The sequence below is a fragment of the Oryx dammah genome, unplaced genomic scaffold (genome assembly GCF_014754425.2).
Source record: "Oryx dammah isolate SB20612 unplaced genomic scaffold, SCBI_Odam_1.1 HiC_scaffold_2, whole genome shotgun sequence".
NCBI classification, from domain to species: domain Eukaryota; kingdom Metazoa; phylum Chordata; class Mammalia; order Artiodactyla; family Bovidae; genus Oryx; species Oryx dammah.
In genome coordinates, this window is record NW_024070186.1 from 164,348,651 (window position 1) to 164,492,829 (window position 144,179).

Sequence of the window (144,179 nt, forward strand, 5' to 3'; positions counted from 1 at the left end):
AAGAATGCTGGAGTGGATTGCTGTGCTCTCCTTCAGGGGATCTTCTCAACCCAGGGATCGAACCCGCGTCTCCTGCAGCTCCCTCATTGCAGTCAGATTCTTTAAAACTGAAGCCACTGGGGAGGCCCACCTACCTCCTGGGCTTGCGTAAAGATTAAGTGACTTCTCAGGCAGAAGCTTGGTGTAGAGGAAGCGTTTTATAAGTGTTCCTCATGATTGTTTCTTCCTTTATGGCTCTTTCTCCTTACCTCCAGCTCCTGGCGTGGTACCTGGGATATAGTAGTCATTCAGTAAATGCCCGTCAGATGAATTCTGTTCTTTTCGCATTTTATCTGCACTGGAAATTGCAGTAAAGTGGAACTTTCTTAATTGGCATCAATGGAGGTGGTAGAAAATGACCAATGCAAACTAATAGAATCCCAGAATAATTGCCTCTTAGGGAATCGGCTTCAATGAATAGATAAGAATGACCTGCAATTCCCTGGCTTTTCTCCTTTTGTATGGAAAAGAATGAATCCCAGGTGCTTCGGAATAATTTGTTCTCTTAAATAGTGTAAACATCTCCAGGACCATCTGTGTGCATTATTGATTTCCTCATTTAGGCCATTCTTTTAAGACGGTGCACAGGAGCCTCGAGCTGAAAAACTTCCAAATCCTAAAGTAAAGGTATCTGAGTGAACGCTGCCTTCTTTTACCCTTTCTGGGCCTGCCTTAACCAGCCACACTGACCACCGTTAGAAGGTGGCTTTGTGGTCCATCAAAGGACATAGAGAACAGACCTATGGGCACAGGCCATGGGGGGAGGAGGAAGGAGAGGGTGGGATGAATGGAGAGACTAGCATGGAAACAGGTGCACTGCCATGTGTGAAATAGATCCCCAGTGGGAATCTGCTGTGTGACTCAGGGAACTCAAAGTGGGGCTCTGTAACAACCTGGAGGCATGGGAAGGGGTGGGAGGGAGTTTCAAGAGGGAGGGGATGTATGTATACCTGTGGGTAATTCATGTTGCTGTATGGCAGAAACCAGCACAATATTGTAAAGCAATTATCCTTCAACTAAAAATAAATATTAAAAAAAAAAAAGAAAGAAAGGTGCTTTCTTACCTGGGAATTGAAACTGACAAGGAGGTGACAGTCCTGTATAGATGATGGTTCTGGCCTCTTATGCCTAGCCGTAAATCTAGTCTTCCCTATTGACCAGCTGTATAATCTTGGAAAAATGACTGAATCCCTGTCTGCCTCAGTTTTCTCATCTATAAAATGCAGCTAACCATGGTTTCTACCTTATAGGGTGGGCATAAGCTAATACATGGCAAGTGTCAAGCAAAATGTCTATCTTATATTAAGCATTCAATCTATGCCAGCAGTTATTATGCCTAAAACAAATAAACATATTACTAATATATAAACAGTGGATAGAAATAGAAGTCATTGAAAGAGGTGCCTCACTTTTGACACATACTTATTATCTGAGCAAGTTATATAACACTGATCATTCATTTGATTCAACATCATTTGATCATTCATTCAATGATAGAGTAATACCTATTGGGAAATGTCATCAGGAGAATTAAACAGCACAGGTAAAAGCTCTGCCTAAGATGCATGAAATGGGAGCTCTCCCCATTAGGAATATATGAAGTTATGTGAAGTTTACAGATTGCTTTAAACTTCAGTCATTTTACGAAGGAACCACCCCCTTAAATAAGTGATATAAACATTGAGGGACAGTGTACACACAGGGCAGAGCCTGGTGAACATCTACAGAGAGCAGAGCAGATGCCCAAACGCAGGAGCAAGTTTTATCCCTCCTTTTGCCCCAGAGGTAGGTTAGGAGGAAGCTGGCCTTTTGGAAATTGGCAAGGATGGCACAGAGGCTGAAAAGTGTGAGGAATCCTTGCGTGTGTGCTCAGTCATGTCTGACTCTTTGCAACCCCATGGACTGTAGCCTGCCAGGCTCCTCTGTCCATGGAACTTCCCAGGCAAGAATACTGAAATGGGTTGCCACTCCCTTCTCCAGGGGATCTTCCCCACCCAGGAACAGAACCTGCATCTCCTGCATTGCAGGCAGATTCTTTACCACTCAGCCACCAGGGAAGCCCAGAGGAATCTTTGCTGCCACTGCTAAGTCGCTTGAATCATGTCTGACTCCTTGTGACCCCTGGACTATAGTCCACCAGGCTCCTCTGTCCATGAGGTTCTCCAGGTAAGAATACTCGAGTGGGTTGCCATTTCCTTCTCCAGAGGATCTTCCCAACCCAGAGATTAAACCCATGTCTCTTGCATCTCCTGTATTGACAGGCAGATTCTTTATCACTAGCGCCTCCTGGGAAGTCCATGAAATCCTTAGGGAAAACCAAATAATACTGTTTAGCAGGAGCACCAAGGCTGGGATGGATGGGAGCAAAGACTGCCAAAGAAGGTCAAGGGAAGTGTTTATAAGAATCGGCTGGGGAAGCCACCAAAATGTTTATGGATTACAACAAGTTTTATCCTCATTTTTCAAGTGAGGAGACTGAAGTGCAGAGGACTAAGGACGCATATGGGCCACCCTTGTAGCAAAGGCCTGAATCTAAGTCAGTCCACTTCCATTCTGGTGTTGCAGCCACACTGCCTTTCTTTCTGCCCCTTACTCCTTCCACAGGACCTTTGCACTTGTGGTCTCCACCCCTTGGATATGCCTCCTTATTTCCCCTCACATCCTTCAATTAAGTAAACCCTGTCAACTCTAGCACCACTTCTCCAACGGTCTGAGCCCCCAGCCAAGTCAAATCCCCCTCTTACACATCCTGCTGGTGACTGCAGCCATGAAATTAAAAGATACTTGCCCCTTGTAAGAAATGCTATGACAAATCTTGACAGCATGTTTAAAAGCAGTGACATCACTTTGCCAACAAAGGTCTGTATAGTCCTTTGATATACAGGAAAAAAGCTAGGGTTTTCCCAGTAGTCACGTGAGAGTTGGACCATAGAGAAGGCTGAATGCCAAAGAACTGATGCTTTCAAATTGTGGTGCTAGAGGAGACTCTTCAGAGTCCCTCCAACAGCAAGGAGATCAAACCATTCATTCCTAAAGGATATCAGCCCTGAATAGTCATTGCAAGGACTGATGCTTGAAGCTCCAATGCTTTGGCCACCTGATGCAAAGAGCTGACTCACTGGAAAAGACCTTGATGCTGGGGAAGGATTAAGGGCAGGAGGAGAAGGGGGCAACAGAGGATGAGATGGTTGGACGGCATCACCGAGTCAGTGGACATGAGTTTGAGCAACTTCTGGGAGATAGTGAAGGACAGAGAAGCCTGGTGTGCTGCAGTCCATGGGATTGCAAAGAGTTGGACATGATTTAGTGACTGAACGGCAGCAACACATCCTGAAAACCACAGTCCTTGCATGAGAGTTCTTGTCACGGTTGCAATTTTTTATTTATCTGTGTGATTATCTGATGGATGTGTGTCTCCCACCAGGCAGTAGTCTCTTGAAGGTTGGGGCCCTGCTAGTTCTCAGCATGCCTGGCCCATAAAATGCATTCGATAAATGTGTATGAAACGAACAAACAGAGGAATGAATGAATGAGTGATTGCAATACCTGTGCAGATGATTAGGAAAAAGAAATCAGAAACCAAGACACTGAACCCCGCATCGAGATCTTTGCCAGTGCCCAGCATATATGCTGGGGTGCTGGGGGTTGTTTCCTGGAACTCTGGGGGTTCATGCTGGGCCATGCTGGGGGCAGAAAGGAAATGTGTCTGACAGCTTCCTCCCCTGGGAAAAAGGGCCGGTGGGGAGGAGGGTAGGGGGAGAGGGGAGTCACAAACAATTTCTGCTTTAATTAGAGCTCTGTCGGCTTTAGTTAGCCTGGGTGTTTGTTCCCTTGTGTGTGTCAGGGAATTTGGAATGACCCCAAGCTTGTGAAATAATTAGTACAATAGTGCCGATCTAGCCATTTCTGAAAAGAGTAATTTACTCCCAGTGTAGCCTCCCGGCAGAGCCACTCATTAATCAAACCAGGTTGCGTACATCAAAGCGGGTCCCCCTTTCCACCGCGGCATCCATCATCCAGGCGTTAGGAGCTACAGAAGCCGGAGCCAATATATAGCCTTTGCTGGGCTAAACCCACCTCCTCTTGTCACGGACTGCCCAGAGTAGGGACAGCACAACAGCCAACACTGGGGCAGGAGGGCAGGGCCCCTGCCCCTCTGGGTTTGCGGAAACCGCCACCTGTTTGGGGCACACCTCAAAGATGGTTTTCAGCATTTATCACCGCCTTGACCATCGGGAACAAAGACCTCACCTTAGCTCTACTAATCACTCTTTATCACATTCCCTCTTCTGCCTGTGTCTCCACAGGTGGTATTTTTCATGTATCTGAAAGAAAGGGGCTTCCCTGATGGCTCAGACAATAAGGAATCTGCCTACAACGCAGAAGGCCCCAGGCTCAATCCCTCAGTGGGGAAGATCCCGTGGAGAAGGGAATGGGTACACAGATGATCTTGCTTATTTACTCTATTTTCTGTCTCTGTCCCTAGTATATAAACATCAAGAGAAAAAGAGCCTTGTCATCTTCACCACTTTAACTTCTGAGCATTAGCACAGTACTTGGCACACAGAAAACCTTTAACAAATTGTTTCTGAATAAGAGACTGAGTGACTTTGCAGATTTCTCAGCGCTCTTAGCTAAAGGTGACTCTTCATCCCTTACAGTCCATTATCTGAAATTTTATTAGCCCTCCTAACATCCTCTCATGTAGTAGACATGTTTGTTTACATTTCTCAGTTTCTCTGTTGAATTGTTAGTTGCTTGTATGAGTCATCTGCTGCTGTGTAACAAGTGAGTTCTAAACTGAAAGGCTTTAACCCATAGAAAACCACAGACATTTACTATTTCAGTGTGAGTCAGGCATCTGGGTGTGGTTTAAATGGATACTTTGATTCACAGTCTATCATTAAGCTGCAATCAATGTCTTGGCCAGGACTGAGATCTCATCCAAAGGTTCTACCGTGGATGGAGTTGCTTCCAAACTCAGTGGGTACCATTGTTCCTCAAGGACTATTGTACTGAGGGTCATAGTTCCTTGCTGGGTGAACCTCTTCAGTGATGTCATGCTTCAATAAAGCTTGCAAACTGAAAAGGCAATAGAAAGAGTCTTCCAGCAAGAGAGGAGACAGAATCTCTTGCAACTTAATAACAGAAATGACACCCCTTCATATTAATACAGTCTGTTGGTTAAAAGCAAGTTACTCAAGGGGAGAGCATTACACAAAGTCATGACTACCAGATTACCAGGAAGTGAGGATGGTTGGGGGTCATCCTAGAGTTTGCCTTTCATAAAATAAGAAAAAATGGGCACACATATAATTACTCCTTTCTGTTTAGTATATCTCCTAATGGGAAATTATCCAAGTGCCTCTCAAGAGAGGAATATTGTTGTCCAGTTGCTAAATCATGTCAGACTTTTTGTGGCCCCATGGATTGAAGCACACCAGACTACTTCTCTGCCCTTCACGATCTCCCAGAGTTTGCTCAAACTCATGCCCATTGAATCGGTGGTGCTATCTAACCATCTTATTGTCTGCCACCCTCTTCTCCCTTTGCCTTCAATCTTTCCCAGCATCAGGGTCTTTTTCAGTGAGTCAGCTCTTTGCCTCAGGTCGCCATAGTATTGGAGCTTCAGCTTCAACATCAGTCCTTCCAATGAATATTCAGGGTTGATTTTCTTTAGGATTGAGTTATTTGATCTCCTTGCTGTCCAAGGGACTCTCAAGAGTCTTCTCCAGCACCACAATTCAAATAGAGAGATAGTTGAAAGTAAATTCTAGAACTTCAATTATAAGAGAATGTTGTTCATTGAGAAGTGAAAAGCAGGTAATAAGTGGAAAGTGCACACTAATCCAAATTATGTAAACATACAAAGTAAGATAAAAAATAAATTAATGGTGAGGTGTTTCCAATCCAAGCAAAACATTACCAAAAATTTTTTTTCTTAGAATGTTTATCAGAATGTTAGAAACGACAAACATTGGTGGTTTCAGCCAGAAGATATTCCAGCCCCTTTCCTTAGTTGAAAATACCTCATATTAATTTTATATGATGCCTCCACCTTCCATCCTTCTCTCAGCCCAACTGGGATTTAAACACATTCAGCATTAGTCTGTTTTTGTTGTTTAACCAGGAAAAATAAAAAAGGAGATTCATAAATTATATAGACTCACTTTCATGTGAGATCATTTCTATCTGGTTCCTGAATGGATGGATATTTTTTCTTGTTGTTGGATTCTAGCTTGCTCCAAGAATCCATTTAATTTTGTCCTCCTGTGTCCTCTCCTTCGGCTTCTGCTGTCCTTTCATAGCCGGGTGTCTGATGACCATAATCGTGACTTATTTCTTCCTCTTATCTCCCTGCAGTCTAGTTTAGAATTTGGCACAATGTGATGAAACAAATTGGAACCTGCCTGATTTCAGACCTGTTGTAACTTCAGCCTGTGAGGTTTTAACTCCATTTTCCATAACCAAGTTAGAACTTAAGTTTACAGCATTATCTGCTTCAACTACATAGTAGGAGCTTTCCATGTGTTTTTTTAGTTTTTTAAATTAAATGAGGATGCTATAGAATCTGTCTCAAGGGGGAAAGGGAAGAAGGTACCAGAATTACTGATTTCCTCTTGTATATGGTCCTTCTTATGATTATTTATATACCTTCTTTCACTTAATCCTCACAGAGTCCCGATGATACAAGTATTAAAATACCCCACTCTACAGATAAGAATAGGTAAAATTCTGAGTGATTAAGCAACCTGCCCAAGTATTCTTTCCCAGGAAATCCCATGGACAAAGGAGTTTGGTAGGCTACAGTCCTGGGGTCAAAAAGAGTCAAGACATGACTGAGCAACTAACACTTTTCACTTTTTCACTGCTGGTAGACACAGCATGGCAGCTGCTAACCCTCAGTTGGTGCTTCATCCACTGTGTTGCCCAATTTGCTGAATGTTTCAAGCTTGTGTGTCAGCTGATTTGATTCTACACTATGGAGTCAGTTTTGTTTAAAAAAGATGAATCCCAATGTAGAAATAAATGAGGACCTTCCAAATGAGAACAAGCAAAGACTATTTATCCAGAGCTTGCTATAGCAAAAGAGTCAGCCACCATCATTTATGTTTGGCAGAGACTCCAAGGCAGGCAAGAGACTGGAAACTCTTTACAATGGGAAAAAATAAGAAGGTTTTCAGTATGAAGGCTTTTGGCATGGGAAAGTAGAGGGAGGCTAACAAGAAACAGGCGTCCTTGTGATTGCCTGCTTGCATGCGCAGTCTCTCAGTCGTGTCCAACTCTTTGTGACCCCATGGGCTGTAATCTGCCAAACTCTTCTGTCCATGGAGTTCTCCAGGTTAGAATACTGAAGTGGGTTTCCATTTCCTCCTCCAGGAGATTTTCCCAACCCAGGGATCTAACCCCAGTCTCCTTCACTTGTAGGTAGATTCTTTACCACTGAGCCATCAAGGAACCCCTCTTATGTGATTGATTATGTGCAAATATTTTCTCGGTCCAGTTTGTCCTAAATAGGAAGTGGAATAAAAATTAGGGAGGCCGTCAGTTATTGATCAAGTACCAGCCATTTGGGGCCAGTTTCTACAATCATTTGGCTTCCTAGACTGGTTGCTGGGGCTTTCCAGGTGGCACTAGGGGTAAAGAACCCGCCTGCCAATGCAGGAGACTTAAGAGATTCAGTTTGATCACTGGGTTGGGAAGATTCCCTGGAGAAGGGCACGGCAACCCACTCCAGTATTCGTGCCTGGAGAAAGAATCCCATGGACAAAGGAGCCGGGTGGGCTACAGTCCACGGATCACAAAGAGTCAAACACGACTGAAGGGACTTAGCAAGTACACAGGCTGGTTGTAGCAGGTTGCAGATGCAAGTTCTATTTTTATTCAGGATCTTGCCATTATCTCTTTGTATATTCAGTGTCTCATCAAAGACATGTCCGCAGGCCTTGCAATTAGTTCTCTTCTTTTCTTGTAAATTTCCCAAGCCTCGTGGGGTTACTTTCTATTGGAAGGGAGTTTGATATTCTGGATAAAAACCCAACCTGAGATTCAGAAGACTCTGGTTCGTGTTTGGGAACCTTCCACTGATTTGTGGGATGTCTTTGAGCAATTTCTTTACCTGGATGGGTTTCAGCTGAACTTTGAGGATCTCATCTGTATGTACATCAGGGTATATAGTCATTGCATCAATCATCTACAAGGGCCAGGATTAGCAGACACTGCAGACTCCAACTGGGTAAGCTTTAACAAAGGGGCAGGATTTATGGAAACCAGTAAAGCATGGTCCAGTTGCCTGCGGATGGTTGCAGAAGGAGACGTTACAAAGTTTAAGCCACAGGCGCAATTGAGGGAGGGTATGGAAGTGTTGGCTGATAGGAGCTGTGGACTTCAGTGAGAGGATGGGACCAACCCACCATGTCCAACAGGAAGAGAATTGAGGAATACATACCCCAAGCTTGCCTGCCTGCTCATTCGCTCAGTCTTATCCAACTCTTTTGACTTATGGACTGTAGTTGCCAGGTTCCTCTGTCCATGGGATTGTCCAGTCAAGACTTCTGAAGTGGGCTGTCATTTCCTCCTCCAGGGGATCTTCCCAACCGAGGGACTGAATCCATGTCCTTACATCTCCTGCATTGGCAGCCTGGCTCTTTACCACTAAAGCCTTCTGAGCTTACTCTCCTCTAAACCTCAGCTCTCTCCTGCCATTTCCTTCCATCAGGCAAGCCCGATTAGAAGCTAGAGAGCAAGAAAGCCAGTTCCTATAATTCCTAGAGATCAACCCCCCAGGTCCTGGAGTAGAATAGAAAATAGAAATGTGTATGTAGTCGGGAGGGGCTGGAATATAACCATTTGCCAACTCAGGGGTTCATCTTGTACTAAAATTATTAAAGCCGTTTGTTCACAAAGATATGATTTCTGAAGCGCTCTCACTATCATCTTCTCATTCTTAGAAGTTGATATCAGGAGATGCTGTTCTTTATTAAAAGAGTATAATGGAGCCACCACGGCTTTCCCAAACCCAACACAGTGGTAACAAAACCGACCATTTATGGCTTATATTGTAGAAGCACATGGCATACATGCTTTCATTTGACCATCACAATAAGCCAATGAGAGAGGGATGGTTGCTACGCTAATTTTACACATCAGGAAACTAAGTCTTAGGGAGGCTGAGGAGCTCACTCTACATCATAACATTCAGGCAGGGGTACTGCCTGGTACCCAGAAGACGCTCAGCAATACTAAGGGACCAGGGCAGAGAACTGAATCCTGGCGTTTCAACTCCAGTGCCCAAGTTCATGACCATTTTGCTATACTGCCCCCTGCTTAGTGAGAAATCCCCCAGAGGAGATGCTCTATTGTCATCCTGTGAGTGTCTGGGTGTTTTGTTTGTTTGTTTGTTTGTTTTTTAATTAAAGCAGAAATTTCTTTACGACTGGAAGTCTTCCCTTGTGGTGCTCCTGGTTCTGTGTTCATTGCTGTTGAGCACTGGTGGTCATCGCCTCCTCCATGACAAATCTGTCAGGCTTATCCAGGATGCACTGACAATACAATCCAGGGGGAGGTCCCTGAATTTTGTTGTCTCACCACCTTCCTTTTCATCTCCCACACTCCACAGTCTAACTGTTTTCTAAAACAAGCTCATCTTTCTCAACAGCACTATCAGAGATGCTGTCAGTCGAGGAGAAGCACAGTAGATTTTGAAAGATGCTAGAGAAGACTCCCAGTGATGCTTACAGTCAAGGACCACATCATCCCAGGTTGAAAGGGGAAACACACCTGTGCAGTCTCTCTGCTTCCTCTCCTCTGAAATTCCTATTTCTAAGCTGGCTAACTAACATCTGCATATTACCAGGTAAATAAAACTTTGAGGAGAGCAAAACTACCCAATTAAGGGCGCCAGGTGAAAAGAAGGTGATAAAACACTTCATTTCAGCAGGCATGTCTTTATGGAAACGCCAGAATCCGTTCACTAGTTGCATGTAAATGAGCTGTGTGGGTACCGTAATTACATTACCTAGCCGTCTTGCTCCAGTACGGAAGCTGATGGTTCTCTGGTCTGTGGACACCTTGAGGAAGGGGGACCCCTTGACTCCCCCAAACCAAGAGGGTGTGATCCCAACAGGGGAAACTTAGCTCAGCCTCTGAGCTTGCAAACTGTTCGTTATAATCCCCAAACTGTCACATCGCTCCCCCTAATGAGGGTGTACATCTTTGGCAGCCTCGGGACAGTAGTAACTTATTTCATGACACATCCTGGGAGTTTTATGTGCCTGCTCCATAAAAAAAGAAATGCGCCGTTTCCATAGCAATGCAGGGTCTTTCGGGCAGCCCCGTTGTGACAGCGAGAGTCCCTGCGTTCTTCTGGGAACTGTTCCTTTTTTTTTTTTTTTTTTTCTGGAAGCTCTTAAATTGTCCCCCAAGCAGTCTCCTCTGCCCTCATTTCAGAGAGGACCAAATGGCACATTCCCAGGTTTTCCAGCCTGATTAGAAATTCTCAAAAGTGCTCAGACCATCCATTACAGATCCTCTTCTTCAGAGAAGAGGCTCGTCTCCACTCTTGGATTATGTGCTCGGTCGTGTCTGACTCTTTGCAACTCTATGGGCTGTAGCCCACTAGCCTCCTCTGTCCATGGGATTTTCCAGGCAAGAATACTGAAGTACATTGCCACTTTCTCCTCCAGGGGATCTTCCCAACCCAGGGATTGAACACACATCTCCTGCGTCTTCTGCATTGCAGGAGGATTCTTGACTGCTGAGACATCAGGGAAGCACCCCTACCCCCTTGGATTAGAATAGATATAAAGCATTGCAAGGAACAACACTTTTAAATGGCTGGCGATATGTTATGATGTTAATCTATGGCTTATTGAACTGCAATGGAAATGGGCTGAGGCAGTGGTTGGGGCAGAAAAACCCAGTTCTGATGCTGGTTCTGCTACCAGCTCTGGGTAAAGAATAAACACTCCAGAGCCTTGCTTTGGTCATCCCACTGACTTGGGTTGGACAGGGCCAACTTATCTCACTGGGTTGTTGAAATCATTAGATGGGATGGTGCATGTAAAGAATGGTACCAAGCACTTTATAAGTGACATATAAATGTTAGCTAGTATTTTCCCATCACCTTGACAGGCAGGTCCAACAAGGCCATTATCCTTCCAAGCATCACAAAGTCCTAGTAACTTTCCACTGGCCACCTGATGCAAACAGCCGACTCACTGGATGCTTTCCTGATACTGGGAAAGATTGAAGACAGAAGGAGAAGAGGTTGGCAGAGGATGAGGTGGTTAGACAGCATCACCGACTCAATGGACATGAATATGAGCAAACTCCAGGAGACAGTGAAGGACAGGGAAGCCTGACATGCTGCCGTCTGTGGGGTCACGAGTCAGAGAGGACTTAGTGACTAAACAACAACAACAAATGTGTGTGTGTGTGTTTGTATGTGTGTGTGTGTAAAGAATCTGCCTGCAATGCAGGAGATACGGGTTTGATCCCTGAGTTGGAAAGATCCCCTGGAGAAGGAAATGGCAACCCACTCCAGTGTTCTTGCCTGGGAAATCCCATGGACAGAAGATCCTTAGCGGGCTGTAGTCCATGGGCTCACGAAGAGTCAAGACACGACTAAGCAAAAATGCACACGTGCACACAGTTCATGACACAGAGCCACCACTGTGTTCAGGCAAGTCTCTCTCTTGCTTTCTTTGGCCCTTTATTATCAGTCCCCAGCCCCTCATTTGGCAGTCATGCTCCTGGGTCCACTATGTAACCTTCCTTTGTTTGTAGCCCTGTCCGTTGCATGTTTAGGGTTTATGCACCATTTTAATTACATGCACGGTCCAGGATTATGGCTTTCATTCTGTGCCTCTCTTCTTTGTACCCAATGCTGTGTTTCTGAGTGCTGTGTTGTTCCCAAAATACCTGCTCATCATCCTAAAGACTCACAGAGTTCCACAGTGTGCATCCCCCCTGCTTACTTGTCCCTCCTCCAGGGACCAGACCCACTTGGCCTCCAGCCCCCACCTCGCAATGTCACAGTAAATATCTCTGCACCTAACCTCTAGGAGCCCAGTGGAGAATCTCTTCAGGATCTCTCAGGGAGTGGGACATGTATATTTCCATTTTAACTGACAAAGTATTGCCAAACTGTCTTCAGAATGTCTGCGCCAATCCACAACTTGTAGGCCAATGTTTCTTGTGTCTATTTTAATATTGGGGGGCATGGGGATTTCTTTGAGAATCTGATGGGATACTTGGAAACTTTTCCCTAGAAAAAGTAAATGTTATCACAATAATCATTAAAATAATATTTCTTTAGGGAAACAATATTAATATTTCTTTATCCACATATATATATTAGTTCATTTAATTTTCACAACTTTTAGACGTACATATTATTGTTTTTTAATTGAGATAACATATAATATTTCATTAACCATTCTAGAGTGTACAATTCAGTAGCATTGAATGCATTCACAATGTTGTATAACTACCACATCTCTGTAGTTTCAAATTTTTTTAATTTACTTTGATTTTTCCCAGCTTTATTGAGATGTAATTGATACATAACAGTGTGTAAGCTGAAAGTGCTGATTCCATATATTTGCAAATTGTAAAATGATTACTAAAGTACCACAAGCTACCACCTCCATCCCAGATGAAAACTCTATCTTCTTCAAATAATCATTCCCATTTCCCCAACTCCACCCCAAAGGGGCAGCCAAGAATCTGTTTCCTATCTCTACGGATTTGACAATTCCAGACATTTCATACAAAAAGACTCATACAATATGCAACATTTTGTGTCTGACTTTTTAACTCAGCATATTTTCAAGTTTCATCCATGTAGTAGCATTTGACAAAGATATTTCATTTCTTTTATGGCTGAATTGTATTCCATTTTATGTATATACCATAAAATGAAACAAACATTCATTTACAGGTTTCTGTGTGGACATATGTTTTCATTTCCCTAGGAGTGAAATTGTTGCATCACAAGGTAATGCTACGTTTAACTTTTTAAGGAATCACAAAACTCTTTTCCACGGTGGGCATACCATTGTACATTCCCACCAAGTGGGCACTTGAGTTCTTATTTCTCCATGTTTTTACCAACACTTGTTGTTTTCTGATTTTCTATTGTTGTTATAGCCATCCTAGTGAGTGTGAAGTAATAGCTTATTGTGGTTTTGATTTGCATTTTCTTTTTTTAAATTGAAGTATAATTGATTTACAATATTTAGTTAGTTTCAGGTGTACAACAAAGTGATTTGATTTTATAAGACCCTGATGCTGGGAAAGAATAAAGGCAGGAGAAGGGGACAACAGAGGATGAGATGGTTGGATGGCATCACCAACTCGATGGATATGAGTTTGAGCAAGCTCCAGGAGTTGGTGACGGACAGGGAAGTCCAGCGTGCTGCAATCCTTGCGGCTGCAAAGAGTCAGACACAACTGAGCGACTGAACTGAACTGAACTGATATATATATATGCTCTCCCGGTGGCTCAGCAGTAAAAATATCCACCTGCCAACATAGTATTTCGATCCCTGGGGTGGGAAGATTCCCTGAAGAAGTAAATGGCAACCCACTCCCGTATTCTTGCCTGGAAAATCCCATGGACAGAGGAGCCTGGCAGACTGCAGTCAACGGGGTCACAAAGAGTTGGCCACAACTCAGGAACAAAACAGCAGCAATATATATATATATATATATATATATATATATTCTTTTTTGTTCTACTCTATTATTGGTTATTATGACCTATTGGACATAGTTCCCTGTGTTATACAGTAAATCCTCATTGTTTATCTGTTTTATATACGGGAGTGTGCATCTGTTAGTCCCATATTCTTTATCCCTTTTCACCTCATTAGCATTTTCTTAATGAACAGTGACTTGAAACATCTTTTCATAGACTTCTTGGCCATTTGCATTTCTTCTTTAAAGAAGTACCTATTCAGGTCCAAAGGAAGATATCACTATGAACATCATTTTATAGATTAAGGAATTGAGACCAAAATGAGTTGGGAATGGAGATGAGCAGATAGCAGAATTACTGAATAGGAATGCCCCACTTTGCATTAGGTTTATGGGGAGGGAGTTACTGAACACTCTCCCCCAAGATTCTGTAGATTTCATGTTCAGAATTCTGCCTGGGATAGTGAGTCTAGGACAAGGTGTGATTCTCAGTAAAAGCTCGGGTAAATAAATGAAGCAACTACAAGTCCCTTCTTTTCTGATGGCTCAGATGGTAAAGAATCTACCTGCAATGCAGAAGACCTGGGTTTGATCCCTGGGGTGGGAAGATCCTCTGGAGAAAGGAACGGCTACCCAATCCAGTATACTTGCCTGGAGAATCCCATGGACAGAGGAGCCTGGTGGCCTAGAGTCCATGAGGTCACAACTGAGTCAGACACAACTGAGTGACTAATCCCCTACACACACAAGACCCTTCAGAGTTCCCTTTGCCTCAAAAAAAACAAGCTTATCACACAAGGATTCATAATTTAGCCTCAGATTCTGTGTATACCCCAGGACATATTCAGAGGGTCTCCCACCCCCTGCAAACAGAAGCCACCTGCCTAGTACCTTAAGGGCACCCAGTGGGAGCCTGACTGTCTAGTCTGGGTTGTTATTACATCTGGATCAATTCTAAATCTTTCAGTTTAGCTTTGAGCGGCTTGGTGACCTCTGACAGATCAGGCATAAATCATTCCATCCAGAATAGGTAAGAGATAACTCACCAGCTGTGGTCCCATGACATTTGAGACTTACTTTGAAGGCCAGCCCTCCTCTAAAAGCAAGGTAGAGTTCTCAGCCGAGATCGGTTCAAAGGCAGGCCAATTCCACAGCTTTCAGTTCAGTTCAGTTGCTCAGTTGTGTCCAACTCTTTGCGACCCCATGAATCACAGCACGCCAGGCCTCCCTGTCCATCACCATCTCCCGAAGTTCACTCAGACTCACGTCCATCGAGTCAGTGATGCCATCCAGCCATCTCATCCTGGGTCGTCCCCTTCTCCTCCTGCCCTCAATCCCTCCCAGCATCACAGTCTTTTCCAATGAGTCAACTCTTCGCATGAGGTGGCCAAAGTACTGGAGTTTCAGCTTTAGCATCATTCCTTCCAAAGAAATCCCAGGCCTGATCTCCTTCAGAATGGACTGGTTCGATCTCCTTGCAGTCCAAGGGACTCTCAAGAGTCTTCTCCAACACCACAGTTCAAAAGCATCAATTCTTCAGCACTCAGCCTTCTTCACAGTCCAACTCTCACATCCATACATGACTACTGGAAAACCCATAGCTTTGACTAGACGGACCTTAGTCGGCAAAGTAATGTCTCTGCTTTTGAATATGCTATCTAGATTGGTCTAAATTTTCTTCCAAGGAGTAAGCGTCTTTTAATTTCATGGCTGCAGTCACCACCTGCAGTGATTCTGGAGCCCCAAAAAATAAAGTCTGACACCGTTTCCACTGTTTCCCCATCTATTTCCCATGAAGTGATGGGACTGGATGCCATGATCTTCATTTTCTGAATGTTGAGCTTTAAGCCAACTTTTTTCACACCACAGCTTTAATAAAAGGTAAAATCAACAACTGTGTGTCAACTCTGTATTTGCTCTAGGTAGAAAGAGACCATGCTTCTCATCCAGTGACAAAGCACCTCGGTGCTGGGAGTCACTTTCTGGGATGCCATAAGGCTGATTTACATTATTGATCTAGTTCAGAATTTGCACTTTTTGAATTCAGAGAGGCAGACAGTGAAAAGTAGAAAAAGGAGAAATGCAGATTGGGTTGGCTAAAACATTTGTTAGGGTTTTTCTGTAAGACATTACAGGAAAACCTGAGCAAACTTTTTGGCCAACACAGTATTTAGGGGTCACTTCCTATGGGTTGGGCTTCCCTGGTGGCTCAAACGGTAAAGCATCTGCTTGCAATGCAAGAGAACGGTGTTCAGTCCCTGCGTCAGGAAGATCCCTTGGAGAACAGAATGGTTACCCACCGCGGTATTCTTTCCTGGAGAATTCCAGGAACAGAAGAGCCTGGTAGGGTACAGTCCATAGGGTTGCAAAGATTTGGACAGACTGAGCAACTAATATTTTCACTTTTCCTATGGGTTAAGCAGCAGAATCAACACCATTACATAATAAACCATTTACTCTCTCATTTAATCTTCACCAGCAATCTCGTGAAGCAGTGATTATTGTCAGCATTATTTTACAGGGAGGAATTTTAGTTCTAAGAGCTAAATGGCCTTATGAGGTCATAGGGTAAGGACTGAGTTGAAAACCCAAATATGGCAGATTGTCATTGCTATACTCTTTCTCATCTCAAAATCTCATTAAGTCTTTATCTTCTGCCTCACCCTTCCCAGGAGTTTCTCCCTCCAAATACATGTGGAAGATTGGGGAAAGGCTCTGTGGTTGAAGAAACCCAAGTTCAGGTATGGCCAAGCTAATATGTAGGTGTAAACTGCTTCAACTCACTGCATCAGTTTTCTCATCTGGGGAAAATGGACTCATTGTGAGGTTAGTCTGAGTTACGAGAATTGAGTACAGTTTGAAAATTAAGTGTCTTGTTAAAAATTTCTCTATTGAGTTATTCACACTTTCAAGAAGGTTCTTAAAGATGACATAACTTTGAGACCAAAAAGGATACTTATTTAGTGTGAACTTTTAGAAACTGGGACAGTTCCTTAAGCATATCATGAGAAAGCACCTTAAATTACATCTCATGGGTAGCCTCACATAATACAAAGGAAGACATGTGCTAAGGTTGGCAAGAGCCTAATCACTGAAGAGAAAAGATTCATACTTTGTCTTGTAGGTAATCTAATAACATCTTCAGGAAAAAAGCAACTGAAGCCTCAGCATTCTATCTGCCAGGACTCTATCAGTCTGATTTCTGATTTGTTTATTTTGAAAGTTATTCTATCATTCTGACTCCCAGGCAAAGAGAAGGCTCTTTTTGGCCAATGAGGGCTAAAAGAACCTGGTCAACGGAAAATCGATCTGTCCGTGATGTCTCATCAAATCCACAGTTCATATTAAGCAAGATGAAGAGAGGTCAACAGAGCTTCATTCTTCTAATGAGGAATCATGGCCCAACTTTCATTTTCTCTTCTATTCATAAAATCTTTTATTTTTGCTTGTACCACTTTCTCCTGATTTGAAATGAAATATTGGAGTCAGTCAGTCAATCAGCAAACCAATCAGTCTGTATCCTTGTAGCAGAAATAGGTGTATTAATAATAGCAGTGGTGGTGACAGTAACTGTAGTAGTAGCAACATACTAACTTTGCTGGAGTGCTTACTGTATGCCAGGCACCATTTTAATCCTTTTTATTCTCACAACCATCCTATGAGATATGACGTGATTAATTATTCATTTTCCAGATGAAGAACTTCAGGTATAAGAGGTGAGGTGGTTTGCCCAAGATCACAAAGCTATTGAGTGATGGAACCTGGACTTGAACCCAAGCATTCTGACTCCAGAGCCCTTGCTCTTGGGCATGATGCTATTCTGTTAATAACAGTAGCAACCACAGCTTACTTTTACTGAGTGTTTATTGTATGCCTGATTCTTTCTCATCTATACCTACAAGGTCAACTTACCCCTCCTGGGCAATAACAAAGGATGTCAAGAACTCATAGTGCAGTAGCCTCATCTGTTGCCCCAGCCCCATGCTAACCCATGGGTCCACAGGCTAATGAGGTCTGCTCCTCTTCAATCCAAAATCCCTTCCAGGTAGCAATGTGGATTTCAGAACAAGCAGGGTGACAGGATTCATGAACACCAAATCTATTGGCACTGAGTCAGACCAGTCTTCATCCAAAACCACAGGATGCTCACTAGCATCTGTATCAATATGGTTTCATGGATATTTATCTTATTTTCTGGGTTAAAATCCAATATTATCATCATTTGTTTTTGTTGCTTAAATAATTCTAACTTAGCAATGGTTAGATGGCATCACCAACTCAATGGACATGAGTTTGAGCAAACTCCAGAAGATAGTGAAGGACAGGGAAGCCTGGTGTGCTGCAGCCCATGGGATCACAAAGAATCAGACATGGTTTAATGACTGAACAAACAAAACAGAGCAACTAAATACTCTATCAGGTAGATTCTTAGATCCCTTTGACATGCCTTCATCCTTTTATCTTCTCTTTCTTCTTCTTCTTTGCACTTCCTTACTTTCTGGTGCTACAAGATGCTTCAGGTTCAATTTTTATGATCTCTGCCCCATCTCTAGATTCAGGCATTTCCCTAAGGAAATGGATAATGGAATTTAGAAAAAAAATATCTGGGCATTAGCTATATTTTAATGAGTTTATTTCTAGTAACAGTCCCAGCTATAGTTTCCCTCTCCAATAAAATTACTGTCTAAAACATTAGCCAACACTAGACCTGGGGCTAATCTTTTTATGTAAATGCATACTTTGCCTCATTCAATCCTTAACAAATCCTAAAAGGTAGATCCTAGTGCACATCCCCATTTTAGCAATCGAAAAAGCAAAGCCCAGAGGAGTTCCTTACTTTTGGCACTGTCACACAGCTGGAAATTGGTGGAGTTGAGTTTGAAGCCAGGTCTGAGTCTAGACCCGCCAATCTTGCCCTCTCCCTGTGCCTTAAGATCTAAGAGGAGTGAGTTTGAAGTCAAACCAACCCAAGATCAAATTCTATCATTTCCTAGCAGTGCAATCCCTCTGAGTGTCCTCATGTGCAACATGGCATTAATAAAACCTATTTTCACAGGTTGCTGTTAGCATTAGAGTGTACATGTATTGCATACCTAGTACCAAGTACTTACCTTTTATGAGGACCTGCCACTCCTATTATACTTAGTGGGTAAATGAATATATTCTGGGACCAATGTTTTAATTCAAATGCTGGATCCACCACATCTAGCTGCTTCTGTCTCTATGCCTCTATTTTGTCTTCTGAAAAGGGAGGCATTTTGTAAGTGGGATTGCAAGGGCACCCAATGCAATAACACCAATAAAGCATTTACTGCAGTGTCTGACGCATAAGAAGAACTCAGGAAACATGGATTGTTATCAATATTATCATTCGATCCCCAACATCCCAAAGAGCGCCTGGCTAGATGCGCTTGGATGAATGTATTTGAATGAACGATAGGCTCGGCAAAGGTAGCCCACAGCATACTCCTTTCAGTTCAGGATTAATATATGCATTCTGCCCATCTCTCTGGATGCCTCCCTGGTGGTCCATTCACCTGGTTGCTCTGTTCCTTATCTCCCTAGGAATGTGTCTCCATGTAATACCCCCGTGAAGAGGACTCTGTTGTGATGGATGGTTCTGTTGGAACTGCAGGGCATTGAGAGACACGAGCTTCATACATCACAGAGCCATCAGGACTGGCACTTTGATAATATATTATGTCAGAATGCTGTCACCCTGGTGATAGATTCATCAACAGACAGGTCTGTGATGAGAAGGAAGGATAAGAGAGTGTAGGAGGAAGGGAAATCCTTTGCTTGATGAGGAGGAGATCTTCACAGTGAGATACAGAGTGTCCCAACTTGTCCGGCTGATAAATGCTAAGAGCGTCCTGGGGGTGGGAAAGATGGCAGGGTACCATAGTAGGTGGATGATTAGTCTGAAGACCTGGAGCCTTGGGGTCCAGTCATGACTCACCTTATGACTCATGACCTTCTCTCATCAACAAAGTGAGCATGTTACAGAGTACTGCTGAAGAGTGAGGCACAGTACTGAAGGGCTTTACATCAATGATCTTATTTAATTGACAAAATTGCCACATCTTATAGGGGCTTCCCTGGTGGCTCAGTGGTAAAGGATCCACCTGCAGTGCAGGAGATGTGAGACATGTGGGTTTGATCCCTGGGTGGGGAAGATCCCCTTAGAGAAGGAAATGGCAATGACAGCCCATTCCAGTATTCTTGCCTGGGAAATCCCATGGAAAGAGGAGCCTGGCAGGCTATAGCCCATGGGGTTGCAAAAGAGTTGGACATGACTTAGCAACTAAACAACATAGGCATTACTAAAATTATCCTCAGTATTCATATAGGAAGCTGAGGCTACAAGAGTTTAAATAACCTAGCCAAGAGCAAGTATGTGGAACATATTCAAACACCAGCTGTCAGACTTCCAATCTTGTAGGCTAAATCACTGTTACTATGACCTACCCCTTACATAAATTAAGGGACTCTCTGAAGGCTTGATCTCCTTATGACCAGTATACAAGTCCATCCTGCGTACTACTAACTATTGAACTACAAAGTTCATTGGCTATACCTCAGCTTTTTAAAGATGAGCAGACTCTTTAAAACCCTGAATTCTTTCCTTTCAACTTTTTTTTATTTTATAGTGGAGTATAGCTGATTAACAATGCTGTGATAGTTTCAAGTATACAGCAAGGGATTGAAATTCCAAGGGACTGAAGGGGACTCAGCCATACATATACATGTATCCATTCTCCCCCCCAAAACTCCCCTCCCCTCCAGACTGCCAGATAATGAGCAAAGTTCCCTGTGCTAGACAGTAGGACCTTCTTGGTTATCCATTTTAAATATAGCAATGTGTACATGTCCATCCCAAACTTCCTAAATAGCCCTTCCTCCATCCTTCCCCTCTGGCAACCATAAGTTTGGAAAACCCTAAGTTCTTAAACATTTTTTATGAAGAATTTTCCTGCAAATGTGACGAATTCCTAAGTCAACATTCTAGAATGGTATTATTACAAACTCTTGTAATATCGTCAGCAAACTCTCCCTAGCTTTCGTGTCTGGTGTTGAATACCAACGGTGATGTAGACAGGGCATATTATAGGACTTTAGGGAAATAAGTTTACAGTGTTCAAACTCCTCACCTCCCCCGGGATTTACAAGCCAACCAGTTTTCTCCTACCCAGAACCAGATCTGGTGTGTCCAACTGTAATAGATACCAGACAATAAGTGACTTAGAGCAACCTTCATGATGTAGCTACTTAAACATGAGGGATGGGAGTGGCAGAAATCTGTATGACCTGCAGGAAAATCATGGAACTCAGAGTCAGAACACTTGGCTTATTGCTCGCTAAGCCTGTAACTTTAGGCAAAACATTTTTGTTTCTCACCAGTCTCCTAACCTTTAAAAAAGAAATCTCTAAGCTGAACCATCGCTGAGGCTTCTTCCCATTCTGCATCCTGTGATTCTCTGAGCGTTATACTCTACACTCAGCTCACTTGCAAATTTCAAGACTACAACAAAGCCTACCAAAACACTAGTGGAACAAAGTACCTAACCCATCAAGTTGCAGCCACTAGCATGCGCAAAGGGAAAATGCTAACTCCATGGATTTGGATATTCACCCTGCAATGGTGAGATTTAATTTCAGCAGAGAGCTTCCATCTCACATAATGGTGTATCATTGCACTATGTTTTACTTCCCTTAGCAAATAAAGTATACAGGAAAAAACAAAATTGAAAAGAACATACATTGTTTTATTGTCTTGTGAAATGGCTGGGTTTCAAGCCAATAGAATGCCTTAATGCTCAAGTTCTCCAGGGTGATACAAAGTGCAGTGCATCTCTGTTTGGGAAGCTAAATTTAATAAACAGAGTAATCCCCTGACAGACCCTGGGATTTTTCTAATATCCTGATGGTGTCAGGGGAGAAGGGCTTGAGATGTGAAAAACAGCATAAGACCTTACAACCAAGACTTACTAGAAACAATCACCCTTTAATTGAGGCATCTGCTTTTTGCATGTTGTGGTGCTGAATTGGAAATCACATTAATGGTGTGTGTACTGTTCACGAGCCTTGGGGTGGGTGCTGTCCACAAGTCATGGTGTTGAATCAGAAGCCTCTAAATCTGGTGTTGCACAGCATAGTCTTATGTCACAAAGATCTCCATCTTTTCTCAGCTATAAAGGCATCTTTATCCTGTACCCCTTCAGGGTATTTTAAATATACACTGGTAATTGAGCTGGAGTGGTGGCTGCGTGGTGCTGGAGTGACTTTGAAGAGATATCCCACATCCAAGTGCAAAGAAGAAGCCCCAGCAAGATGGTAGGAGGGGCGAAATCACATTTAGAATCAAACCTCATACCCTCCAGAGACACTCAGAGGGCTCAAAAAAACCGTGTGCACCAGGACCCAGGGACCCCACAGAGACTGAGACAGAACCGTATTTGAGAGTCTCCTGGGGAGGTCCAGGTCAGCAGCCTGCTGCATGGGCAGGGGCTCTGGGTGCAGAAGACCTGGGTATGGTACAAGCCCTCTTGGCAGAGGTCACCATTAACCCCACCATAGAGCTCCCAGAACTTACACAGGACTGGGAAAGAGAATCTGGAGGGCACAAACAGAACCTTGTGTGCCAGGACCCAGAAGAAAGGAGAAGTGACCCACAAGAGACAGACCCAGACTTGCCCATGAGTGTCCAGAAGTCTCCAGCAGAGGCATGGGTCAGCAGTGGCCTGCTGCAAGGTTGGGGGCACTGAGTGTAGAAGTGCGAGCATGGGACTCTTTGAAGGAGGTCGCCATTATCTTCATGACCTCCACCATAGTTTAAGTGAAGTGAAGTCACTCAGTCGTGTCCGACTCTTTGTGAGCCCATGGACTGTAGCCTGCCAGGCTTCTCAGTCCATGGGATTTTCCAGGCAAGTGTACTGGAGTGGGCTGCCATTTCTTTCTCCAGGGGATCTTCCCCACCCAGGTATCAAACCCGGGTCTCCCATATTGTAGGCAGACACTTTACCCTCTGAGCCACCAGGGAATACCTTGGAATATGGAATGAAGCAGGGCAAAGACTAATAGAGTTTTGCAAAGAGAACACACTGGTCATAGCAAACACCCTCTTCCCACAACACAGAAGACTCTACACATGGACATCCCCAGATGGTCAACACTGAAATCAGGTTGATTATATTCTTTGCAGCCAAAGATGGAGAAGCTCTATACAGTTAGCAAAAACAAGACCAGGAGCCGACTGTGGCTCAGATCATGAACTCCTTATGACAAATTCAGACTTAAATTAAAGAAAGTAGGGAAAAACACTAGACCATTCAGGTATGACCTAAATCAAAACCTTTATGATTATACAGTGGAAGTGAGAAATAGATTTAAGGGACTAGATCTGATAGACAGAGTGCCTGATGAACTATGGACAGAGGTTTGTGACATTGTACAGGAGACAGGGATCAAGACCATCCCTATGGAAAAGAGATGCAAAAAAGCAAAACGGCTGTCTGGAGAGGCCTTGCAAATAGCTATGAAAAGAAGAGAAGCAAAAAGCAAAGGAGAAAAGGAAAGATATACCCATTTGAATGCAGAGTTCCAAAGAATAGCAAGGAGAGATAAGAAAGCCTTCCTCAGCGATCAATGCAAAGAAATAGAGGAAAACAACAGAATAGGAAAAACTAGAGATCTCTTCAAGAAAATTAGAGATACCAACGGAACATTTCATGCAAAGATGGGCTCAATAAAGGACAGAAATGGTATGGACCTAACTGAAGCAGAAGATATTAAGAAGAGGTGGCAAGAATACACAGAAGAACTGTACAAAAAAGATCTTCATGACCCAGATAATCACGATGGTGTGATCACTCACCTAGAGCCAGACATCCTGGAATGTGAAGTCAAGTGGGCCTTAGAAAGCATCACTACGAACAAAGCTAGTGGAGGTGATGGAATTCCAGTTGAGCTATTTCAAATCCTAAAAGATGATGCTGTGAAAGTGCTGCACTCCATATGCCAGCAAATTTGGAAAACTCAGCAGTGGCCACAGGACTGGAAAAGGTCAGTTTTCATTCCAATCCCAAAGAAAGGCAATGCCAAAGAATGCTCAAACTACCGCACAATTGCACTCATCTTACACGCTAGTAAAGTAATGCTCAAAATTCTCCAAGCCAGGCTTCAGCAATATGTGAACCGTGAACTTCCAGATGTTCAAGCTGGATTTAGAAAAGGCAAAGGAACCAGAGATCAAATTGCCAACATCTACTGGATCATGGAAAAAGCAAGAGAGTTCCAGAAAAACATCTATTTCTGCTTTATTGACTATGCCAATGCCTTTGACTGTGTGGATCACACCATAGTTTCAGTTCAGTTCAGTCGCTCAGTCATGTCTGACTCTTTGCGACCCCATGAATTGCAGCACGCCAGGCCTCCCTGTCCATCACCAACTCCTGGAGTTCACTCAATTCATGTCCATCGAGTCAGTGATGCCATCCAGCCATCTCATCCTCTGTCGTCCCCTTCTCCTCCTGCTCCCAATCCCTCCCAGCATCAAAGTCTTTTCCAATGAGTCAACTCTTCGCATGAGGTGGCCAAAGTACTGGAGTTTCAGCTTTAGCATCATTCCTTCAAAGAACACCTAGGGCTGATCTCCTTCAGAATGGACTGGTTGGATCTCCTTGCAGTCCAAGGGATTCTCTAGTTTGGCCCCAGGTAAATAACAGGGAGAAAACACAGCCCCACCCATCAACAGAAAATTGAATTAAAGATTTACTGAGCATGGCCCCACCCATCAGTAACTGGAAGACCCAGTTTCCCCCTCAGTGAGTCCTTCCTATCAGGAAGCTTCCATAAGCCTCTTCTCCTTCTCCATCAGAGGGCAGACAGACTGAAAAACACAATCACAGAAAACTAACCAATCTAATCACATGGACCACAGCTTTGTCTAACTCAAAGAAACTATGAGCCATGCCATGTAGGACCAGCCAAGACAGCTCATGGTGGAGAGTTCTGACAAAATGTGATTCACTGGAGAAGGGAATGGCAAACCATGTCAGTATTCTTGCCTTGAGAACCCCATGAACAATATGAAAATGAAAAAAGATAGGACACAGAAAGATGAGCTCTCCAGGTCTGTAGGTGCCCAATATGCTACTGGAGATCATTGGAGAAATGACTCCAGAAAGAATGAAGAGATGGAGCCAAAGCAAAAACAACACCCAGTTGTGAATGTGACTGGTGATGGAAGTAGAGTCTGATGCTGTAAAGAGCAATATTGCACAGGAACTGGAATGTTAGGTCCATGAATCAAGGCAAATTGGAAGTGGTCAGACAGGAGATGGCAAGAGTGAACAACGACATTTTAAAATCAGTGAACTAAAAGGGACTGGAATGGGTGAATTTAACTCAGATGACCATTATATCTAGTACTGTGGGCAAGAATCCCTTATAAGAAATGGAATAGCCATCATAGTCAACAAAAGAGTCCAAAATGCAATACTTGGATGCAATCTCAAAAACAACAGAATGATCTCTGTTTGTTTCCAAGGCAAACTATTCAATATCACAGTAATCCAAGTCTATGCCTCAACCAGTAATGCTGAAGAAGCTGAAGTTGAATGGTTCTATGAAGACCTACAAGACCTTTTAGAACTAACACCCAAAAAAAGATGCCCTTTTCATTAGATGGGGACTGGAATGCAAAAGTAGGAAGTCAAGAAATACCTGGAGTAACAGGCAAAATTGGCCTTAGAGTACAGAATGAAGCAGGGCAAAGGCTAACAGAGTTTTGCCAAGAGAACACACTGGTCATAGCAAACACCCTCTTCCAACAACACAGAAGACTCTACATATGGACATCACCAGATGGTCAATAACAAAATCAGGTTGGTTACACTCTTTGCAGCCAAAGAGGGGGAAGCTCTATACAGTTAGCAAAATCAAGACCAGGAGCTGACTGTAGCTCAGATCATGAACTCCTTGATGCCAAATTCAGACTTAAATTGAAGAAAGTAGGGAAAACCACTAGACCATTCAGGTATGACCTAAATCATATCCCTTACAATTATACAGTGGAAGTGAGAAAAGGATTATATATATCTGATAGACAGAGTGCCTAAAGAACTATGAACGGAGGTTCCTGACATTGTACAGGAGGCAAGGATCAAGACCATCCCCAAGAAAAAGAAATGCAAAAAGGCAAACTGGTTGTCTGACTCCTTACAAATAGCTGTGAAAAGAAGAGAAGCAAAAAGCAAAAGAGAAAAGGAAAGATATATCCATCTGAATGCAGAATTCCAAAGAACAGCAAGGAGAGATAAGAAAGCCTTTCTCAGTGATCAATGCAAAGAAATAGAGGAAAACAATAGAATGGGAAAGACTAGAGGTCTCTTCAAGAAAATTAGAGATACCAAGGGAACATTTCATGTAAAGATGGGCACAATAAAGGACAAAAATGGTATGTAACTAACAGAAGCAGAAGATATTAAGAAGAGGTGGCAAGAATACACAGAAGAAGTATACAAAAAAGATCTTCACAACCCAGATAATCACGATGGTGTGATCACTCACCTAGAGCCAGACATCCTGGAATGTGAAGTCAAGTGGGCCTTCAATTCAGTTCAGTTCAGTTCAGTCACTCAGTCGTGTCCGACTCTTTGCAACCTCATGAATCGCAGCACACCAGGCCTCCCTGTCCATCACCATCTCCCAGAGTTCACCCAAACTTACGTCCATTGAGTTGGTGATGCCATCCAGCCATCTCATCCTCTGTCATCCCCTTTTCCTCCTGCTTCTAATCCCTCCCAGTGTCAGAGTCTTTTCCAGTGAGTCAACTCTTCACATGAGGTGGCCAAAGTACTGGAGTTTCAGCTTTAGCATCATTCTTTCCAAAGAAGACCCAGGGCTGATCTCCTTTAAAATGGACTGGTTGGATCTCCTTGCAGTCCAAGGGACTTTCAAGAGTCTTCTCCAACACCACAGTTCAAAAGCATCAATTCTTCGGTGCTCAGCTTTCTTCACAGTTCAACTCTCGCATCCATACCTGACCACTGGAAAAACCATAGCCTTGACTAAACAGACCTTTATTGGCACAAGTGGGCCTTAAGAAACATCAATATGAACAAAGATACTGGAGGTGATTCAATTCCAGTTGAGCTATTTCAAATCCTAAAAGATGATGCTGTGAAAGTGCTGCACTCAATATGCCAGCAAATTTGGAAAACTCAGCAGTGGCCACAGGACTGGAAAAGGTCAGTTTTCATTCCAATCCCAAAGAAAGACTGTGCCAAAGAATGCTCAAACTACCGCACAATTGCACTCGTCTCACACACTAGTAGTGTAATGCTCAAAATTCTCCAAGCCAGGCTTCAGCAATACGTGAACCGTGAACTTCCAGATGTTCAAGCTGGATTTAGAAAAGGCAGAGGAACCAGAGATCAAATTGCCAATATCCGCTGGATCATCAAAAAAGCAAGAGAGTTCAGAAAAACATCTATTTCTGCTTTATTGACTATGCCAAAGCCTTTGACTGTGTGGATCACAATAAGCTATGGAAAATTCTGAAAGAGATGGGAATACCAGACCACCTGACCTGCCTCTTAAGAAACCTATATGCAGGTCAGGAAGCAACAGTTAGAACTGGACATGGAACAACAGACTGGTTCCAAATAGGAAAAGGAGTACGTCAAGGCTGCATATTGTCACCCTGCTTATTTAACTTATATGCAGAGTACATCATGAGAAACGCTGGGCTGGAAGAAACACAAGCTGGAATCAAGATTGCCGGGAGAAATATCAATAACCTCAGATATGCAGATGACACCACCCTTATGGCAGAGAGTGAAGAAGAACTAAACAGTATGACAGCCAGCCCTAGTTTGCCAACCATGGGAATGATCATTCTTGAAAGTGGGTCTCCTGGTTGAATCACCCCATTGATGCTGCATCAAACCAGGAGGGTTTTAGAATCAAGAGTGAAATAAACAATGGTTCCTATTTTAAATCACCAAGGTTTAAATCACCAAGCAATCACTTGCTTTTTGTAGTAGTAACTGGAACAGACTATAAGAAAATGATAGAAGGAAACAATCTGAATAAGGGTGAAGCACTTCCAGTGTCATAGAGGCATCCTAAATTTTCATCAGGAATGGAAATGAAAGAGGAGAGTGAAAAAGTTAGCTTAAAACTCAACATCCAGAAAACTAAGATCATGGTATCTGGTCCCATCACTTCATGGCAAATAGATGGGGAAATAGTGGAAACAGTGAGAGACTTTATTTCTGGGGGCTCCAAAATCACTGCAGATGGTGACTGCAGCCATGAAATTAAAAGGCGCTTACTGCTTAGAAGAAAAGTTATGACCAACCTAGACAGCATATTAAAAAGCAGAGACATTACTTTGCCAACAAAGGTCTGTCTAGTCAAAGCTATGGTTTTTCCAGTAGTCATGTATGGATGTGAGACTTGGACTATAAAGAAAGCTGGGCACCAAAGAACTGATGCTTTTGAACTGTGGTGTTGGAGAAGACTCTAGAGAGTACCTTGGACTGCAAGGAGATCCAATCAGTCCATCCTAAAGGAAATCAGTCCTGAATATTCATTGGAAAGACTGATGCTGAAGCTGAAACTCCAATACTTTGGCCACCTGATTTGAAGAACCAACTCATTGGAAAAGACCCTGATGCTGGGAAAGATTGAAGGTGGGAGGAGAAGGGGATGAGAGAGGATGAGATGGTTGGATGGCATCACCGACTCAATGGACATGAGTTTGAGTAAACTCCGGGAGTTGGTAATGGACAGGGAGGCCTGGCGTGCTGCAGTTCGTGGGGTCGCAAAGAGTCAGACACGACTTAACGACTGAACTGAACTGAACCTTTCTTCTAAAACATCTGATCAGATTACAACAGCAACGATAATGATCATTTCGTCATCATCTTGCATTGTGTTGTGTACAAAACTCACACTTTTTAATATATGTTGATCCTCTGCATTAACTGTCCCTGGGACTGTCTGTCCTAGGTCAAGTTCCCTAGGAACACAGCCTGCATTGGAGGGTAATCTTTATGCAAATGATTTATTAATGGAGTCTTCAGAAGGGGAAGAGAGGGAGGGCAGGGAAAAAACATAGACACAGACAAAGAGACCAGATTCAGTGTGATCCCATGGGAAACTCTGCAACACAGTAGCACCACTGAGTTGATTCCATCTTGAGACAAGGGACAAGCCTTTTAATACCACTGTGTGAGTCAGCTGCTGGCTGTGAACTTCCAAGAGGAAAGGATACTTCCCAGGTGAGGTGACTCCCATCTGGCCCAGGGCAATGATCACCACTCATAGCATCTAGGAAATGGGGCACACCAGCATGGTAAAGAGAATCCGAATCTAACCGCAACAGCTTCTACGACACTGTAAGTGCTTCACCCAGATTCAGATTGATTCCTTCCATCATTTTCTTATAGTCTATTCCAGTTACTACTACAAAAGCAAGTCACTTCCAAAATTTAGTGATTTAAAACATGACCCAGAGAGATGTTGTGGGGAGGGGGGTGGGAGGGGGGTTCATGTTTGGGAATGCATGTACACTCGTGGTGGATTCATGTCAATGTATGGCAAAACCAATACAGAATTGTAAAGTAAAATAAATAAATAAAAAAAAATTGCAAAAAAAAAAAAAAACCACAAACCATCGTTTATTTTGCTTCTGATTGTGCAACCTCCCTGGTTCAATGCAGCATCAAGTGGGGTGATTCAACCAGGAGATCCACTTTCAAGGATGATCTCTCTCATGGTTAGCAAACTAGGACTGGCTGTCAGTAGGAACTTCATCGCAGCAGAGGGCTGGAGTTCTTGATTCCCATTTCTATGGGTCTTCAAGTAGCCTAAGCTGCTTTGAAGCATTGTATCTGGGTTCTGTGGGCAAGTGTTTCAAAAGAGAACTGTATAATATGACCAAACCTCGCAAGTTACATAGTGTTGCTTCTGCTGTTGTCTATTCATCACGGCAGTCACCTATACCCAACAGACGATCTGTAGCTCTTGAAAAATGAAACTGTCAGTCACTCAGTCGTGTCTGACTGTGTGACCCCATGAACTGTAGCCCTCCAGGCTCCTCTCTCCATTGGAATCTCCAGGCAAGAAGACTGGAGTGGGTTGCCATGCCCTTCTCCAGGAGATCTTCCTGACCCATGGATCGTACTGGGGTCTCCCTCATTGCAGGGAGATTCTTTATGATCTGAGCCACCAGGGAAGCTCCAAGGGAAGTATTAAAATCCTTGAAGAGTTTAAGGAATTGGAAATACACCATTTGGGGAAATATAGTTTTGCAACATAAATCCCCTCATCAATTTCTGTGTGGTTTTGGGGTTTGTTTTGATTTTTTTTTCCCTGTGGCATGTGGGATCTTAGCTCCCCAACCAGGGATGGAACCCAAGCCTGCTGTAGTGGAAGTCTGGAGTCTTAACCCCTGGACCCTCCAGCAAAGTCCCTATGTGTTTTTCTTTTAATGACTGATCTTTGTAACTGTTCTTGGAGAACTGTAGAGAAACCAAGAAGTGTCCAGGAATGTAGCCCAGCCAGGGGCAGCCCCAGCCAATGACTGATGAGAGAAGTATCAAAAGCTCCTTGTTGCATTTGGAGGTAAACTCAGAGATGCAATATACATTCCAGAGTGTCTCTGCAGGATCGCCGCTGCTGCTCAGTCACCTCAGTCGTGTCTGACGCTTTGTGACCCCATGGACTGTGGCCCGCCAGGCTCCTCTGTCCATGGGATTCTCCAGGCCAGAATACTGGAGTGGGGTGCCGTTTCCTCCTCCAGGGGATCTTCTCAACCCAGGGATCGAACCCTCACCTCTTGCATCTCCTGCATTGCGGGTGGATCCTTTACCCCCTGAGCCACCAAGGCTGAAATCCTACCCTTATTTGACTTCCTCTCCACCTTTCCCTGCTGCCCCCACTTCTTTAGCCAGGACTATTTCGTTTTTTTTAATTATTTTTTTACTTTACAATATTGTATTGGTTTTGTCATACATTGACATGAATCCACCACGGGTGTTCATGTGTTCCCCATCCTGAGCCTCCCTCCCGCCTCCCTCCCCATCCCATCCCTCTGGGTCATCCCAGTGCACCAGCCCCGAGCACCCTGTATCATGCATCAAACCTGATCTGGCAATTTGTTTCACATATGATAATATACATGTTTCAATACCATCCTCCCAAATCATCCCACCCTCGCCCTCTCCCACAGAGTCCAAAAGAGTATTCTATACATCTGTGTCTCTTTTGCTGTCTCGCATACAGGGTTAACGTTACCATCTTTCTAAATTCCATACATATGTGTTAGTATACTGTATTGGCAATGGCACCCCACTCCAGTACTTTTGCCTGGAAAATCCTATGGACGGAGGAGCCTGGTAGGGCTGCAGTCCATGGGGTCGCTAAGAGTCAGATATGACTGAGCGACTTCACTTTCACTTTTCACTTTCATGCATTGAAGAAGGAAATGGCAACCCACTCCAGTGTTCTTGCCTGGAGAATCCCAGGGACAAGGAAGCTTGGTGGGCTGCCGTCTATGGGGTCTCACAGAGTTGGACACGACTTAAGTGACTTAGCAGCGGCAGCAGCAGCAGCAGCATACTGTATTGGTGTTTTTCTTTCTGGCTTACTTCACTCTGTATAATAGGCTTCAGTTTCATCCACCTCGTTAGAACTGATTCAAATGTATTCTTTTTAATGGCTGAGTAATACTCCATTGTGTATATGTACCACAGCTTTCTTATCCATTCATCTGCTGATGGACATCTAGGTGGCTTCCATGTCCTGGCTATTATAAACAGTGTTGCGATGAACACTGGGGTACACATGTCTCTTTCAATTCTGGTTTCCTTGGTGTGTATGCCCAGCAGTGGGATTGCTGGGTTGTATGGCAGTTCTATTTCCAGTTTTTTAAGGAATCTCCACACTGTTCTCCACAGTGGCTGTACTAGTTTGCATTCCCACCAACAGTGTAAGAGGGTTCCCTTTTCTCCATACCCTCTCCAGCATTTATTGCTTGTAGACTTTTGGATAGCAGCCATTCTGACTGGCGTGAGATGGTACCTCATTGTGGTTTTGATTTGCATTTCTCTGATAATGAGTGATGTTGAGCATCTTTTCATGTGTTTGTTAGCCATCTGTATGTCTTCTTTGGAGAGATGTCTGTTTAGGACTATTTCTTTAATCATTTGCGGATAAATCCTTATCTTAGAATCCACTTCTCAGGACCCTCACCTAAGACACCCTGTCTCTTTGGAAGTCATAATACTTAATCACAATGTCATTAATCTAATATTTAGACAAGTATCACTTCGTAATGTCCTGTTTCATATTGTTTCACAAACTTTGATATCATCATTTATCTTGATGCTTGATTTCCCGAGCACTGGATGAAGCTGTAACTTATTTATCTCCATTTCCTCCCACTTCTGAAAAGTCATGTGGGAAGAGGATGTATCCTGTTGAACGGTGCCAGTCACTGTGAACTTCTCTGTGGTCTTTATCCTGCCTCATTCTAAAAACAACCCTTATGAAGACGGTATTCTTGGATCATGCTCTTTTTATAAACAAAGATTATGATATCCAGAGACAGAGAAATTGTGCTATACCAACTGCAGTGGGAGCCATGAATATGAACAGTGGGGGCCAAGATATTCTTTGTGAGAGCAGAAAGAATGGCGCCCCCTGGAGTTGTTGTTTTTCAGTCGCTTGGTCATGTCCAACCCCTTGTAACCCCATGGACTGGAGCACGCCAGGCTTCCCTGTCCTTCACTATCTCCCAAAGTTTGCTCACACTCCTGTCCATTGAGTCAATGATGCCATCCAACCATCTCATCCTCTGTTGCCCCCTAGAGTTGAGCAATATACAAATCTTTGGAGGAATAAAGAAGCTTCTCTGAGATTTATCAGCTGAAAAGTAACAGATCACAGATTTGACTGTCTGCTTCCTTGCCTTTATACTCAGCCAAGATGCCCTCTGGCAGTTAAGATCTGTGGATTATTTTTAACTTCTTTCTTTTGCCCCAAGTCACATTTTTAAGATGGCATGATGAGGAAAATATTTTTTTTATAATTTTTTATTTGGCTGCATCATGCAGGATCTTAGTTTCCAGACCAGAAATGGAGCCCATGCCCTCACCTCCCCTCAACTTGCAGTGGAAACATGAAGTCTTAATCACTGGACTACCTACAAAGTCCCAGATATATTTTTACTAATAGTGAAATAGATTCTTCATCATGTGAAAATAGTCTGCTCTATTCTGTAATCAATGTCTATAGCAGGGGGGGACTTCCCTGGTGGTCCAGTAGTTACGACTCTGCGCTTTCACTGCAGGGGGCACGGATTCAATCCCTGGTTGGGGAACGATTATCCCATATGCTGTGAGGCCAAATCATAAAGGACAGAAAATTCAAGTCTAAATAGAACTTTTTTAAAAAGTCTATGGCTGGGAAAGGGCATGAGGCGGGGGCAGTTTCCTCATAAGTCCTGACAACCTAAGAGGTACCTTCCAATGAAAGTTGAGCGGGAAGTTACCAGAAAAAGGATCTGGCCCTGGTGAACTGAAGAAAATACAAATTGTCTGCCAAGTGAAGCCACGTTTTTCTCTTCTGATTTTCTAGCTGGCTGCCTCACTCACTGTCTTTCCTGCAATCAGTAGCTCCACAACTGTGATTGGGGAGTGGGGTGACATGCTCCAGCCTGATGCCTCATCTCAGGTGTCAACCTCCCAATCTGAAAAACTGAAGTTTCAGCTCCAGAAATTGCTGTTTTCCCGAAGTGACGTGGTAAGAGAACGATGCTCTTGACCGAGAAAAGAACCCCATATGAATCTCCCAGGGTAACTGACAAGCCTTTCCAAGTTATCAAGAGCCTGGGTATTGAAACCAGACAGACCCAAGTTTGATTCCTGGTTACAGTGACTTACCTGCCATGTCGCTGAAACCTTGGAAGCCTCAGCTTCCTCATCTGTAAGATGGGGATTCATGCTATATAGGTAAGTGGAAGAACAGACACTAACCAATTCAGTATTTTGGAGCATATGGAGCTATTACTGTTTTTGCTAATCATCTTCTTATTAGTCATAAGCCCATTCTAGACTCAAAATCATCGGCTGCACTTTTACTGAAATGAAAAGTCCAAATTAATTTGATTTTCCTTTAAATCCTTGGGCCTGGCTATAATTTTTCTTAACCTTAAGAACTTCACATCTTATAGTTCTTCTCCCCTCCCCAATAAACACACACACAAACACACTAACGTGTGGGCATCATTAAATTATATTATCCAAGCCAGTTGCTAGTGGTTGTTGTTCAGTCACTCAGTTGTGCCTGACTCTTTGCAATCCCATGGACTGCCGCACGCCAGGCTTCCCTGTTCCTTCACTATCTCCTGGAGTTTGCTCAAAGTCATGTCCATTGTCCAGAAAATTTTCCAGGGAAGTATTAACAGCAGCCAGTTAGTGGAAGGGCTGAAGTTAAAACTGCAAGCAAACGGTCACCTAAAAGGCAGCTCATGATTCATTTTTGAAATGATGGCCATGCCTCACATCTCTGTGATACTTTACCATTTAGCATATGCCTTTGACATTCATCATAGCACATGACCCTCTCAACATCTGAGATGGATACAATTACTAGGCAAAATGACTTGCCCAGAGTCTCACCGCTGGCCAGGAAGTGGGAGAACTGAGACTCAGACCTAATTGCACTGCCTCCAAACCTGGAGCCCTTTTCACCCTACCTTTTTGCCTCCTAGCATTGTCAGAGCATTTCACAGCAGACACTTCCTCCGTGGCTGGCTGATTCTAGGGCAGATCAGCAATAACCCAGCAGGTCCCGCCAGGCCTTGCTGAGTTTAAGATGTCGAAGCAGGAAGAATTTGGGGGAGAGAGGCAAGTCTTCTCCCCACCACCACTCCAGGAGCCTGACACGAATCCCCGTGCTCACAGATGTCACCATTAATGTCCTTTTCCCCAGAAGATTCAGGCAGGGGAGCTGAGTAAATCCATCATTGCCCCAAACATAATGTTGATGAATGATCTCATTAACCTGGCAGCCTGTCCCACGTCAACAGCGGCCCTGAGTCTTGGTGTGAAACCTGGTTCAGCACCTTCATCCTCCTCTCCCTTCCCTAATGATACTCCCACCCCCCATGCCGAGTCCCCCAGCTCCACATACACCAGGCTATGAAGCCCCATATAATTACTACCTTCCCCATACACAAGCCTCAGAGTTGGTTAATATCAACTTCAGTCATATAGATAAAGACACTGAGAAACGCAGGGGTTAGAGGATTCATTCAAGCTCCAAGGGACTTCAGCTCATATCTGGCTGACCCCAAAGCCTTGTTCTTGTCTCAATACAGTACCAGCTTTTCTAGATGTTTTAGCAGCTTGCAAAGCCTTATGAAAATTTTTATCCACTTTTCATTGAAGGATAATTGCTTTACAATATTGGCTTCACTGTACCATACATCAACATGAATTAGCCATAGATGTACATATGCCTGGGAGCCTGGTGGGATACAGTCCATGGTGTTGCAAAGAGTTGGACATGACTGAAATGACGTAGCATGCACACACGTACATATGCCTTCTCCTTCTTGAACGTCCCTCCCACCTACAACTCTTTCCCCACCCCTCTAGGTTGTTACAGAACCCCGGTTTGATTTCCCTGGGTCATACAGCAAATTTCCATTGGGTATCTAATTTACATATGGTAGCATATGTAGTTGCCCAACCAATCCTATGGGGTAGACTTTCTCACAACCAAACTTGATAAGAAACTTGACAAACTGGTTTAAAACTTGTGTCTAAGAATGAAACTTCCAAAATAGCAAAGGACATTTGGGAAGTTAAAAAGAAGAAGGGAGAGAGGATAACTCACCCAACCTGTTATTATGATATCTTCCAAAAGCATAGTAATAAAAGCAAGATGGTACTGGCAGGGGAAAAAAAGAAAAAAAAAAAATATATATATAGGCCAATGGGATAGGGTATATAGTATGAGACAAAGAGGTAAAGAGAGAAAGAAAGAGAAATTTGACAAATAATAGAGGTAGAGGGACTTCCCTGGTGGTCCATTGATTAGGACTCCATACTCCCTGTGCCATGGGTTCAATTCCTGGTGGAGGAACTAGATCCCACATGCCACAATTAAGAGTTCATGTGCCGCACTAAAGATGGAAGATCCCATGGGGAACAACTAAAACCAGGCACAGCCAAATAAATACATATGTTAAAAAAAAAAGAAGAAGTAGAATCACAGATTTGTGGGGGGGGAAATAATGGATTGTTTTATAAGTGTTCAGCATATTTGGCAATTATTACATGTATCAGAAATTTATTTATAGAGAAGACTGAATCTCTGCCACACACCAGGCACAAAAACAAGCTCCAAATACATTAAAGGTAAGTCTTTCCCATTCAAACAAAAGAAAAATGTAAATAGTTTTGTGACCTCAGGCTATAGAGTGATTTCTTAGGTGAGTCCTCAAAAGCACAAATTTGGGGTGGAGGTATTTTTTTTCACTCTATGACAAATTTAAGACGTGTTTTCAATGAAGAGCATCATTAATGGCTGGCAGACTGGAAGAAGGTAACTGCAATATCACAGAAGGAGAAAAGAAATTGACAAGAAAGCATAGGATGTAGGGCCCCAACTTCTGGTATTTAGGGGGATAAAAGTGAAAGCAACAATAAGATGGCATTTTTTTAATTTTTTAATATTTGTTTATTTATTTGGCTGCACTGGGTTTTAATTGCAGCATGCAGGATCTTTAGTTGAGGCATGTGGGATCTAGTTCCTTGACCAGGGCTGGAGCCTGAGCCCACTGCACTGGGAATGTGGAGTCTTAGCCACTGGACCACCAGGGAAGTCCTGAGATGGTATTTTATACCCTTCAGATGGGCAAAAATTCTACCTGGGAAGGGTATTCTATATGAGGACATAATGAATCTCTCTGTATCAGGAATAACAGTATGAATTCTTACAGTTCCTTAAAGTGGAAGAATTAGAATAACTAAGCTTTAATGCCTATAATCCAGCAAACTAACTCTTGTATACATAATCCGGAGAAATCCTCACAAAGTTCCATAAAGAAACACATAGGAAGATAATCAGTCCAGCTTTGCTTACGGTAACCATGGTTAGAAGAAACTGTATGTCCATCACTAGGGGACTAGATAAATTTGGTATGAGAGACTGTGACACACCAGGGAGCATTCAGGAGTATGACGTAATGGTTTACATATGGTAACAAGGACGGATTCCAAACTATAACACCGAGCCAATCAGAAAACGAGGACTAAAACACAATGCCATTTATGCAAAATTTCAAATACAGTTGCCCAAAGCCAAATCCGATGATGCCCACATATCTAAATAATAGAGGAACAGTAGAATGGAAAGTCATACAATTAGTACACGAAGTGCCTATGAACCAGGGGAAGGAGAGGAGCATAGAGATGATACATAAAGGGAAGAATAACAAAATAATCATGTCTGACTCTTTTTGGCCCCATGGACTGTAGCCCACCAGGCTCCTATGTCCAAGGAATTCTCCAAGCAAGAACACTGGAGTGGGTAGCCATTGCCTTCTCCAGCGGATCTTCCCAACCTAGGGATTGAACTCAGGACTCTGGTATTGCAGGCAGATTCTATACTGTCTGAGCCACCAGGGAAACCCAAAAATAAAATAGGGTCAGTGCAAACTCTGATTATAACAGTATGTCATAGATTGAAAGGCGCCAGTTCATTGAAGTAATGAATCGAGGGATAAAAAGGAGGAAGCAGAGGATCGCAGGGGAGACAAGGAACCAGGAATATTAGATCCTCATGCTCACAGCCTGCTCACTTGCGTTGGATTATTTGCAACCCCACAGACAGCCCACCAGGCTTCTCTGTCCATGACATTTTTCAGGCTAGAATATGCGACTGGGTTGCCATTTCCTCCTCCAGGGGATCTTCCCAACCCAGGGATCAATCAAACCCACATCTCATGAGTCTTCTGCACTGATAGGCAGATTCTTTACCACCGAGTCACCTGTGAAGCCCATTAGATCCTCAACTTCCTGTAAAAAAAGAAAAGAGAGTGAAAATTGGAAGGCTTGGGGGTTGAAATAAAGGAAGAAATAAGGCGAACAAAGAGAACTGTTTTTAGGGCAGTTTTAGAGGAGTGTCAGAGAGAATCATACGGAAGCTTGAGAGTTTATCACTCAAGCTGTACGCAACAGGAAAGAGCACGCAGTGACTGTGGGCTGGGCCAGCACAGAGGGACCTGCTGGTCTCCAGCTAGAATTATTCCAAGCAAAGCCACTGATAGAAAAACCAGTGTCCTGGGAAGAAGATTAAAGAAAGCCGCTGGTGCCCACAGAGCTTTCTCCTTCGATTAAGTCAGGTCCATCCATAACTTGAAGCCCAGTCACCTCAAGTTTTTCCTGTAAGATGGACTTGGAACTCAAATGACCTTGGTTTGCCTCCATCACTTCTCAGTCCTGTCATCTTGGGTCAGCTCTCAGCCTCTCTGAGCAGATTGCAGAAAATCACAGTTCGTACTCCCTAGAGTTAGGATGCTTAAATGAGATGATACATGCAAATATATATAGTGCTTGACATGCAGAAAATGTTTGTTGAATAAATAAGGGTAGGGTGATGGTGGGGGTGAAGGAGGTTGCAATTTGCAATTGTTATATTTGTTGTTTTAATCACAGCCCAGTTGTTCAATACTCCTAGAAACCCCCTACAATGGGTAGGAAGCATCCTGGATCCACCAATTTTCTGGCAGGTCTGGAACAATTCCCATTACACTCTTGGGGCTTAGGCTCCTCCATGGCCAATGGACTGGTTCATTCTTTCCTGTTGGGCAACCCTCAGAGTCCTGGCCAGCCGGTCAGAAGGCAGACCACGGAGCAGCCACCTTTTCAGGGTGAAGACCATGAGGTTAAGATTTCTGCTATTATATTGTCAAGTGAAATGATGATAAAAATGGCATTTGCAGATGAAGATCACTTCACACTGCAGACCAGATGACACATCGGCACTATTATTATTTAGTATTTTATTAGGATGAATCCATTTTACAGATAAAAAACTAAGGATGGGGATTGTCGGTGGGAGCTCATCCAAAGTCACTGGTGAGCAATGTAAGAGCTGAGATGGAAACCTGGCTCTCCAGATATTTGAAGCTCTGGCCTTGTGTGCTGAATGATGTTCCTGCTGCAAAATAAAAGGGGACTGGAAGCTGAGTCTGAAGATGCAGGCGAGCACAGACAGGTGTCTGAAAGGCTGGGATCGGAAGGCATGCTAGGCAGATGTTCTAAGCGTTATATATAAAACAGATAAACAACAAGGACCTACTGTACAGCACAGGGAACTGTATTCAATCACTTGTAAAGATCTATAATCGAGAAGCATCTGAAATGGACTACATGTATGTATATATGTAGTCGAATATATGTATATATATAGTTGAATCTCTTTGCTATATACCTGAAACTAACACAGCATTGTAAGTCAGCTACACTTCAATAATTATTATAACTATATCATCATAATATAATACACATAGCATAATAATAATAATATCGGGGCTAACTTTCACCCACTGTTCCTTACACACCTGGAGCTGATTTCAGGGCTTTCCATTATCCTACTCATTTCGACCTCTGATGCCAAGAGGCAGATATTTTGGTATCTCCATTTCACAGATCAGAAAACTGGGGTTTGGAAAGGGGTAACTGACCCACCAAGAGCCTTTAAGGGGTGGTGATCCCAGCTGGCTGAATCTGGTGTTTTTAGCCAATATGCCATACTGAACAGTCATGATAGCCAATAAACGATGTGTAGAATACCCACAATGACCATCAGGAATGCCTCGGAGTTACAAAGAGTGTCCAGAAGAGGGAAGAAGAGAATTTACAGGAGCCAGGAGAGCAATTCTTTTACTGTGAAATTTTTACCGAGGTTAAGATTCTGTGCACCGGGCCTTCTGGGAAGAGGTGTGATGGTGTGTGTTGGGGGTGGTGAGGCTGTGTGCGAGAGGTGTGTCGGCATGTAGGGAGAGGGAAATGTGGAGGAGAGACAAAGGCAGGGTGAGAAATCTTTGAGAGAAGTGTGTAATGTGAGTGAATGGTGAATGTGTGTTTGTGGTGGGTTGTATGAGTATGCAAACAGATCCATGGTAGTGTGAGATGAGTGTGTCAGGGGGTAGATGAGGAGGCAGGTGACTGTGTGAATAAGAAAGGGACGTTGGTGATGGAGTTGGGTGGGAGAATGTAGGTGTAGGCAGAGCTTGAGTGTCTACCGTTGCATGGTGTGTGTGGACTGCAAGGAGATCAAAGCAGTCAATCTTAAAGGAAATCAGTCCTAAATATTCATTGCAAGGACTGATGTTGAAGCTGAATCTTCAATACTTTGACCAGCTGATGTGAAGAACTGACTCATTGGAAAAGACCCTGATGCTGGGAAAGATTGAGGGCAGGAGGAGAAGGGGATGACAGAGGATGAGATGGTTGGATGGCATCACTGACTCAATGGACATGAGTCTGAGCAGACTTCGGGAGATAGTGAATGACAGGGAAGCCTGGCGTGCTGCAGTCCATGGGGTCGCAAAGAGTCAGACACGACTTAGCTACTAAACAATGACTGCCACTGCTTGTGTCTACAACCCCCCTTCTCCACCTCTGCCTCAAGAATCCCCCTCCCCCAGAGCTCAGAATCACCTGGCCCGTGTAACTTCCTGATCATCCAGGACGGATGCGATTCCTCCATCCTCCGCACCTCCAGAGCTCTGTGTCTCTGTGTCGCGCCTCATCCCTAGCCTGCTCATTTGTAATTGACAGACGTCTCTCCATCATTAACCCATGCTCTCTGTCAACGCACAGACAGTGTCGTGTTCATTTCTGCGTCTACAAAACCTAGCCCAGCACCAGGCACACAGGAGATCCTTAAAATGCTGATTTTTAGATGCAAAACACTGTCACTGGTGCTTTTAATTCTAGGCTCCGAATCATGAAACAAGCAGCCGGGCCATTATTCTGAGATATATCATATGAAACGGTGGTAGAGGAGCAGCAATGGGATAGGGGAGGACAGAGAGACTCTGAGGGTATTTTTCCTTCCCAAATCCCCTGCACTAATGGCAGAGAGCTTCCAAAACCATCTGATCAGCAACAGAGCTGACCTAATACTGCAAGACGACTCTCCTTTGAAGAGGAAGAATGGCTTTTATTTCCTCTTATGAAGACCTTGTAACATAGACACAGTTTATAGAAACTCTTCCTTCCTGCCTCAGGGTATTATGGAGCTATATTAAATAATAGAGGAGGTAAGTTTTAAAGACCCACCCTTGCAGTTGTCAGCCTGTGAGCTTCCTCCCCTCTGCTTGGTGGTATCTTTATGAATATAACACACTACTTGAGATGAGCTCTTTATAGATTCTAGGTTATGGCCAAAACCCAAGTAACATGCTTCATTGTTGTTCATTTGCTAAGTTGTGTCTGACTCTTTGCAACCCCATGGACTGTAACACACCAGATTTCCCCGTCCTTCACCATCTCCTGGAATTTGCTCAAACTTATGTCCATTGAGTCAATGATGCTGTCCAACCATCTCATCCTCTGTCATCCCCTTCTCCTCCTGCCTTTAATCTTTCCCAGCATCAGGGTCTTTGCCAGTGAGTCAGCTCTTCGCATCAGATGGCCAAAGTATTGGAGTTTCAGCTTCAGCATCAGTTCTTCCAATGAATATTCAGGGTTGACTTTCTTCAGGATTGATTGATTGAGCTATCAGTGTCAAAACATGCTTTGAGATTATTTCAATTGCATGTAAAAAGAAATACTTTGATATTTATCAACTTTCTTTAGAAGAGGAATTTTTACTGGTACAACTTGATGACTTTTGCCTTCTGAGAAAAAAAATATTCTGGAGAATCTGCTGGAGCAGAAGAGGAGGGTGACGTGCTGAACTCTTGTGCACCCTGCCCTGGGCACTGGAAGGCTGCCCAGAATGGACCACTGCAGGGAGATCCCTGGCTCCTGGATGGGTCAGCCAATGGCCTTCCTCCCTGGGTCTCTCCATGGAAAAATCACACTGGACTGATTCTGTCCTTGGACCAAAAATCACTATTCTTCTCAAAACAGCCTGTTTTACATGATGTTTTACTGGGTTCCAGCAACTGCTCCCTTCCCTTGCCCTCCAGGTTTAGGAGTGGTAACCATTCTACTGGACTTGCCTGGTGGCTCTGTGGGAAAGAATCTGCTTGCCAATGCAGGAGATGCTGGCTCAATCCCTGGGCTGGGAAGATCCCCTGAAGTAGGAAATGCAACCCACTTCAGTATTCTTGCCTGGAGAATTCCATGGACAGAGGAGCCTGGCAGGCTACAGTCCATGGGGTTGCAAAGAGTTGGACACAATTTAGTGACTAAACAGCAACAACCATCTTACTGTTCCTAGCTCTGGGCTACTGAACCATCCCTGTGATTCCCTAAACCTCACTGTCACTTATAGAAGTGTTCCCTAGCATGTGTACCTGTGGCCGACTCATGTTGATGTATGGCAGAAACCATCACAATATTATTAAAGTAATTATCCTCCAAATAAAATAAATAAATAGAAGAGGTCCCTTAACTAAGTCTCCTGGGACATCCCCAGGATGTCCCCAACTTGTGTGTGTCACCTGTTTTGTCTTAGGACCCTGACTGACAGAATATGAATGCAAATTCCAGATGAAGCTTTGAAACCTGGTTCCCCAATACCATACAATTTGGAGCAAGGCATTTCACACCTATGCCTCAATGTCCTCAACTGTAAAACAGGAATAAAATAATACCATGTGAAAAACTATCTGAGCATCAGATGAGTCTATGTAAGGAAGGTACCCAGGAAAGTCCTGGTCCTACGAAAGGAACTTAAGAAGTCCAAGGTCCCTCCTTTTCTTCCCATTTTCCCTGCTCCAGTATTTCCCCTTGTCTTGTAACAATGGGAAGGTTGGGATGATTTAAATCCTCTTGTCCATTGCATGAGTCAGAAACAAGTAACAAAACCAAGTGATAAATTTACCTGGGCCACCGACAGCAGCCTTTTTGTGCTTGTCAATAAAATGTTTAAAATAGGACTTGATTTGCTTTCGCTTTAAAGAAGGTTATTAACTGGCTTAGATCTACCCAAGCAATAGAGATGTGTGTTGTCCCCATTACTCACCAGGTTTTTAATCAGCATGCAGGGCTCCACCAGCCGCTGTGGTGGGGACTGAAACGGTGCAGGGAGCTGTCTGGGTGATGGGAGGAGACCAGGGCTTCTTGCTGAAGACACTGATAAATGGGAGGACGCAGCTCCAGCCCCAGTTCCTCCACAGATGGTTTGCTCATTTTAATTGCTACCAGCCCCTAATCCTCCTCGCATTCCAACATTTCCAGTCAGCAAACAGGGGATAGGATCTCAGGACAACGGGCAGTGCCAATGCCGCAAGGGCCATGAAGAATTCCCCTTTGCCCTTAAAAGCACTAAAAATGCATTCTGTTACACAAAACCTGGAGAGCTACCACTCAGGTTCTTTCCTCTTATTTCTATTTCCCAGCAACTTTTTTTTTTTTTTTGGATGTCCTGGGTCTTCATCGCTCTGCAGGCTCTTCTCTAGTTGCGGAGAGCAGGGGCTATTCTCTAGTTGTGCTACGAGGGCTTCTCATTGAGGTGGCTTCCCCTGTTGCAGAGCGTGGGCTCGAGGTTCATGGGCTTCCATAGTTGCAGCATGTGGGCTCCATAGTCACAGCTCCCGGGCTCTAGAGCACAGGCTCAATAGTTGTGGTGCATGGGCTTAGCTGCTCTGCCGCACGTGGGGTCTTCCCAGATCAGGGATCGAACCTGTGTCTCTGGCATTGGTAGGTGGATTTTTTACCCCTGAGCCACCAGGGAAGCTTCCCAGCAGCTTCTCTCAAAAGGAAAATATAAGCAGACCTTGAAGATTTTTGAGGATTGTTCCAGACCACCCCAAAAGAGCAGATATTGCAAGAAAGCAAGACACATGAAATTTTGGTTTTCCAGAGCATTTAAAAGGGAAGGGGGTTCAGGATGGAGAACACATGTATACCCATGGCAGATTCATGTCAATGTATGGCAAAACCAATACAATATTGTAAAGTAAAAAAGTAAATAAATAAATAAAACTGAAAAACAAATTTATGCTTACACTATCTTGTATTCCATTAAGTGTGCCAAGGCTTTATGTCTAAAAATAAGGATATATTAATACATATTATAATTTAGAAATATTTGATTGCTTAAAAAATGCTAGCCATCATCTAAGACTGCGAGTCATCATCTTTTTGCAATAGTAACATCAAAGATCACTGATCATAGATCACCATAACAGATATACTAATGATGAAAAAGTTTGAAATAGTGTATGAATTTTCAAAATGTGACCCAGAGACACAAAGTAAACATGCTCTGTTGGGGAAAACAGTGCCAATAGACTCATTCGATGGAGGCTTGCCACAAAATTTAAATTTCTAAGATACTTGGTACCAGTGAAGCAGAGCACAATGAAATGAGGCCTGACTGCATCGTGACCTTCCTCCCCTAATGTTCATATTAACAATAAAAAGGGGAGGAAAGATTAGAGTCAGGTCTTTTCAGAGAAAGAAGAGAGATAAAGCTGGAATGCCTTTGCAAAGGTTGGTCCAGGATTCTATCAAGTTTTCTCAAACACATCCTTCACCTAGCCCCACCCAATTCACCTTGAAAAATGGTTGATCATGTATCAGCTCTTCAGAACCATTTTCGTGGAGGTGTTTTCCACATCCTCAGGAAGTTCTGGGTTTAAGACATATTTGGATTCAATAAGATAATAATGACATCTTCATTTATTCATCCATTGTATTCAGTGACATTTCCCTTATTCTGTAAATGATCACCCTGGTCTTCATGGAATTCATGATGGGGAAGCGAACAGAGCAATGATGTTTCTTTATAGATTGTCTCATTAAGGGAGACTGTGATGAAAAATCTGAAGTCGTATCACAAGGCAACTTTTCATACACCTCTTCTACCAGCCCCCTATATCTAAATCAAGAACGTTATCAAGAGAAAGCCTGGACGTATTCCCAAACATTCCAGAAGCCTTGTACAATGAACCTAGTGACAATAAGCAACCTATTTAGCCTCTTTAAATATCAACTTCCTCATCTGCACCATGAAGACAGTCTAACCGACCTCATAGACTTGCTATGAGCATTCATAGCTACAACCAAGCCCTTCTCCTCATGCCTGGGACAGAGCAAGCAGGCAGCAAAGCCAAGTCCTTTGCCATGTATCAATTGCCATTGTCGCTATGATCATAATCTTCATCATTTCTATTTTGGTGGCTTCTTCACAACTTAGAACCAACCCATTAATATGAAAGAATTCCACAAATGCTCAAGGCACCTGACCTGTGTGCAAGGGAGACCCACCTGCATAAATCCTAAGAATGCTACTCAACTCCTCCTAATCACACCCAAGAAAAGGCCAAAACTTGCTATTAGAGGAAATAAAGTTAGCATCTCATTGGGAAAATCAATGACCGAGGGATGTTGAAGAACAAAGGAAGACAACAAACCCAGGGAGGTGTGAGGACCCACTTCAAGTCCTCAGTCGCTCTAGGGGATAGAGACATTCATCTTTCTTCCCACATCTCAGACCCTCTGCTGACACCCCCACTTGGCTCCCCTAAGAGAGGATGACTTGCTAATTTGATCGCTCCAAGCCCTGCACCTCCACTGAGCCACGTTCACTGCTGGATGCGCATGTTGTGTCTCAAATGTCTACATCCTGAAGCAGATCTCCCTCTGGTTTTCCTCCACATTGTCAGCACATCGAGACAGGATATGGCAAGCAGGGGACCTTAACAAACCTTCCTCCGGGCTTAATCCACATTCCCTGTCTGGTGTTTTACTGCCATGCACTAGGGGTGGTTTTAGGTGCTTACCCAGCTATTTGAAAAGCAGTGCTTTCTTTCCCATTTAGCTGTTGCTTTTTGCACACACCATACTTTCCTTACTTAGGAATCCTTGAGAGAGCAAGACTGACTGTCGGGGCAGAATTGGAGCATGCCTTTGTTTGGGTTCCCCCAGAAGCAGACCCCTGAGGCAGTGAGCTGAGTGCAAGCTGTTTTACTGAAAGTTCATGGAACACTGGACAGAAAGTGGAGAAATAATACAGGGGAAGGAAAGCAACCAATAAAAGGTACATTAACAACTCAATTTCCACAGTGGGCGACTGAAGCTTAATCCACCAGGAAAACTTTGCAGAAAGGTGTAAAAAGTATGCCCTAGTGTTGGGGAGCTGGTTTATATCTGCACACCCACTCCCATCAGACACTGGGGGAGGGCTGCTCCGCTGGCTGTCCACTCCCTGCCTTGCTTGTGAGCAGAATGGCTTTCCAGAAAATGTCAGGAGGCAGAAAGGCACAAAGTGGTAGCTCAAAGCCACTTGGTGGATCACATTGAAATGGGAAGATACAGGGGATCCAAGCATTTCCAAGTCTCCTCCCATCACATTACCCCTGAACCATCAGATGTTGCCTAGAAATTAGAACTCTTTACCAAGACGACTCAAATGGTCAAGAGTCCACCGGCAATGCAAGAGACCTCAGTTCGATCCCTGGGTCAGGAAGTTCCCCTGGAGAAGGGAATGACAACCCACTCCAGTATTCTTTCCAGGGGAATTCCATGGACAGAGGAGCCTGGTGGTCCACAGTTCATGGGGTTCCATAAAGTCAGACATGACTGAGGAACTAACACTTTTTCACATGGAGCTAAACCCAAGAATATCTCACCCAATTTTCATTTGAGAATTTCCCTCCTAAAGCTTCCTGCCAGTGTTGTGGAAGGCACTCTTCAAGGGGCTATGGGCACTGTAGAAGTCTAACCCATCAAGGTGCCTTAGCAGAGTGATCAGTTAAGAGAACAAAGTCAAGAGTTGGAGTGTTTAGGTTCAAATCTCAGCACTTTTGCTACGTGGCTGTGCATAAACCACTCTTCACTTTCCTCATTTGTAAAACAAAGGCAATTTCCTACCTACTTCTGTTACTGAGCCAAACTTGATTCCTCTCACCCATGCAGAGTAAAATCAATCTGCTGACACCAGATTATGGTGAACAAAAGAAGGGCTGTGTGCTCAGTCATGTCTGACTCTGCGCCCCCATGAACTGTAGACCACCAGGCTCCTCTATCCATGGGGCTTTCCAGGCAAGAATACTGGAGTGGGTTACCATTTCCTCCTCCAGGGGATCGTCCCGACCCAGGGATCTAACCCATGTCTCTTGCGTCTCCTTCATTGACAGGCAGTTTCTTTACCACTAGCGACACCTGGGAAGCACCAGGCTGGTGAAGTAAAGCGCAGTGTTTATTGCAGATGCCAATAAAGGAGTCCAGGCAGCTAGTGCTTAACACCCCTCAAAGCCTCTCAGGGAAAGGTTTTTAAACACGGGGTGAGGAAGGAGGTTGTGGGGTGTGTCATCAACTCACTGCACACTCTTGGCTGGTGGTGAGGTAATCAGGAGTCAACATCATCAACCATCTGGTTCTGACTGGTCTGGGGTCTATGTGCTGTGGGCAGCATGCAGTTAACCTCTCTCACCTGGTGGGGGTTTCAGTATCTGCAAAACAGAACAAAGAACATGGCTCAGGACATTATCTATAGCCCTCGAGGAGGAACTAAATGTTCTTGACTTTACTTAATGACTAGACTGTTGTTATTTTGTCTTGCTTGGGTGTGTTCCTTTCTTTCTGCATGTTCTCAATTCTGCGATCAAATTTATCCTTTGACTAAAATTTTTCTACAGACAAAGGCAGGTGGAGGATATGGCGTGGGGGGAGTCCTAATCTGGAGAGGTCCCATAGGGTCCTTCTTGGTTACATTTCCAAGGGTTGGTATGAGCCTTGGTTAATATCTTGATTAATACCAACGGCTTGGTATGAGTGGGTTAATTAATATCTGTAATGTCTCTAACATCTAGTAAACATTATGTAGGTACAAAATAAAATAAATGCATCTGGAGGGAAGCCCAGTAAGTTCAAGAACAATCACAAACCATGTATTGGGCCAGGTGATGACATCCATTACTACATAGAATCCTTGCAAGAATCCTTTGAGCTAAAACTGACAGTTATGATTTTTCATGCATGGCAACTGACTCGCAAAAGCCACATACTCTGCCTTATTCAAGCAACTAAGTCCCCAGCGTACCAAACACAGCACTTATGCAAACAGCTAGTTTTATAAGAAGCCAATTAAACAGTACTTCCCCAATCATTCCTGCTCCATGTTAAGTTTACCAATAATTACTCAGCCAACCAGAATAATTGCATGAAGCTGATTCTTGGAATGATGAATAGGTTTGATAATAACTTCTAAGAGTCATCCTGACTCCCGTTGAGGAATTGAGTCCTTCTCTAGGAACTAGCCTTGTGTCTCATATGTGTGTGTACTCAGTAGCGTCTGACTCTTAGAGGCCCCCAGGACTGTAGCCTGCCAGGCTCCTCTGTCCATGGAATTTTCCAGGCAAGAACAGGAGTGGGTTGCCATTTCCTCCTCTAGGATCTTTTCGACCCAGGGACTGAACTGATGTCTCCTGTGTTTCATAGGATGCCCTAATGAAATGGGGAAAGGAATGCCAGAGTTGAATGGCAGCGCCAGCACCTTGAAGGTGCTTTCAAAGATGCGGGCTCATGGTTTTAATTCTCATCACATCTATTGCAGTCCAGCTTTGCCTGGAATCTAGGCACTGCCGACGAGCACATCGTCTTCCCATCCAGTTTCTGGCATCCTTTCTTACCATCCTTCCTTCCTCTGACACAGTACTGATCATTTGCAGATCAGCTCTCTCTCTCTGTGTGTGTCCTCTGGGTGTTTTACCTTCATCAGAATTAAACTTGCCTTTTCAGACTTCCTGCTGACAGCCGAGCCAGCCCTGGCATCCACTCTGTTTACCCTGAGTTTTTAGATATGCATGGCTTTTCACTCCCAGAGCCAAAGCACCAGTGATTAGAGCTGAGCTTAATTAGACCAGATCTCTATCAGCATCTCCTCCCATATGCTTGGTGCTCAGGTACCTCCAGGCCCCTCACTTCCTCCAGCAACTCTCATGGAAGATAAATTACTTTCTTTTTTCTTCCCCTGCAAGACACTCGTTTTGGATGAGAGAGACTTTGTGGAGTAGTGAGAATGTTACTGAAAGTGGGGTTCTATTGCTTGCTGCTCTGAAGCCAATACTTGAGAGACAAAGTAGGTAAAGAGGAAAGTCTGCTTTATATTGGAGGCTGGCAGCCAGGGGAGAGGGCAGACTCGTGTCCAAAGGTGGATGATCCCCCCAGTGACAATCGGTGGGCAAGAACCTTTAAAGGGGAGTTTCAGGGGTATATGGGTGGAGGGAGGGGGCTACAAGCAGAAACAGCACAGTCAGCTCTGATAGTCATCTTGAAAGGGGTCAGCTTTTCCTATCATTGTGAAGCTGAATTCACCAAGCATTGGATTGTTCACCCTGCAACGGTCTGATCAACATTGTCTTGATTATTTTGAGTACAGTTAATCTTCAGTTCCAGGGTCGATTGGTTCCCATTTCTTTGAGGCCAGTTCTTGGAGCTGTGGCAGCCTATGTCATGGCTACAGTCTGGTCTTCATGCAGTTAACTTCTTCCACCTGGTGTGGGTTTCAGCATCTATAAGACAGGTCAAAGGATGGCTCAGAATATTATCTACAGCCCAAGAGGAGGAACTAATGTACAGCCCCAGAGGAGGACTTTGCTTAATGACTAAACTACTATTATTTTGACTATTCACCTTTGCTTCTGCATTTTCTCACCTCTCTAATTAAACTTATTCTTGGGCTAAAGTTTCTCTACAGACAAAAGGTAGGCAAAGAACATGGCAGGAAGGACCACAGAGTCCTGTTCCATTTCGAAAAGAGGCTGGGATACACATTCAGACAGATTTAAACCCCGTAACATACAGCATCTAAGCTTGGTCAAGTTGCTTGACTTCTCCGAGCTTCCAATTCCTCATCAATAAAGTGAGAAGAAAATACTAGCTAGGTATCATAAGACTCTCTGATGAAGGTTAAGTTAAAATATGCCTGGTATTAGAGGCTGAAATGCAATCAAGCCTCACAAATAAATTCCTATTTGTCAAAAGGACATACCTACTGTACTTCAGGCATGGGGTTCCACCAAGATTACAGTGGTCAATACGGTCCCTGTCATCAAAGGCTTTATCTCCCAGAGCGCTCCCGAAGAATAACTGTTGGAGATTGTTCACACGTCGCTATGTATCCCTGGAGTGAGAAACTAATTTTAAAGATGGTCCGTGGGGCTTCCCTCGTGGCTCAGTGGTAAAGAATCCACCTGCCAGTGCAGGAGATGTGGGTTCAGTCTCTGATCCAGGAAGATCCCACATGCCAGGGAGCAACTAAGCCCATAAGCCCATGCAGGTTAGTCGCTCAGTGGCATCAGACTCTTTGCGACCCCATGGACTGTTGCCGTCAGCCTCCTCTGTCCATGGGATTCTCCAGGCAAGAGTCCTAGAGTGGTTAACCATTCCCTTCTCCAGGGGATCTTCCCGACCCAGGGATTGAACCCGGGTCTCCTGCACTGCAGGCAGATTCTTTACCATCTGAGCCACCAGGGAAGCCCCAACTAAGCCCGCACACCACAATTGAGCCTCAGCTCTGGTGCCTGGGAGCCACAACTACTGAAGCTAGCACACACTAGAGTCCATGCTTCACAAGAGAAACCACCCCAATGAGAGGCCACACACTGCACCTACAGAGTTGCCCTCACTTGCCACAACTAGAGAAAAGTTCACGCAGCAACAAAGATCCAACACAGTCATAAATTAATTAAGTAAAGATGGTCCCAAATCTCCCGGTTTCTCAGCTGATCTCAGCACATTCCTCTCTTGAGTACCACATTTCCGAAGATGCATTGGCACATTTCTATTGCAAAGGAAGAGTAACTTGAGCTAAACACTTCCTTAGTCTCTTCCTCAGCCATCCCAAGTCACATACACTTTGAAATTGGTGCACAGCCTTCAGTCTTCATATTCGGGTGTATCTTCCCCCTCCCAAATGATCCACTCAGGCTCAGGAATGAAGTTTCTGGCTCCTTCTGTATTGGACAAATCTGTACTGGACATCACACTCCTCACCCCACCCTCAAGGTATCTAATGATCAGACCAGTGATGAAGATCTCAACAAATCTGGAGAAATTGGATTTTTCTCTCCTGGAAATTTGGAATTGGGACTTGAACTAAGACAGAACTCTGGAGGTCATACTGGGGAAAGTAGCAAAAAGCTTTTTTTTTTTCCCTCCTGCAGAGAGAGAAAAATTGATCAGATACACAGACAGAATCACAGAAAAGAGACCAGGGAGTTTTGCTGGTTCTTGATTCTTGCTAAAAAGCTCTGATTATCTTTCAATCATCCTACCTCCCATCACCTTTTGTTTTCTTATTCCAGTCCCAGTGGATTGTACCTGCAGCTAAGATGACTCCTCCAAAGCCCTGAGCCGTGTGTATAACTTAAGTATTCAGCTAGGAGCCCCTCTTCCAGCCATATCACTGGGTAGTCCCTCCATAGTCATCTATTCCTCCATCAGACACTTGTCCAGTGCTTTCTGTCAGCCTGTCTTGAATCAGGCTGGGGGAGAAGGGAACTACAGAGGATGAGATGGTTGGATGGCATCACCGACTCAATGGGCATGAGTCTGAGCAAGCTATGGGAGATGGTGAAGGACAGGGAAGCCTGGAGTACTGCAGTCCATGGGGTCACAAAGAGTTGGACACAACTGAGCCACTGAACAACAATGCAGAGATGAATAACACCCATTATCAGACCTGAAGTCACCCTCACCGGGGACATGGGGTGAGAGCAAGCTTAAGTATCTGGGATCGTGAGACTGCATATAAAGTAGAAGACAATTCTAATCTCTACAGCTTCGTTGTGTGCATGCATACACGCATGCTAAGTCACTCAGTCATGTCCAACCCTGTGACCCATGGACTGTAGCCCGCCAGACTCCTCTGTCCATGGGATTCTCCAGGCAAGAATACTGAAGTGGGTTGCCATGCCCTTCTCCAGGGGATCTTCCTGACCCAGGGATCGAACCCATGTCTCTTATGCCTCCTGCATTGGCAGGTGGATTCTTTATCACTAGCGCCACCTGGGAAGCCCAAAACTAATCTTGGTGAGACCCAGATGGAACTCAAACCCACAATCCCCAGCTCCAGATACTGATGCCTTATCCATTAGGCCACTGGGTCACCACTCCTAGCTTCAGGAAATTACTTTTCCTCTCTAAGCCTCAGTTTTCCCATCTTTAAAATAGGTGTTGAAAGTATGGATTGTTGAGAAAATTCAACAAAAGAACCCATGCTCAGAACAGTATCTGATACATTTAAGAAGTGTTAGCTTGTGGGAGGGAGGAATACCTTTAGGCTCTTTGGTTCTATCTCTTGAAAGAAGGGTGCCTTGGTACCCTTTGTTACAGATAAATAAGATGACTGATTTTTTTCTGACCAACATTTATCACATCTTAGACACTGTCGCCACAGGAAGAAAATTGAGAATGATAACTGCAAGTTGACCAAGCAAAACTGTGTGGGAAACAGCACTGTGGCTCTCAGGATTGAAAGCAGATAATGAGAAGGTGGCCAGGGCTCAGTTCGAAGGATTTCATGCCAGATCTCATTCCCAAGCTTGCACGCAGTTTTAGGAGGAGAAATATTGGTCCAGTCACAGCCTGGCCATAATCAAAGCATCTGTGTAAGAAGGAAAAAGTAGGTGATGTAATCTAGTGAAATACTGGGAGTTTCAAAGATGGCCAAAACCTCCACTGCAAAGAGATGACAAGAAACACAGCTTGAACCAAAGGTGGAAGGTTCTAGGTTCTATATGTGACCTCAGAGAACTGTAGGACACACCAGGGGACAGCTGGCCTGGATAGGCAGAAAAAAAAAAAAAATCCTGAATCCCAGTGCTGAAGCTGAAAGCACCAGGAGAATCCATCAGGAGGCTGAGTAAGTCTGCAGAGGAAGAGAGAAGAGCTGCAAAAATTCCTGCTGAGTTTCCTGAAGCCAGGAATACACATGACAACCTGCTGGAGTTTGTTAACATGGCCTTTGGGGTAAAATTCAGAGAAATGAAATACCTTCATTCAGTACCATGTTAGTGATAATTCAAGATGGTGTGGTTTGTGAATGAACCAGGTTGCCTCCTTGGGAAACTTTTGAAATCATAATAAATATTCTGGTTTTGCTTACTCTGGACATTTATGGAAGTCACTTTATTTCCCAGGATGTAGAGATGAGGCATGGGGTTTCCCTGGTGGCTCAGATGGTAAAGAATCTCCCTGCAATGCAGGAGACCCAGGTTCGATCCCTAGGTTGGGAAAATCCCCTGGAGAAGGGAAAGGCAACCCACTCCAGTATTCTTGCCTGGGAAATCCCAGAGACAGAGGAGCTTGAGTCCCACACTGAGCATGCACACGTGCAGTATTACTGACCCATCTGACAGATAAGGAATTTGGGTTCAGAGAGGTTAAGTGACTAATTCAAGATCACACAGCATAAATCTATATTTGGAAAACCCAATCTCCTTGCTTTCAAAACTCCCCTTCCAGTTGGGGTATCAAATGGCTGTTGAGCAGTTTTCTTCAGAATTTTCAGTTAATAACCTCCTCCTTCTCTCTCTCTCCCTCTCTTTTTTTTTTTTTTTTTGGTTTCTATTCTGGTTGAACAACCATATGACAAATTGCATATCTAATTAGGGCCGGTGAGATAAAGAGGTACATGGTGATCTTTGCAGGCAGCGTCTGGGGTTAGGCCTTGCCAATGTGATGAAACACCATCACTAATCAAGTTGACGAGGTCAGCCACACTCCTTCCCTTCATTCTTTTCATTCTTATTAGGATAATTTTACACTTCCTGTGCTCGGCAATTGAACAATGATTACTTTGCTAAATACTACATGAGTTTTGACAAAACAAACCCCTGAGGAATCAAAATAAGTAATTTCTATTCAGCAGAAATCATTCTCCGATTAGTCTGTGTGCCATATTATACAACCCAATTATCTCAATATGCAGACATGTATAATCAGTGAAGAGCACACCAATGCCAGCATCTCACGCGAGCTGGGGTTAGGCAGGCGGTGGGGTGGCAGCGTTTCCAGGTAGGACCTGTTGATTTTTAGCCTGGGACCTCCAAGAAATGGGTTGTCCGGAGCACTCCCTGATTGGGGAACTAAGATTCCACATGCTGCACGGTAGGTCTAAAAACAAAGGCTGTGTAGTGAACGAATGAATGAATGAATGAAGATGTGTTGAAGCATCAATCAGGACCTGTAGGAAGGAGGATGTTGTTTAGTTGCTAAGTTGTGTCCAACTGTTTGTGACCCCATGGACTATAGCCTGCAGGCTCCTCTGTCCATGGGATTTTCCAGGCAAGAATGCTGGAGTGCAATGCTGTGCCCTTCTCCAGGGGATCTTTCTGTTCCAGGGATGGAACCCACATCTCCTGCACTGGCAGGTGGGTTCTTTACCCCTGAGCCACCAGAGAAGCCCAGCAAGAGGGAGGGAAGACAGGGTTAATTAGGGCATCCATGACTGTAAACCAGGCATGGAACTACATGCCTTACTCAGGCTGACATGTGTGAAATCCAACACAACCCCACGAGGCAGGGATTGTGTGCATCTCAGATCCCCAGAACCATACTGAACACAAACCATACTGAACACAAAGGGTTCTGAATCCAAACATTAAATAAATAACCAAACACCTTTCCGTGACACGTATGGAGCTGCAAATTCACCTAAGAAAGAATTTCAGCATTGCTAAGAGGGAGAAATGAGCACCCTCGAACCCATGCCCCCATGCAATAGAAGTCCAGAGTATTAACGACTGGACCACCAGGGAAGCTGATGTTGAAGCTGAAACTCCAATACTTTGGCCACCTGATGCAAAGAGACAACTCACTGGAAAAGATCCTGATGCTGGGAAAGACTGAGGGCAGGAGGAGAAGGGGGTGATAGAGGATGAGATGGTTGGGTGGCATCACCGACTCAACAGGCATGTGTTTGAGTAAACTCCAAGAGTTGGTGATGGACAGGGAGGCCTGGCGTGCTGCAGTCCATGGGATCGCAAAGAGTCAGACATGACTGAGCGACTAAACTGAACTGAACTGAACCAGGGAAGTCCCTGCACAGTCTTTACTGAGCCCTTCTTATGTGCCCATCCTAGAGGCAGACACTATGGACACAGTGGTGAACAGAGGCCACTCTCAAGCCTGCCTTTGTGGGGCCTCCAGGGTGTCAAGAGAGGTGTTGAATAATTGTATGAACACATGTACACCTGCCATTGCGTGAGGTACCAAGAAGAATGATACTCAGTAGGTTGGGGACTTGTAGGAAGCAGATATGCCCCAGCCAGAAAGATCAGGGAAGACTTTTCATGAGACTTGCGTGTGTGCGTGCAAGTGTACTCAGTCCTGTCTGACTCTTTGTGACCCCCTGACTGTGACCCACCAGGCTCCTCTGTCCATGGAATTTCCCAGGCAAGAATACTGGAGTGGGTTGCCATTTCTTCCTCCAGCGGGTCTTCCCAAACCAAGCATAGAAACCGCATCTCCTGTCTTGCAGGAGGACTCTACCTCTTGAGCCATCAGGGAATCACCAGACAGCATCTCCTAAAGCAAGAGTTCCAGAGAGCAGAGAGAGGTTAACTGGGTCACTGAGGGTGGAAGAAGGTACACATCAGTTACTTTCACCATGCTGTAAGGGGAGAGATGCAGAAATTAAAGCTTGGAGACTTCAGGTCATTTGTCCAAGATCACACAGCATGTAACAAGGAAGCTAAGATCCAACCTCTGGTCTGGAGCCAGCAAGGGGTCAGTTTCAGGTTGTGCCCTCTTTCTGATGGATATTGCTTTCTCTTTGGAGTCCCTTTAATAGCTGTCATTTGATGTTCAAAGTAAAAAAAAAAGAAAAAAGAAAAACAGAAGGATGAAAGTAATCAAGTCTTCACAGACGGTTCCTTAGACTTAACCCAGGCTTCTACATGCCAGCATTACCTTTTGAGTCCACCCCCAGGAGTAGAAATAACAAGTCACCAAGTAATCTGTGCTCTGAGGGGGATTTATCCAGTGTTGTCTGTGCCAACATAGGAGCAAGCACAGAGTGCTCTATGAAAAAAAAAATATATTGTCCAATAAATGTGGGGGAAACGGAGCAGCATACAGTCTTTCCAAAGTGCCTCAGCGATCCCTGACCTTCCACGGGCCTTGGCATTGAGTGTGCTTCTGAGTTTCGCCAGTTCTATTTTCTAAATAAAGGCTAAGGCCAAGTTTGAGCCCCTGGGTTATTTATTAGGCAAAGCAAGGCATTCAAGGTTCCAGTCAGTGAACAAAAAAACTGCAGTGAGGAGCTGTTCCTGATTAGATGTGCTCAAAGGAAGCCTTGTAAAACAGGAGCTTGGCACTGTAATTGAACAAGTGGCTCCAAGCAGAGCCAAGACATTAGCAGTGAAGGAGAAAGGGCATTAGCACAGCCAACATTATCTTTGCAGAAAAAGGCTCTGAGATCCCACCTGCATTTATTTTACTTGTTTATTTATTTAGCCCTATCTCAACCCCACAAAGATCTGAGTCCCTTAGAGCAATAACACAGACAAATGCAAATTTTTTTAAAATCAGGGTAAATATCACAGAAGGAGCAGGAAAGCAAGAAAGAGTCAAGGACAGAGTTAAATACAAGCTTTCCAGCAGAAGTTATGTGCACTTGCTAGAAGTGGAGCTTTTGTTGGACTTTGAGCTTCCTAGCAGCCAAAGCAAAAAGGGAAACAGTTTTCAGGAAATGAAAATGTGGCTGCTTGTGTGGGGTGCACATTTCCCTGATTACTGAAGCCTGAGAGCAGTTTGGCCTTATGGGAACTCTGTTTTAGGACCTCAGCCACCTCCCACAATAAATACATAAACTGGTTTAATTCTAGGTTTCACATCTTATGGTGAGGCTTCTGTCAAATAGAAATTCAGCACAAGCAGTGTGTGTGTGTGCTCATTCACTCAGTCCAATCCCTTGGGACTGTAGCCTTTTGTGCACGGAATTTTCCAGAAGAGAATACTAGCATGATTAGCCATTCCCTTCTCCATGGGATCTTCCCAACCCAGGGATTGAACTCTCACTTCTTGTGTCTCCTGTGTTAGCAGGCAGATTCTTTACCATTGTGCTACCTGGAGGGGCCAAAGAAAGACATGCCAAACACAAAGCTCCCTGGTCCACCTTTAGATAGAATTTAGACTTTACAATATAGAAAGCAAGCTTCTAAAACTGGGTCATGTAAAACGCTATTCAGAGAATCCATCCAGGTTAAAACTCGTTTGGCCACTGACCTAGGATATTCATGCCACACTGAGTAGTCCTCTACTAAAGATACCTGCTTATTTTGCACAGTGTGCTTAGTTGCTCAGTCATGTCCCACTCTTTGCAACCCCATGGGCTGTAGCCCACCAGGCTCCTCTGTCCATGAGGATTCTCCAGGAAAGAATACTGGAATGGGTTGCCATGCCCTCCTCCAGGGGGAGCTCTCCAACCCAGGCATCAAACCCAGGTCTCTGCATTGCAGGCGGATTCTTCACCAACTGAGCTAGCAAGGAACACTCACTCACACACACACACACACACACACACACATATTTAAGTACTAGGCCTTTTTTATTTACATGCCATGCTGCACACTCAAGAGATGACTAGCCCAACAATAAAATGCTTCTTAAGTGTCTGGTGTCTACCATTTGTAACCTCCCTATAAGTGACTGTTATATGTATCATTATTTCCTTTCACCCTTAATGGTACCTGTAAGATGAATGGTAGGCCACCCCTGCCACAGCTGGAAAAACTAAAAAGAGAGAAAGTTAAGATCATTGCCCAGGCACATCACCTGGAAGCAATAGAGCCCTAATTTCTCCGTCTCCTGTGGTGCGGGCAGAACTGCCAATCACACTTCCTGAGTGTGTAACACAGGCTGGCCAACCCTTAATCCCTCCCATAGTACTGTTATTGGCTCAGGCATGGGCACATGACCTAGGCTGTCAATCATACTCCCTTGGTTTGTAACACAGGCCAATCAATCCTTATCCCTCCCACAGCTGCTGTGATTGGCTCAGGGTTGGGCACATGATCCCAGCCAAGGCCAATCATTATCTTTGTCAGGGATAATAAGGGAAAGGCACTTCCTACTCAATGGCTGCTGCAGCCATCTTCCCTCCCATGGAGTAATTCCTCTGGGAAGAGTGATGTCAGGCTGACACAAGGAGATACGAGAAATACGGAGTCAGAGAGAGAGAGAGTCCCAACAACGTACTTGAACCACGTTCACCCTTGGACTTCTCACTTACACAAATCTCTACGTTTCTTTTTGGCCAGTTTGATTTGGGCTTCTGTCACAACTGTTACTGTCTTTAGTGACTACAGCAGCTGTAGTAGTCACGCACATTGTGTGTGTGTGTGTGTGTGTGTGTGTGTGTGTGTGTGAAACAGATCTGAGACAGAGTCACACACATGAGTGGTGATAAAGCCCATTTGTCTAAATATCAGAACCAATAATTGAACTATATTCAGAACCCAAGGAGAATAGTAATAAGGGCGGAGGGGGAAAAAAATATTTAAAGCAGACTCTGAAATCCCCAAAGAACTCAGTTTAGCCTGGAAATGCTGACATAAGCTGAACCACAAAAGTGCAAATAGCCCCACTGTAATTAGTTTACCTTCCAGTTTTATCCGAATTCACCTCCTGAGGACTTTGAGCATTCTGAGAGGAATAAAGTCTCAACCACCGATGGCACCGCCAAAAGTCCCCACAGACATCCTATTGACTTTGCTTCGTTCATTCTGAATAACCTCAGAGCGGCCTAGAAGACTGCTAACAGTCGCTTAGAATTCCTTATGGGGCCCAGACTCTGGATCCAGGTCTTGGGGGCACCAGTCAGCAGGCTCCGAAACATTCCAGGAGCCAGGGTGTTTAATGAATGCAGAGCAGGGAGCTAGCTACAGGGGCAGCTGTGAATGGAAGGAGGGAGAAGACGTGGGTACAAAGCAAGGCTGAATGCAATCTCTTGCTGCTATTTAATGCCATCCAGTGCCTGAATCCTTTGCTGATGGAAAGGCACCAAACTTGTATGAACTGACACATATACATGCACGTAAATACACACACACACACACACACACACACACACACACCCCACAAAGAATGAAAAGGAAAGAGAAACTCCATGGCAAGCATCCACAATGCAGCTCTGATTGATTAGCTAGCAACCTCCAAAGCCAGTGATGCCAGCAACCCTAGTTTCTAAAAGCTCTCAGCTTCTCTTTCAGGAAAAAGAAGAAAGGAAAGACAGAGGAGTGCTAGCTCTCCTTTGTCTTTGAAATGGTTACGGCATAAAATGATAGGGAGATAAGAAAACATGCTAGTCATTAATGACAGCCTGGGGAGCTGAAGAAGAGTGGGTGTGTCCCGATGCAAATGGCACCCAGTGGAGCTGGGCAGGGCTATGTGTGGAGGGTCTGGACAAGAGTCAAGATGTTCTGTCTGTCCATTACGCAGCTGCTCCCAATGTTATTCCCAATGCTGCTTTCCTCGTGTGCTTTGTTTGTTTTCTTTTACTTTTTGGCCACACCGCATGGCATGCCAGATCTTAGTTCCCTGACCAGGGATCAAATCCACACCCTCTGCAGTGGCAGCACAGAGTCTTCAACACTGGACTGCCCAGGAATTCCCTCCTTACATGTGCTTGTAAAAATTCCTGTCTCATTGCCCCAGTGTCTTCATCTGTAACAGGGTGTTGGACCAGAAACCATCTAAAGAATTACCTAACTCCAAGAACTTGTCCATTATATCTTTGAGATGGGAAAGATCTATAAAGGTCAACCGGTCCACAATCATGTATTTCACACTCTCAAGATTAGCGTAGTTCATTGGTTAAGGGTGTAGACTTTGGTGTCAGACAGAACTGAGATAGGGCCGCATCTCTTTCAGTCCCTAGCTCTAGGTAATTAAATGAGCCATCCCTTTGTATTTCCTTGTCTGTAAAGTGGGGTGATAATAGAATCCCAGATCATAGAGCTATTGTGAACATTTCATAAAATAAAGCACACAAAGCTGAGAGCTCACTGCAGGCCCATGATTAGCATTTTTTTAATGTGACTGTTGTGAGTACACTCATCTTTCATAGGAAGTGATATGAGTCCCCCAGCTGGTCAGGAAATAGAAGGGGGAGAATGTCTCCCACTTTAGCGTTTCTTATGCTCATCATTGTCATGGAGCAATGGCAAACAAGAGGGAAATAAAATGTCTTCGATGCTGCTGCTGCTAACTCACTTCAGTCCTGTCTGACCCTGTGCGACCCCATAGATAGCAACCCACCAGGCTCCTCCGTCCCTGGGATTCTCCAGGCAAGAACACTGGAGTGGGTTGCCGTTTCCCTTCTCCAGTGCATGAAAGTGAAAAGTGAAAGTGAAGTTGCTCAGTCCTGTCTGACTCCTAGCGACCCCATGGACTGCAACCTACCAGGCTCCTCCGCCCATGGGATTTTCCAGGCAAGAGTACTGGAGTGGGCTGCCATTGCCTTCTCCGTGTCTTTGATGGAAGAAGTGAAATGGCACTGCCTTCATCTCCATCGTCACCCCTGCAGCTCCACAGTGCTGGCCTTGGGACCTAAAAGAATAAATTCAGAATATATAGCTGAATTTGCAGGGCTCTGAGAATTCCCTGGGTCCTCAGAAACTTTTCCTACTGAAAGGAAAGATCTGAAATGTCACCATGAGGAGTGCCACCATCTGGGTAAAGACTCTGATCTCCATGAAAAGCCAGATATCCATGGGAGAAGAGTTGAGTTACTAGGAATGAAAAACAACCGAAGAGCAGATTTTGATTGAAGAAGGAAAACTGTGAAATATTAGAGACAGGAAATAAGTAACACATCACCGAAAGGTGAGAATAAGAGGTAGGAATTTCAGCTTTGCCCAATTTCCCCTTTGCTAAGGACAGATACAGTGTTGAAAAGTGAAAGTTGTTCAGTCGTGTCTGACTTTTTGCCACTCCATGGACTATACAGTCCATGGAATTCTCCAGGCCAGAATACTGGAATGGGTAGCCTTTCTCTTCTCCAGGGGATCTTCTCAACCCAGGGATCAAACCCATGTCTCCCACATTGCAGGTGGATTCTTTACCAACTGAGCCACCAGAGAAGCCCAAGAATACTGGAGTGGGGAGCCTAGCCCTTCTCCAGCAGATCTTCTTGACCCAGGAATCAAATGGGGTCTCCTGCATTGCAGGTGGATTCTTTACTAACTGAGCTCTCAGGGAAGCCTGGTACAGCATTGAAGAGAATACATATTAGCATTCATGGGTTTTTTTTTATTTTTTTGGTCTTGAGTTGAAAGTCAGTAAATTTTCTGAGAGTTTAGAGAAACCGGATCCCATCTGCCTGAATAAGCCAAGTCATAGAAAGAGTTAAAGAACAGTCTGAGGTCACATAGCAAGTTAGATAGAAGACTTACCCCTCCTAATGCTCAATCCTGGGTTCTCTGCATTAAATCATTCCATCCCCTAACACCATCCTTCTCATAAAGAAGCAAAGGGACAAGATAGATAATTCAAGTCCTCTGGTGTTAGCAGAGTTTGGACTTCAGAGCTATTCCCAAGAGCCCCCAACCCTGTACCCTGTAAAAACAGTTCCAAGGACATAGGCAACACTTCCATCGATGGGTCCTATGATATGAAGGAGAAGATTACAAATTCAAGTCCTGATGGCTATGTGATCTTATCCTCATTGTTGTTGTTGCTGTTTAGTCACCCAGTCATGTCTAACTCTTTTGTGACCTCATAGACTAGCCTGCCAGGTTCTTCTGTCCATAGGATTGCCCATGCAAGAATACTGAAGTGGGTTGCCATTTCCTTCTCCAGGGGATCTTCCTGACTCCAGGGATCAAACTCGTGTCTCCCGCATTGGCAGGCAGGTTCTTTACCACTGAGCTACCAGGGAAGCCCTTAGCCTCATTATGAAACCTCAACTCCTTCAATTGAGAAATAGCAGTAACATTCCTCCTTATATCCTAGAATTTTTAGAAGATTCATGAGATGCAACCTGAGAAATATTCTGTCAGCCTCTGATGTGCTGGATCAATGTTTCTCCTTTTTGTTTTTCCAAAATCCCTTTAGATCTGATTCTTGACCTTAGAGTAAGCCCACATTCAACACCCGCTATTACCTTTTTTCAATTTTCCCCAATATCCAGTGCTCCAAAGTTCTGATTAAATGAGGAGACCCACAACTAAGTGTATTCAACAAATCTATTTATTTTCATTTCTATTCTGCACGATGCATACCGACCTGCAAGTATCTTCCCAATCATATCTTGTGAAGAATACCTGAAGGTACCTCTCTGATTGACTTCCTCAATCTATATGCAGATTTGTGCTAAGCCAGTAAATAATTTGTAACAATTTGCATTGAGTTTATGGTTTCTCTAATCCAACACTGATCATTTGTAAATTGTTTCTATTCATGTGCAAATCAACTGTAATAAGATTGCTAATAAAAGAGTGGTTAATAAAATTTATAATGGGAAGACAAAGCATAATTTAGAGGCGGGTATTTTTTACATAAGGGCTTTTCCAGGCTGTAGGCGAAAATAGATTAATGAAATTCTGTTTTGATTTTACATTCTAAAGAATACTTCATGGTGAAATGTGGTCTTGAATCCTATTTCTTCTTCCTAGCCTTGACTGCTGGTCTTGAGTGATAGGGTTTTCTCACATCTTAAAAAACTTTTCTAATAAGGGCTCAACTCCTCAGCGACTTCGTGTTAGTGGTTGGAAGGATGAGTGGTTTGTACGTATGCATCTACTCATCTCCTCAAGAAACACTATTTGGGTATCCACCATGTTGCAGATACCATGACAGGTCATGAAATATCAATGGGAGAGAACCAGGGCTATTCCATCATAAATTGGCAAACTGCTGACAATCAAGACTTTATATGTATTGTTTGCCATTAGGTCCTTGCTGTCTAGGAAAATACCCAGTACCTAGTTATATAACCAATAAAGGTTCATGGAATAAATAAATCAACATTCAGAAAATCATGGCATCCAGTCCCATCATTTCATGGCAAATAGGTGGGGAAACAATGAAAACAGTGAGAGACTTTATTTTTCTGGGCTCCAAAATCACTGCAGATGGTGAGTGCAGCTGTGAAATTAAAAGATGCTTGCTCCTTGGAAGAAAAGCTATGACCAACCTAGACAGCATATTAAAAAGCAGAGACATTACTCTACTGACAAAGATCCATCTAGTCAAAGCTATGGTTTTTTCCAGTAGTCATGTATGGATATGAGAGTTGGACTATAAAGAAAGCTGAGTGCCAAAGAATTGATGCTTTTGAACTGTGGTGTTGGAGAAGACTCTTGAGAGTCCCTTGAACTGCAATGAGATCCAACCAGTCCATCCTAAAGGAGGTCAGTCCTGAATATTCATTAGGATTGATGCTGATGCTGAAACTCCAACACTTTGGCCACCTCATGCGAAGAACTGATTCATTTGAAAAGACCCTGATGCTGGGGAAGATTGAAGATGGGAGGAGAAGGGAATGATGGAGGATGAGATGGTTGGATGGCATCACCAATGTGATGAGCATGAGTTTGAGTAGGCTCTGGGAGTTGGTGATGGACAGTGAAGCCTGGTGAGCTGCAGTCCATGGGGTCACAAAGAGTCGGACATGATTGAGCAACTGAACTGAACTGTAAAACAGGGTGTTGGAGGATGAGATGGCTGAATGGCATCACCAATGCAATGGACTTGAACTTGGGCAAACTCCAGAAGATAGTGAGGGACAGAGGGCCTGGTGTGCTGCAGTCCATGGGGTTGCAAAGAGTCGGACACAACTGGGTGACTAAACAGCAGCAACTGGAATATCAGGCAATAAATCAGCTAAGACTATCCATCCTCATCCCATTTGCCCATTGCTCTAGGACTTTTGGAAGGAAGGCAAACTCTATTTGGCTGAAAGAATCATAAAATCTTTTATTAGTCACACAATATGTGTCAGACCATGGGAATCAGGTGAAACCCATACCCAATCTGACCAAAAGAGGTTTTCTTCAAGATTTCTGAACGCTCCTAACTGCTACAGCATCCCTGGAAAACTGATCCTGTGGTTTTTATTTGCAAATGAGAAAAATCACAATTCATGGAAGTTGAACCACCTTCTAAGGTCACAAGTAGAAAGCAGCATGTCTGTCTTAAACTGGAGCCCATGTTTGTCAAGAGCCCTTTTCTTGAGGTGTGTTTAAGGGGATAAAGAGAGAGAAAAAGAAGGAAGCCCAGACATACTATTTTAACAGAGATTTCTCCACGTGGATGGAAACATTATAAGGATGCAAGATGCTCTCTTCCCAAAAAAAGTCTCTTCTGCTATTTGTTGTTGTTGTTTAGTCACCAGGTAATGTCTGACCCTTTGGAGACCCCATGGACTTTAGCACCCCAGACTCCCCCGTCCATGGGATTTCCCAGGCTAGAATACTGGAAAGCGTTAGTCATTCAGTCATGTCCAATTCTTTGCGACCCCATGGACTCTAGCCCAATAGGCTCCTCTGTCCATGGAATTCTCCAGGCAAGAATACTGGAGGAGGTTTCCATGCCCTTCTCCAGGGGAGTCTTTCCAAACCAGGGATCGAACCTGGGTTTCCTGCATTACCGGCACATTCTTTACCATCTGAGCCACCAGGGAAGCTTCCTTCTGCTATATTTTGAACCTATTTCTTCTTTTTTAAAACCTTTTATTTTATATTGGAGTATAGACAATTAACAGTGTTGTGATAGCTTCAGATGATCAGTGAAGGGATGCAGACACACATATACATGTATCCATCCTCCTCTAAGCCTCCCCTTCCATCCAGATTGCCACATAACATTGAGGAGAGTTCCCTGTGCTAAACAGTAGGTCCTTGCTGGTTATCCACTTTAAATACAACACTGTGTACCTGTCATTACCCAACTCCCTAACTATCCCTTCCCCCATCCTTCCCCCATCCTTCCCCCCTGGCAACTCTAAGTTCGTTCTCTAAGTCTGTGGGTCTCTTTTCTGTTTTGTAAGTAAGTTCATTTGTATCATTTCATTTAATAGATTGTCTCAGACAGAGGACATATCAGTTATTAAACTGATAAGAACAGATACTACACTTGATGTTAGCCAAAAGGCCAAGAAGCAATTGAACCTATTTCTTCTTATTTGATCTTTTATCACCCGGTTCAAAACTTAATACCCATCTCCTACCCCAGAAAAAAAACAGCCCTTCTTGTGTCTAGACCTATCCTAGTCTCCTTTTTTTTTTTTTTTCTTTTAAACAAAACCAACTCAGTTCTTCCTTTTAAGTTATCCTCCATAAATTTCCAGTGGAGGAGAAATCAAAGGGCATATTCTGGAAATAGAAAGCCCCCTATCATTGCAGACCAGACACGTCAAATATTTCATGGGACTACAGCACGACCAAAAGCTGTGACATGGTCCCAAGTGGCAGCTGCCAAAGGCGTGTTGTAAGAAGATGACCTCAATTTCCCCTTCTGTCAGTCAGGCCATCTTCCCAGGCCCCGTGTTTAATTCCATGCACTTCAAATTCACCCCGTTTTGCCCCTGGGGCGTCGGGACTCGAGCCCACGGCTTCCATCGCTGTCTTTCTCTTTCAATGCTTTTTCTTAAATAAGGAGTGATTGAGAGTGGGAATTGCAGATCAAAAGGAGACAGCGAAATGTCATCAACATTACATAATTTGTACTATCACTTGTCAACATTGATCCCCTTAATACTATCGCTTTGACAGATGAACGAAGCAGGATTGTAGAATACTAAGAAGTGAAAGAGGGGGATAAAAAGACAACCATGTTTGATTACCCTCTGAAGTCCAAAGGATTTGAAAGTCATGACACTGGTTATTACTACGGTCTTTGGAGAGATGAACAGAAACTTAATCTATCTAATAAAATTGCCTCAGGAGATAAACTTAATCTAAACTTTCTTTCAGCTATCTCTCAGTATAATCTAATGGATTTTTCTTGGTCTCCATTGCAACACAAGACAGCTGGGTAGAAGATAGACCCACCACGTTAATTAATCCACTTCACTCTTGTCAAATGGACATGGTGCGTGGAGCAGAGGTTGGTGCTTCTGAATGTATTGGGGTCCCCTGTTTAATAGAACTCAACTGATGGGACAATCACAGCCTTTCAGACTATGGAGACTGCCAGAATGCTGGTGAATGTAGCTTGCAAAACTTTTGGAGGAGAGTGATTGGGAAATGGGCAGGCGGGTTGGGAGAGGGGGAGCTGGGAAGAGCTAAAGGCATCCTTTTAAATTTTTTATCTATTTTTAGTTTTGTGCTGAGACTTCACTGATGCACACAGGCTTTCTCTGGTTATGGCGAGTGGGGGCTTCTCTTGTTGCAGAGCCCAGGCTCTAGGGCTTGTGGGCCTCAGCAGTTTTGGCGCATGGACTTAGTGGCTCTGCTGAATGTGGAATCTTCCTGGACCAAGGGTCGAACCAGTGTCCCCTGCATTGGCAGGAGGATTCTTTACCACTGGGCCACCAGGGAAGCCCTTTTACATTTTTACTTATTTATTTTTTCATCCTTTTAAGAATTTTTGAGCTATCACTATAGGACTGTGGCTTGGGGTTGGGGAGAACTGACTGGTCACCATATACCAGGGGTGGTGATGGACCCTTGGGAAACAATATGTAAATAACAGAGAGCCTGACCTTGCAGAGATTAGAGTCTGACACAGAGGCTGTTGATTTTAAAAGCACAGTTCCTGGTACAGACTCTATGTTGATTGACACCTGGTTGGAAGAAGATACTGTGTCGGGTCAGACACGTGTGTTTCTGCACCAAGAAAACAGACCTTTCCCAGGAAAAGCTTGGTCATGCTAACTTCTCCAAGCCCTGTGAGATACTTTCTTCCCCCTCTTGGATAATTAGGCCAGAAATCAAAATCAACCAGCAAAATCTGGGTCCAGCCAATGTGCTTGAACCCAGAATGTGTAGCTAGAGGACTAACCAGTCTCAGAATTTATATGGCAAAGTCCCTGCCCTCGAGCGAGGACAATTTCCATCAGCCTTTCTTCCCTGGATCCATTTCCTTCCCTGAAGGCTGACAAGAGGTGCTTGAAAGGGAACTCAATCTTATTGTAAAGCCTATAGCCCCCACTGATAGAAATCCGTGCAGGAGTGACAATTGTTCATGTGCAAAGCAAGAGATTTCCCTCTCCATCTCTGGAAAAGGAAATCCCTGTTGCTTTCTCGTACCTTCTCTAATCTCTGTTTTTAATTTTTTCCCCTTTTTACTGCATGCTTCATATATGGGAAAAGGGAATTGATATTTATGCATACTTACTATGAGCCAGACCCTTGCTCAGTGATTTGGGTCATTATGAACATATTGTCTTTTTTTTTTTTTTTTTTCCTTAGCAGAAAGGATGTAGAGAGTGACCATCATTGACTCAAGTCACATCATTGATAAGTCTACTGTAAGTTAGATGAGCTTCCCAGCTGGCGCTAGTGGTAAAGAATCCACCTGCCAATGTGGGAGGTGCAAGAAATGTAAGTTCAATCCCTGGGCCAGGGGAAGATCCCCTAGAAGAGGAAATGGCAACACACTCCAGTATTATAATAACCTATAATGGAAAAGAATCTGATAAGGAATGTATACTTCAAGCTAACACAACACATCCCTAAGTCATTCATGTTGCTGCAAATGGCATTATTTCATTCTATTTTATGGCTGAGTAATATTCCTTTGTGTGTATGTGCTATATCTTCTTTCTCCATTCATCTGTCAATGGACATTTAGGTTGTTTCCATGTTTTGGCTATTGTATATAGCTCTGCCATGAACAGTGGGATACATGTTTGTTGTATTTTCAGTAAGTCATGTTCATCTCTTTGCAACCCCATGGACTATAGCCTACTAGGCTCCTCTGTCCATGGGTTTCTCCAGACAAGAATACTAGAGTGCATTGCCATGACCTCCTCCAAGGGATATTCCAAATTCAGGGATCAAACCTACGTCTCTTATGTCTCCTGCATTGGCAGGTAGGTTCTTTATCCCTAGAGCCACATGAGGAGCCCACAAGCCACGTGGGAGGTCCTTATTAAAGTACAGTTGTTTCACAATGTTGTGTTAGTTTCTGCTGTGCAACAGAGTGACTCATTTTTCTTTTCTTTTTCTTTTCATTTTTTCTTTTTCATTTTCTTTCCCATTATGATATGATATTGAATATAGTTCAGCATAGTTCCCTGTGCTATCCGGTAGGACCCTATTTTCTATCCATTCTGTGTATTTTTGTCATTGTTCAGTCACTAAGTCCTGTCTGACTCTGCAACCCCATGGACTGCTGCCTGCCAGGTTTCCCTGTCCTTCACTATCTCCCTGAGTTTGCTCAGGTTCATGTCCATTGAGTTGGTGATGCTAACCATCTCATCCTCTGCCACTTTCTTCTCCTTTTGCTTTCAGTCATTCCCAGCATCAGAGTCTTTTCCAATGAGTCAGCTGTCTTCACATCAGGTGGCCAAAGTATTGGAGCTTCAGCCTCAGCATCAGTCCTTCCAATGACATTTTTAAACTTTTTATTTTATATTGGAGTGTAATGATTAACAATGTTCTGTTAGTTTGGGGTGGACAGCAAAGAGACTCAGCCATACGTATGCATGTATCCATTCTCCACAAACATCCTATGTATAATATTGATAGTTTGCATCTGCTAATCCCAAACTCCCAATCCATCCCCCCCTTCCCACCTCCCCCTTGGCAAGTTGGTTTTATCGAGCCCTTTCAAAATCTCCAATTTCACCTTCCAATCTGTTAGCTCTCTTTTAAATACCCACTTCCTGATGTTTTTCTACCACGACAACCACCAGTGAACATGCTCTGTGTCTCTCAAAGATAAAAAGGAAAAAAAAAGCTCATTCAAGACAAATATCAAAGCTCACTTTTTGCTTGGAAAGCAGCTGAATTCACTGGGCTCCCAAGATGTGTTTTTTCTCAAAGGTCTGGCTGAGAAGTCGATTTGGCAACAAGGAAGAAGTGTTTGCCAGACAGTAGGATGATTGGGATAAACGTGCAGAGGACCACAGGGCAGGAAACCCATGAAGGAGGGGAGGAGAGGCATGCCAGTGGAAAACGACCGCTCAAAAGAGCCGTTCCAAACAGACCCACGAGTACAGGGCTTGCTGATTCATTTATTTATTTAATTGTGCCTTTCCCCCTTAAAAAATATTTCTCATCAGCGTTATCAGCGTGGCCTCAAAATGACTTTCCTATTATTGCTTATAAACAAACCTTTATCATAGATAGCTTGCCGGCTGAATTAAGACACTGCGTTAAGCAGTGTATTGCTTCTGTCTGGCAGATCAGCTGTTTGTAGGAAGATAATAATACCTAAAGCAACCACAACAATCAGCTACTGTAAATTAACTTAACTGTGTGAAATAATGCCTCGCCTATCAGATTAGCTTTCTGAATGACTTTATCCTTAAATTAAAGCTTGCTGGGGCTGAAGAGTAAATCATTTAAATGGTGCCGGGTTTTTCAGGTAATGTCTTCATATATTACTGTAATTTCAATCCACCAAGGCATGCAGATGGCTTTGGTCTCTAGCCGCTTGTCTCCAAAAAAACCCTCTCCTGCACTGCCATTTTGTAATTACAGTGTGGATCAGCGCCTGCCGCGGCTAGATTTCCCAGGGTGCACCAGCAGCCGAGGCAATGTATCTTAAAATTATTATTCTTGTGTGGCCCTCGTAACATAAATGTAAATCTTTTATGCTAACGCTGTCAGAGGGTTAGCTCTGGGGCTCCAAGGTGCGCTGATGTAGAAATCACCCACCATCCATCACCCGTGGACCATTTGGGATCTGGCAAATAACTCGCCTTCGGAGGAGGGGAGAGAATTATAAGCTGAATATTACTTGGGAGTCCGAGTGTTACCAAACAAGTCGCTGCTGCTTTTTTTTTTTTTTGGAAGGGGAGGGTGTCCTAAAAAGCCACCTGTATGGGGGAGACTCACAGCTCACCAGTCTCTCCTGGGAGAGTGGGGAAGTTTACCACGAATATAGGTCACTGTAATATTGCAGCAATGCCTTCCCCAGATTACAGTTTTGGAGAGAAGCTGGTGAGGTAGCATCTTCAGAAAGCTGCTTGGAAATGACGTTTCTCTTTGCGCTCCTGCCCTGAGGAAGACAGTGTTGAGAAAAAGCACCTCTCTCCTCCAGTGAAACCGAGCTCATCAGTGCTTGGTCTTCTCATCTGTAAGTGTCCTAATGCATGCCTCCCCTCTAGGAGAGTCCAGGGCTCAGTGCAAGGGACTCAGGTGAGAGATGGTCCTGCTAGTCAACATGGGAACAGGGAGACACCAAGTGACAGGGAGACCACAGAGGCAACCAGGAGATAGGAACTCAAGTATTCATGGGGCAGCGTGAGCACTAAATCCAGAGGACCTAGAAAAGCAATCGGGGGACTTCCCTGGTGGTCCAGGGGCAAGATTTCATGCTCCCAATGCAGGGAGCCTGAGTTTGATCCCTGGTCAGGGAACTAGATCTCACATGTCACAATTAAGACTGAGTGCAGCCAAATTGAAAAAAATAAAAAGCTGTGCCCCTTAAAAAAATAAATAAAACTAAAAAAGCAATCAGGAGGGACTTCCCCAGTGGTCCAGTGGTTGGAAATCTACCTTGCAGTGAGGGGAAATGTGGGTTTGATCTCTGGTCAGGGAATTAAGATTCCATATGTTATAGAACAATGAGGCCTGAGCCACAATTACTGAGTTACAATTACACGGTAACAAAAGATCTCACATGATGCAATGAAGACCCTATGAACTGCAACTAAAACATGACACAGCCAAATTAATTAATTTTTTTTTAAGAAAAGCAATCCATGACATACATCTGGGTGGTGAAATATTTTAAATAGCAAGGGAAAAAGAAGAAAAGAGTAGGTCATAAGACCTCAATAGACAAAAACATTAAGAGTAATGTAACGGTCATAACAATAGAGTAAGAACAATAGTAATGTAATAATAGCAAATATAATAATGATAGTGGTAATAGTAATAACAATGGAGTAATAATAGTGATAACAATAGTAGTTACAGTAACAAATTGAGTAACAACAATAGCAATATAGTAATAATAGTTATAACAACAATAATCAAATGCTATGATGATTACATAATACTGTTATGATTACGTAATACTCTAGCAATCAGTTCAGTCCAGTCGCTTAGTCATGTTTGACTCCTTGCGATCCCATGGACTGCAGCACACCAGGCTTCCCTGTCCATCACCAACTCCCAGAGCTTGCTCAAACTCATGTCCATCTCATTGGTGATGCCATCCAACCATCTCATCCTCCATCATTCCCTTCTCCTCCTTCCTTCAATCTTTCCCAGCATCAGGGTCTTTTCCAATGAGTCAGTTCTTCACATCAGGTAGCCAAAGGATTGGAGTTTTAGCTTCAGCATCAGTCCTTCCAATGAACACCCAGGACTGATTTCCTTTAGGATGGACTGGATGGATCTCCTTGCAGTCCAAGGGACTCTCAAGAGTCTTCTCCAACACCACAGTTCAAAAGCATCAATTCTTGGGCGCTCTGGTTTCTTTATAGTCCAACTCTCACATCCATACATGACTACTGGAAAAACCATAGCTTTGACTAGATGGACCTTTGTTGGTAAAGTAATGTCTCTGCTTTTTAATATGCTGTCTAGGTTGGTCATAGCTTTTCTTCGAGGGAGCAAGTGTCTTTCAGTTTCATGGCTGCAGTCACCATCTGCAGTGATTTGGGAGCCTAAGAAAATAAACTCTGACACTGTTTCCATTGTCTCCCCATAGAGTAACAATAATAGTAAGGTAATAGTAGTAATAACAATAGTAATAATGATAATAATAGCAATGGTAATAGTAACAATAACCACACTCATAGCGATCATTACCTGTCAGGCACTGTTCTAAGAGGTTTCTACACTGTATGTCCTCTACCAACCTGTCTTTGGGACTTTTCTTTATAAACTAATGGGAATGATAGATGAGTAACTCAATCTGGCTTAAAGACAGGGCTCATTGCTTGGTAGGCATTTAAATTGGACGGTGGAAACTGAACCTCACTTGCTATCTGGCATGTGGAAAGCAGTAATTAAATGAGTGCTGGGTTGAGTTACAGGGTGTATAGCTTGCCCAAGACATTTCCAGGAAATGTGTCCCTGGTCAATCTGGTGGACCATGGCTACAAGCGGCCAAATTTCATCAACATGTGAATTCATTATCCAAGGATTTTTTTTCCCTGATTCACAAGTTTATTGATAAGAATAAAAATAATGGCTCCTTTGGCAGAAGCCAAAATAATACTGTCAAGCAATTATCCTTCAATTAAAAATAAATCAATTTTTTTAAAAGACAAAAAAAATAAGTGGTTTCACCTTAGAGTGCTTTATTTGTGCCAGGCATCAACAAAGAATATTACATAAACCATCTCATTTATTCCCCACAGCAACCCTATTGGAGAGATACCATTATTATCTTTTTTTATGAATGAGAAACCTGGAGCACAAAGAAATTAAATTACATAAATGAAGCCAGAATCTGTGTCCTAGCCGTTTGAACCTTAACCCTTTTAACTGTTCATCTATACAAACTTGGATGTAAAGAATAGCTGTTATTAATAGGGAGAAAGGGTACCAACATCTGTAGAGGGTCTCCAAAGGCCAAGTCTTACTTTAAACTCTAGTTATTATTTTAATTCAACCATCTAGAGACTCTGCCAGGAAATGGTAAGCCCCTATATTCAAATGTTTGGGGGGCACCTATTTACTCTTATCCTCTCAGCCAAGAATCTGCCCCCATCACAGCCTCTGATATTCACATGATGCCCTTGTATTAGTCAGCTTTGTCTAGGGTATGCTGCTGTAACAAAACACCCCTGAATCTCAATGATTTTTGAAAACAAAGGTTTATGTCTCATGTTTCAAGTTGATGGAGGGCTGTGGCTCTGCTTCTGCATCTGAAAGAGCAGCCGTATTATTACTGCTCTCATGGCAGAGGGGAAAGAGTGGTGCCAGAAGGCACTTAGAACTTCCTCTGTGCTGCCCTTCATGTCACTTCATTCACTGGCTTAAATGAAGCCAGTCACATGATCCAGCTTCCATCAATACAGTGAAGACAAGAATCCCACAAACACCCAGGGAAGAAGGGGCTGTAGGGAATGGACAGTGAGTATTTTACAATAATGCTACCTACCCCTCAGCCCCACCTGTGAGACCTGCCAGGGCTGGTTAGACTACAGATAAATATCCAATTTATTGACAGAGGGTGACAGAGGATGAGAGGATTGGATGGCATGACTGACTTAATGGACATGAGTTTGAGCAAACTCTGGGAGATGGTGAAGGACAGGGGAGCCTGGCTTGCTGCAGTCCATGGGGGTCACAAAGAATCGGACGTGACTGAGCAACTGAACAACACATATTCCTTGCCCAGAGAGCTTATCCTCAGCTGAGGCCAAGGGGATCCATCTCCTCAGAATTTGGAATTAGGACATCCAAAGCTGGACCTTGAAGCAAAAACTCCTGATGTAGGTTGGGAGGAAGTAACCAATCAACTATGCCAGCTGATGAGGAAACAGAGAACACACATCTTCAGGACAAGCAGCATAAGACAGACAGAGAACTAAGTGCAATATCCTGTGATAAACTACATCAGAAAACAATATAAAAAGAATGTACATATGTATAACTAAGTCACTTTGCTGTAAACCAAAATTAACACAACACTGTAAAGAAACTGTGCGTGTGTGTGTGTGTGACAAGTCACTTCAGTCGTGTCTGACTCTTTCGCAACCCTATGGTCTGTAGCCGGCTAGACTGTTCTGTCCGTGGGATTCTCCAGGCAAGAATACTAGAGTAGGTTGCCATGCCCTCCTCCAGGGGATCTTCCTGACCCAGGGATTGAACTCAATTCTCTTTCGTCTCCTGCATTGGCCGGCAGGTTCTTTACCACAAGCGCCACCTGGGAAGCCCAAATAAACCATTCCTTAATTTTTTTAAAAAAGGCACATGGAAAGAAATAGAAATGGGAGAGATCCTGAAGCCCCCATTTGGTCTTAACTTCCAAGAGAAATTGCTGTGTGCTCCCTGTGTGCTCCAGACACCGGTTGCTAACGCCCTGTCTCAATTATAATGTGCAGGCCAGGGAAGGAATGCCTTGTTTAAGATTTTTAGAGTAACAGGCTATTATTTCTAAGAAGAAGAGATCGTCCCTGGGGGCCACTGACCTGGAGAGCTTTTCCATTTTTCTCCTTCTTTTTAAAGCTTTTTCATGACCCAAGGTATAGGAGCTGCAGCGTTATATAAGAAACTCCAAGCAAAGAGATTTGAACTTGACTTGAAGTCTTTCTTTAATATTCAGTAAAAAGTTGGAGATTTATTGGCTGATGGCAGAGACCAATTTCCTGTTACATGGACCAGAGAGGAGATTAAAAAAAGATTTTTAGAGCAGCGCCCATATTTCTTAAGAGAGGCGAAGATCGGAGCACACCTAATTTTGCGAATCAGGCTTCTAGCATCGTTCTTTTCTGTAGGCTGATCTGAAATTAGAAGGCTGGAACTAAAATCCTGAAGTCTCCCCACAGGGACCATTTCAATTTTCCTCTGAGTAACAACCCCGGAAGGATTGTCTTCACGGCTTTAAGGTCAAGGTTGGAAGTGGCTGAGTGTGGAGAAGATTGAAGACCCTGCCACAGGCTTTCAGAGATGTACAAGGCATGCAGCCAGAGGAGAGAGGAGTGATTTCAGCAGGCTTCTGAATTTAAAAGCTCTACTGCAAAAATGTGGGACAGGGCTGCGGGAAATATGGCAGAAAGTACTGACAACAGGTTGGCATGAGCTATCAATTTCCAAAGGGTACCCAGCTCAGGGTCAGAGCATCTAAGTTTGAATACTGTCTCTGTGACTCTGAGTAAGTTACTTAATCTCTCTGTTCCTCCAGTTCCTTGTCTGTAAAATATAGACACCTGTAGTACCTACTCCACAGGGTAAATGTGAAGGCAAATAAAATAATATATGCCAAGCTGTGAAACTATCCTGGCACCTAATAAGTACTTAAAATGCTACATTATTCCTATTATTATATTTTTCCATTGGAAAGCCAGCTAAATCTGTTGTGATCCTGGTGGGCTCTGAAGTAACCTTGGTGGAATTAGGATGCAAGGAATTCAACTGGGTAAATGGTTCTGGAGTCCATGATGTACTGGGGTCTGAGCTAGGCACTGGGGAGCCATAAATGAAGAAAACATGACTCCTGCACTAGAAAATAAAAAGCAGTACACAGGGCTTCCCTGGTGGTCCAGTGTTTAAGAACCCACCTGCCAATGCAGGGGACATGGGTTCGACCCCTGGTCCAGGAACATCCCACATGCTGTGGGGCAACCAAGCTCCTGTGTCACAACTACTGAGCCTGTCCCCTAGAGACCATGCTCTGCGACAAGAGAAGCCCCCGTAATGAGAGGCTTGCAAACTGCAACTAAAGAGGAACCCCGACTCACTGCTACTAGAAAAATCCTATACAGCAGTGAAGACCCAGTGCAGCCAAAAAAATAAATAATACATAAATAATTTTTTTTTATTTAAAAACCAGTACACAGACCCAGCTGCCACACTTGAAATTATGTTCAAGGCACAGAGGTAGCCCAGGGAGTAATTAAGCCTGCTCAGGAGTAGTCTGCAAAGACATCCTAGAAGGATGATATTGGAAAGGGGTTTTGAAAGAGGAATAGGAGTTTGACAAGGTGAGCAATGTGTGGGAAAATGTGAGGCGAGGTGACAGCAGGTGAAAATCCATGTCTGTCTGAAAGCACATCGCATGTGTATCAAGCTTCCAGCGTGAATGTGGGATTGTGGCAAGAAATTGTAGGCAGAGATAATCAGAGACAAGAACACGAAGGGCTCTGGATGTCATGATAAGGAGTTTGGACATCCTGCAAACCACGGGAAAATAAGGCTGTGTGTCACCTCCAGATTTCTCCACTTAGTTCCTTGACTTGTCAATTTTGCCAACCCTTCCTTGCTGCACCAGGTCACACTTTCATTCATCACACTTTAATTGGACATTTTCTGCATGTCAGGTCGAGTGCCATTCACTTGGAAGGCTTCAAAAATGAGTAAGCCCGATTCTCTGTCCTGGAAAATGCTCAAAGTTGAGTAGGAAAGACATATAATCACAATGCAGCCAGAGAGGTCTCATGGTACAGATAATATTGCAAGAACAGAGAGGAGAAAGCCTAGACATGTTTAAAAAATAGGGGCAAGATAAAGTGACACTCTCATGGAATCTTGAAGCATGAGCTCTCCATCAGCTGGAAAACAAACAGCAGGGGCAACTTTCAAGGGCTAGAACTTATTAACTGTACAGAAACATGAAAAAGTTCAGGCTGGCTGAAATTATTGACTGTGAGTGTGAAGAACGCTCTGTTTATTGGGGGAGATCATCTCTCCCAGAATTCACAGGTTCCTGTAAGATCCCATTGGCCAGAATTGAGTCACATGTTCATCCCTAAACCAATCATTGTTAAAGGATAATGAGGTTACCGTGATTGGCTGATTCCATCATGGACCGTCCACTAGGAATGGAAGCCCTCTTTCCGTGAACCCATGCCTGCCTAGACTTAAACCAAATGGAATTCTCTTAACAGAGAGGGAGGGTGATTATCAGGTAGGCAGACAATGGTCTCTAGCATAGGGAATAGAAGACATCCCCGCGGGGGAATCCAGATGGAGTTTTGAAGACCCAGAACTGCTGCCTGAAGATCATCAACATTTTGTTTTTGTGTTGTTTTATTTTTATTTTCTATTGGGGTACCGTTGATTGACAATGTTTGTTCATTTCAGGTATATAGTAAAGCGATTCAGTTATATACATATATGTATCTATTCTTTTTCCAATTCTTATCCTATTTAGGTTATTACAGGATATTGAGCAGAGTTCTTTGTGCTATACAGTAGGTCCTTGTTGGTTATTTATTTTAAACATAGCAGTGTGTACATGTCCATCCCAAACTCCCAATCCATCCCTCTCCTCCACCCTTTCCCCCTGGTAACCATAAATTCATTCCCTAAGTCTGTGAGTCTGTGTCACTGATGAAGTTCACCAATGTCTTGAAGTTAGGGAAGGGAGTGCGTGCTTCAGCCGCTTCAGTTGTGTCTGACTCTTTACAACCCTATAGACTGCAACCCGCCAGGCTTCTCTGTCCATGGGATTTTTCCAGCAAGAATAACGGAGTGGGTTGCCATTCCTCCTCCAGAGGATCTCTCCAATCCAGGAATCAAACCTCCATCTCCTATGTTTCCTGCATTGCAGGTAGATTCTTTACCACTAAGCCACTGGGGAAACCCAGGGGAGGGAAATACCGGCAAAGAGGTCTGAGAATGAATAGCCAATGAAGTAGGGAAAAAGTGAACATGTGGTGGCGTCATGGCACTGCAAAGATGGGGCAGTGCTTAGAAGAAAGGATGTAAGCAGGTCAATCACAAGGTAGAGATAACTTTCAGAGGCAGGAAGTTCAGGACATTTCTCTCTTCCAGAAGGAGTAGACAGAGGGAACAAAAATAGTCGAAGACCTTGGGAGTCAATTCCAAGTGTGGAGGCACATGGCTGGAAATCCTTCCAATCACAACACAGGATAACAGTGGCCTCTCTGTAAACCTGGCTCCAACTGGAGATGAGTCCGAGGAACTTCTGTCCCAGAAAATCTGGTGGCAGTGATCAACTTCGGGGAGAACACTTCTCTGGGAGTGGAGAGTTCTTTATCTTTCTGGAGCAGAAAGAAGGCAATCTTTTCCGGCAGTAAGGCGACAGGGTTACGATGGATTCCTCTCCCCCCTATCAGAATGAAACTAAAGTCTATCAGCCAACCCGCTGAACACTCACTCTTCCGTCTTTATGGGTCTAGCTATGACATTATTCCAGGAGTCTTTCAGCAAGTGAAAGGGAGGTCAGCCTGGGAAAATATATGCACAGAGTCTTACGAGTTCTAGGGACTCAGAACACGTATCTGGGCTTGGGAGGCACCATCTTGGACAGACAAACAGAAGGAAGCACAGTACCCACCACCAATCCTAGGCAAGACTAGTACCAACTACATCCTTCCATCCTCCATTGCTAGAGCCAGTGTATTTCCTTTTGTGCTTGTGTTGGCTGGTTAGTGGTTTTCTGTCTCCCATTTCAAGATAGTCTAGTCTGTTACACTCTCTGACTTACTCTTTCTGAGGCTTGCTTGGTTATTTTCATTTACAAGATGGAAACAAATAGCATCAATCCTACCCATCTCATAAGGTGGACATGAAATTGATTTTGCAAGATGTGTCCTAAGGAGTTAAGTCATTCCTGGATACCTGGCCCTCATTATGAGGAGGATTGCAAAGCTCTGGACCCAGCAAAGCCTGCTCTCCCTTCAGTGATCCTGATTTCTGTAGATGGCGCCACCTGGTTGCTCTGACTGAAAATCATGGAGTCATTGTTGATGCCTTTCTTTCCAAAGTCCACATACAATCCCTTGTGCATGCTCAGTTGCTCAGTCGTGTCCCACTCTTTGCAACTCCATGGACTGTGGCCCGCTAGGCTCCTCTGTCCATGGGATTTCACAGGCAAGAATACTGCAGTGGGTTGCCATTTCCTACTCCAGGGGATCTTCCTGACTCAGGGGATCTTCCTGCATCTCTTGCATTCATGGGTGGATTCTTCACCATCTGAGCTTCCAGTTAAGCCCTGGTCCTACCCAAACATGGGAGGGAGTATAGGTTGGATGTGAATATGTAGGTGAGCAAACTGTGTGTCCCAGGTCAGAAGGAAACAGACAAAATGTGTGTATAATCGAGTGATTTTGCTAGAATAGCCACATAACTAAAGTTAGGCAAGGGGCAGGCAGACTTCAGAGATATTGAGGGTTCAATTATAGATGACAAAAATAAAGCAACTGTTGCAATAAAGTGAATCACATGAATTCATCAGTTTCCCAGTGCATTTAAAAGTTATGGTCATACTATACTGTAGTCTATTATGTATGTGATAGCATACATACATACTTAAATTTTAAAATACCTTATTGCTAAAAAATATTAACCACCATCTGAGCCTTCAGCTAGTTGCACTCTTTTCAATAGTAACATCAAAGATCACTGATTGCAGATCACTATAACAAATATAATTTTAAAAGCTGAAAAAAACTGAGAGAATTACCAAAATATGACACAGAGACATGAAATAAGCAAATGCTGTTGAGAAAATGGTGACAATAGACTTGTTCAAGGCAGAGTTGGCACAAACCATCAATTCATAACAAATAAAAACCAACAAACAAAAACGCAGTATCTCAGAAGTGCAGTAAAACGAGGTGTGCCTGTTAAGTCATTTATGGCTATTGCAATTGTTTCCATGGTTTTACTTGTTGCATAAAAAAGATTGCTAGAGTCTTTTTTAAATCAATTCTTGTTGAAGTATACTTGCTTTACCTTGTAGTTCTGGCTCACAGTCTAGAACACGGACTCAAGTAGTTGCAGTACACAGTCTTCGTTGCCCTGTGACACACAGAATCTTCTCAGACCAGGGATAGAACCCATGTCCCCTGCATTGGCAGGCAGATTCTTATCCACTGTACCACCCAGGAAGTCTGTGAGCACATTTTTAATGAGAACCCACCCTTGAAAGCCATGGGGACTTGAGGGCTTGCTTGTTACCACAGCACAACCTACCTTATCCTGACTGATGCATTTCCTCCATAAGTATTTTACTAGGATCCCAATAGTTTCCACCTTGATTTCTAAACTTCCAGGTTATCTTCCAAACCTGGAAGATGTGATAGAGATTTCTGTAGTGTGATCACATCATTCTCTCTTTCCTAACTCAGGCATCCACAAACTTTTGCTGTCAAGAGCCAGACAGTAAATATCTCAGGTTTTGCCAGCCATATGGTCTCTGCCACAACAACTCGACTCTGCTGCTGTAGCGAAAGCTGCCACAGACAATAAATAAACAAATGTGAATGGGCTTGTGCCAGCAGACTTTATTTATGAACACGGAAATTTGAATTGCATATCATCTTCACGTGTCACGAAATATTATTCTGCTTTGGACTTGTTTCAACACATAAAACACGTGAAGACCATTCGTAGCTAATGAATCACCTGAAAATGGGCAGGTTGCATTGGGCCTTCAGGCTGCAATTTGCTGACCCAACTGAAGGCTCCTAAGTCCTGAGCATGGTGTTGAAAGCCATTCACAGTTTCACCCCAGTGGTTTTGCCTCACATGCATGTGCACACACACACAAACACACACACACACACACACACACACTCTAAACTCCAGTCTTGAAGTTAACATCATTCTTTGAACCCACCTTGTTCTTGCTTGCCTCTAGAACTCAGCATGTGCTTGTCTTCCTCCTATGAATGCCCTTTCCTTCCTCCCAAACCAAGCAAGCTTTGACTAATCCATCAGGTCTGAGTTCAAATATCACATTCTCTCTCTCTCTTTTTTACTGATTTATTTTTGACTATGCTAGGTCTTCATTGCTGTGCATGGGCTTCCTCTAGTTGCAGCGAGCAGGGGCTACTGGCTAGTTTTAGTGTGAGGTCTTCTCATTGAGTTGGCCTCTCTTGTTGCAGAGCACAGGTTCTAGAGTGAACGAACTTGTGTCCCCTACATTGACAAGCAGATTCTTAACCACTGGACCACCAGGAAAGTCTCAACATTTCTGTTTTGTTAGTTGAAGTATAGTTGATTTACAGTGCTTCAGATATACAGCAAAGTGATTCAGTTATATATATATATATATTCTTTTTCAGATTCTTTTCCATTATGGGAGGGGAGAGGCTTCCCAGGTGGCTCAGTGCTAAAGAATCTGCCTGCAATGCAGGAGACACAGGTTCAATCTTTGGGCTGGGAAGATCCCCTGGAGAAGGATTTCTATTCTAAGCATTATAGGTTATGACTAGATATTGAATATAGTTCCCAGTGCTATACAGTAGGTCCTTGCTGTTTATCTATTTTATATATAATGAAGTGAAAGTGTTAGTCGCTCAGTAATGTTCTACTCTTTGTGACCCCTTGGACTGCAGCCCACCAGGCTCTTCTGTCCATGGAATTCTCCAGGCAAGAATACTGGAGTGTGTAGCCATTCCCTTCTCCAGGGGATCTTCCTAACCCAGGGATCAAATCGAAGTCTCCCACGTTGCAGGCAGATTCTTTACAGTCTGAGCCACAAGGGAAGCCCTTTATATATAGTAGTGTGTATCTGATGATCCCAAAATCTCAGAGGCACACAGAATGTGAGCAACTAAATTGGCCTCTGGCATGGGGAAAGATTTTATGAAGAATGTGATATTACAGGGACTTCACTGGTGGTCCAGAGGCTAAGATTCCAGGCTCCCAATGCAAGGGGCCTGGGTTTGATATCTGGCCAGGGAACTGGATCCCACATGCTGCAACCAAAGATTCCACATGCCACAACTAAGACCTGGCACAGTCAAATAATTAAATAAATATTTAAAGACAAATCAGATATTCAGTTCAGTTGCTCAGCTGTGTCCAACTCTTTGCGACCCCATGGACTGCAGCACACCAGGCTTTTCTGTCCATCACCAACTGCCAGAGTTTACTCAAACTCATGTTCATTGGGTCAGTGATGTCATCCAACCATCTCATCCTCTGTCATCCCTCCTTCTCCTCCTGCCTTCAATCTTTCACAGCATTGGGGTCTTTTCCAATGACTCAGTTCTTCTCATCAGGTGGCCAAAGTATTGGAGCTTCAGCTTCAACCTCAGTCCTTCCAATGAATATTCAGGACTGATTGCCTTTAGGATGGACTGGTTGGATCTCCTTGCAGTCCAAGAGACTCTCAAGAGTCTTCTCCAACACCACAGTTCAAAAGCATCAGTAGCTTCAGTGTTCAGCTTTCTTTATAGTCCAACCCTCACATTCATACATGACTACTGGAAAAACCATAGCTTTGACTAGATGGACCTTTGTTGGCAAGGTAATGTCTCTGCCTTTTAACATGCTGTCTAGGTTGGTCATAACTTTTCTTCCAAGGAGCAAGCATCTTTTAATTTCATGGTTGCAGTCACCATCTGCAGTGGTTTTGGAGCCCCCAAAAATAAAGTCTGACACTGTTTCCATTGTTTCCCCATCTATTTGCCATGAAGTGATGGGACCAGATGCCGTGATCTTCGTTTTCTGAATGTTGAGCTTTAAGCCAACTTTTTCACTCTCCTCTTTCACTTTCATCAAGAAACCCTTTAGTTCCTCTTCTCTTTCTGCCATAAGGGTGGTGTCATCTGCGTATCTGAGGTTATTGATATTTCTCCCGACAATCTTGATTCCAGCTTGTGCTTCATCCAGCCCAGAGTTTCTCATGATGTACTCTGCATAGAAGTTAAATAAGCAAGGTGACAATATACAGCCTTGACATACTCCTTTCCCAATATGGAACCAGTCTGTTGTTCCATGTCCAGTTCTAACTGTTGCTCCCTGACCTGCATAAAGATTTCTCAGGAGGCAGGTCAGGTGGTCTGGTATTCCCATCTCTTGAAGAATTTTCCACAGTTTGTTGTGATCCACACAGTCAAAGGCTTTGGCATAGAAAACACATTTATGGTTACTAAAGGGGAAAGGGGAAGGATAAATTGGGAATTTGGGATCAACAGATACTCACTACCATAACTAAATCCGATGATCTATAATGTGATGTAATATCACTTTCTTCATAAAAGCTTTCCCCATACCAAAGGCCAGTCTAGTAGCTCTTATTCTATGTTCCTCTATGTGTCTTTGCATATGCCCTTATGGTAGAAATCAGTAACTCTAATATACTGAAGCAGGGCTTCTCAGGCTGAGCACCACTGGCATTTGGGGCCAAATAATTCTTTGTTGTGAGCACTGTCCTATAGACTGTAGGATGTTAGAAGCCACCTAGGCCTCTCCCCAGGGGCTTCCCTGGTGACTCAGTGGTAAAGAATCCACCTGCCAAGCAGAAGACATGGGTTGGATCCCTGGGTCAGGAAGGTCCCCTAGAGGAGGAAATGGCAGCCCACTCCAGTATTTTTGCCTGGGAAATCCCATGGACAGAGGAGCCTGGTGGGCTACAGTCCACAGGGTAACAAAGAGTCAGACACGACTTAAGAACTAAACAACAAGGCCTCTACCCACACGATAACACACTCCCCTAGATGTATCAGTCAAAAATGTCTCCAGATATTGCCACATTCCCTTTTGCCCACCTCCTCCTCCACTGAGAACCACTGCCCTAAATATTTACTTGGGCATTTAAACTCATAGTCCCTTGAGAACAAAGGCTAAATATTCTTCCTTATACCCATAAGCCCCAAGCACCCAGGCTGGCATTTAGCAGACCTTTAGTAAATATTCGATGCCTGGAAAAATGAATAAGACATTGAAAATCATGGACTCCATTAGCATTGATCTGAATAATCTTTTAAAAGATGTAATTCTAGTCATTCTACTGTTTTTTTTTTCTTCACCTTTGCAAAAAAAGGCAGTTTTGTAAAATCTGAGCCTCATAAATGGATTTTCTAGCACATGTATTGTTTTATTTATGCTGCTCTCACAAGTGCAATTAACACTGCATCTGTTTTACTAACAATTCCCTTTGTTTTATGTAGTGCTTTATATTTCTCAGAATGTGCACAGGCCTGGGCTTTTCACAATCTGCAAGTGGAGAAAGATAGTTGCATATGGGTTGAGGGGGGAAGACAACGAAAATTCTTCTAGAGCCATTTCCCTGTTCTCTGGCATGTCCCAGGCTAAATGTGCTCATCTGTTTACACATCCCATCTCACTTCCTGTAGATCAGAGGAGACAAGAAGAGATAATGCTCTCCAGTGAGAGCTTTGTATTTGGGGGCCTGAGGAATTTTCCCTTTAGTGATGTTTGGATGGGTCCTCCCGGAGTATCTTTCCTTTTCACAGTCAAACGTGCTTAAGTAACATCCACTTTACACCAGTTGTACACGGTTGGGTCTAGAGCTTGTCATACTGAGTAAAGTAAATCAGGCAGAGAAGGAGAAATATCATGACTTTGGGAAGGTCATGTACACGCTGCTATATTTAAAACTGATAACCAACAAAGACCTATTTATTGTATGGCACATGGAACTCTGCTCAATGTTATGCACCAGCCTGGATGGGAGGGGGATTTGGGGGAGAATGCATGTGTGCTAAGTTGCTTCAGTTCAGTTCAGTTCAGTTCAGTCTCTCAGTCGTGTCCAACTCCTTGCAACCCCATGAATCGCAGCATGCCAGGCTTCCCTGTCCATCATCAACTCCCGGAGTTCACCCAAACCCATGTCCATCGAGTCGGTGATGCCATCCAGCCATCTCATGCTCTGTCGTCCCCTTCTCCTCCTGCCCTCAATCCCTCCCAGCATCAGAATCTTTTCCAATGAGTCAACTCTTCGCATGAGGTGGCCAAAGTATTGGAGTTTCAGTTTTAACATCAGTCCTTCCAATGAACACCCAGGACTGATCTCCTTTAGAATGGACTGGTTGGGTCTCCTTGCAGTCCAAGGGACTCTCAAGAGTCTTCTCCAACACCACAGTTCAAAAGCATCAATTCTTCGGTGCTCAGCTTTCTTCACAGTCCAACTCTCACATCCATACATGACAACTGGAAAAACCATAACCTTGATAAGACAGACCTTTGTTGGCAGAGTAATGTCTCTGCTTTTTAATATGCTATCTAGGTTGGTCATAACTTTCCTTCTAAGGAGTAAGCATCTTTTAATTTCATGGCTGCAATCACCATCTGTTGTATCCAACTCTTTGCAACCTATGGACTATGGTTTGCCAGGCTCCTCTGTCCATGGGATTCTCCAGGCAAGAACACTGGAGTGGGTTGCCATGTCCTCCTCCAGGGGATTGTCCCAACCCAGGAACTGAACCCAGGACTCCTGTGTCTCCTGCATTGCACACGGATTTTTACCACTGAGCCACCAGGGGAAGAATGGACATGTATATGTACGACTAAGTCCCTTCACTGTCCTCCTGAAACTACTGCAACACTGTTAATTGGCTATACCCCAATACAAAATGTTTCTAGTGCTAAAAAAAAAAAAAAAATCAGTGTTTGATAGGGGAAAAAAAGCCTTATTTAACTGATCAAAAATAAATAAATAAGTTAAAAAGATGTGATACAAATGAATTTATTTACAAAACAAAAACAGACTCACAGACTTAGAGAACAAACTTATGATCGCTGGGGGATAGGAGGCAGGTAGGGATTGTTAGGGAGTTTGAGATGGACAGGTACACACTGCTATATTTGAAATGGATAACGAACAAGGACCTACCATGTAGAACAGGGCACTCTGCTCAATGTCATATGGCAACCTGGATGGGAGGAGAGGTTGGGGGAGAATGAATATGTATATGTACGTGTATATGTATATGTGTATATGTATAGCTGAGTCCCTTTGCTGTCCACCTGAAACTGTCACAACATTGTTAATCGGCTATGCTGCTGCTGCTGCTGCTAAGTCGCTTCAGTTGTGTCCAACTCTGTGCGACCCCGTAGACTGCCACCCACCAGGCTCCCCCATCCCTGGGATTCTCCAGGCAAGAACACTGAAGTGGGTTGCCATTTCCTTTTCCGATGCATGAAAGTGAAAAGTGAAAATGAAGTCGCTCAGTTGTGTCCGACTCTTAGCGACTATACCCCAACACAAAAGGAAAGGTTAAAACAAAACAAAACAAAACCCACTAGGCAAAGTACATCCAGTGCTCACAAGTTCTAAGGCCCATTTGACCAAAGAAGATCAGGCTTCAAGATTCAGGTTCCAATCCTTTACTGTTTCCTCCCTTCTTCCCAGATGGGTCAAATGTACATCTGAACAGATCCCATTTTCCTGGTTTGGATATTAAGGAGGATATGTGACTAGCGAGTTTTCCCTTTAGGACAATTAGGATGATAACATTTTAAGAGGGACGGAGAACAGTGCACAGGTGAGCGGCATGGACAGTTGAGCCAGGTCACCTGGACTGCCACCCTGACCCCCCCATCCCAGTTGGGGGACCTTGGACGTGCTTATTTTTTGTTGTTTTTGTTTTTCTAATGTATTTTATTGAAGTACAGTTGATTTACAATGTTGTGTTAATTTCTGCTGTACAGCAAAGTTATTCCATTTTATATATATATACTCACATCCTTTATATATATGTACACATTCTGTATATAAACACACACACACATTCTTCTTATATTCTTTTCCATCATAGTTTGGCCATAGAATATTGAATATTGTTTTCTGTGCTATATAGTAGGACCTTGTTGTTGATCCATTCTATATATAATAGTTTAATGTATTTTGTTGAAGTATAGTTGATTTACGATGTGTTTTCTGCTGTACAGCAAAGCGATTCAGTTATATATATATAATATACATTCTTTATATATATGTACACATTCTGTACACACACACACATTCTTTCTATATTCTTTTCCATCATGGTTTAGCCACAGAATATTGAATGCTACTCTCCGTGCTATACAGTAGGACCTTGTTGTCGATCCATTCTGTGTATAATAGTTGGCGTTTGCTAACCCCAGATACCCAGTCCATCCCTTCCCTACCGCCTCTCCCCTTGGCAACCACAAATCTGTTTTCTACTGGACATACTTTTTAGCCTCTTCATAGATGGTTTCCTCTTTGGCAAAGAGAATGAAAGTAGTACTAGCATCCTAGGATTGTAATAAAGATTAAAAGATGAATACATAAAAAGCACTTAGCAAAGTGCATGGGAAACACACAATAAATGCTATTTATTATTCATAAGATTCCATGAAAACAGTCAATTAATGTTAGCTATTATTATACCAGGAGTTGAAATTGTTCTTTGGAGATCCTATGGTTCACATTTTCCCTTTAAAAGATATTAGCCCTTAATTCCTAGCCCAAGGGAAAAAAAAATTTTTTTTGAATGCCCAGAGATGCTGTAACAATCATCTTAACAGAAAAGGGAAGGAAGATAAAGTTGAACTTTCTTGTTTTGAGGACCTGCAATGTGCCAAGCTTTCTGCTTTAGATGTATATTGTTACATCAGAGAATGTAAACTCGGTGAAGTCAGGGGCTTTGCCTGATCCAGACGATAAAGTGTGATCACACGATGAATGGAAATTAGAGGATATTGGGGAGAATAAAAAGTGGGTCCCAGGCCTTGCAATCACACTACTGGATACATGTCTGGAGAAAAACATGGTCTGAAAGGATACATCATTGAAGGACCATTTACAATAGCCAAGACCTGGAAGCAACCTAAATACCCATTGACAGAAGGATGGATGAAGAAGATGTGGTACATATATATAATGGAATATTGTTGCTTTTGTTGTTTAGTCACTAAGTCATGCTCAACTCTTTGAAATCCCATGGACAGTAGCCCACCAGGCTCCTCTGTTCAAAGGATTTCCCAGGTAAGAATCCTAGAGTTGGTTGCCATTTCCTTCTTTGGGGAAACCTTCCCAACCCAGGGATTGAACCCTCCTCTTCTGCACTGGCAGGCAGATTCTTTACTGCTGAACCACCAGGGATGCCCACAATGGACTATTACTCAGCCATTAAAAAGAATAAAATCATGCCATTTGCAGCAACATGGTTGGACCTCGAGAGTGTCATACTGAGTGAAGTAAGTCATCCCTTATCAGCAGAATCTAAAAAGAAGTTACACAAAAGAACTCATTTACAAAACAAACACAGATTCACAGACTTAGAGAATGAACTTATCACCCAGGGAGAAGGATGGGAGGAAGGGATAATTAGGGAGTTTGGAATGGACATATATACATTACTGTATTTTGAATGGGCAGCCAACAGGGACCTGCTGTATAGCACAGGGAACTCAACTCAGTGTTACATGGCAGCCTGGATGGGAGGGAGCTTTGGGGGAGAATGGATGGATACATGTAGACGTATGGCCGAGTCCCTTCGCTGTGCACCTGAAACTATCGCGACATTGTTAGTCAGCTATACTCCAACACAAAATTAAAGTTAAGAAATAAATAAATAAAATCTGGCTCCCAGGGGTGAAGCCCTCACAGAGATGGCTACTGAGTCGAGTCTTCAAGAAAAAAGTAGGTGAGAGAGAAAAGGATTGTGTGCACACTCTACCCTAGTTTGCCTCTTTTTTTTTTCATGCCTGAGTCACCAAACCCTCCCTCTTCCCATACCCTGGGGTAATATATGTGCAGGACACAAACATTAACATCAGAGACCATTTTTTATGGTCTTTTCCTCTGCACTGAGGGGGGAATATATTTTTTGCAAGCCTTAATGAAAGCTTGATTCCAAGCCTTGATGAAGCATTACTCATTCTTCCATAAGTAACCTGTTTGGATGACCCTCCCCTAGAGATGAAGCCATGTCTGGATACAACGATTGCCATCTTCTAAATTTAACCGACCAAGTAGATGCATTACTTGTGAGCGAGACAGAGCCTTTCCCTTCCTCACTTGGAGAAGTGGGATGTTTATGACCTGTTAATAAAAGTCTGCATAAAATACAGCTTCAGAGTCATATCTGTGAGTAGGCTACCTGGAGTCAAGTGTGTCTTTTAAAATATGAGGCATCACTTGCAAGAATGCTTTCTTGGTCTCTTTCCCCCCAACCTTTGACCCCCTCAAATCCATAAATAACATAAATAACAATGTGAGGTGATGGCTTGACCACTACTTCCATCGTGCCCTCACCTGTACGAGATGTCCTCTCTGGTGGATTTTTGTTAAGAAACAAAATACAACTTTTATTGAGATCAATAAAAGATTAAGGTGACAAAGTGATTTATTGACTATAGAGGAGGCTTATTTTTCCCTCACAGCTGCAGTAGCTACCAGAAAGGATTGTTGTTGTTGTTTGTTGTTGTTGTTGTTGTTGTTGTTGTTTTACCCTGGGTCTTTAGGAAAGTTAGGAGAAGCCAAGGCTCATTTATCAAATCAAAAGACAGTGATTAAAAACTATAAGGAAACAGACAAAGAACACACACATGAGCCAAAGTTGGCCTTTCATGGGTTCCTTTGCTGAAATACCAGGTTAGAGAGGATGAATAGAGAAAGGAAATACGTGGGTGTGATGCAGACTGAAGCTCAGCTGGATGAGAGGAGCAGTGGGTCAGCACCTTAGGCTGAGGTTGAAACAAAGAAAAAATACATGATGGGAGGCAAGACACTAGACCAAAAGCATGGAATCTGTTGTTAACCGTGGCTGGGCGCAACCTGGAGATCTGGAAAGAGCATGACCTCAGGAAGGGACGACCACCCCTGACGCTTCATTTGAACCAGACTCTTCAGATATGCAAGGACTTCAATGTTCTGCCCCCCAGATGCTTTCCCATGCTGTTCCTCCTGCTGGCAACATCCCAACATCCAGCCCCCTTCCTTTCTTGGAAACCCATGTACTCATCCTTCAAAGCAAACTGAAATACCTCCTCTTGTGCTCTAATCCCTCCCAAATGGAATGAGTCTCTCTCTATAATGTCTGATGAGGATAAATGCCAGAAACCCTCACACACATGAGCCTCTACTACCCACCAGCCATCACATAAAGCCTTACAGACGCTAAGGATGTTCAGGCAGCCAAGGAACTGCGGGGGCTTCTTTTTAGGCCTACATTCCCTGAGCCTCACACGTGCTTGGTATTTAGAAAATACCTTTTTAACAACTGAATATATGATTTAATTAAATCCTCAGAACCATCCAGAAGGGACAGATATTATTGTCCCCATTTTTGTTGTTCAGTTGCTAAGTGTCCAACTTTTTGCGACCCCATGGGCTGCAGGACACCAAGCTTCCCTGTCCTTCACTGTCTCCCAGAGTTTGCTCAAACTCACGTCCATTGAGTTGGTGATGCCATCCAACCATCTCATCCTCTGACACCCCTTCTCCTCCTGCCCTCAATCTTTCTCATCATCAGGGTCTTTTCCAATGAGTCAGCTCTTTGAATCAGGTGGCCAAAGTATTGGAGCTTCAGTTTCAGCATCAGTCCTTCCAATGAATATTCGGGGTTGATTTCCCTTAGGATGGACTGGTTTGATCCTCATTTTGCAGAAAGGGAAACTAACATTCAGAACTTCACCCAAGGCTTAAGCATGGCTGACATTTCACGTCTCTCTCCTCTGTCTCTTGCTACAGGAAGTAACTCTACTAACCACACTCCATCCCACCCCCAGAATCCAATAGCACAAAGGCAGGAAAAATAAGCTCTGAGACCATAGACAAAGTCGAAATTAGAGATGTTTATAGTACAGAAGATAATCCCGATTTCAGGGCTACTTTTAAAGAAAATTAGGTCTAACACTACTGTTAACAGAAAAGCATCCTATGATGTTCTCTGCCATGTGTGATCTCTGAGATTTATGGCACCTTCTTAAGGTGGAAAACGGGGTGGGGAGTTAGGGATGGGCTTCCAGTTTAATGGTCTTCATGAGCTCTCCATAAACCATCTAATGAATTGATTTTTTAACTTATTGAAGTATTGTTGGTTTACAATATTGTGTTAATTTCTGCTGTACAGCAAAGTGATTTAGCTATACTATACATATACATATTTATATATATATTCTTTTTAATATTTTTCCACTATGATTAATGACAGGATATTGAATACAGTTCCCTGTGCTCTGCAGTAGGACCTCGCTCTTTATCCATTCTGTTTACCACACTTTGCTTCTGCTGATCCCAAACTCCCAAACCATCCTTCCCTCGCTCCCCCCACCACCACTGGCACCCACAGGTCTGTTCCCCACTTCTGTGAGTCTGTTTCATAGATAAGTTCATTTGTGCCATGTTTTAGATTCTGCATATGAATGATATCTTATGGTAGGTGCTCATCTTTGTCTGACTTACTTAGTATGATCATCTCTAGGTCCATCCATGTTGCTGTGAATAGCATTGCCTCTACAATGAGTCAATTTTAAATTCTGACACTAAGAAACCCAAGGAGTGTCCTGGTGGTGCAGTGGTTAGGACACCACACTTCTACTGCAAGGGACAGGGGTTTGATCCCTGGTCAGGGAACTAGATCCCACGTGAAAAAAAATAGAAAAAAAAGAAACCCAGTAGCATTGCTATCTTCTGGATCAGCAGTCCTATGAACACCGCTCTAGAGAAAGCTGAGTTTGCCAAACATTGATTTTTTTTTCTTTAAATAATCCAACACAATTTCACTTCTAGGAATCCATCCCACAGATACAGTAGCATTTGTGAGAAATGATGTAATCACTGCTTTATTTATTGCAGTCATGTCTGCAGGAGCAAAGTTTTGGAAACTACCCAAAAGTCCATCACTAGGGGACTATGAAAGAATATATGCATGCTCAGACAATTACATAACAGGCAGGCATTTAAAGAGATGAAAGTGATTCTTCATGTCCTGCTGTGAGAGGACTGGCAAGATATTTAGAGAAGGATGAAAACAGTCTATATATGATGATATAACAGATCTAGATACATAGGTAGATGTCAAGGTAGAGATGACGAGTCAGGGATACAGATAAGGATAAGGCTGAAGAGAGACAGAGACACAGACACACAGAGGGATGTTTGTGTAGAATATCTCTGGAAGGATTCAGGATATAGGATAATCAGCCATCGCAGTTGCTTCCAAGGAGTGAAAAATGCATGTCTAAAAAGCACTGGTAGGGAAGAAAGTTTTCCCTCCTGTATCCTTTTAATTCTCTGCTGCATACATGTGTTGCCATAAACATGTCACTCAGCAAAGACAAACTAAGTGCCTATTATGTGCCACGTACATGGAAATAATCAACAGACAGTAATCCCTAAGCCCTGCTAGCACAGAGATAGAAAATAAACATGACAAATAAATTAAATATGTCATCACATGTGCTAAGGAGAAGAAAAGTAAACAAAAGTGCTAAAGAGGAGTTGAAACTTGAGGGCCAGTTACTGTTGAGTAGAGAAAGACAGGAGGGAGAGAGTCTGGTTGGTGTTGGGGGAGGCAGTCTATTCAGGAAAAGCTGGGACCACGGTGTGATGGATCATGTTCCAGGGATGTCTGAGGATGACTGAGACCCATGTGGCCCGTGTGAGCCGGGGCAGGGCAATGGCTACTGAGGTCAGAAGGGTGACCATGGGTCAGACCACTTGGGTCTTGCAGGAGGAATTTTGGCTTTTACTTTGGGTGAAATGGGAGCCATGAAGGGCTTGGAGGACAGAAGTGATGTGACCAGAGTTAATGCTTTAGTATCAGTGGTCGCTCTGGCTTCTGTGTGGAGAATGGACAATAAAGGAGTGGAGGGGATACCAGAACCACGATGACCAGTTCAGCAGCTATTGCAATACTCAGAGGAAGGAGGACGATGGTGCCCAGAAAGGGGGTGGCTGTGGGGGGAGAGGAGTTCTTGGATTCTGGATGTATATATATATATTTTTTATTGGAGTATAGTTTTGAGCTTCCCTAGTGGCTCAGACAGTAAAGAATCTGCCTGCAATGCAGGAGACCCAAGTTCAATCCCTGGATCGGGAAGATTCCCTGGAAAATGATATGGCAACCCACTCCAACATTTTTCCCTGAAGAATTCCATAGACAGAGGAGTGTGGCGGGTTACACTCCATGGGGTTACAAAGAGTCAGACGCAACTGAGCTACTAACAAGCATAGTTGCTTTACAATGTGGTGTTAGTTTTAGCTGTACAGCAAAATGAATCAGCCAGACATATACATATATCCCCTCTCTTGGATTTCCTTCACATTTAGGACACCACAGAGCATTGAGTAGAGTTCCCTGAGCTATACAGTGGGTTCTCATTAGTTATCTATTTTATACATGATATCAATAGCTCTGGATGCATCTTGAAGGCAGAGCTCATAGGATTCAATAATATACCAGATGGGAGAAGTTAGAAAAACAGGAGCCAAAGATGATACTGAAATTCTGGACCTGGACTTCAGGACATGGTGGGAGCAGAAGGGAGAGAAAGACAGAGAGGGAAAGAGACAGAAGGAGGGAGGGAGAGAGGGAGTGGATGAATGAATGGGTAAACCAACAGCCAATCTGGAAGAACGGGAGGCATCTGAGAAGAGAGTGTTTCAGTGGGCCAGCAGCCCAAACACTACCCGAAGCTATGAGACAGTCCTCAGTGTCACTGGTCCCAGGCAAGTCCAGCTACAACCCAGGAGCTCAGCCAGATTGCAGTCTCTCTACTCCCAAGAGGTTCAGGACTTGAGCTCCAAGTCTAACATGTCTGGGTTCTTTACCTAGATCTACCACTTCCTGGCTGTGTAACCTCAGACAGATTACCTAACCTCTCTTGATATCCCTTTTTCTGTCTGCTCAGTGGAGGAAGTAATGCTATCTGCTTCCTTGGGTTTTGGTCCATGGGAAGTAGTTTAACTCATGTTAAGGGCTGAGCATCACATCTGACTCACCATGACAGCTCAATTAATACCAGTTGCTTCTAGGAAAATGGAAAATGTTTTACGTGGGTCATATGTTGAACTTTTGGGTTGAAAGAAGCAATGGGTGGAAAACCCTAGACCGTCATACTCTATACAGTATCACATAAATGTAAATGGCGATTGATGATGGTGATGATGGTGGTGGTGGTGGTGGTGATGGAGATGATAGTGATGGTGATGACGGTGATGATGATGGTGGTGATGATGGTGATGATGATGGTGGTGGTGATGGAGATGATGGTGATGGAGATGATGGTGATGGTGATGATGGTGATGGTGATGATGGTGGTGGTGATGGAGATGATGGTGATGACGGTGATGGTGGTGATGGTGATGATGGTGGTGGTGATGGTGATGATGGTGGTGGTGATGGAGATGACGGTGATGGTGATGATGGTGATGGTGATGGTGGTGATGGAGATGATGGTGATGGTGATGATGGTGGTGGTGATGGTGATGATGGTGGTGGTGATGGAGATGACGGTGATGGTGATGATGGTGATGGTGATGGTGGTGGTGATGGTGATGGTGGTGATGGTGCTGGAGATGATGGTGATGGTGATGATGGTGGTGGTGATGGTGATGGTGGTGGTGGTAATGATGGTGGTGGTGTTGGTGGTGGTGGTGGTGGTGGTGATGGAGATGATGGTGATGGTGATGACGGTGATGGTGATGATGGTTGTGGTGTTGGTGATGGTGGTGTTGATGGAGATGATAGTGATGGTGATGATGGTGGTGGTGATGGTGATGGTGGTGGTGGTGATGGTGATGGTGGTGGTGATGGAGATGATGAAGATGGTGATGATGGTGGTGGTGGTGATGGAGATGATGGTGATGGTGATGACGGTGATGGTGATGATGGTGATGGTGATGACGGTGATGGTGATGATGGTGGTGGTGATGGAGATGATGAAGATGGTGATGATGGTGGTGATGGTGATGACTACTGGTGTCACCATCTTCTTGACTCTTGATAACATAATAGGATGGGAGGATTAAATCCTGCTTGGGGGCTAAAAGGGCAAAACCAGGGTACAGCAGAGGACAGGCTGGTTAACAAAGTGACAGGAATTTGGCCAGCTGAAGGGGTAGAGCTGTTTATCCTGGATACAAGGAGATTTCAGAGCAGGGAGCCACTTGGAGTTGGCAGGAGAATGGATTGTTTCAGCCCCCCTCCAAACACCTTCCTCCATGGGGTCTAGTGAAGGTGTTTCAGAGGCACCCGTGTGCAGGCCTTGTTAGAAGCAGAGAGAAAGGAAGCATTGATTTCAACACAGGTCATTCTGCCCCATTAGTGTGTTTTCAGCACCCGGCTGCACAGAGCAGAGGGTGGGAGCCATTCGAGCGACCCGGCAGGCCAAGCCTCAGACACGTCATGAGGACTTCCCGGCACCATAATGGTCCAGTTCAGTTCAGTCACTCAGTCGTGTCCGACTCTTTGCGACCCCATGAATTGCAGCACGCCAGGCCTCCCTGTCCTTCCCCAACTCCAGGAATTCACTCAAACTCATGTCCATCAAGTCGGTGATGCCATGCAGCCATCTCATCCTCTGTCAGCCCCTTTTCCTCCTGCCCCAAATCCCTCCCAGCATCAGAGTCTTTTCCAATGAGTCAACTCTTTGCATAAGATGGCCAAAGTACTGGAGTTTCAGCTTTAGCATCATTCCTTCCAAAGAACACCCAGGACTCATCTCCTTTAGAATGGACTGGTTGGATCTCCAAGCCCATCATTTTCCTCAAGCTTGAAAATAACTGGTCTGCTTCCATCCACAGACAAATAGGGGTGGTACAAAGAGGGAAAGGATCCACGCGACATGGACGCACACACACAAAACCCACACACCAAGAGAGACCCCCAGGGACAGCTGATCACAGGTGCAAACATGGGCAGGCACAGAGAGACCCTAAGACACACAGCGAGACATACAGACACCAAAACACCACGCAAAATGCATCCACAGTGAAACCCATACACACACACGGGAAATAATCGAGAACACAAATATACAAAAATGCAAAGACCGACAAACACAGTGAGAGATACAAGAGGCAGACATACAGAGGCCCAGACATACAGACTGGTGCATGCATCCACGCACAAGTATGCGTCACATAGTGCCATGATTAAAAACTAAACTTCAACTAGAAATCAGTGTGGAAAGAGTAAAAAGGAATGATGATGAGAATTCTACGAGTTCCCGTATTCAAAGGGGGATGGGGGGTGCTCTGCCTTCTCCCCACCACGGATCCTGTGTGAGTCTCTATCTGCTGTAGTTTGCTCTGCACGTTCGCAGTTCTGATTTAGATGATAGATAGAAACCATTTATACAGTTAAACACGGTAGGGGTCTAAACGCTGTTCCCTGCAGAACACCAGATGTGAATAGATGAACATTTGATTGTCCTCGCGCCTGTTTCTGACAAGCTAACAGATAAGAAACCATCCCACTGAATTCCCAGAAAACCAGAGACCGCAAATACAGATAGCAGCACGCAGGAAGAACTAGGATGTATTAAGGCAGATTTCTAAATATTAAAGAGATGGCAGCTGGCCGGGCTTCCCTCAGCAGACTTTGTAGGCGGGATATCAGTTGATAACCAAGATGAATGAGCAGAGCATAGACTGGGAGTTTGCAGAGCCTCGGAATAACCTCATGCCGGCAGTAAACAGGTGTCGTGTGCACGTCTGGACACGGGGGTATTTGGTAGTGGGGAGGTCTCACTGTCTGAAATTGTCTTTTCTAATAGCTGCCTGAAATTCCACTAGGAAGTTTTCAACATTCTTTGTTGAAATATAAATGCAAACATGAAAAGAGATCCAACATCACTAGTCATTGGGGAAAGGCAAACCCAAACCACAAGGATGTGGAGAAATTGGAACCCCTGTGTGTGGCTGCTGGGAATGTAAAATGATGCGGCTGCTGTGGGAAATGGCATGGTGGTTCCTCAAAAAAATTCCACATAGAAATTACCGTAGAATCCAACAATTCTACTCCTGGGTATACATATACTGAAAAGAAGTAAAAGCAAGGACTCAAATATTTGTATACCCATGGTGGCAGTATTATTCATAATAACCAAAAGGTGGAAGTAACCCATGTCCATCAACAGATGAACGGATAAATAAATTGTGGTCTCTACATACAACGGGGTATCATTTGGGTTAAAAACAGAAGGGAATTTTGACACATGAATCTTGATATTATGAATGGATGAATCTTGATATTATGCTGAGGGAAAGAAGACAATCAAGAAAAGACAACTATTGTATGATTGCACTTATATGAGGTACCTAGAGTGGTCTAACTCATAGAGACAGAGTGTAAAGGGGTGGTTGTCAGGAGCTGGAAATGGGGGTGGGACATTTGCTTAATGAATACAGAGTTTCAGTTTGAGACTATGAAAAGTGTTCTGGAAATGGATGCTGTTGATATTTGCACAGCAACATGAACATACTTAAAGCCACAGAACTTACATTATTAGTTATTACAGTAAATTTTGGTCTCCCAGATGGAGCAAGTGGTAAAGAATCTGCCTGCCAAGGCAGGAGATGCCAGTTCAATCCCTGGGTCGGGAAGATCCTCTGGAAGAGGAAATAGCAACCCACTGCAGTATTCTTGCCTGGAGAATCCCACAGAAAGAGGAGCCTGGCAGGCTACAGTCCATGGGGTCACAAAGAGTTGGACATGAATAAGCCCTGAGTACATGTACACATAGTAAATTTTATATTGTGTGTATTTTACTGCAACAGTACATCTATATTGCATTATGGGCTAATGTGTTAAAACATGTCTAATCAGTGGGATCATAAAGATTAGTTAGCAGCCCACAGAAAGCAAGATCTCCTAGAAAGAAAGGAGGAAGCTCTTAGACATGTAATCCCAGAGAATTATCCCAAGTGATAGAGGGTATCTGAATGTCACAGTGACTCCCGTCAACATACCTCCTCTTATCAAAGTTGAACTATCCTAGGTCCCAATGCCTACCAGTCATCCTCTCCTAAACAAGGTAGCTGAGCCCATAATTAAGGCTCTTCTGTTTCCACTGGTTTATCCCAACAAGATCCTAAATTGAGAGGGAGCAAAGGAAGAAAATAGTCAACTCAAGATTGCCTGGATGGCTAAATATTCTAAAGGCATTCTAAGGAATCACTGACACATTGTGTCTCTTTTGTTTTGGGGCACATGCCCCTGCACTGAGGGTTTTATGCATATTATGTGTCCTCACAGCAGCGGCTACAGAAGTCACCATCTCTGTTTTGCAGAAAAGGATACCAAAACAGAGGCCATTTCTTTAAAAAATGTGTCCCCACTCTCACAGCTTGTAAGTGGTAGAACCAGGATTCAAACCCAGAAAGTTCACAACCAAAACTCCAAAGCCTGTAAATGGCAACCCGCTCCAGCATTCTTGCCTAGAAAATCCCATGGTCAGAGGTGCCTAGGGTTGTCTAAGTCATAGAGACAGATAGATGGGTCTCCTGCATTGAAGGCAGATTCTTTTCCATCCGATCCACCAGGGAAGCCCCTTTATTCCCACTATTGATTCCCAACAATTGGGGGCGCTCCTGACCTAGCATCTGTAGGGGACTTGCCTGGGGGTCCAGTGGTTAAGACTTTGCCTTCCAATGCAGAGGGTGCAGGTTCAATCCCCAGTCAGAGAACTAAGATTCCACATACCTTGCAGCCAAAAAATCACAACATAAAACAGAAACAATATTGTAACAAATTCATCCAAAAAAAAAAAAAGATCTAGCATTTATAAAAACCTATATAATTATTTAGGACTTCCTAAATAATTGGGACCAGATAGGGACTTCCCAGGTGGCTCATTGGTAAAAGAATCCACCTGCCAGTGCAGGAGACACAGGAGATGCTTGTTCGATACCTGGGTCGGGAAGATCCCCTGGAGGAGGAAATGGCAACCCACTCCAGTATTCTTGCCTGGAGAATCCCATGGACATAAGAGCGTGGTGGACCACAGTCCATAGGGTCACTAAAAGTCAGACATTACTGAATCACTGAGTATGCCAAACAACCCAAGCCCCTTAAAAAGCATCAATGACACTTGCTTGGTGCTAGAATTATATCAGGGCTTCTCCCATGGAGATTTTGCTCTCCTCCCCAAGGAACAGCTGGCAATGTCTGGAGAGGGTTGAGGGGTGTGTGTAACTGGTATCTAGTGGGTAGAGGCCAGAGATGCTAAGCATTCTAACCCCTCCTCGCCCAACAAAGAATTATCTGACCTCAAACGTCAATGGAACCGAGGCTCAGAAACCCTGAATTTTATCAACTGTGTGTGAGAAGGCTGGTTGTGTCTTCCCTCCATCCCTGCCTACATCTTTGTTTCTCATCTGCTTTCTAATTCATCTGCTCAATCACTTACCCAAAAAGAAAAATACCCACTCTTGCCCCTGAGCATGTATTGAGGGGAGACAACACTTGAAGTGTTCTTCAGATCTTCTGAGCAAACATGGGCAAAGTGGGCAAGCAGAAGATAATTGCCAATAAAAAGACTACTCCCAAACTATGGATTAAGGGACACGATTTTCCAAGTAAACTATGTAGAACTTTTAATTTTTGCAAAGCAGAAATAGAGACACAGAGAACAAATATCTGGATACCAAGGTGGGAAGGTTGGAGTGGGATGAACTGGGAGATTGAGGATGATACATAGAACACTATTGATGGCTATTGTTTCACCTCTAAGTCGTGTCCTACTATTTTGCAACTCCGTGGCCACAGGGCTGGAAAAGATCAGTTTTCATTCCAATCCCAAAGAAAGGCAATGCCGAAAAATGCTCAAACTACCGCACAATTGCACTCATCTCACACACTAGTAAAGTAATGCTCAAAATTCTCCAAGCCAGGCTTCAGCAATATGTGAACCGTGAACTTCCAGATGTTCAAGCTGGTTTTAGAAAAGGCAGAGGAACCAGAGATCAAATTGCCAACATCTTCTGGATCATGGAAAAAGCAAGAGAGTTCCAGAAAAACATCTATTTCCGCTTTATTGACTAAGCTTTTGACTGTGTGGATCACAATAAACTGTGGAAAATTCTGAAAGAGATGGGAATACCAGACCACCTGACCTGCCTCTTGAAAAATCTGTATGCAGGTCAGGGAGCAACAGTTAGAACTGGACATGGAAGAACAGACTGGTTCCAAATAGGAAAAGAAATAAGTCAAGGCTGTATATTGTCACCCTGCTTATTTAACTTCTATGCAGAGTACATCATGAGAAATGCTGGGCTGGAAGAAGCACAAGCTGGAATCAAGATTGCCAGGAGAAATAGCAATAACCTCAGATACGCAGATGACACCACCATTATGGCAGAAAGTGAAGAGGAACTAAAGAGCCTCTTGATGAAAGTGAAAGAGGAGAGTGAAAAAGTTGGCTTAAAGCTCAACATTCAGAAAATGAAGATCATAGCATCCAGTCCCATTGCTTCATGGGAAATAGATGGGGAAACAGTGTCAGACTTTATTTTGGGGGGCTCTAAAATCACTGCAGATGGTGACTGCAGCCATGAAATTAAAAGACGCTTACTCCTTGGAAGAAAAATTATGACCAACCTAGATAGCATATTGAAAAGCAGAGACATTACTTTGCCAACAAAGGTCCATCTAGTCAAGGCTATGGTTTTTCCAGTGGTCATGTATGGATATGAGAGTTGGACTGTGAAGAAAGCTGAGTGCTGAAGAATTGATGCTTTTGAACTGTGGTGTTGAAGAAGACTCTTGAGAGTCCCTTGGACTACAAGGAGATCCAACCAGTCCATTCTGAAGGCGATCAGCCCTGGGATTTCTTTGGAGGGAAAGATGCTGAAGCTGAAACTCCAGTACTTTGGCCACCTCATGGGAAGAGTTGACTCATTGGAAAAGACTCTGATGTTGGGAGGGATTGGGGGCAGGGGGAAAAGGGGACAACAGAGGATGAGATGGCTGGATGGCATCACTGACTCGATGGACATGAGTTTGAGTGAACTCCGGGAGTTGGTGATGGACAGGGAGGCCTGGCGTGCTGCAGTTCATGGGGTCACAAAGAGTTGGACATGACTGATCGACTGAACTGGACTGGACTGAACTGATGGAATCTAGCCTGCCAGGCTCTTCTATCCATGGGATTTCCCAGGGAAGAATACTGGAGTAGGTTGCCATTTCCTTCTTCAATACACTATTGATGTTCATACTATGTACAAAATACATAACTAACAGGAACGTACTATATAGCACAAGGAATTCTACTCAGTGCTCTGTGGGGACCTCAATGGGAAAGAAATCCAAATAAGAGAGGGTATGTGTATTCATTAGCTGATTCACTTTGCTGTACAGATAGTTGCTCTGTTTGAAAGGTAGAGAGCAGCTCCCCTTACACTCAGGGAATCTTATCAGATTGGCTTGGACACCTAGAATTGACATCTCATTCATTAGCATATAAACTCAGAAGTAGAACTGGCCAAGAAAAAACTTTCATTTTTTCTTGGACAATATTCTAAACAGGACCACTACTCATTTCTGTGCCCAAAGCACTGCATAAATATGCCTTCCTCCCTCCCTCTTTTCCTCCCTTCCTTCTCTCCCAGCAGCTCAAGTAAAATATACTCAGCTTGGTCAGCCCATAGTGGTGGGTCACAGGGGCAAGATGGACAGACTCTTGCCCCATGATTCCTACCTACATGTATTCACACTCTTGCATTGTCCCCTCTCCCCAAGTATGGGCAAGACAGTGACTTGCTCCCAACCCACAGAACATGGCAGAGGTGACAGGCAATCCCTTCCATAACTACATTATATTATGTAAGACTCCTTCTTGCAAGATCCCTAGGGGCTCTTCTTTCTGGCTTAGAGGTGTAAGTGGTCATGTTGGAGAAGTTCATGTGGCAAGGAACTTTGGGTTAGGAGCTGAGGGTGGATGGCCTCTGAACAACAGCCAGCAAAAAGCGAAACAAAACAATTCAAGCTACAATATCAAGGAACTGAAAGCAGCTAACAGAAACACGGAGTGGGGACATGATTCCTTCCCCAGCTGAACCTTCAGATGGAAACTCAGTCCCAGCTGGGTTGCCACTTCGTGGGGCCATAAGCAAAGATCCCATCCCACCTGTGCCTGGACCCCGATCCACAGAAGCCACAGAATAATAAATGTGAGTTGTTTTAGGAGGACTGCATTGATAAAAACACTTTTTCCTGCCTTCTAACCCCTCCCACTAATACAGAGCCTTCCAGAAACAAAGACATTTTCCCCAGCTCTGAGCCCCGATCAGATGAGAAGTTACAGAACCACAGTTCTGTCCGAGCGGCCCTGGATTTATGAATGGCTCTTGCCTCCATTAGGCTGTGGGAAGGGGCCAGGGTGTCTCTGCTCATGTTTAGAAGTCCATTTGTTTCCATTCCTTGTCAGCAGTTTGCATAAGCGAGTGGTTTTATTTCTTCTGCGAGAGGAGGGAAAACGCACGAGTTACCCCAGCAGTGGAAGATTTGTCAAATAAAGCTTTTAATAATGGGGCTGTTTGACAGTTTTATAGTTCTTCAACTTCCAAGCCATTTGAAGGTGGTAGGTTTTCAATAAAAATTAAGTCCTTTTCCAAGAGAAACTCGGTCCCTTGTTATTTTAAAACAACTAGTCCAGGGTGCACTGAAGCACCTTAATTTCACTACCGAAAGTAAATCTCCCTCCTTTTCCGTATTAATAACTCGGGCAATCCATCAGCCTGAGACGGACTCTGAGCTTTTTGCACTAGTATATCCAGGTGGTCTGATGGACCACATCTGTAACTAGACTTGCTGGGTGATCATTAGGCTGTTCCTGAAAATAAATGGCCTGGCCTCCTCCGCAGCTCACTTAAGTAAGCCAGGGAGGGGCCAACAACCTGGACTTCATTCTTTAATTTCCCTGGATTCTTCTAAAGTTCTTCTGGATCAAAGGAAGTGATTCAGAAATTAGACTAGAATGAGGGAGGTATCTTGTCAGAAAGGACTCCAAATTTGAAGTCTGAAGACCTTCATTCTTAGAACGAGCTTCATCACACCCCTCAAATTGTATGACCATGGGTTATCATCTGATTCCTCGGACTTTTTTATTTTTCCATTTGTCAATGGAGGAGTGGTGAAAGAAGGATGAAAATGGGCTTAGAAGTCAGGATTCTTTTTTAATTTTTTAATTTTTATATTGGAATATAGCCAATTAACAATGTTGTGATAGCTTCATTGTTAATTGGCTATATTCCAATATAAAATAAAAATATTTTTTAAAAAGAATCCTGACTTCTAAGCCCATTTTCATCCTTCTTTTATCCTTGTGATAGCTTCAGGGAGACAGCAAAGGGACTCAGCCATCGTATACATGTATCCATTCTCCTCCAAACTCCCCTCCTATCCAGGCTACACATAACACTGAGCACAGTTCCCTGTGCTGTATAGTCGGTCTTGTTGGCCATCCATTTTAAAACTTTTTTTTAATTGGAGTAGAGCCAGTTAACAATGTTGTGATAGTTTCAGGTGGACAGCAAAGGGATTCATCCATCCATATATGTATGCATTCTCCCCCAAACTCCCCTCTCATCCAGACTGCCACATAACATTGAGCAGAGTTCCCTGTGCTACCCAATAGGTCCTTGTTGGTTATCCATTTAAAATGGCAGTGTGAGCAGTCCCACTGCTGGGCATACACACCGAGGAAACCAGAATGGAAAGAGACACATGTACCCCAATGTTCATCGCAGCACTGTTTATAATAGCCAGGACATGGAAGCCACCTAGATGTCCATCAGCAGATGAATCGATAAGAAAGCTGTGGTACATATACACAATGAAGTATTTACTCAGGCATTAAGAAGAATACATTTGAATCAGTTCTAATGAGGTGGATGAAACTGGACTCGATTATACAGAGTGAAGTAAGCCAGAAAGAAAAACACCAATACAGTATACTAACACATATATATGGAATTTAGAGAGATGGTAACGATAACCCTGTATGCGAGACAGCAAAAGAGACACAGATGTATAAAACAGTCTTTTGGACTCTGTGGGAGAGGGAGAGGGTGGGATGATTTGGGAGAATGGCATTGAAACATGTATAATATCATATATGAAACGAGTCGCCAGTCCAGGTTCGATGCAGGATATTGGATGCTTGGGACTGGTGCACTGAGACGACCCAGAGGGATGGTATGGGGAGGGAGGAGGGAGGGGGGTTCCGGATGGGGAACACGTGTATACCTGTGGCGGATACATGTTGATGTATGGCAAAACCAATACAATATTGTAAAATAATTAACCTCCAATTAAAATAAATAAATTTATATTTAAAAAAGAAAAATAATAATAATAAAACAAAAATAAATAAATAAAATGGCAGTGTGTACCTATCCATCCCAAACTCCCTAACTATCCTTCCTCCCAGCCTCCCCCACTGGCAACTGTAAACGCCTTCTCTAAGTCTGTGAGTCTGTATCTGCTTTGTAAATAACTTCATTTGTATCATGTCTTTTTAGATTCTGCCTATGAGATGTCATATGCTATTTCTCCTTCTCCAAAGTCAGGATCCTGGGGCTCAAATCCTGTCTCCAAAACATAGCAGAGTGACCAAGGGAAGATACCTAATCCCTCTGCACCTGAACTCCCTCCTGTGAAAAATGTGATCATAGTTTCAGGCAGTTCTTAGAAGTTCAAAAAGTCAAGAAAAAAAAATTAAGCCCCAGAAATGAGTAATTCATAGTAAGTATAGGGCCTTTTCTTTGCCAAGGCCTGTTCTTTCTGCCCTCATCAGAGAGAGCAGCCAGTGTCCAATGGAGCCTGTACTGGGTCCAATGTCTCCATTAACTAAATGCCATAGCAACCAGCATCTCTCAACATCAAGTGATGCTCCAGATCCAGGATAAACAGCCAAAGGAATGGTTGGCTCTGAAGATAATGGCTCAGCAGTGGGAAGGGATGGGGGAAGGACTGTTACCATTTATTATAAGCCTTGTGTATGATTTGGGTTGTTTTGCAATGTGCATCTACTGCTTTGATTAGAGATGTGCTTTTTATTGTAAATGCAAAACAAATGAGATAAAGAGTGTGCCGTTGAGGGCACCAGAGGGATGCTAGTTGTTCCTCAAGTTGACCCTCGGCCTGGACATTAAAGGGCTTCCCTGGTGCCTTAGATAGTAAAGAATCTGCCTGTAATGCAGGAAACCTGGGGCCCATCCCTGGGTTGAGAAAATCCCCTGGTAAAGGAAATGACAACCCACTCCAGCATTTTGCCTGGAAAATCCCATGGACACGGAAGCCTGGTGGGCTACAGTCCATGGGGTCGCAAAGAGTCAGACACAACCAAGTAACTAACGCTTTCACTTTCTTTCTGGACATTCAAGGGCCTCTCTCACCAGGCCTGGGTTTCTCCTCCTCTTCCGGGGCTGCAGAACTATTGATGACCACACAGCAGTTCCCCAGACCCGGTTTCTAGGAAGCAAATACGTTCAAGCCCTCTCCTTCCAAAGTCCCAAAGGCATCACCCGTCATAGGTTCTGTTGTATCCCGGCTCCTACTCTTCGTTCTGGAAACTCCAAGACCCATCCTTGTTCATCTTTACCTGGTACCACAGGTCTTCGCCCGGACTCACCAGTGCCAAATGTTTCAATCCCTGGGAAGCCTTTCTGGGCCAAGGATACATGGCCCAGTGATGCTCTCCTATCTACAGCCTGTTCCCCTGAGACCCTCTTGCTCCCCATGACATCAACATGGAGCACTTTGTATTCTATAGCGTCCAGAGTCCCCAGCTAAATCCCCACCCATTGCCAAGGGCACTATCTCAGGTGTCGTCAGCACTTTTTTCATCATCTCCATCATCACCCTCACTATCAAGTACTCTCCTTAATAAGTCAGAAATCCCAGGAATTCCCTGGCAGTCCAGTGGTTAGGACTCTGCACTCTCAATGCCGAGGCTGTTGTTGTTCAGTTGCTAAGTCCTGTCTGACCCCATGGACTGTAGCCCACCAGGCTCCTCTGACCAGGGGATTCCCCAGACAAGAATATTAGAGTAGGTTGCCACTGTCTACTTCAGGGGATCTTCCTGACCTAAGGATCAAACCTGTGTCTCCTGCATTAAAGGTGGATTCTTTACCACTGAGCCCCCAGGGAAGCCCTCAGTGCCAAGGACCTGGATTCAATCCCTGGTCTGGGAACTAAGATCCCACAAGCTATGAAGTGAGGTCAAAAAAAAAAAAAAGTCAGAAATCCACCCCCACCCATAGATCCCTGTGTCCATGCTCAGAAATCACTGATTTTCTTCCTTCACATCTAAAAAGCTCAGTGTCCTTCGCTCCTGGCCCTTGTCTCTCCAGACCGAAAATGCAGCATCTCCCACAGTCTAAATTATATTTTAAATTTTCACCATTAAGTTTCAGAAGCTCACGCCTCTTTTGAAACACAGCGACCCTTTGCTAGTGTCACACTGACCTGGTCGCTCTCTCCTCGGAATGACCAGCATCTCCGCCGGCTGGTCTCCTTCCTGACCACTCTCCCCCAGTCCCCACCACGGTCTGCAGACGAGTTAGCTCTGCCCCGGGTCTCCACTCTGGCAAAGGAACCTGCTTGGAACAATATGGCTCCATTATGATCACGCTGTCACTCCTTCCTGGAATTTAATTGGATTTTTTCTCTTCCCTTTGTTAGTCGAAATCACATAATAAAAATCTCTCCGAGTGCAATCACTTTCCATCGGCACCATTCCAAGGCATGTCATGATAAGGTTTGATAGAAAAGAGGCTCTCTGCTTGTCCACGGAGGAAATAAATATTTGACTTGCAACCAAGACTTTATTTTGGGGATGGATTAACTCGTACAACTCCTGAGAGGGGAAGTGAAGAGGAGGTCTCCAGCTCCATACTTAACGGTGGTCTGTTCATCAGCCAATTGCATAAAAGAATCTTACATATGAAATTATTTTGGAATTCCAGCAGGGCAGAGTTTCATAAAGGGTGTCCCACAAGCTACCTAAATCAGAATTTCCCGGAGTGCTTGACAAAAATTCAGATTCCTACACCCAACCTCAAACCTGCAGAGCCCAAAGTTCTGGATGATGGAAACTGAGAGCCTATCATTTTAACAGTAAGTCATTGATTCTCAAATTTTCATGTGCATTGATCAGTTAAGAAGCCAGGGTTTGGGGGTGGGGAGTGAGGAAGGAAGAGACCCCAAAGTAGATGTTTCTGGATGAAATCAAAGTAGAGGAAATGTTTGGTGTCCCATCAGACAGTCAGGTTATAGCCCTACAAGGAAACATGAAAACATTTCTTTCGTCCCACGCGGAGAACCTGTGCAGTTAATTTATCCTTGTTTCCACCCTGTCTTCATTTCCCACCAGGTCCTATGCATTGAGGGTGAGGTTAAAAAGCACTTTTCCACTTTGTAGAAGCTTTGTTGGCCTTCTCAAAAGTGGAACACTAGACTTAGAAGGAGAGTAATCATTTGCATGTTAATACATATTTATATTATGTACACTGTGAATAGAATGATGAAATTCTAAATAAGGAGCCAGAATCACAGTAACTCACCAATGTTTAATATGAAATAAACAAGTCTTTACTTACAAGTGGGCTTCCCTGGTAGCTCACTTGGTAAAGCGTCTGCCTGCAATATAGGGGACTCAGGTTCGATCCCTGGGTCTGGAAGATCCCCAGGAAAAGGAACTGACAACCCACTCCAGTATTCTTGCCTGGAAAATCCCATGGACGGAGGAGCCTGGCAGGCTATGGTCAATGGGGTCGCAAAGAGTCGGACACGACTGAGCGACTAACACTTACTTACTTACTATATGTACACACACACTCCTATATATAAATTAAAACACTGGTTCTAAAATATTTAAGCAATCAATATTGCAGATTGATATCGATGTGCAAAGCAGTTAATTATGCATCATTTCAGTTATTATTCATGTGGATCTAAGGCCAAAAGCTTCCCTGTGTTTTCAAAGATAAGGACTTATTTCAGAAGCAGTCAGATCCAGTAAAGACACTGCAAGTTAGAAAATGGACAAAAACTCCTCAGGATGAAGCAGAGAGTCCTGAAAGTTTTAAGAGGAAATGTTGATCTTTTTTCATTGCTTTGCTAACCTCCAGGTTCACCTCCAGACCTGTGCAGGTGTATTCATGGTCTCATTTGAGTCCTGGAGAATGTTTTCCACCAACAATATTCCCCACCCTGTGGGTTCTGAAATGCTTGACAGCATCACATTCAACTTGGCTTTCATAATTAACAAAATGTGCCTATAGAATATTTTATTTAGAGTCAGTATCAATCATGCTATAACCTGTATCAAGTAGGTAAGCTCTTCCATTATTTCCTTAACAATAAATGTCAGGGGTAGGCCTTACATGGGTACATGACTGGGGGGTAAAAAGTTAGAAATATCTTTATGGCTTTTGATGCAGGCTGTCCTTTACTTTTCCAAAGAGTACCATACCCCTTGTAATAATTTTCTATTGCTGTTGTAACAAAATAACACAAATTTAGAAATTTCCATCTCTAAGAATGCAAGTGGGACCTCCCTGGTGGTGCAGTGGTTAAGACTCCACCTTCCAATGCAGGAGACAAGTGTTTGACCCCTGGTCAGGGAACTAAGATGCCATATGCCTCCAGACAACAAAGCTTGTGAGCCACAACTACTGAGCCCACGTACTCTAGAGGCCATGTGCCAAAGAAAGAAAGAAATGAATAAAAAACAGTGACACCCTGGGGACATCCCTGGTGGTCCAGTGTGTAAGACTTCACCTTCCAATACAAGATGTGAAGATTTGATCCCTGACAGGGGAGTTAAGACCCCACACAGCTCATGGCCAAAAAGCATAAAACAGAAGAAATGTTGTAATAAATTCAATAAAGACTTTTTTAATTTAAAAAAAGGAATTCAAGAGGGATGCATTCACCAAGATCCCAGCATCTTTCTTAGCATCACTTTTAGATGCTAGGTACCAGGTAGAACCTTGTCACAGTGGGTCTCGAGGAGCCGAGTCTAGAATGGGAATCAGTGGGTGTGGGAGATGTATCAGGGGATGTTGTAGGGAGTAGCACCTGCTGAAAGGTGGAGAAGGAAGCAGAACCTGGACCAAAGGAAACTGCAAGCTGCGATGCAGGGCCAGCAAAGGCCTCTGGCAACTTCACTCTGGATCTGAGATGCCCGTCAGGTGCGTCCCAAGCTGGGGAAGGGCAGCTTGGTTCTTAATACCCGTGCACTGGTCGGGCCTGGGAGGATGGAGCCCCAGGAAGAGGGTGTCACCTTGAGCAAGGCAGGTCTTTTTCAGCTGAGACCATCCTCAAAGACGGATGAAGGCTGCAGGTCACCAAGCTACATTCCCAGCCTCCAGGAGAACAAGGCTTCATCCCAGAGAGGGCGTCCGAATTGAGCTTCTTAGCATTCCTCAGAAAGACAGGATGCGTCTTAATTAAAGCCAAATGTAAAACATTGTACCCAACCTCTTTTTTATGAGACCTCTCTTCAGCTTTCCCACTTCAACTCTGGGCCTTGACATCACTGTGGCTCTGTCTGGCAGCTCTCAGTGCGTCCCTGGTTGCTCACATGGTTAAAAATCCGCCTGCAATGCAGGAGACCCAGGACCAATCCCTGGGTTGGGAAGATCCCCTGGAGGAGGGCATGGCAGCCCACTCCAGTATTCTTGCCTGGAGAATCCCATGGACAGAGGAGCCTGGCTGCTCCAGTCCATGGGGTAGCTCTCCAGTTACAAAGTGCTGCAAACATTTTTCTTTATCACCTTTCTGCTTGTTTTCCAGAACTTCTTCCACCTCACAGGTTTCCTTCTTTCTGGACAGTTCTCCCTTTCCTGTTGAGCCTCCCTCTGCCTTTTTTAATGAAGGCCTATTTTCCCACTTGTTTCTTTTTTTATTTTTATATTTTTTCAACCTGACACTGAAAGCACAGCCTGCCTTTTCCTAAGCAAGGCAGACGATTTTGAACTATAATACAACTGACATAGGTTAAGCTCTGCTCAACTCCATGACACGAGAATTATAAACTAAAGGTCAGCACATTCCTTCATACGTTACTATTGGGAGAAGAAGAAAAAAAGCCCTAGAAATGGACGAAATTCAGATGAATTGGAAACTCCTGTCAAGGCTACAGAAGAAACGCCAGGGTTGGAATAAAGTTCTGTTTCCAAGAGTGTATTTAGGCAGGATGGGAGCCCTGTGGTTCCGACCCAGAGTCCCCTTCATCAGAATGGGTTTCCCCTCCCTCCTGCAGCCATAGCTAGTCATCAGAGGACCCCACCCCCAAGCAGCTGCCCCCTTCTGGGGCAGGCAGGGTCTGTTCCACTTGGGGAGTTTTGCAAAGTTTTGCTAAGAACTGAGTTTCCATCTCCCTGGGGCAGCTGCTCTCAGAGTGACAAAGGACTGACCCCCAGGTCAGTGCACCCCTGTCGGCCCCAGGGAACACTAACGAGGGACCTGGCCATGCTGAAACAAGGGACTCTCTGCCACCCTGGATTAAGCCACTTGACTGACACACTGCATAGACCCAGCCAGGAATGCATGACTTCCAGTTGCATCTATTTGCATTGGACAAAACTCCAGCAGGTGTGTTATCTCATTTGGGTTTATCCGTCACTCGGTCAGGTGGGTCGAGCAAAGATCATTATTTGTACAGCAATTTTATTTCCTTCTTTGTGCAAGATAGCAGGTACCTAAGGCCACCATGCTACGCCACACTCTCCGGAAAGGAACACAGAAGCAGGTGGGCCAAAAGGACCAGCTTTGGGCTTCCCTGGTGGCTCATTGGTAAAGAAGCCACCTGCCAATGCAGGAGACACCGGTTCAGTCCCCGATCCAGGAAGATTCCACTTGCCGTGGAGCAGCTAAGCCCATGGGTCACAACCACTGGACTTGCACTCTAGAGCCCAGGAGCTGCAAGTGCTGAAGCCTGAGCACCCTCGAGCCCGTGTTCCCCCAAAAGAGAAGCCACTCCAATGAGAAGCTCAACTAGAGAGTAGCCCTCACTTGCCACATAGAGAAAAGCTCAAGCAGCAATGAAGACCCAGCACAGCCAAAAATAAATGAATAAATAAAAATCTTTAAAAAGAAAGAAAAAGAAGAAAGGACCAGTGCTGACCCTCAGACCATCACAAATACACTCAGACCCCAGAGGGTGGTGAAAAATAGGCATCTCCTTCACCCATCTAGTCTTCTTGGTTCTGACCCATCCAGCTCTAAGGAATAGCTGTCACCCGCATCCTCTTATTCTTGGATGAGGCTCTGTTTCTCACAGTCTAGGCTTTTATCCCACCTGTGCTATGGTGTGGAACTCACTTTGGTTCCTGGAAGCCAAAGCAACCAAAGTTCACTTTCCCTGGATCTTTTGGTGATCCTAGAAATTTAATAGATAGACCTGCAGACTCCCAGGGTCCAACTCCAGAAATTGATCTATGTGGTCCAGAGTCTCCATAGGTCCAGAAACCCCTCCCCTACCATCCCCAGGGAATATTTTCTTAAAGGTTTTTTTTTTAGCCCCTACTCACCACAACCAGAGGAAGCCCACACAGCAACGAAGACCCAGTGCAGCCAAAAATTAATTAATTAATTTTAAAAAGATCACATCTTAAAAAGATCCCCATATTTCCTGAGACCCAATAACAATTTTCAGGCATGCAGTAGTCTATATTCAAATTTAGGGGAAATTTTTTCATTTTAATTCTAAAGTGGCTGAGTTCTGCCACAACATCCTCTGTGTGTTGTTGAAAGTAAACTTAATATCTTGGTGGGAAACAACTGCATTATGGTTACCTGGCTGTCCTTAGAGAGTCTCCAAAGCTGTGGAGAGGTATTTGCCTGACATCTGCACAGCCAGTGGGCCCTGCAAAGAGATCCTTCCAAAGAAATACAAGGATTGTCCATCAAGCCGGAAATAATACATAAACACTGATGACCACCTCCAAGTTGACAGTTCCTTCCAGATTTCAAATCAGGTGGCACTAGCGGTAAAGAACTTGCCTGCCAAAGCAGGAGACATAAGGGACATGGGTTCAATCCCTGGGTCGGGAAGATCCCCTGGAGGAGGGCATAGCAACCCACTCCAGTATACTTGCCTGGAGAATCCCATGGACAGAGGAGCCTGGGAAACTACTATTCATGGGGTGGCAAAGAGTCAGGCATGACTGAAGCTACTTAGCACGCCTGTAATCGTCACCTAGAATCCAGGTACTCTAACCTAAGCCACTGATATGCTGGTGAGAACAGGTAGCAAGCAAACTGGGTTGTTTGCATGAGCATCTTTGTAGATGGTTGGTTGTCTGCACATCTGGAAAAACCTTCTCAGTTGGGGGTACCGCTTCCTCAATCTATCTGCACACAGAGGCTGTGGGATTTCTGGTTAACCCCTGGTTCTGCAAAAGCAACTAGGTTACTCTGACCATCTCAGAGATCACAAATCGTTAGCTTCACTAACATGCGCTCCACTTAGGTATTGGACGGCAGCTCATTTTGAAACCCAGAGCATTACTGGGAGAAGCTTCAAGTCTTTCTTCCCTTGACAAGACATTGGCAGCCACAGCTGGTTAGAGAATACTTTGTATGTTTCCAATCAAAGCATTAGCCACTGCTGAATGGAATCCAGCACTAACAGAGTAGAAGGAAAGACCAAGCCTTTTATTTGGAGTCAGCCAAGTTGAGCTAGTGGGCTCAACTTGCATCTTTGGAATCAGATGTGATTTGTAAACGATGCCGTCTTCTTCCTCAATGTGTTTCTGGCACGGTTTCTGGATAAACCAAGTTAGTGAATGAGGAAGGGAAGGATAAGAGGGGTTAAGGCATGGAGATTCCTTTAAAAACTAAGCAAAAAGCTACCCTATAACCCAGCAATCACACTACTGGGCATACACCCTGAGAAAACCACAACTCTAAAAGACATATCTAGCCCAGTGTTCATTGCAGCACTATTTACAATAGTCAGGACATGGAAGCAACCTAGAGGTCTGTCAACAGATGAATGGATAAAGAAGTTGTGGTACTTACATACAGTGGAATATTACTCAGTCAGTTCTAGTGAGGTGGATGAGCCTAGAGCCTGTAACGCAGAGTGAAGTAAGTCAGAAGGAGAAAAACAAATATTGTGTATTAATGCATACATGTGGAATCTAGAAAATGGTGTTGATGAACCTATTTGCAGGGCAGGAATAGAGACCCAGACATAGAGAATAGACTTATGAACACAGCGGGTGAAGGAGAGGCTGGGGCGAATTGAGAGAGTAGCGTTGAAATATATACATTACCGTATTAAAACAGATAGCTAATGAGAAGTTACTGAGTAACACAGGGAGCTCAACTCAGTACTCTATGACAACCTAGAGGGGTGATCGGGAGGTTCAAGAGGGAGGGGACACATGTGTACCCATGGCTGATTTATGTTGCTGTACGGCAGAAACTATTAATAGCACAATATTGTAAAGCGATTATTCTCCAATTAAAAATAAATTTTAAAAAAAGAGGGGTTAAGGAGACCCAGGTCTCTTGGCTGGGGCAGGGCATGTCGCAAGAGGTCAACTGTCAAATGGCAGCCAGATTCGTGACAGCTGTCCTGGCATTCAGCCCAAATGTGTCATCCATCACAGGGAGATCCCAATAAATCCCTTCTCCTTGAGCATTTGTAACATAGCTATCTCTAAATCCATAAATCTCAGAGGCAAACAGGAAGGGCCTTTCTCATCTCTCCTCTGCGTACCATGCCTCTTGGCCCCACGCTAACGGGAAAACCAGTTCACACAGTAACACCTTGCTCTTCACTCCTCTGTAATCTGTTCTCACCACTTCGCTGCCATCCTCTCCAACATCAGTAATTAACATTTACACCTTTGGAGGGATTTTACCTTTATTCTGTTATTTGACCCTTGCCACAACAGAGAAGTGTAATCATCCCAATTTTATATAGGAATAGCTGGAGACACTGAAGTCAGTTTGCTCCGATTTTCTGTAATGAACAGCAGCACAGAAGTGTCTGCTCATCACACCCCAGGCAGCACCACGTCTTGTAATGTTTTAATTGGCCAATTTGATAGGTAGAATTATGCCTCATTGTCTTCCCAGTTTCCATCTCTTTGACTCCTGTTAAAGATGAACATTTTCTTTATATGCATACAGAGCATTTGTATGCCTCACTCTGGAAATCAACTTTTCATGCCCTTTGCACATTTTTCTTTGGAATTTTTAAAGATTTTTTGGCATCATAAAGCTGTTCATCTTGACCATATTGCTTGCAAATCTTCTCTACTCTTGCTGCCACCCCCAACTGCCACCTGCCTTTTAATTTGGCTCAAAGTGCTTTGTTATACAAAGTTATTAATTTTTTTTACCCTGCTATCCATTAGACCCCAGAACTTATTGAGTTCTCAATTTTTTTAATTGAATCTATTAGAATTTTTCTTATAATTTATTCATGAGTTTCTTTTATATATATATATATATTTAACCTTCACTGAATTTGTGGCAATAATACTTCTGTTGTTTATATTCTGGTTTTCTGGCTCCCCAATCAGGGATCAAACCTGCACCCCTACATTTGAAGGTGAAGTCTTAAACACTGGATCACCGGGGAAGTCCCTATGAATTTCATGCTTGGAGAAATTGTACCTCAAAATGATATTAATATCTATCTGCATTTGATTCTAATCTTTTTCAGTTTTTACGTGTTTTTCCCCCACATTTACCTCTTTAATTCTTTGGGAATATTTTGGGGAGCATAGTTTAATTGTGAAGATCTAACTTGCTTCTTTTGTCCTGAACAACCAATTCTCCTAACAAGGGCATTTTGAATTTACTTGTTTCCCATTGGCTTATGATACTTTCTTTGTCATATTTTTATATGAAACATATGCTCAGGTTTTAGTCAGTAATATCTTTTTTATGGGCTTCCCTGGTGACTTGATGGCGAAGAATCCTCCCGCAATGCAGGAGGCTCGGGTTCTATCCCTGGGTTGGGAAGATCCCCTGGAGAAGGAAATGATTACTCACTCCAGTATGCCTGCCTGGAGAATCCCATGGACAGAGCAGCCTGGTGGGCTAATGTCCATGACGTTGCAAATGGTCGAACACAACTGAGCAACTGAGCATACACGCACATTATTATTATTAATACTGTTTACCAAAGCCTAGGTTGAAATTTTATCTGTTGACACTCCTTTGTGAAGAGAAACCATTAACATGTTCTTCTTTCCCATTATACTTTTTTGTTTGTTTTCTCCAACACATCACTTGTCTTTCAAAAAGTATATCAACATTTATAATAGATTTTATTGCCAGTCCTTTTATACCAAAATTGAATTTTCTGTTTTAATTACTCTCCCAATTGGCTAGAGTGTATCTTGACATATTGTTTTAAAGAAATAGATTTAGTTTTTCTAAGCCATTGCATAACCAAAAATAACCAATTACTTTAACACAAAATATAAAAAGATTTTTTAAAAAAAACTTTTTCAACATGTTCTGTGATGACAATCAGTATTCGCAGAGCAGAGATTTGTCATTGGCCTGTAGTCATTAGGCTGGGAAGTAGGAGGAGAAGAACATTTGTCCTGCTCTGTTTATAGATACCAGGCTTCTCCTGTTCTAGACATCGACGTATATGTCACCCATAATTATATAGTTCTCCAATTTGGCTCCATAAGTCCTAACATTAGAGGAACATTCTTGCAAGTTTTGACAACATATTTAGTATCAGCTTTGGTTTTCAGGGTTGTATGAGTTTCCATGTTTATATATCTTCTTGTACTTTTTTTACTATGAAGTTAGAAAGGATGGTGTCCAACACAACTTTCAAACAGAAGTCCATTGATCGTGTTCAATCTGTTACTCTATAATTCTTGGCAGTTTAGGTACGAGCATTGGACTCAGACAGACCTGGGTTTGTGTATCAGTTCAGAATCTTTTCTTGTTTCATGGAACATAAAATACAACTTACAATGGACTAAGCAATCAAGAGAATCCACAGATTCATATGACTAAACCATCTGCAGGAGGACTTCAGATAAGGCTTGTGCTAGTGAGACCAACAGTATCACGAAAGACCCACTATCTCTCACTCTTTCTTTTCCGACGAACCCTGTAGTACCATGTACTGGACACTGTCTCATGGCAGCCAAATGGCTGTAGAAGTGTCTACCCTCATACCACATATTCCAGGGAAAGAAAGCAAGAATTTTCTGAAGACTTTTCCAGAAGAGAAAAAAATTTTCCCCAAACTTTCAAAAATGGTCTCCTTGTATCTCAGTGGCTTTTGGAGCATGAGGTATCTATCCTGAAACTAATCAATGGAGCCAGGAAATGGAATGCATTGGTTTAAACCTAACACTAGAGTTAGTGCCACCCAAAGTGCACAAGTGAGAACAAGCAAGATGCTAATATACTCAAGGGAAAATTACAGCTCTGTGGGCTGAAAGGCAAATGGATACGGATGAAACAAACTGTAAGTATCCATTTAATTTCATTTAATGTGAGTGGCACCTCACCTCCCACTTGCTTGTTGATTCTAAGTAACAGAAACCCACTGCTGGGTTATCAATTATCTGTTGCTGCACAACAAATTACCCTGAAATTTAGCAGCTCAGGACAACAAACATTGGATATTTCACAGCTTCTATGGGTCAAAATGAGGGCCTCTCATGAGGTTGTAGTGAAGGCGTCAGTGGGGGGGTTGCGCTCATCTCGAGGCTGGAGAATACACTTCCAAGATGGCTCCTCCCCAGGGCTGTTGGCTTACCATGTGACCCTTGCCACAGAGCTGCTTGAGTGTCCTTCCAACATGGCGGCTGCTTCCCCTAAAGTGAGTGGTCTAAGAGAGAGACCAAGCAGAAACCTGTAGCACCTTTAGGACGCATTCTCCAAAGCACACCATTATCTCCACTTTATTGTATCTGTTAGAAAGACAAATATCTTATAAATGCATGTATGTGGAGTCTAGAAAAATGGTATGAATGAACCTATTTGCAGAGCAGCCCAACTTTCTCATCCTCAAAATAAACGTAATGCCTCCCTGTAGGCCTGGTTTAACATTAAGTGAGATGATGTATGTAAAGAGCCTAACTCAGTGACTGATATTCAGTCAATGCTCAAGAAGTATAGCTCTTACTGTTACCAATTGTGGGAGTCCAGCTGCTTGCTGCTCAAAAGCCAATGAAGAAGTTGGTGAAAAATAAAGTTTGCTTTATTTCTGAGGCCGACAACTTGGGGGGTAGGGGGCACACTTCTAATCAGAAAGGCCAACACCACCCCCCCCCTCGACTGACAACCAGTGGGCAGGAAGTTTTAAAGGTGAGTTTTAGGAGTGTATGGGCAGAGGGAGGAGTCTACATGCAGAAACAGCACAGTCAGCTGTCATCTTGAAGCTGGTTATGCAGGAGTCTGATCAGCATCATCTTAATTGTTTTAAGTAAAGTTAATCTTCAGTTCCAGGGTTGGTTTGTTCCCATTTCTTTGAAGACAATTCTTGGGATTGTGGTAACTTATGTCATGGCTACAGTCTGATCATCACATAGTTAACTTCTTCCACCTGGTGGGAGTTTTAGTATCTATATCACAGCTCTCAGGATACAGCTCAGAATATTATCTATAGCCTTTGAGGAGGAACTAAAGTTCCCTGACTTTGCTTAATGGCTAAACTATTGTTATTTAGTCCTGTTGGACTGTTGCCCTTTGTTTCTGCATTTTCTTACTTCTCTGATGAGAGGACATGGAGCAGGGATGGGGTGGGTGGGGGTGGTGCTGGAAAGGACCATAGGGCACTCTTCCCTTTCAATACCACATGTTCTCACTATTTCTTGGTCTTGATGCCTTCTGTGAAAACAGGCTCCTAGAAGGTAGAAATCAAAAGTAACCCCCTTCACTCAATAATAGCTTTAAGTCTTTATGGTTTTGCCAGAATGGGAGAGGAATGTGTGCCATCAACATGGAGTGTTGATGAGGCTTGTGACAAAAGTGAGCAGGCCTCATGGAAATGTCTGAGCACTCTTGGAGGCCAGCTGAAACCCATGGACATGTTCTCTATAATATATTCTGCTGATGCTGTTGGTAATAAAGGAGCAGATGTTGAACAAGGAGCCTGCCCCTGGCAATATCTGCTAATTGATGTGATGTGTGTTTTTATGGAAGCTTGATTAAGGTGTTTTATCTCTAACTATAAGGGAAACCCGAGAATGGGCAGATTCAAAGTATTCTTCTAAAAGAACTTTCAAGAAAGTGATTATCAAAAATCATTATCAAATCTCTACATCAGCCAAGTGACTCTTTTATTTAATCTTTAAAAAAAAAAAGTTTGCAAAACAAGAGTCTTTTTTTTTTCTTTTTTGTATCTTTTTTTGTTGAAGTATAGTTGATTTACAATGTTATGTTAGTTTCAGGTATATAGCACAGTGATTCAGATATAGATAGACAGATAGACAGATGTAGATAAATATTCTTTTTCAGATTCTTTTCCCTTATGTTGTTTAGTTGTTAAGTCATGTCCAACTCTTTTTTGACTCCATGGACTCTAGCCTTCCAGGCTCATTTGTCCATGGGATTTCCCAGGCAAAAATACTAGAGTGGGTTGCCATTTCCTTCTCCAGAGGATCTTCCCAACCCATTACAAAATAATGAGTATAGTTCCCTGTGCTATACAGTAGGTCTCTGTTGGTTATCTATTTCGCATATAGTAGTATGCATTATATTAATGCCAAGCTCCTAATTTATCTCTTCTCCCGCCAGTGAGTTTCTTTAATAAGGAGTAGGGGATGCGACTTTCCTAGTGGTCCAACTGTTAAGGTTTTACCTTCCCGTGCAGGAAGTGTGGGTTTGATCCCTGGTCAGGAAGCTAAGATCCCACATGCCTCAGGGCCAAAAAGAAAACATAAAACAGAAGCAGTATTTAAACAAATTTAATAAAGATTTTAACAACAACAACAAAAGGCGTACAGAGAATACTAGTTTCCCATTTTGGACAAGGGTTTTATTTTCATGACTCTGATGAGATCACCATAGATAAACAAGGAATCTCATACACTTAGATATATACCCACAAAGACACACTCAAGGACTATTCATGAGTCCAACAAATGGAAACAAGAGAGGCAAAGAGAAAAAAGAAAACAGACACACAGAGAGACATGAGGATAGATACAGAGATAAACAAATCAAAAGGGACATGCATGGCTACAAGCACACTTTTCTTACAGACCCATCCACCTGGCCCGTCTTCCCTTCTTGGGAAAGAAGAGCTGACTCAGCACTACTGGGAGCAGCTGAATAATTGCCCTTGAAAGATCCCTTGGCCCGAAGACTTAAATATATGACCACCTCCCCGGGCAAGCAGATATAAAGCCTCACATCAGGTTCCAACTTGCGAGTCCAGTGAATCTTCAGTTTTGGAAATGGGACAGACAAAATCTATCAACCTGGTTCATGCATCAATCTTCTAGGCTCCCTTCTGTCACCCCAACAGTGGGGAAGGATGATAAGTTGTGGCCGACCTGGGGTGTCTTCTTCGTGGCCTCAGCTAACTTCACATAACTCATATATGGAGTTCTATTCCCCATAACATTATAGCCTCATTTTAGAGACTAGAAAACAGAACCAGTCACCCAAGTTAACATTGTGTGATTCATGAGGTGCAAATCAGCCACCCACGGGAGCTATTTCTGCAAGGAAATTGCTAATTGTCCACCAGGAGGAATTAAAGTTTAGGAACATCCTGCTGTGTGGTCAAGTTGGGTATTTAAACTTTACTGATTGGAATAAATTATGAATCAAGCCTAATTAGCCTCTTAGGTCAAATCAAGAGACCTCCAGTTCCAATCTGGGTTGAAAGCTGAGTCCAGGGCACCCCAAGTCCTCAGTTTTAAGAAGGGACCCTACAGTTTCTTTGCTGAGAATGCATGTGACTTTTAAGCTACTCCACAAAACCATGGTTAGTTAGTATGGAAAGCAGAAAAGGAAGCAGTTTGGGGAACGATGGAGGTCATCTCATCCTGGTTGAGAGGGTACAGAAGAATTTTAAGTCTGTGCTCCTCAGTTGCAGAGAACAGTTATCTGGTCTACCTCATTGTGCAGATAAACACATGAATAAATGATCATCTTCATACCCATCAAGCTAAGTTTTACAAAACATTGGTAAAGGGTCATGATGGGGGACTTTTCCTGGTGGTCCAGGAGTTAAGAATCTGCCTTGCAATTTAGAAAGATGGTAATGATAACCCTATATGCGAGACAGCAAAAGAGACACAGATGTTTAGAATGGACTTTTGGACTCTGTGGGAGAGGGAGACGGTGGGATGATTTGGGAGAATGGCATTGAAACATGTATACTATCATGTAAGAAACGAATCGCCAGTCTAGGTTTGATACAGGATACAGGATGCTTGGGGCTGGTGCACGGGGATGATCCAGAGAGATGATGTGGGGTGGGAGGTGGGAGGGGCATTCAGGATTGGGGACTCATGTACACCCGTGGCTGATTCATGTCAATGTATGGCAAAACCAATACAGTATTGTAAAGCAAAATAAAGTAAAAATAAAAAATTAAATAAAAAAAAAGAATCTGCCTTGCAGTGCAGGAGACTTGGGATCAATGCCTGGTCAGGGGACTGAGACTCCACATGGTTCAGAGCAACCAAGTCTTTGCACCACAACTAGAGAATCCATATTCTGAAAGATCCTACAGGACTCTAGTAAAGATTCCCTCATGCTGCAGCTAAGAATATTGGAGTGGGTTGCCATTTCCTTCTCCAGGGGATCTTCCCAACCCAGGAACTGAACCCTCATCTCTCGCACTGCAGGCAGATTCTTTACTGTCTGAGTCACAAAGGAAGCATTAAGACACAATGCAGCCAAATTAACTAATTTTTTTAGAAGTGTCATGATGGAAGGACTTAAGTCAAATGGGAATATACTGTATTGTAAATGCTCAGGGCTCTGCTATAGGATCCAAGGGCAGGAATCTTGGGGGGCCACAGGAAGAAGCTATAAAGTGAAAATTCATCAGGTGCTAGCTTCTTTCCACCTCACTCTGCACTTTTAATATTCAGAGTCATTCTTTCCCTGCACACCTACATACACATGACAAACAATAATAATGACAACAGTAATAACAGGTGTCCTCAGCTCTCAAGTTTCTATAGACCAGCTTGATAGAGTCTGTAGTCTTTTTAAGCTAAATTCCAACTTCCGTGGGAGGAGCCTATGACTGGCCCAGCCAGGGTCAGGTGAGCCCTCCTGGGCCAACCAGCCACAGCCAGAGGGCTCGGATCACACAGCACCACCACCTTGGCTATTGGGATTTGCCCCTGTGGTTCTCTAGATGAAGAAGGGACATTTCCAGAGGAAGAGCAACTTTTATCAACAGGTCATGTGTCTTCTTCATGCATACCTATTCAGTCATGCCTGACTCTTTGCGACCCTATGGATTGGAGCCCACAAGGCTCCTCTGTCCATTTCTCTGTGATTTTCCGGGGAAGAATACTGGATCCTCCTCCAGGGGAACTTCCCCACCCAGAGATCTAACCTGAGTCTCCTGCATTGGCAGGAGGATTCTATACCACTGTTTCTGCTAAATCACTTCAGTCGTGTTTGACTCTGTGCAACCCCATAGACAGCAGCCCACCAGTACCATCTTTTTTCAGTGGGTAAGACTGATCCACCAAAAAGTGTCTGCTACAAAGATACAGGAGGGGAAGGAGACAGTGAACAAGCTAATACATAACATTTTTGAGTGTCTCTGTGTATCAGGAATTGTGCCAAGGAAGTAGCCTATGCATCTAAACTCTTCTTTCCATAGGAGTTCAAAATGAGCCCAGAGAATTCCAAGAAGAACAGATATCATCCCATATCTCTCAGTTCTCCTTTCCAACACTTTGTCCCTTAAACACCCCCTCCAAAAATAAAAATATTATATTTACTTTCCCACGTACAAAGCAAAATTCCCACACTCATAAATGGAGACAAACATTGGTCTAAGAGGATGTTATTTATGTTAGCAGCAGCCAGTTGAGAATGTTCAATTATATTTACTTTGAGCTGAATCCATCTGCCTCCACTTTCCACTGATTCAGTTCAGTCCTATGGAAAATAAGTTGAATCTTTCCTGAACAAATTATCCATTCAGATCTGAATTTGTTTCCTACCAATGAAAGTGTTAATCACTCAATCTTGTTCGACCCTTTGCAACCCCGTGGACTATAGCCTGGCTGGCTCCTCTGTCCATGGGATTTCCCAGGCATGAATACTGGAGTAGGTGCCTTTCCCTCATAGCACCTTTTGTCTGTATGTGTCTGTGTCCAAAATTCTCCAATAAGGACACTGTATTTGATGACAGCCCATCTATATAACCTCATTTCGTTTATTTTTTCACATTTAAAAAATTAATTTTTATTGGAGTAAAGTTGCTTTACAGTTCAATTCAATTCATTTGCTCAGTTGTGTCCAACTCTTTGCGACCCCACGGACTGCAGCATGCCAGGCCTCCCTGTCCATCATCAACTCCTGGAGTTTACCAAACCCGTGTCCATTGAGTCGGTGATGCCATCCAACCATATCATCCTCTGTCATCCCCTTCTCCTCCTGTCCTCAATCTTTCCCAGCATCTGGATCTTTTCAAACGAGTCAGCTTTTCACATCAGGTGGCCAAAGTATTCGAGTTTCAGCTTCAACATCAGGCCCTCCAATGAACACTCAGGACTGATCTCATTTAGGATGGACTGGTTGGATCTCCTTGCAGTCCAAGGGACTCTCAAGAGTCTTCTCCAACAACACAGTTCAAAAGCATCAATTCCTTGGCACTCAGCTTTCTTAATAGTCCAACTCTCACATCCATACCTGACTACTGGAAAAATCATAGCTTAGACTAGACGGACCTTTGTTGGCAAAGTAACGTCTCTGCTTTTAAATATGCTGTCTAGGTCGGTCATAACTTTCCTTCTAAGGAGTAAAATTTCATGGCTTTACGAGGTTGTATTAGTTTCTGTGGTACAGCAAAATGAGTCAGCTATACATATACACATATCCCCTCTGTTTTAGGATTTCCTTCCCATTTAGGCACTACAGAGCATCGAGTAGAGTTCCCTGTGCTCTACAGCAAGTTCTCATTAGTTATCTATTTTATACATGGTATCAGTAATGTGTATGTGTCAATCCCAATCTCTCAGTTCCTCCCGCTCCCTTCTGCCCTTGGTATCCATATAGCTGTTCTCTACATCTGTGTCTCTATTCTGCTTTGCAAATAAGTTCATCTGTGTCATTTTTCCAGATTCCACATGTAAGCAATATTTTACAATGTTTGTTTCTCTCCTTCTGACTTACTTCATTCTGTATGATGAGCTCTGGGTTCAGCCACATGTATGACCTCATTTTATAAGGATCCTATCACTCTGAAGTACTGAAGTTTACATACAAATTTGAGGGGCTTCCCTGGTGGAGCAGTGGTAAAGAATCCACCTGCCAAGCAGGAGACAACAGGAGCTGCAAGTTCAATCCCTGGGTCAGGAAGATCCCTTGGAGGAGGAAATGGCAACCCACTCCAGTATTCTTGCCTGGGAAATTCCACGGACAGAGAAGCCTGGCGGGCTACGGTCCACGGAGTCACAAAGAGTCAGACACCACCGACTGACTAAATGACAACAAATATGACTTTGAAGGGATACCATTCAGTCCATCACTAAGTCTTTGAAGACAGCTCCTCTTCTGCCCCCAAGCCTGTGTGATCTCACCAGAGCCTTTCCTCATGCTAACTAAGACTCTGATTTTAGGGTATACAATCTTACAGTATAGGGTGAATACAAGACTTCTGCTGTGGGAGGAGGTGTGTATTAAGCTAATGCCTTACCAGGAAAGAGCTGGCTGCTATCTCAGATTTAAAAAAAAAAAAAAAAAAAAAAAGCACTCCAGAGAATAAAACTCCATTGATTCCTGGGTTAGAAGAAAGAAAGTCATAGAAACAAAATGAAAAAGAAAGAGGATGAGACTTTGGGATACATTCCACCTCCTTCAAGCTGTAGCTTTAAAAGCACCTCGTGTGACATAGTTTTGACTCCTTCTGTGGCAACTTTGAAGACCTAAAGCGATGACTTAGAAGGATAATGGTGTTCTTTTACCTGCTTAGTACATGGCGTACAGTGTTGAAGACCTCAGCATCAGGACTTCCCTGGTGGTCCAGGGGTTACGAATCCACCTTTCAAAGCAGGGAACATGGGTTTGATCCCTGGTTGAGGAACTAAGATCTGACATGCTGCAGAGCAACGAAGATCTCGCATGCTGCACCTAAGACCCAGCACAACCAAAACTTAAATAATTAAATATATTAACAATAAGTGATAGATCTAGAAATGCTATTTTAAAAATACCTCAGCATCTTCACAGCGCTTCTTTTCAACAAAAGCAATCTGCATCTGAGCATGACACTTGTCCCTCTCCAAGGAAATTGGAGAAGAAGAAATAAAACTCTCACTGTTTGCAGGTGACATGATACCATTGACTCTTTGCAACCCCATGGACTGCAGCACACTAGGCCTCCCTGTCCCTCACCACCTCCTGAAGTTTGCCCAAGTTCCTGTCCATTGAATCAGTGGTGACATCCAGTCATCTCATCTTCTGATGCCCTCTTCTCCTTCTGTCCTCACTCTTTCCCAGCATCAGGGACTTTTCCAATGAGTCGGCTATTTGCATTAGGTGACCAAAATACTACAGCTTCAGCTTCAACATCATATAGCATACTATACATAGAAAATCCTAAAGATGCCACCAGGAAATTTAAAATCTTGACATACCCAGGTCAAGATTCACCATGTTTCTTCTCAATGGAGTATCACGAGTTTTGTCTATTTTCCTTGGGATCCAGGAAGGTGGTTGAGTTCCCATTTTAAGCCTCACTCTTTCTGGAAACTTCCACAGGCACAGTTTCAGAGAAAGGGGTGAGTAGTTGGTGATGAGCAAATTTAATACCTGCTGCCAATGTACTCAGTAGTTAAACAGATTAAATTAATTCTCCTCAGAGCAGCAATTTTCAACCCTGGCTGCACATTGTATTCACCTTGGGAGCTTTAAAAAAAAAAAAAAATACTGATGATTGAGTCCCACCCCTAGATTCTGGTTTAATTGGTCTGGAGTGCAACCTAGGTATCAGGATATCGAAGAGCTCTCCAGGTGGTAGAAATTGCCAGCAAGCTGGAAACAGTTGCCTTAGCACCGAGGTTCTCAACATGTGGTCCCCAGACCAGCGGCAGCAACCTGACCTGGGTGCTTATTTGAAATGTGCATTCTCTGTACATCCCAGACCTAGTAACTCAGAATCTCTGGAGGTGGGGCCTTCCATCTGCAGTTTCACACACCCTTCAGGTGATGCTGGTGGTCCTCAATGTTGGACCAACCTCTGCTTGTTCATAGGCATTGGTCAAGTCCTAATCAGCTCAGATTTTGCTTAGTTCTGGCTGGTGGTCCTTGGTGTTGGACCAAACTCTGCCTGTTCATAGATATTGGTCAGCTCTTGCTCAGCATCTTCTTACTGAGTCTGCTCACAACTGAAGCTCCTTTGCTTCACTTCTAGATTCAGTCTCAACTTCATCTCCAGATCTAGTTCTCACCTAAGGTAGGAAGGATGTCAGGCATCCAGATTGGAGAATGAAATGGCAACCCACTCCAGTGTTCTTGCCTGGAGAATCCCGGGGATGGGGGAGCCTGGTGGGCTGCCATCTGTGGGGTCGCACAGAGTCGGACACGACTGAAATGACTTAGCAGCAGCAGCAGCAGGCATCCAAGCTCAGTGTTCTGAACATAGGGTTCATCTTCCTGGCACATTCACTCTGATCTCTTGGTACCCATCTCTAAGAAGTGGACCTGGCTTCACAGACTCAGTTCTTTTTTTTTTTTCCAATTAATCTAAATTCACTTAATTTAAATATCTATCCTCTATTTTTAGATTATGTCTTCTCCAATTTTTGGAGAAGGAAATGGCAACCCATTCCCAGTACTCTTGCCTGGAAAATTCCATGGACTGAGGAGCCTGGTAGGCTAAAATCCATGGGGTCACTTAAGAGTCAGACATGACTGAGACACTTCACTTCACTTCTCCAATTTTGGCATTAAATATGTCTTTTTTTTTTTTTTTTACAGTAAGTCCTTGTTGGTTATCCATTTTAAATATACCAGTGTGTACATGTCCATCCCAAACTCCCTATCCCTTCCTTGCATCCTTCATCCTGGCAAACAGAAGTTAGGTCTCTGTGACAGACTCGGTTCTGAGAACTAGTTCAGACAATCAAGTTGTTGCCATTCTGCAGAATCAGAACATCTTAATCATCTGCCTCATGTCCCCTGATCTCTATTATATTGGGGACCCTAATAGTATATACTGATGCCATTGTCCCCAAAATCCAATGCCTTCCTCTTAATTCCCTCTGAAATAACTGCTTCTGTCTCTCTGTAACTGCCTTCAATCTATAATGAATATAACGAATTATGTAAGTTTAGGTTTATTATTTTTTATTTTGACATCTTTTTTTTGGGGGGGGGCGGCCTCTCCATGCAGCTTTTGGGATCTTATTTCCCCAACCAGGGATCAAACCTGGGACTCCCTGCAGGAAGAGCGCTGAGCCCTAACCACTGGATTGCCAAGGAATTCCCTATTGTCTGGCTTTTTAAAGTAACCCCTGCTCACCGCAGAAAACTTAGAGAAATCAAAAGGACAAAGAAGAAAACAAAAATCATCTTTCATTCCCCCTTTCTGTAGCAACGATGGTCAACGTTTTGGTATATTTACTTATTTTTTTTTCTTCTTGCATGTTATGTATGAAGGATCTACTTTGCTCCAACAATTATATAAGGTAGGTTACAAAGGGGCATAAATTACAAGGCATAATGATTTTGAAATACCCCATTGAGTTATTGGTCTCAATGCTTCACTGCTCGGTAGTGAATTATATATATATAACCATCCTCAACAGAATGGGTGGAATATATATCCCCCACATACACTCCTTGGCTTTGGAACTGGCCGTGTAACTTGCTTTGGCTAATGGCACGTTGGCAAACATGGTATTAAAAGAAAGAGGCAAAATCTGCTTATTTTGTTGACTTGCCCTTTTACTCTCCAGTGATCGACCACTTTCCCTTCAGCCAGGGTCCCTAAAGGGCAAATATGGAGCTGACGCCTTCCCTGTCCCTAAGCAAACCAACAGATACTTGAGCAATAAACAATTCCTTACTTGTATGCTATTGAGTTGAGTTTGGGGTAGTCTTTTATGTCATTTTATTGTGGCTTCAGTTGATTGATACATATCCTGTGTCACTTATTCTTAGAACCACTTGTTTTCACATAATGACATCATTGAAGTCAGGTTATGTCTTATAAACAATTACATGCCATAATTTGTTTCGGCAAAGTTTTTTGTCTTTTTGTTTTTGTATTTTCTTAGGGGTTGCACAGAGTCGGACATGACTGAAGTGAATTACCAGCAGCAGCAGCAGCAGCAGCAGCGGTGGTGTGTAAAGGAATGGTATTTATTATTTGATAGCATCCTAGCTGTTATGAAAAATAATAAGTGAAAAATCAGCTGTGAATTAATGTATATAGTGCTTGGTCATCAAAATTCATCCATACACATATATTCTTCATATATACTTTATATGCTTTTTTACTAGCGTATGTTGCTTTAGAATGTTGTTAGTTTCTGCTGTACAGTGAAGCGAATCAGCTATATGTATACACATATCCTCTCTTTTTTGGATTTCCTTCCTATTTGGGTCCCCACAGAGCACTGAATAGAGTTCCCAAGCTATACAGTAAGTTCTCATTAGTTACCTATTTTATACATAGTATCAGTATTGTGTGTGTGTCAATCCCAACCTCCCAATTCATCCCACACCCTTGTGTGTGTTTTAAGTAAAGTAAGTAAGTAAGTAAGTAAAGTCACTCAGTCGTGTCCAACTCTTTGTGACCCCGTGGACTGCAGCCCACCAGGCTCCTCAGTCCATGGGATTCTCCAGGCAAGAGTACTGGAGTGGGTTGCCATTTCCTTCTCCAGGGGATCTTCCCGACTCAGGGATTGAACCTGGGTCTCCTGCATTGGAGGCAGATGCTTTAACCTCTTTATAGATATATATTTTATGTGTCTGTGTGTACCTATGAGTATGTGTGTGTATATATTCATGTATGTCATTTAAAAAGTAAATTTTGATTGTTCTAGAGGACATAAATAATTATTTTAGGAAAATAATTTATCTTTAGTGTGGGAGTACAAGTGGACAGTGGGCTTCCCCGATGCCTCAGCAGGTAAAGAATCGCCTACAAAGAAGGAAACACAGAAGATGCGTGTTCGATCCCCTGAAGGAGGGCATTGAAATCCACTCCAGTATTCTTGGCTGGAGAATCCCATGGGGAGAGAAGTCTGGCAGGCTACAATCCAAAGTGTCACAAAGAGTCAGACACGATTGAGCAACTAAGCACGTACAAGTGGACAATAATTTTTGAATTTGAAGTTCAAGGCTCTTCATATATGTCTAGATGGAATGAAATGATGGGAGAGTTAAGCCTCTGAATATACTAATAGGATTATTTAACTGAATGCTAGTTGATCAGGAGAGCAGTCACGATGGTGGAAAGCTAGAATTTAAGAGTGTGACAGTGAGAAATTCCCTGTGGTACAGAATTGCCAATGAAGTCCAAGAAGAGTGATGTTTAACATTTTTTTTAAGTATCACCAGTTTATCCCAGCCCCTTTTCACATCAGAGCCTTTTTGAGAAGATACTGGAAAGGGGCCAGTGTACCCTTTGGGGTGATAGATCTCTGGAGGCAGAGTGGGAAAGAATAGAGTAAATTCACTACGATAAGGCACTGGACCACCCCCAGATTAAGAAACAGAGATACTAGCTACGTTAACTGCAAAGACAAGAGTGTTGGCAAAAATTGTGACGATATGAGAAGTCTAACGTAACACATGCAGAGACACACCCTCGTGGCTCAGCTGTGAAGAATCCGCCTGCCAATACAGGAGACCAGGGTTCAATCCCTGGGCCAGGAAGATCCCGTGGAGGAGGAAATGGCAACCCAATCCAGTATTCTTGCCTGGGAAATCCCATGGACAGAGAAGCCTGGAGGGGTACAGTCCATGGGGTCGCAAAGAGTCCAGCATGACTTAGCAATTAAACAAACAACAACAAAGGAAATGCTCCAAAACCTTGGCAACACTTATTACTATGCAAAGGAATTGTGGGCCCTTTTTTATACTCTACTGTGCTTTCCAAGTTTCATTGATATAGGTGTATTGACTTCATAAACATAAAAGCAAAATATGTTTCTATTAAGTGTATGAGAATGAAGAAAATGGTGAAACCGTAACATGGAAAAAAAGAGTGTGATTGAGACAATGTTCTGCTTGTGTACCCTGCTCATATTCCCCAGATCAAAAGTACCTTCCCCATTTTATTGCAAATTCTTCAGAGTATCATTAGTGATGGCTATATAACAGCCTATAAATGAATGAATCGTAATTGATTTAATCCTCTATCATTACATAATTGAGAAATAATTGAGTTATTTCCATTTTTCATCCTATGAGTGGTAACTGTGCTGAACATTTTTGTATGTAAATCTCATCCATCCCCATCAACATTTTTACATGCCTGGTCCTCTGATTATCTAAATGTCTTGCCATTTACTCTTCTCACTTTCTGGAACACTCTATAACCAGTTGCTAAATATCCTCAGTGCTTTTTGCCTTCCCACCTGCTTCCCATCACTGACGCTACATAAAACAGTTTTCTGACGTCTAAGCTGGAGCCCCTTCTAGCCCCAGCCCAAGCCTCTAGAAGGCCCAGCCCTCTGGCACTTCAACTAGAAACAGCATTGTCACCAGAGTGCTCATTTCTTTTTAAGCAGGGCCTCATAAAAACTCTTCTAGCAGCTGTGAACATTCATCACTGGAGCAATAAATGATGCTGCTGTGATTCACCAAATGTGCAGATGATCGAGTCAGTTGGGTGAGCTCCCAGGATCTTTTGTTTTTGGTATATACATTTTCTAATTTGGCTGTGCCGAGCCTTAGTTGCAGCTTGTGGAATCTTCAGTCTTTGTTACAGCACACAGGATCTTTTGTTGCAGTGTGTGAATTTTTAGTTGCAGCATGTGGGATCTAATTCCCTGACCGGGGACAGAACCCAGGCCCCTGCATTGTGAGTGCAGAGTCTTAGCCACTGGACCACCAGGGAAGTACCCCCAGGTTCTTAATGATTCTTCAGAAGTCAACCCCATACCTCCCTGTCTCTCTCTCTCTCTTTAAGATCCACATGAATTAGCAACATTGCTAGTAGGTCACGTGGGAGATGGACAAGTTTCACTGATTTCCATTTACTTGATGGGGCCTTAACACACTAATTCTAGGCTTTTGCTTGTTTATGTGCACCATTTTTAAAGTCTTTATTGAATTTTGTTACAATATTGCTTCTGTTTTAGGTTTTGGTTTTTAGGCCACGAGGCCTGTGGAATCTTGCTCCCTGACCAGGTATGGAACTCCACATTGAAAGGCAAAGTCTAAACCACTGGACTGCCAGCAAAGTCCCTAATTCTGGTTGTATGGAAATCTACACACACACACACACACACAGAAAGTAAACCTTGTTCTAATAACATTACATCAGAAAATGGTCCTCCTGTGGCTCCTTAGCTCTGTCTTGGCACAGAAGGGAGGGGAGGTGGATTTCCAAGGCCTTGATTGAACATGTAATTTCAGAGAGGATGGGAGCTTACTAATGACTGGACTCTGCTCTGACACCCCATCCCCTCAAGCGAGTTTCCAGAGCTTAATCAGACCCCTCCGAGTCCAATGTTATGGGCACTATTGTTTGGCCTCTCTGGAATCTGTTTGTTGACAGCATCCAGACCTTTACCTTCTTGGAAATGACTTTCTCCTTCTCTTCCTGAGTTCACAGGGTTCAGAGATCTAACACCACCATCTCTCTCGCTCCAGCACAGTCAGGTGATCCAAACTCAGCCAATGAGATGACAGCATTCCCTTCCCCACAATGATTGGTTCAAAAGCAGACACATGACTCCAACCAACCTAATCAGAGCCTATGAATACCAGTCCTGAGCTCATAACTACTAGGCAAGAAAGCCAAAAAAAGAAATGGGAACAAATAAGACTGTTTACTATAGGATCTGAGCACCTAGATTCATGACACTTAGACTTAAAAATGACATAAGTCAATACACTTTTTTTTTCTCTTAAGGCTATTGGATCTACATTCTTGTTTATTTAAAATCTTAATTAAAAATTAAAAATTCTTGTTTAATTAAAATTACATTATTTGTTATACCTGAATAAATATGTTTCTGAGGCTCTTTTGAAAAATAAACAAAATAAAATAAACATATCTGATGAGCATAACCAGCACATATATTTACTTGTTTGTTTATTTAATAAACATGTCAACTGATATAAACAGGCCTGATGAGAGCTCCACCCACTGGTGTGTCACTAATTGAACCCAATGCAGGAAATCCAAAGATGTCTCTCTATGAACAGGGTTACAAAGAAATTCCAGCAACATACTCAGAGAGGTTTAATGAGAAAAGCATTATGTTGAGGATCAGGAAGCAGATATATGTCCAAGTTTCTAACAACATGACCTTGGATAAATTACTCAGCATTTGTGAACCTCAGTTCTCTTGACTATAAAATGGAGTAAACCAAGTTCATAGCAGCACTGATTACAATAGGTAGGACATGGAAGCAACCTAGATGTTCATCAATAGATGAATGGATAAAGAAGTTATGGTACATATATACAATGGAATATTACTCATGCATAAAAAGGAATAAAATTGAGTCCATTGTAGTGAGGTAGATGAACCTAGAGCCTGTTACGCAGAGTGAAGTAAGTCAGAAAGAGAAAAACAAATACCATATATTAACACATATGTAATGGAATCTAGAAAATGGTACTGATGGACATTTTTGCTGGGCAGGAATGGAAACGGAAATGTAGAGAACAAACTTATAGACACAGTGGGGGAAGGAGGGGGTGGGACAAATTGAGAAGTAGCATTGATATCCATACATCATCATTGGTAAAATAGATGGCTAGCAGGAAGCAGCTATATAGCACAGGGAGCTCACCTTGGTGCTCTGTGATGACCTAGAGGGGCGGGATGCAGGACAGGAGGGAGACTCAAAACAGAGGGTGTATATGTGTACTGACATGACTTAAGTGAATAAACAACACCAAAAATAGGTGATTTACCTCATTGTACAGCAAAAATCAACACAATATTTTAAAGCAATTATCCTCCAATTAAAAATAAATTTTAAACAAAATAAAATGGGATAAAAAAAATCATTAGGTCATTGTAAGGACTGAAGAAAGTGTCTTTGTAGCACTGTTGCAGTGACTTTCATGCAGGGCACTGAGTGTGTAATTTCTCAGTATAACATTAGACAACCAGCTAGCCCTTCTAAGCTTCCATTTTCTCATCTCTAAAATGAGGGCTTTTTTACTCTTTCAGTGGTTTTCAGTGCTGGCTGCAAACTAAAACCACCAGGGGAGTTTTAAAATATACAGATGCCCAGGCTCCATGCCCAGAGATACTGATTTAATTGGTCTGAGTGGGGGCTCTTTGCACTGACAGCTTTTAAATGCTCCCAGGTGAGTCTGATGTGAAAACAGAGTTGAGAACCACTGCAAGAGATGAAGATCACTTTACAGGTTAGCAGTCTAAGCCTCTTATTAAGAAAAGAACAATTTAAGTAATCATTAAAGCTATCAATTTTCCTGCAGAAATATCCCAAGGTGATGCCTTTGAAAGTGGGCAATTAACCCTTCAGCAGAAAATGTTTAAAAATTTAAATTCAAACTCAGCAAAGTCAGTCTGTTTAAGGAGAAAATTAATTAAAACAGGAAAATTTTTATCACTCTAAGATTGTTCAGCAAACTCTTTTATTGCCTCTGTCATGCTGTTGGAAGCACTCTCATCCCTAAGTTAAAAAAAAAAAAAAAAAACAAATCTCAGGCAAAAGAGATATCAATTTTATTTTGTGAAAATACTTGGAACTAATAAGTATGTGTGTTTTTCATAGCTCCCTTGGGAAATGCTGTACAGTAAATATAACTGAAAGTAGGAGGTGGAATGTTTATTCATCATGTATATATTTTTAAATGCAATTATGAAAAGAACAATGCAACATGGAACATGATTTGGCTGCTAAGAATTCAGCATATTTTCTAAAAAAGTGTTTTAGAGACCTCTCCAATGCCTGAGACTCATAAAATTATCACCTTCATATCTTGATATCTTACTCAGTCCTTGCAATTTGCATTATTGCATAAACGGTACAAATGAACTTACTTAAAAAAAACAGAAACAGACTCCCAAACTAAGAGAACAAACTCATGGTTGGGGGAGACAGGTAGGGAGTTTGGGATGGACATGTATACACTGCTATATTTTGAATGGATAACCAACCAACAAGGACCTACTGTAAAGCAAAAACAAAAACTCAAAACAGAATGGAATATATCGTCATCTCAAAACAAAATTCTTGTAGGAAAAATGGGTTATATTCTCTTAAAATATGAACCCAAAAAAAAAACCTTGGAGAATTCACACTGGAAGGAATCTTCAAAAACAGTGGAATGAGAGCTGAAATATGACATAGTATACAGAGATGTGATCCCAAGCTGTAAAACAAATTAATTGTGTGGCCTTGGGAAATTATTTAGCCTGTAGAAGACATCTGCTTGCAGACAAGATGAAGTAAAAGGGACCTGATGTACATTCTCACCCAAAAAGCAACACAATGACAACAACAAATATACAACAATTTTTAGGACATCGTGCTACGAAGGATGACGATCCCTGAAAGATGAGACAAATGAGTGAGCCCTAGGACTTCCCAAGAATACTGCCTAAGGAATTCTCCAGGGCGCACAACACAGGAAAACAGAATCCAGGAGGAGCCCAGCAGACTTCCTGAGTTGAGCTAATTCGACAGAGACCAAAGCAGCTAGGACTTGCAGGACAGAGTTCGGAAGAGTAGAGGTCTGCACAGAGACAGAATCCTGAAGATCTGTAAAAGGTCTTCCTTGAGCATTCAGCAGGGTGCTGATGGTACGTGTGTATGAGGAAACTCACAAGGACAAAGAAAGAACAATTTGATGGGTTAAAAAGAACAGTAGCAAGTGTTCACAAGGGCTGGGAATAATGCCCGTTCCTACAAACCAGACTGAAAGCCTCGTAATTCAGACTATTCAAAAGGATCCTGCCCCAGGGGTGGGGAACAATTGTGCTGTATATTTAGTCACTCAGTCGTGCCCAAATCTTTGTGACATCATGGACTGTAGTCTGCCAGGCTCCTCTGTTCATGGGATTCTCCAGGCAAGAATACTGGAATGGGTAGCCATTCCCTTCTCCAGGGGATCTTCCAAGGATCAAACCTGGGTCTCCTGCATTGCAGACAGATTCTTAACCGTCTGAGCCACCAATTAGCCATAGGACTAAGCACTTTTCTGGTCTCACCTAACAACTCTTTAAGAAAGACCCAAAAGAATCTAATTGTTTCCAACAACAACTACATTGCAGATAAAAGTGCAAGAATATTTATAGGGCTACAAAGATATCCAACAGCCAACAATGTTTGGCATCCTATCAAAGATTACCAGAAAGAACAGAAATAATACGGCCCATGAGGAAAAAATTTTTTCTTAAATTTTTTCTTTGTTCTAGAAATATTTTAATATAAACATAGTACAGTTATGAAATAACATTCAATCCTCTGAATATAGTCAAGGTATTAATAAAAATATCACACATCTTTATTCACTACCTTGATATAATTGGATTTCCCTGGTAGCTCAGAAGGTAAAGAATCAGCCTGCAATGCAGGAGACCCAGGATCTGTCCCCTGGTCAGGAAGATCCCCTGGAGAAGGGAATGGCTACCCTCTTCAGTGTTCTTGCCTGGAGAATCCCATGGACAGAGGAATCTGGCAGGCTACAGTCCATGGAATCGCAAGCAATTAGACATGAGTGAGCAAGCGATAACCCCTGTAACAGTCAACTAAATGAACAAAACAGTCAAGCAAATCAATCAACAAGGGAGATAAAATTAAATCATAAAATTAAATTATCTCAAAGAAGTAAGAAAAAGAGAAAAGGAGACTAAAGAACAGATATAACAAATAGGAAACAGAAACAAAATGAAGTAAACTTAATTATATCCAAAGTCACATTAAACGTAGACAGGCTGAACATCATCAATTAAAAGGCAGAGATTATCACATTTGCCAACTAAAACAGATGTACAACTTGAAAGTTGTGAGTTAAGTTTTATTTCAGGCAAAATGAGGACTGCAGCCCAGGAGGCAGCATCTCAGATAGCTCTGAGAGACTGCTCCAAAGCAGCAGTGGGGAGAAGGTCAATATATAAGGTTTAGGTGAAGGGGGAGTTCGATGCCATGAAGCACTCATTTTACAAAAGGTTTTTTGTTAGTCATGAGGATCTGATGTCACCATGAAAGGATTTAGTGCTTCTCTAGATATGAGGAGATGCAAGGATTGAGATCATGGAATCTGTTCCTAAGAAACCTCCAACTATTAAAGAGCATCTAAGGATGGACATGCGTTTGAGCAAGCTCTGGGAGTTGGTGATGGACAGGGAAGCCTGGCATGCTGAAGTCCATGGGGTTGCAAAGAGTCGGACACGACTGAGCAACTGAACTGAACTGATCTAAAGAGCTGTCCCACCAGATTCCCTGGAGCACAGAGTGCCTCACTCCACCCTGAACTAACTCAGGGGTTGTTGAAGGTCAAGAGCTATAGCAGCATGGGGTTCAGTCTCCATAGAGGCAGATGGCAAATGCCTTTGTTGTTCAGTCATTGGCAACGCTCTTGATAAGTGCCCATTTGTAATTGATACATTGAATTTTTAAAAAAGCAAGATCCAATCATATTCTGATTAGCAAAAATAAATAAATAAAAAGCACTGCAAATTGAAGACAGAAATAGGTTTAAAGAAAATGGATGAAAAAAAGATATACCAGGATATTATAGCAAAGAAAGCTGGAGCTATATTAAAGGTTATATCAATATCAGACAAAGTAGATATTAGAACAAAAGAAATCACTGGAGAAAAATGAAGTCATTTCATAATGATTTGCTGTTGTTTAGTCGTTCCGTGATGTCTGACTCTTTGCAGCCCCATGGACTGTAGCCCACCAGGCTCCTCTGTTCATGGGGTTTCCCAGGTGAGAATACTGAAGCGGGTTGCCATTTCCTTCTCTGAGAGATCTTCAGACCCAGGGATCAAACTCGAGTCTCCTGGATTGGCAGGAAGATTCTTTACCACTGAGTCACTGTTTTGCCGAAAGTTTTCACTTTCATCTCAGGTACAAAGGATTTGTTAACAAAATAAGCCACTTGTTATATACAAATAAATAATACAAATATTTATTGGAGAATTATCTAGCATACCTTCAATATACCAACATTAAAAGAAAAGAAAAATAGAGCAGAGAATACATCACCAAATTAGGTTTTGACCAACATCCAGACTTAAACAGTGCTGGTAAGTTCTGCGTCACAGCACATCTGGAGTCCCAACTGGGAGTGGGTACTAGGCAGCGTGTCTGCTCCGTGGGTGAGACTTCAAAGATTGCAACTCGGATTCCATTTAAAATCCCAGGAGGGTTGCAAACTGATATCACCATCAACCTGTAACCAGATTGCAGCTCTGGTTTCCTGTTAACGCTGTTTTGTTGTGTGAAACTTGGAATATGGTTAAGCCTGGGGCTTGGTTGGCCAGGCCCCCTCCAGGGGCTCAGCAATCTCACAATTCCTCCCTCATCTTATTTGAGTTCAGTTCAGTTCAGTTGATCAGTCTTGTCCTACTCTTTGCAACCCCAGGAATCGCAGCACGCCAGGCCTCCCTGTCCATCACCACCTCCCGGAGTTCACTCAAACTCATGTCCATCGAGTCAGTGATGCCATCCAGCCATCGCATCCTCTGTCATCCCCTCTCCTTCTGCCTCCAATCCCTCCCAGCATCAGAGTCTTTTCCAATGAGTCAACTCTTCGCATGAGGTGGCCAAAGTACTGGCGTTTCAGCTTTAGCATCATTCCTTTCAAAGAACACCCAGGGCTGATTTCCTTTAGAATGGACTGGTTGGATCTCTTTGCAGTCCAAGGAACTCTCAAGAGTTTTCTCCAACTGCTGCTGCTAAGTCGCTTCAGTCGTGTCCGACTCTGTGCGACCCCATAGATGGCAGCCCACCAGACTCCCCCATCCCTGGGATTCTCCAGGCAAGAACACTGGAGTGGGTTGCCATTGCCTTCTCCAGTGCATGAAAGGGGAAAGTGAAAGTGAAGTCGCTCAGTCGTGTCTGACTCTTTGCGACCTCTTGGACTGCAGCCTACCAGGTTCCTCTGTCCATGGGATTTTCCAGGCAAGAGTACTGGAGTAGGATGCCACTGCTTTCTCCAGTCTTCTCCAACACCACAGTTCAAAAGCATCAATTCTTCAGCGCTCAGCTTTCTTCACAGTCCAACTCTCACATCCATACATGACCACAGGAAAAACCATAGCCTTCCCTAGACGGACATTTGTTGGCAAAGGAATGTCTCTGCTTTTCAATATACTATCTAGATTGGTCATAACTTTTCTTCCAAAGAGTAAGCGTCTTTTAATTTCATGGCTGCAGTCACCATCTGCAGTGATTTTGGAGCCCCCCCCAAAAAAAAAGTCAGCTACTGTTGCCACTGTTTCCCCATCTATTTCCTATGAAGTGGTGGGACCAGATGCCATGATATTTGTTTTCTGAATCTTGAGCTTTAAGCCACCTTTTTCATTCTCCTCTTTCACTTTCATCAAGAGGCTCTTTAGTTCTTCTTCACTTTCTGCCATAAGGTGGTGTCATCTGCATATCTGAGGTTATTGATATTTCTTCCGGCAATCTTGATTCCAGCTTGTGTTTCTTCCAGCCCAGCATTTCTCATGATGTACTCTGCATAGAAGTTAAATAAGCAGGGTGACAATATACAGCCTTGACGTACTCCTTTTCCTATTTGTAACCAGTCTGTACACCGAAATCAGATTGATTATATTCTTTGCAGCCAAAGATGGAGAAGCTCTATACATTCAGCAAAATGGGAGCTGACTGTGGCTCAGATCATGAGCTCCTTATTGCCAAATTCAGACTTAAATTGAAGAAAGTAGGGAAAACCACTAGACCATTCAGGAATGACCTAAATCAAATCCCTTATGATTGTACAGTGGAAGTGAGAAATAGATTTAAGGGACTAGATCTGATAGATAGAGTGCCTGATGAACTGTGGACTGAGGTTCATGACATTGTACAGGAGACAGCATATTATAGCTCCCAATTATTAACGCTTTCCTAGCTGCCAGGCAGAGTGCTGAATGCTTAACTCATATCACCTTAGTTCAACTTCACAGACCAATTACATCATAAGGTAGATATTTTACCAATGAAGAGAAGAAGGCTAAGAGGTGAAATGACTTCTGAGCATCTCCTGGCAGAGAGCAGCTCAAACCTTAGGGATGCATGATTCTGAAGGTTTGTGTTCATAATCAACACACAACACCCTCCAATTTCAAGAGTGAACGAAACACACAGGGTGCCTATCACATGATAGGAGGGGTGTATTGAATCCTTCCAACAATCCTATGAATTGATACTAACTTGTTTAGTCACTAAGTCGTGTCCAACTCTCTGCAGCCCCGTGGCCTGTAGCCTGCCAGGTTCCTCTGTCCATGGGATTCTCCAGGCAAGAAAACTGGAGTGGGTTGCCATTTCCTTCTCCAGGGGATCTTCCTGACCCAGGGATCGAACCCACATCTCCTGCATTGCAAGCAGATTCTTTGTCACTGAGTCACCAGGGAAACCCTTCCCCTTTAACAGACGAGGAAACTAAAAGGTAGAGAGGTTAGTCAACTTGCTGATAAGTCGCATCCCAGATGCAAACCCTGGTTGCCTGGATTGACAATCAACAGTCTCACCACCTCTAAAGTTAGAGGTATGCCTTTTTTTGTTCAATCACTGGCCTGGGGATATAAAATGTATGCACTTATCCTTTCCTTCAAAGAAATCAACGTTGAGAGCAACTCTTATGCTAACAGGATAAGTCAAAATCAGGATACAGCATGACATGCCCTGAGTATTAGCTGTGTCTACTATGTAAAAATATGTGCAAGAGATGTCTGTAAAGTATTCGTATATCTCTATCCGTGGGCAGTAATTCCACTTCTGGCAATCTATCCTAAAGAAATCACCAACAATGTGATCAAAATGTATGTGTAAAAGTAACACTGTTTATAATATAACCAAGATATGGAAACAAATGTTGATCAACAGATGAATTAATAAAGTAGATGTGATATACAGATAGATAGACAGACAACTAGATAGATAATGGAATATCTCAGCCATGATAAAGGATGGAATAATGCCACTTGCAGAAACATGAATGCAACTAGAGATTTCATACCAAGTGAACTAAGTCAGAAAGACAAATGCCCTACGATGTCACTCACATTGGAATCTAAAATATGATATGAATGAGCCTGTCTACAAAACAGAAATAGACTCACGGAAGTAGAGAACAGACTTGTGATTACCAACAGTGGGGTGGGTAGGGGAAGAAAGGGTTGGGAGTTTTGGATTAGCAGATACAAACTATTATATAAAGATTGGATAAATGACAAGGTCCTATTGAATAGCATAGGGAATTATGTTCAATATTCTATGATAAACCACAGTGAAAGAGAATATTTTAAAAATAATGAATGTTTTTAATGTGAATGTAAAGATGCTTCTTACAGCAAAACATGATAGCTAAAGTTGTCACCCCCAAAGAGAATGTTAAATTCTTTGTGATAGATCTATATGAAGAGATGGTATGCAGTCACTAAAAGATTATGTTGTAATATTTAATGCTTTTCTAAAATATCTTTTAAAACTTTTAATCACAAGGAGACATGCTCATGATATGGTATTAAGCAAACTAAGGTTGGGGGAAAGAATTGGTAGGTTTAGCACAAAACTAAGGTTGGGGGGAAGAATTGGTAGGTTTAGCACAATTTCAGTCAGGTAAAACAATAATTAAAACTAATTATAACAATAATAATAATAATGTGAGAAAATAGTCAAGGAATTAACAATGATTGCTTGTAGCTGGTGACTTATGGATGACTTTCGTCCCTGCCTTTCAGTTGCTATGTTTTCAAATTCTTAGAAAGTCATTATATATTCATAATTTTAAAAATATTTATTTCATTATTTATTTGGCTGTGGCAGGTCTTAGATAAGGCACATGGGATGTTCCATCATAGTTGCAGCATGTGGGGTCTAGTTCCCTGACCAGGGATTGAACCCGGGCCCCCTGCATTGGGAGCATGGGGTCTTAGCCACTGGACCACCAGGGTAGTCCCACATTACTTTCATAGTCAGGAAAAGGTGAACCTAAATTATGTGTGGGAGAAAAAGTAGAAGAAAATACAGAAAAATATTAGAAGTAGTTATGATGGTGGTGGATGTTTGATATTTTTTATTTCTTTTTCAAAACTTTATGTACAGCAATTTGTCACATTTGTAGTGAAAAGATATATGAACATAAAACCAGTTAATACCAGCATTATTTTAGCAGTGAAAAGCTGAAAACAACATAAATATTCAGTTGAAGGTTGGTCAAATGAATTACCTGCACAGATACCTGTATAAGAGGCTATTATGCAACTGCTGGAACTAATGTTTGCAGTGGGCTTTTAATGGTGGCAGAAATGTTTATGGCATGTGTTTAAGCCAAAATTTTGCATCAGAGACATCTCCCAATATTGTTACTAACAGTAATACTACTAATAAGGAAAATACACTTAAGTATTACCAGTTGTTGCCTATTGGTTATAAATGATTTTCATTGTACTTGCTGTGTATTTCTCTCTGACCATGTTACATATAATGAACACAGGTAGCTTATATGTTTTTAAATTTTTTTAATGGATGAAGAAAAAGCTGGATTCATTTAAGGTTTTCTAATCACTGTTGACTTTTTTCAGTCGCTGTTACCTCGGTTGGCATTACTGTCTTCTCTCGCAGGGACAGTGGTTTGATACTCTGATTTTAGTTTGGGACCTGAATGACTGTAGTCCCTAGATAAGAAACTGCAGGCCTTGGCTAATAGGTAGAGGAAAAGCTCTGAGTCCCTGGTGACTCAGGTGGTAAAGAACCTGCCTGCAGTGCAGGAGACCAAGGTCCAATCCCTGGGTGGGGAAGATCCCCTGGAGAAGGGAATGGCTCCCACTCCAGTATTCTTGCCTGGAGAATTCCATGGACTATATAGTCCATGGGGTCACAAAGAGTCAGACACGACTCAGTGACTAACACTGCCACTTTTCACTTTTAGGAGATCTCTACCAAAATCACCCACTCAGAGAATTCCTCCTGCCTGAGTTCAAAGCATAGTTCTGTGTAACCCGCAGCTCTTCCCTTAACTTCTCAGAGGCTTGCATGCTAAGTGGCTTCAATCACGTCCGACTCTTTGCAACCCTATGGTCTGTAGCCTGCCAGGTTCCTCTGTCCATGGGATTCTCCAGGCGAGAATACTGGAGTGGGTTGCCCTGCCCTCTTCCAGGGGATCTTCCCAACACAAGGATCAAACCCGTGTCTCTCGTGTCTCCTGCATTGGTCGGCGGGTTCTTTACCACTAGCGCCATCTGGGAAGCCCTCTCAGAGGCTTAGAAGCCAGTATGTTGAAGGCCCTTCTGAGCTCAGGCTTTTAAGAGATGGTGTGTAACTTGTCCTCACCATCTTGTCCCTTCCATCAGCTGGATGGAGACAGTCGTTAGGTCCTAAAGAACAGAGGAGCTACAAGGACAAGGTAGAAACAGCTTCAGCCTCCACTTATAGAAGAGCTGCCGTTCAACTTGAATACCCACTGAGGACTGTTTCAGAGCAGACCAGGTCTGGACTTCTGGTGTGTGGTTCCATCACATGTCTGGGGCTGTTTATTATTTCAGTCTAGCCCCTACCCTCACTCATCCAAGTAATGATATGTGAACAATACATAGGGCTCAACTCATGAAAGATTAAAAAGTCAAGCTTAGGACTTCCCTGATGGTGGTGAAGAGTCAGCCTGCCAGTGCAGGTGATACGGGTTTGACCTCTCATCTGGGAAGGTCCCACATTCCTTGGGGCAGCTGAGCTCTGTGTGCCGTAACTGTTGAGTCTATGTTCTAGAGCCTGGGAACTGCAACGACTGCAGTTACTGAAGACGTCGAGCCCTCGAGCCCATGCTTGGCAACAAGAGAAGCCTGTGCACTGCAACTCGAGAGTAGCCCTCACACAGCAACAAGGCCCAGGGCAGCCAAAAATAAACAAATAATTTCTTAAACTATGTGTCCCCATGGCTAACTCACGTTGATGTGTAGCAGAAATCAAACTGATATTGTAAAACAATCATCAATCAATTAAAAATAAATATTAAAAATTAAAACGTTTTTAAAAGTCAAGCTTAGAGAAAGAGTAAGTGCTCATTAAACGTTGGTTGAATGATCAAATGTTTCAGATGCTGAGCAGATTGAACAAAATCAAAGAGGAAGGCAAACTTCATTCCTTCCACCCTTCCAAAAGATGCTGAAGGGGACCTTGAGAGATACTTCTGAATCTCTGCCTCTGCCGTATCATCTTTGATGAAAGAAGAGTCTCACCCTCAAGTCAGCTCAGGTGCTCCAGGCCATCCGGGCCCCAGGATTTATTTCAGAAAAGAATCGGTGAGGACGTATCTGCTTCATTAGGCACGCTTCCATGTGGAAGATGGGCCAAAGAAAGATGTACTTCCCAGGCTCTCCAGAGAAAGAACCCAAAGGGTTTTGATGGATATCCCCACAGTCCGTGTGTGCAGCTTTTAAACACTTGACTTAACAACTCCCTTTAATTTCACTGAACATAAGTTATTGATTCTGATCTCTGTTACCTGGAAGCCTCAATCCTGATCGTTAATTGAGCTATTGATCTGGGCTCACATTAACCGTTCCTGAAGGGGTGAGTCCTGGGTACGGTGGGCAGGTGGGCTAGCGAGGCAGAGGAGGAGTCAACACCGCAGGGAAGGGCTTTTAATTAGTAATAATAGCTTCATACTTAGCCGACCGGTTTGTAATACGCGTGCTGACGTCGTGATAGATCAAGAGACAAACCAGCGGCGGTCCTTCTATAGGAAAATTAAATTGGGTCAATTATCTAACTGTGGGGTGATTTCAGATCGTTACTTAACCCAAAATGAACCTCTTGCCATATGCATCGAATCCATAGCTCAGCCCCCAAAGCTTACTCAAGTTTGGAAGCATAATTAATCAGGTTGGCCTCTCCCCTGCTTTTCCATCATAGTGCTTTAATGCTCAGAAATTTCCATCAAACAAAGAAAATGACCATGAATAGGGCAACGGTTGTATAAAAGCATTTACATCTCTGCCATGGAATTATTATGTAGTCATTTGTTGACACCAATTAACTTGGTGGAGAAGATTCCAGAATCTAAATATCGTAAGGGGAAAAAGTCATGTTCCAGAGAGATGTACATAATATGAACATATTTTTTATAAACTAAGCAATTGCCAACAACAATACATGATTTATGGGGCAGAAAAAAAAGCATGAAATATCCACAACTGATCCTAATATTAGCTAACATTGGGGTGGGTGTGGGGGTGGGCAGGGAAACCACAAATGTATTTTTTAAGATTTAATACATATTTACATAACACTTCTTAGCTCCCAGACATGATTTTAAGTGTTTCATAAATATTAACTCATCTTGAGACTGATCGGGCAATTCAGTGGTTAAGACTTGGCTTTCCAACACAGGGAGTGTGAGTTTAATCCCTGATCAAGGAGCAAGATCCCACAGGCTTCAAAGTCAAAAAAAAAAAAAAAACAGAAACGATATTATAACAAACTCAATAAAGACTTTGAAAATAGTCCACATTAAAAAAATCTTTATTTTTTAAATTATTAATTTTAATCAGAGGCTAATTACTTTACATTACTGTGGTAGATTTTGCCATACATTCATGAATCAGCCATGGGTGTATATGTGTCCCCCTGTCCTGAACCCCCACCCACTTCCCTCCCCATCCCATCCCTCTGGGTTGTCCCAATGCACCAGCTTTAAGTGCCCTGCTTCATGCATCGAACCTGGACTGGCGATCTATTTCACATATGGTAATATACATGTTTCAATGCTATTCTCTCAAATCATCCCACCCTCGCCTTCCCCACAGAGTCCAAAAGTCTATTCTTCACATCTATGTATTTTGCTGTCTTGCATATAGGGTCATCATTACCATCTTTCTAAATTCCATATATATGCATTAATATACTGTATTGGTGTTTTCTTTCTGACTTACTTCGCTCTGTATAATAGGCTCCAGTTTCATCCACCTTATTAGAAGTGATTCTGATGCATTTTTCTTAGTAGCTGAGTAATACTCCATTGTGTATATGTACCACAGCTTTCTTATCCATTCGTCTGTCAATGGACATCTAGGTTGCTTCCATGTCCTGGCTATTATAAACAGTGCTGCAATGAACATTGGGGTACATGTGTCTCTTTCACTTCTGGTTTCCTCGGTGTGTATGCCCAGCAGTGGGATTGCTGGGTCATACGGCAGTTCTATTTCCAGATTTTTAAGGAATCTCACACTGTTCTCCATAGTGGCTGTACTAGTTTGCACTCCCACCAATAGTGTAAGAGGGTTCCCTTTTCTCCACACCCTCTCCAGCATTTACTGCTTGTAGACTTTTTGATA

At 43.2% G+C, this 144,179-nt stretch overlaps 1 pseudogene; it reads right to left on the reverse strand.

The window, feature by feature from the left end:
• Nucleotides 1–64,949: 64,949 nt before the first annotated feature.
• On the reverse strand, nucleotides 64,950–65,066 carry LOC120860136 (annotated as a pseudogene).
• Nucleotides 65,067–144,179: the final 79,113 nt, after the last annotated feature.